The sequence below is a fragment of the Triturus cristatus genome, chromosome 3_2 (assembly GCF_964204655.1).
Source record: "Triturus cristatus chromosome 3_2, aTriCri1.1, whole genome shotgun sequence".
Classification (NCBI taxonomy): Eukaryota; Metazoa; Chordata; class Amphibia; order Caudata; family Salamandridae; genus Triturus; species Triturus cristatus.
Genome location: NC_140584.1, coordinates 1,003,547,675 through 1,003,691,853, shown reverse-complemented (window position 1 = coordinate 1,003,691,853; position 144,179 = coordinate 1,003,547,675). Strand labels below are relative to the sequence as shown.

Below are 144,179 nucleotides of genomic sequence, written 5' to 3'. Positions count from 1 at the left end.
ACGGATCCAAAAGCACCACCAGTATATCGATTAGTTATTGACCTGCGCGAATTAAATAAATGTATTGTACCACAATACCCTGTGGTCCCAGATATCTCGTCATTACTAACAGCTATTGATTCAGAAGCAACGTTCTTCACTGTAATTGATCTCAAGAATGCTTTCTTTAGCGTCCCAATCGATCCGGAAAGTCAATACTTGTTCGGGTTCAGTTTAAATGGACGAAGTTTTAAATTCACACGCGCACCTCAAGGATTTACAGAAAGCCCTAGCATCTATAGCCAAGCACTGAAACGAGAACTTGACAGTATCCACATGCCAGTTAACACTGCCTTGCTTCAATATGTCGATGATCTGCTGATCACCGCCCGAAGCGAACCTGAATGTGAAACAGCGTCACTGACGGTTTTACAATTTCTGGCCGACAAGGGGCACAAGGTGTCCCCTTCTAAACTGCAATTCTGTGTCCAGCGAGTTGTTTACCTTGGGCACTCGCTGTCCAAGGAGGGAAGGCAGCTTACACCCGACCGCATCCAGTTAATCGCTAACATGCCACCACCCAAGACACAAAAGGAGGTGCGGGCTTTTATAGGCCTCACTTCATACTGTAGGCAGTGGATCCCTCAATATGCATTTCTAGCAAAACCACTCATCCAGTTAACAACACAGGAGGCAGCCACATCGACTGTCCTCCCTTGGACTCAAGAACATACACATGCCTTTGAAAGCTTAAAGAAAGCTTTATGCCAAGCACCTGTTTTAGCAACACCATGTTACAGTAAGCCTTTTACACTCTTTGTTACAGAACGCGAAGGTACTGCCTTGTCAGTACTCACTCAGGAACAAGCAGGATCACACAAACCATGTGCTTATTTCTCTAGTACATTAGATCCAGTAGCTCAGGCTCTTCCTGCGTGCCTGAAATCAGTGGCAGCAACAGCTTTAGCTATCAGACAAAGCGATGCCATAGTGTTAGGACATCAATTGACAGTACAAGTACCACACGCAGTAGAGGTTCTCTTGAACCGCACACAAACACAACACTTGACTATAGCGAGACTCACCGGTTACGAACTGACATTGTTTCAGTCACACATAGAAATCAGACGTTGTAATACATTAAATCCTGCCACACTGTTACCAGTGGGCGGAACAGATCCATTGGCACATGATTGTGTCGAAGTCATTACTATCACGACGAAACCCAGACAAGACTTGACGGATATCCCTTTGTCAGATCCAGACTTGACATTGTATGTAGATGGGTCATGTATGAGAACAAGTACAGGAGAGTTAGTGGCCGCTTACGCAGTCACAACAGACACTGAAGTCATTGAAACAAATTGTATTAACATTTTGTCAGCTCAAGCAGCAGAGCTCATCGCTCTGACACAAGCCTGTATTCAAGCCAAAAATAAGAAAGTCAACATATACACAGATTCACGTTATGCATTCGGAGTCGTCCATGACTTCGGCGTACTGTGGCGAGAGAGAGGTTATTTAACTTCTCACGGTGCCCACATCCAGCACGGACCCCTCATTCAAGCCCTATTAGGCGCGATTCATCTACCTACTGCAATATCGATTATGAAATGCAAAGCCCATACAAAAGTTACCGATATCATTTCTCAGGGTAATGACCTAGCTGACAGAACAGCTAAACAGACTGCTCAGAATCAGACTCACACAACTGACATAACAAAGACAATAGTTCCGACACTAACACATTGCATGACAGTTAAGGATCCCGCCCTTGATGTAATTGACATACAGACACATGCTACACCAGAAGAAATAAAGAAATGGACTGAATTAGGAGGGATCCACACGGATCAAGGATGGATGACGAAGGAAAAATCTATATGGTTTCTTCCCGACTCCATGGTCCAAGTTATCATTAATACAATACATAGTCCAGCACACCTAGGAGAGAAAGCTATGCTAGACAGCATTCAACACATTTGGTTCAACAAACACTTGCGAGCAGCAGCTAAACAGAAAGTTCGTACCTGTATGATATGTTGTCAGTTTAATCCAGGTAAAAGCATCCCCGTAGAGCAGGGTGGATTTCAACCTCCCGATCATGCTTTTGAAGTCCTCCAGATGGATTATATCCAGATGGAACGATGTCGAGGATTCAAATATGTCCTCGTAGTTGTCTGTGCTCTTTCCCGTTGGACAGAAGCATACCCGGTTTCAGATTACACTGCTCCGACTACTGCCAAACAGTTAGTTCGAGAATTCTTCCCACGGTACGGTTTACCACGTGTTGTCTACTCAGATAACGGCCAGCCGTTCTCATCCGAACTAATGAAACACGTTTCCCTTTTGTTAGGCTACCAATGGAAATTCCACTGTGTCCGGCATCCCGAGGCCGCAGGTCTCGTGGAACGCCATAATCAAACTCTGAAAATTAGATTGTCCAAAATATGTAGGGAAAAAGGTGTCGACTGGATAGTAGCCTTACCAGTTGCGCTCTTTTACATGAGAATGGTAGCACATTCTCGAACAGGGCTATCCCCGTATGAAGTGATCTTCGGTAGACCACCAAATATGTGGGGGACGCCTATACCTCGCAAAATAACTGATGTTGACTGTAATATGCTGACAGATTACCTGGCTTCCTTGATGTCTGCACTACAATCTTGTCGTTCACAGGTAGCCGCAGCTTTTCCCGATAATACTGAGGTGAAGCCCCATGACGTGGTTCCTGGTGACCTGGTTTTGGTCAGGAATTTCGACCGGAAGACCCAACTGGATCCTAGGTGGAAGTCGCCTAAGTTGGTTCTACTGACTACAAGGACTGCCGTGAAGATTGAGGGTCGCAAAGGGTGGTTGCACTCGAGTCATATCAAGAAATTTTATGGACTACCATCCAGTGTCAATACTGAACCCTGTATTCCCTCACAGACAGACTCAAAGCTCCCCTTGGTTGAAAAATCAAAACCAGAACTTTATAAACTAAAATTGAGGTCTAGCAAGTCAGACAATTTGATTGTTTAAGTCCTCTCCAAGGTGAATCGGTTGAATTTGTCTCTGACATGTATCCTCTAGACCGGAATAGAGAAAGAAATCAAATGCAGCTGAAAAAGCATGCGTATTGTAAATCACTTCGTAGTCACTGCACAGTAACCCTATTAATTTTGTTTTTTCTAAGTCTTTTGATCATCGTTTTCAGCGTACTATTGCATATGTATTATCCTATTTCTAAACGTGCTTACAATGTAACCGCAGAACATTCTTTTAGTGAATTTCCTCCGCATGAGTTGTCCTATAGATTTGCGCTGCGCAACAACACATTCATTAGTATGTTACATCATTCCCATCAGACCAGCAATGCCACAAATTGTTGGATATGTGGCCGACTCCCTCCCTATCAAAACTATAAGGGAGTTTTGCCCCTCTTTCCATATCCGTTCACACACAATGGCTCTTGTGGAGCATGGTTTAGTTTGATTAATTCCCTAGATTCAAATTCCGCAGTTTATCAAGACAACTGGGTATGGGGAAACCTGAACCTAGTTCTGCTTAAAGTCTGCTACCCTAACAAGGAGGGACTTCCCAAAAGAACCGGAACTGATCTAGAAAATGAAGTATATGGATTAGGTAATTTTACATTTAACCTCATGATCCTGAACGTTGAATCCGAAGCTACACCAATCTTGCCCGCCATGTCAGTATTCCCAGTGAAAGGGGAATTATGTATAAGAAAGAATGGTTCCATACACATGGGCCATAGTAAATGCACCACTGTAATAAAATTCAGTGATCAAGGCAAGTCTACATTTAGAGCTTCCCATCATTCCTACTTCATATGTGGCCAGACCGCATATATATGTCTACCTCTAGATTGGGATGGTACCTGTTACATAGCATTCCTTCTGCCACCTGTTTTCCTAGCCCCGCCTGATTATCACAGAAATACCCATTTAGTACACAATAGACAACAGAGAGATCTCCCAATTGTCGATTACACCGAAACGGCGTGGGAAAAATACACAGATTTCAATAAAGGTTTCTTTCCATATATAGGTACAGTCACTAATAGTAAGCTGATACGTAGATTAACCAGAACCCTTGAAGCAGTAGTGAACGAAACTATTTCCGCCTTAGGCAATTTAACAGAAGAGCAGTCTGCTATGCGGATTGTTGTGCTTCAAAATCGTCTTGTCCTTGACGTCATCCTGGCCGATAGGGGCGGAGCTTGTAGGGTCATCGGATCAAGTTGCTGCATTTTCATACCAGAAAATTCGCCGTCAGTATATAAAGCCATAACTCGCCTTCATAAGATTATAAGCCAGATACACCAGAGTCCAGGCACATGGACTTGGTCCGGTTGGTTCTGGGGCGTGTTGTCAGCCTGGGGATGGAGAATCCTATCCTTCCTAGGTATTGGCTTTCTCGTACTATTCAGTTGCTGCTTATGTCTACAATGTGGGCCAGCGATTTGTGGTCTGTGTGCCACATCGTGTATCCCACCTCCAAGTTTTCATTCAAAATCTCGGAAGAGGAGGAGGAGCCTAGCGCGCAACCAAGATGGCCGCGTAGGTGCGAGGCTCCCGAGGACCACCACGACCTCCTGAATTAATCCTGGCTATATCCTGTCCTTGTTGAGGGGACTGCATCGGTGAACCCGAGCTGAGGCGCCATCCGTTTTTCTTTTTCGAATCGGACCCCGGACACCGGTGGGAGCACCGATTGAAGGTTGCGGCCTTCTCCGCGCTGGCCCCCCGGATTGGAGTAGTGGGGCGATCCGGGGACAAAGCGAACAACAGCGGCGGGCAGGGCTGGGCGACTCGCGTATCCCGTGCTTTCACTTTCGCTTTTGCGCTCTCCTTGCCCTCAAGCGAGGTAGGGTTGCGGAGCGGGGTGCGGTGGTGTGGCCTTGTCCAGGTGCCCGGCTGACCCGCCGGCCGTGAGTCGTCCTGCGGCCCAGTGGTCGCCCTCCCCCCCCCCGGAACCCGTGAACTGGTTTATCGGCCCTTTCGAGGAGATTGGCACGACGGTGGGAGAGCAGGCATGTCCACCAAACAAGATGGCGACCGGGCGAAGGTGAAGACGACCCGCCGCGGCCCGGCGCCTCAATCCAACAGTATGGACCGCTACACCCTCCAGAAGGGATCTCCGGAGACATCGCGCACATCCCCGGCGGGCCCGACGGAGGCATCTGCTCAACCGGTGGATCTGACCCTCCGGGACGTCATGGGCGCCATCGCAGAGATGAAGGCCTCGGTGGACCAGCGCTTCGACACCCTAGCGCAAAAGATAGACTCGGTCCTGGTGGATGTTAGCCTTGTGAGGGCTGACTTGTCCAAAACCAACGACCGGGTCGATTCCCTGGCCCACACCACAACGAGCCTCACGACGGACGTGGTGGCCCTCCAAAAGGAGGTGCGCCGGCTTGGCCAGGCGAGCGCCCTGATGGACCGGCGACTGGAGGATTTCGAGGGTCGGGCCCGGAGGAATAACGTTCGCATTGTGGGAGTGCCGGAGGGACGAGAGGCGGAGGCGGCAGATCTTTTTGTGGAAGAATTGATCCTTACCCATCTCCAGCCCCGGGGGCTGAATAAGCTTTTTGCGGTGGAACGTGCTCACCGGGTCCCTGGGGGCAGACCTAAGGCCGGTGCCCCGCCGCGGCCTCTCATTGCCCGGATTTTTAATTTTCGGGACAGAGACGCTATCCTGCAGACCTCCAGGCAACAGGGACCGGTCAAGCTTGATAACATGGATGTGCATTTCTACCCAGACTTTACTCCGGCGGTCCAAAAACTGAGATTGAGTTTTCTCGGAGTTAAACGTCGCCTACGGGACCTGAACCTTAAGTACTCAATGCTTTTTCCAGCTAAGCTAAGGGTGGAGGTGGATGGGCGCACGCACTTTTTTGACCGACCCGAGGCGGCTGGGGACTGGTTGGACACTCTGCCTGGAGATCGGGGCCGAGGGGGTGGGGGGGGGGTGCGGTTGGCGGGGAGGGCCCGCCGGATCAGAACTGAGGGGTGATGAATAGGCCTTGCTCTGGACAACATTCCTTTACCATTTACTGATCGTTTATGTTCCCCTCCGATGGAGGTCGTGTGGGGTCTGTTGGGGGCTTCCCTCCTCCTCTGGGGGACTAGTTAGTTTTTCATCTATGGGGCGACAGGCACACTGCACTTTGGGGGGGCTGTCTGGGCTCATGCAGGGGTGCAGGGAGGGGGGAGTTCTGTTGGGATGGGGGGGTGGGGGGGGTGTGTTGTTTGTTTGCACCGCAAGGCAAGCCCTTTACTGTATTGTTGCTCTCGAGATGCTCTGTGGGGGACGACTGATTGCTTCTACGTATGATGGGGGGTAGGGATTTGACTGTGTTGTCATGGAATGTTAACGGCCTGGGGGACAGGATTAAGCGTGGTGTGGTCCTGCAGTACCTGAAACGTATCTCACCAGATGTTATCTTCCTGCAGGAGACACACCTTATAGGTAACTCCTTTCATGCCATGAATCGGCGAGGCTATCGTTTGGTGGCCCACTCGGGCTTCACCTCGGGCTCGCGGGGGGTGGGTATCATGATTAAGAACTCGCTCCCGTTGGAGATTGATGAGGTGCGCCATGATGAGAGGGGACGCTACACTCAGGCTCTGCTGTTACTTCTGGCCTAGCTTTTTAGCGCGTCGCTCCTCAGCGCTGTATTTTAACTAAATGTGCTTTTTACTAGCGTTTATTTTTCTTGTGCTTTGCTGCTTGGCCTGGGGGCAAGGGTCTCCACTTACCTGCATTTAAAGAGTTGATGCACCGCCGTTTTGGCGGGTCCGGGTCCCGAGGGGGCATATCTATTCAACTTTGGCCGCCATTTTGGATTGGGGCTGTTGGCGCTTTTGCGGGCGCCATCTTAGAGCGTCCTGACGCTCGCTTCAGTCCAGGGGACGCCTATTTAAGGCGGACTCGTGGGGTCTGACGGCGGTCAGGCTCTGCTGTTACTTCTGGCCTAGCTTTTTAGCGCGTCGCTCCTCAGCGCTGTATTTTAACTAAATGTGCTTTTTACTAGCGTTTATTTTTCTTGTGCTTTGCTGCTTGGCCTGGGGGCAAGGGTCTCCACTTACCTGCATTTAAAGAGTTGATGCACCGCCGTTTTGGCGGGTCCGGGTCCCGAGGGGGCATATCTATTCAACTTTGGCCGCCATTTTGGATTGGGGCTGTTGGCGCTTTTGCGGGCGCCATCTTAGAGCGTCCTGACGCTCGCTTCAGTCCAGGGGACGCCTATTTAAAGTCGTCCTCTCCGCGCAGCGGGAACGCGCAGCTGGGACGCCGTCGCTTGGCCGGAGTCGTGCCAGAGTCCTGCCCGTCTGCGCCCGTCCGCGCTAAGGACGCGCGGGACTCTGGCCAGGCCCTGCTGGTACGAGGTGCGGTTGGTTATTTCCAGCCATGTTGACATACTCTTGTGACACCCTGCGTGACCTGGGACGCCGGACTGCTGGCTGTAGCTTACCCCTCCTACATCCATTGGACGGTCCCTATTATTGTGCTGGCTGTCAGTGGTTTTTGGAGCAAGCTACTTCTATTGCCCCCACACGTCCGGTGGCAGCCGTTTGCTACACCTGCCCGGAGCATGTTCTCCGCATTTTTAGTTTTAATGCTAGGTCTCTGGTGTCACATTATCAGGCAGTATTTGACCTGTTGCAGGATGAAAGCCCGGACATCGTGGCTATCACCGAGACATGGCTGAAAGACGAGGACGCAGCCATTATTAATCTGGCATTCCCCCCTGACTATACAGTCCGTACCCTTAATCGATCTTCTAGGGGAGGGGGAATTGCCCTGGCTATTCGTTCTAGTCTTACTTGCTCCTGGACCGCACTGACCATTGCGGGATGTGAAAGTGCGTTGTTTAAGATTCTGGTTACTCCTAACTTCTCTCTCTCGGGGATGGTGGTCTATCGTCCCCCAGGGAGCGAGGCGGCGTTTCGCGCCGCTTTCCCGGATGTGGTCAGCTCCTTGGTGGTGGGGTGTCCCAATTTTTCGATTCTGGGGGACCTTAATCTCCATTTCGATAGACCCAACCTACCTGCGGTCAGTGGCATTCTCACGGATTTGGAGGCCTTACAGTTGCTGCAGCTTGTTCAGCAGCCCACCCACATCGGTGGCCACACGCTAGATCCCTTCTTCTCTAATTTGACAGATGCTGCTGTCACTGCCGTCTCGCCCCTGGGTTGGACTGATCACTCTTTGGTCGCCATTAGTACCCCTTTATCAGGTAGGACTGTCATCCCTCCTGCTAAGCTGATCGTAAGGCGGCATTGGGGCAAATTACGGTTGGAAGATCTGCACCGTGTCCTCGCTGCAGAGCCATTAGATCCGTTTGTAACTGTTGATTCAGGTTACGATGGGTTCTGCGCGTGGATCTCCAAAGCGCTAGATGCGCTCATTCCACTCACCGCCTGTAAGACCAGTGCCAGAGAATCTAGCCCATGGTACGATGGCGCCCTACGTGCGCTCAAGGGCAGTTGCAGGCGCGCAGAGAGGGCTTGGCGGAAGGCGTACGATTCGGGGAAAAAAGCTATCTATCTCGCCTCCGTCAAAGTATACCATCGGGCTGTGTGCCGCGCTCGGGCATTGTATTATACTGCCGAAGTCGGCAACAGCTCTAACCCCTCGAAAACTATTTTCAAATTGATGAAGGATCTTCTAGCTAAGCGCCCCGATGCTCCGACGACGGGCTCTACTGCTCATTGTGAGGCTCTTGCGGTGTTCTTTCAGGAAAAGGTCCAAAACATCTATATGACCTTTCCATCCACAGGACCCCCAGCTGAATCTCCGATTTCCATCTGTGGAGACACAGCCCTGCACTCGCTTCCCCTGTTGACATTGGAAGGGTTTCACATCTTGGCAAAGCAGGTGAAATCTGGGTCCCCCGCCGACCCTCTCAGTTCGGCTCTCTTTAGAGATGAGTCGTTCGTGGGTCGGACCGTGGTACACTCCCTGATCAACATCTCGTTGGAGTCGGGCACGGTCCCCCGTAGCTGGAAGCGGGCGATGGTTTCCCCCATCCTAAAGAAGCCCTCACTGGACCCAGACAAGCCTGAAAACTATCGGCCTATCTCTTTGCTTCCCTGGCCTTCCAAAGTAATGGAGGCCCATGTCAACAAAGTTCTCTCGGCCCACCTCATCCAGTTTAACATCTTGGATCCCACCCAAAATGGCTTCCGTGCTGGTCACAGCACGGAGTCTGCCCTTCTCTCCATGGCTGAACACCTACGCACAGTGATGGATGCGGGGCAGACAGCGGCGCTCGTCTTATTAGATCTGAGCGCCGCGTTCGACACCGTGTCCCATCCTATCCTGCTGCATCGCCTGGAGGAGGTCGGGCTGGGTGGCTCTGCCCTCCAGTGGTTTCGCTCTTTCCTGAACGATCGTTTCTTTAGCGTTGCGTTGCCACCGTACCAGTCCCAATTCCTTCCTCTGAGACAGGGGGTCCCGCAAGGCTCCTCGCTGAGTCCCACGCTTTTCAATCTGTATGTGAGACCGCTGGCTGAGATCGTCAAGCAATGGGACATGACTATGGTCTCGTATGCTGACGATACTCAGCTAGCGGTGACTATCAGCGGGGATGCGGATCGGGATGCCCCCAGGTTTCAGAGTGGACTTAGGGCGGTGGCAAGCTGGATGAAGAACAACTGTCTCCAGCTCAACGCGAAGAAAACCGAGATCATGATCGTTGGCAGGAAGGCGGAACTGTGGGGGGACAAGTGGTGGCCCATTGAACTGGGGCCGGTCCCTCTCCCGGTCACTGAACTTAGGAATCTGGGAGTGTGGATGGATCCCGCTCTCAGTTACGAGGGCCACTCGAAGAAAATCGCGGCCGGCTGTCTTGGCATCTTGCGGTCGCTGAGGCCCATTCTTAAGTTCTTTGACCGTGGTACCAGGCAGCTGATAGTCCAGGCCACGGTATTATCTCGCCTGGACTATGCCAGCTCGCTTTTGGTAGGGACCAACGTGGCGGAGACTACCCGCCTTCAACGAGTGCAGAATGCCGCGGCTAGAGCCATTGTAGGCTTACCCCGAAGGAGCTCTGTCTCAGGTGTTTTGAGATCCTTGCATTGGCTCCCCATTAAATCACGCATCCAGTTCAAGGTGTTGTGCTTGGCGTTTAAGATCTTGAGGGGAGTAGGTCCGCCAATTCTTGCTGACCTCCTGTCGTGGTATGTTCCTTCCCGCGCTTTGAGATCGGGAAGCCAAGCGCTCGCGGTGGTCCCCCGATACAGGTTGTGTCGGGCTGGTGGTCGCTCTTTTCGGGTGAGGGCGGCTGAACTCTGGAATTCCCTCCCAGTGGACTTGCGGCTACTGACTGACCTCTTGGCCTTTCGCAAAGCTCTGAAAACGTTTCTTTTTAAATAGATCTTTTATCTGTGTTGTGTCTCTGCTATCTGTTGCACATTGCCTGCCATGCGCCAGGACGCCCCTTAGCTGGGGCAGCTGTGCGCAATACAAAAGTGCATAACATAGCATAACATAACATAACTGTTCTGGTGGGTAGAATGGAGGGTAGAGTGTTTGTTTTTATATCAGTGTACGTCCCGCCTGGGTTACAATCTACTACATTTGCGGATTTGGGGCGCCTCCTCCTGGACCTCCCGGGTGGCCTGCTGGTGGTTGGGGGGGACTTTAATGCGGTAGTTTTTGGGTCTATGGATCGCCATCCCCCTAGGGACCTCCCCCGGGCACAGGCCTGGCTGTCCGGCCTTTTAGATACTCTGGGCCTGGTGGATTGCTGGCGACTAAAGCATCCCGCACAGCGGCAATATACCTTCCACTCGGGTGCCCATGGTAGCCTCTCGCGGCTTGATTACATCCTTGTCCCGGCGGCCTATGCTGGGAGGGTGGGAGAGGTGTGCCATCTGGCGCGGGGCATTTCAGATCACTCCCCAGTACTGTTACATTTCGATGTCTTCCCTAGGGGGGAGGGCAGGGTGGCTCCAATCAATGCTTGGTACTTGCGTGACCCCACTATTCGTGCCGACTTGATCAAATCCTTACAGCGATACTTTGATGAGAATGTGGGGTCTGTCCCTTCGGCCATCTCCCTGTGGGAGGCTTTTAAGGTAGTTCTCAGAGGGGAGGCCCTCTCCTTTATCTCCCATGCCCGGAGGCGCGAGCGGGAGGAGGTAACCCGGGTGGAGGCCGAAATTGCGGAACTAGAGGGTGACCTGGGGAGCGGGGTAACAGACGCCAAGTTGCATGTTCTGCACCTCAAGCAGGCGGCCTATAGGGCCCTCGTCACGGAGGCGGCCAGGGGCCTCAGTAGAGAGCAACAGGGGCGACTGTATGATGTGGGTGATAAGGCTGGTAAATTGATTGCGTGGTTGGACAAGAGGGAGAGAGCGAGTCGTGTGGTTCCTTTGATTGAGGGGATGGATGGTGTGCCTGTCACCGAGCCGGAAGCCATTGTCTCCTGCTTCGCGGATTACTTCCGCGAGGTGTACTCCCCGGTTTCTCCCTGCTCGGAGGAAGATTCCCATGCCCTGCTTCGGGACATCGCGCTGCCCTCCCTTACGGTGGAGGACAGGGATTTGCTGGACGCTCCTCCCACCTCGGACGAAATTGCCCTGGCTATTCGCTCGGTCGCATCCGGCAAGGCCATGGGCCCCAATGGTATCCCCATCGAGCTTTACAAGCTGCGACCGGATGTACTGGCGCCCCACCTGCGCGCCATGTTCCTGGCGGCCCACTCGCAGGGTTCCCTCCCGCCGGACCAGCGTCTGGCCACAATCGTGGTGATCCACAAGGAGGGGAGACCCCGTGAGCGGGTTACATCCTATAGGCCTATCTCGCTCTTGAACGCGGAGCCCAAAATCCTCGCCAAGGTACTGGCCAACCGGCTGGTTGGCGTGGTGGGCGATTTGGTCCACCAAGACCAATCTGGCTTTATACCCCATCGCAACACGGCTCTTAATCTGCGACGCTTGCATGGGGTGCTCGCGCGTGTCCCGTTTGTGCGGGAGCCGGCCATCTTGGCGTCCTTAGACGCCACCATGGCGTTTGACACGCTTGAATGGCCATACATCTGGGCGATGCTGGCGAAATTTGGATTTGGACCGGGATTCATTAGCTGGGTCAAATTGTTGTATTCGGGCCCATTGGCGCAGGTGGTGGTGAATGGGCGAGTCTCGGCCCCCTTCGCGCTGGGGCGGGGCACGCGTCAGGGTTGCCCCTTGTCACCGCTCCTGTTTGCATTGGCCTTGGAGCCCTTGGCGGAGTGGCTGCGGTGGCACCCCTCTATCCGTGGTCTCCGCTGGACCCCCGAGCATGAGGACCGCGTGTCCCTCTACGCCGATGATATCCTTTTGTATCTCGCCTCCCCGCGTAACTCGCTGATTGTCCTGGTTGATGTTTTGCGCTCCTTCGGTCGTAACTCAGGCCTTGTCATCAACTGGGCGAAATCCTGCGTGTATGTGCTCTCCGGGGAGGCTCCGGCCCTACCACGGGACTGCCCGATCCAGATTGCCTCCCAGGGGTTCCGGTACCTGGGTATATATATTACTCTAGACCCGGAGGCCCGCTACGAGCGGAACTTGCTACCCCCCCTCCAGCGCTTGCGGGAGGACGTTGCGCGCTGGCGGCGTCTTCCGCTTTCGCCGCTTGGCCGAGCGGCCTTGTTTAAGATGATGTCCTTGCCGCGCTTTCTGTATGCGCTTCAGAACACTATGGACTTGGTTCCGGCGCGCTACTTCCGTGAGGTGGAGAGCCTGCAGCGGCGCCTGTTCTGGGACGGGAGGCCGCGTATTGCTCTGGCTAAATTGACGCTCCCGTGGTACGATGGGGGGGTTGCCCTCCCGGACATTAAACGGTATTACTGGGCCTCCCAGCTAGCTGCGATTAATCATGGCCTTTACGGGCCCGCCCTGAACCCGGCATTTGAAATGGACAAGATGCTCCTGCCCGGTGGCGACTACAATCGAGCGCTCTACTCTGGCGCGCCCGACTCCCGTCTGACGGGACCGACGCGTGTCATGGTGCGTGTCTGGCACGCGGCTAATGCAGCGATGGGGTGGAAGGACCGTTTGACCCGGGCGACACCGCTATATGCGTCTGAGAGGTTGGGCTCCCTGTGGACATCGAAGGGCTTCGAGAAGTGGGACACGATCGGAATCAGCACAGTGGGAGACCTCTGGACAAGGGGTGGATTCAAAACTTTTGAGACGCTGCGGACGGAATTTCAGCTGCAAGGCAGTGAGTACTTTCGGTACTTACAAGTCCGCCACGCGCTGGGCTCCGTCTTCCCTGATGTCGCGTCCATTCCGGAGTCTTCCCCCCTGGAGGACAGAGTGCTGGATGGCCATGTCCCAGACAGCACGATCTCCCTTATATATAAAAAACTGATCAACGACAGATCGTGCCTGCTGACTAGTCTCCGCGAGGCCTGGGTTGCCGACGGGCTGGAACTGGACGACGAGGACTGGATTTCCGCGGTGGCCTCTCCGAAGGAGGTGGCCATCCCGGCTCGCCTTCGCTTCGTCCAGCTTAAGATCCTCCACCGGGTTTACGTGACGGGGCCAAGGCTTCTACGTATGGGCTTTGTTGGTGACGGATTGTGTAAGCGTGGCTGTGGTGCCTTGGCAACTTTCATGCATATTCTGTGGGAATGCCCACAGGTGGAGCGATTCTGGCGTGGTGTGCATGAGGTCCTGCGTGTGGTGACGCGTGTTGCGCTGTTGCATGAAGCGAGGAGATGCTTGCTGAATGTGTGGGAACCAAATGACTATTCGGTCCCGCAGACGCGGTGGGTGACTCTGGGATACATGATAGCTAAGCGCGACATTGCTCAATTGTGGGGATCCCAGTGGCCCCCAGCGGTGTTGGCCTGGAAAGAACATATGGATTGGTGTATGTTTCGTGAAAAGGTAGTGTATGTGGCGAGGGGTAAGCCTGGGGCGTGGGTGAAAATCTGGGGCCCCTGGAACGCCTATCGTGGGGGTATTTGTGAGCCGCCACTGCTACCGGCCGCCTCACCAGCTCCGTCCCCCTAGCCGACCCCCTCCCCCAGCCACGGGCATGTGGTTCCCCTGTCCCTGATCTATTCCCATTCCCCTCTTCAGAGTTTGGCTGCTGGTTGGGATCCCCCACTTAAGGAGCACGTGCCGTCACTTTGGATGGCGGGTTGCCTTGCGGGTGTGGTTTTTTGTGTTGTTCTGTTTTGAAAAAAGGAAACCGTATTGTGGGCTTGGAGTTATGTGGCCTGCGCTATTGATATCTCCTGATTTACCGATCTGCACCGCCAAGAGACTCTTACTGTAGGTATGTCATATGCTTCTGCCACTCTAGCGGCCGGCCGGATGGTTGTAGGCCCATACTTGTAACCTTTTTTAACATGTAATAAACGGTTTCAAAAAAAAAAAAAAAAAAAAAAAAAAAAATCTCGGAAGAAGAAAGAAGAACAAATGATGCTATATGAACAGATCGATGGATTGATGAAGATCGATATCTCCTGAGGGTCCGTAGGGGACAAGGAGGGAATGAGGAAATATGAATTTTGTGATCAGATATGTCCCCTATCGTAGACCCCAACGGCTCCATGTACATGCTATAAGTACATGTATGTTCCCTCCTGCTCCAGTTTCGAAGACGCAAATATATGTGCGTCCACCGTCAACATGTCCTCTTTCAGACCCGCCATAAATGGGTCAGATATTCCATTCCTAAGTATGAAAGGCCACCGACTTTATATGGTTCACTTTCCACATTTTACAGATTCAGGCGAGTAGGCCCCGAATTCTGTCATCAAGCCTTTTCCTGCCTTCTGCCTCTGAAAGCTCCAGTCTGAGCCTGCATCTGTGACCATGAACTTTGTCCTACTCCCTGCGCGGCTAACGGAGCCTGATCCAGCATATTGCCTGCCAAAAACTGTATTTCACCTTCGAGATTATCTCCTCCGTTCCTCATCCGATGCATTCCTGTCTAGTAGTTTAGGTAAACATTCCTCCAGCTACCGTGCAAGGGGCCAGGCCTCGCTGTCCTCGTGCAAGTAATTCATAGCCCCGTTACCATGGAATATTCCTGCCCCCTCGCATCTCATGTAGACACTTAGATGCCCGTACACGCACTAACAGTCAGTATAGAATAGATTCTATCCTAGAGACCTTTCCTTTTGGATAACACAGTTCTTTAAACATAGGATATTAGATATGATTTGGGATTAGGTTGACATAACCCCAGACTTCGGTCTCCACATGTAGAGCTAAATGTCAAGTCCCCTTCACTCTCTAGTTGCACGTCAATCACACGTCATGCGGCTGCGCACGCATCTCTGCCAAATATTTCTGCTGACATTGCAGGATTCTCTTATGGATCCACCCATTTGTGACATCATGTTTAATGACGTATTTTAGTTACACCCATGTTTACGCCTCTATTGGTTACGTATGCACAGTTTATCTGTATTATCAGCTGTTACGCCTCTTGCATCTGTTTCACTGTAATGTATTTTCTATAAAACTGCTTATCTGTCAATAATATATGCGCCCTTCCTTCCTGAACTTTCGTGGTGATGGAATAGAAGGCCCACAATTCGAATTGTGTTCCTTTGTATAGGAATAAAGCTTTTTAAAACCTCTAATACCACGGATTCTGCCTCTTATATTTACTGAGTTATTCTTAATAGACTTTACCGCATAAAAAATAGTACCGGTAACGAAATATTTACCACAAGCTGTAAGGCCGTCTATTCACTGCTCTGGCGAGATCAATGGCGGTAAACGTCTTCTGAAGGTGTCCCGTCAAGCAGAAATCTGCTGCTCTCTCCCTGTGTACCTCAACCAAGTCTCGGCCGGGGGGTGGGGGGTGCCGCTGTGTGCATCCAACACTACTCCAAACAGTGCCGGACATCAGCAAAGCTCCAGAATGGGAGGCGTGTCAGTGCGCAGCGCCGACCACTGCCAAACATCCAATACCAATCCCGCCTCTCGACAAAGAAACTGGTCTGAAACTTGCTCAGGTCGCCTTCAGGTAATATTTATTCACAACTTAGAAGATTTCATGCATCACCACAGGGAAAACACCTGGTAAACGCGTTTCGGCGAATGCCTTCTTCATTGTCAGCTTTCTGTTCACCAGTTCATTTTTCGCGGGGCTTTAAATTGCTGCTTGCTGAAATCCTATTGGAGCTCTGTCATCCAATCATAGAGAGCTGACTGCGTATCATTTATTCAGAGTTAAAATTCAAAGCCCCCTCTGTGTGATGATACTATCCGAAATCCCACCAACAGGGCATATAGGCGGGCCCTCACCGTGAACTTTAGTTAAGTAACCAGTTCGTGCATAAAGTAATGCCCTGACTTCTTCAGCTGTAAGGACGTCTATTCACTGCTGCAGCGAGATGAATGGCGGTAAATGTCTCCTGAAGGCGTCCCGTCCAGCAGAAATCTGCTGCTCTCTCCCAGTGTACCTCAACCAAGTCTCGGCCGGGGGCGCAACACTGTGTGCATCCAGCACTACTCCAAACAGTGCCGGCCATCGGCGGAGCTCTAGAACGAGGGGTGTATCAGTGCGCAGCGCCGACCGCTGCCAAACATCCAATACCAATTCTGCTTCTCAACAAAGAAACGGGTCTGACACTTGCTCAGGTCGCCTTCAGGTAATATTTATTCACCACTTAGAAGATTTCATGCATCAACACAGGGAAAACACCTGGTAAACGCGTTTCGGCGAAGCCTTCTTTATTGCCAGCATATATATATATGTATGTATGTATATGTGCACCCTCAGTTAAAGAACACAACTTGATAAGAATGTTTGATTTCCTTTGTTTTTTATTCTTTTCTCTCCCATTTTGAACGTTCTTCTTCTTCTTGGTTGTTGACTCTTTAATTATTTCTGTATTCTCTTTCTTTCAAAGTCTTTTCCTTTCTTTTTGTTTCCTTCGTCTTCAATTTTCTTGCTCTCCTCTTACATATAATTCTTTGCATTGTTCCTTTTCAATTCTCTCATTTTGTCTCACATTTCTCCTATTTGTAGGAGGTTGAACAGGAAGTAGCCAGGCTGAGTCGACTAACCTGTAAAATGATGCTCCAACAAACAAAGTGAGTGGCTTCATTTTCCCGTAAAGTGAGCAAGCTGTTCTACAGCAGGGCTTCTCAAACTTTTCATCAATATTAACTCCATTTACATTCAGTGGTGGCTGGCACTGATCAGGGGTAGGGAGCGGGGGCAGAGGTGAGGGGGGAAGTAAAAAATAAATAAACATTTTACGTTATTGTGTCTCTCTTCTGCATCAGAACTCTGCTTGCACCGAAAAGGAACCAGGAACCACCCAGGCTTCCCTTGCCCAGGCTCCCCTGACCAATCACAACGCTGCAATGCAGCATTTTGATTGGTAAGCACCCAGGCTCCCCTGAACAATCACAATGCTGCAATGCAGCATTGTAATTGGTCTGAGCGCCATGGTTCGGTGCTCAGACGGGGACTGGGGGCTTGGGCATGTTCTCTACACAGGCTGTAATGCAGACTGTAAGGAGAACATGCAAAGTGCACATGATTGTTTTGGATGGCCCTAGAGGGCTGGCCAAACAGTCATTGCGCACTTGGAGTCGGCAAAACACTCCTCCCCTGCCTTGCTCTGAGAGCAGAGCAGCCCCGCCCCGCCCACCCACCCGCAAAGCAACGCAGAGATATAAAAGGATAATAACTGTGTTATTATCATGTAATGCTTCCTTTATTTACACCGCTTAAAAGCAGTGGGTCGACGCTCTGCTATGAGTTGGCCATAGCGGAGGACGTGCCTCTGTTTACGTTCCATAACCAAGTTTCGACACTGTTGTGCCCCAGATACCTCCATTTCAGCATTAGTGAGTTGCTGAAGGATTATAACTGATTCCTCCGACCCCAACAAGCTACCCACCACCATCATTTGACCTGATGTATCGTCCTCAACAGAGTTGTCAGTCAAAGTGACAGCTGTCACACACCTCTTTGGAGCCGGGCAGTTATCACTTGTTCTCCATACCTGGTACCACAATGGAGAAAACTCCCTACGTTTCAGGCCACTGATATTTTTGTTTTTAAAAAGAACTCCAACTTTTGAACCTTGTTTAAAAAAAAAAAAAATCTATTGAGTCCCTGTGCCAGCAGCTCCACAGATGATAGCAGGAACCCCACATGCTAGACAGGGATCTCTAGATATGTTAGGCTGTTATCGGCCAGGGTACCCTAATGTAGACCTGTTGTCTTTCCAAGTTATACAACTAAAGCTTCACACCAGGACAAGAAACTTCGTGCTCTGGGATCTGGGGGATAGATATAGGGCTGCCAGGAATCTTTCCTTTTAAGATGTAAAGTATATTATGTGGCTTACTGCCCTGCAAAGGCATTAGATAGAAAGCCAGCAGGGCTTTCCAGGACTCCCTTGTGGTCCTGTAATGGGCAAGATATTTTACTACACTGACTGTCAATAGTGCACAACTGTTTTAGGAAGGCCAAGACATTCATTCCAAAGCTTACACTAGACACAAAAAGGTTGCACTATTTTTAGATGTCCTTGTTGGAAAAACAGGCTTGGTTTCACCTTTGATACTGGATTTACTGTAAAGTAAGAGTCAATATAGGAATCTTTTGTGTTCATCCTACAGTTCAGGCATCACTAGTGATTTTCCTCGTTGTGAAGACTTTCGGGGGTTTTCGGACATTGGTGCTGACCCTATAGCACCCCAGGACCAGCTCCGGTGAGCGCCAGGTCGGTTTACACCAGCTGCTGTCCTTCACTTGCCCAGCCATTGCTACCAGTCACAGAGCCACAGCTGGCACCATGCCTTGGTAGAGCTCAAAAGTAATTGTGGCTTATCAGTCAGTGGGGTAAGATGAGGAGGAAGTGCATAAGAGCTGCCTGTCTGGAAGGGCCAATGAGCGAGGCATATGCAGGATGTGAAACTGTCAAGAAGAACTGGAAATAACACAGGGAAGGGTGTGATAAGAACAAAGCAAACCTGGGCAAATCTGGCATTACACCAGAGCAGATGGTGTAAAGGGCAGGCCAACAAGACAGGCAGGATGGGTGTACCGTGGTTTGCTCCGAAACTGAGGAAGGCAGGACTGTTGCTAGGCTGGTGTACCACACCTACCTGTTGAGGGCACCACTGTTACTAAGGCAACCAAATCTGTTAGTAACTGGTATAAAGGGCATGTAGTTGCAGGCTGCACGGTCGTTCTGTGCAGCTCACACTGCAGCATTGTCCACTTCAGAGGCTACTACAGGCGACGAAGGTGTGAAACGAGACAGAGTCTATCTCAGTTGGAACAAAATCAGCTTAAAATAATCGCGCAGAGCAGAGGTCTTCCAGGCGTGACACCCGGTGGAGGAAAAGAGGCGTTTGCTGGCGCCAACTGAGATCCAGACAGAGTCTGAGGGGCATATCAACAACAACCGGCGATAATTATCTCTAAGCGCACTTAGCGCTAGGATAATTATTGCCGGCTAGCGTGAATTTTTATCGCTGAGATAGCGTGCTATTAGCAACGCTTATCTCAATAGCGATAAAAATCCTCACGCTAACAGGCTAATTATCGCCGGTTGTTGTTGATATGCCCCTTGGTGCATAATGCCGGGGGAATCTGGGGGCAAAGAAGGTTGCACCAAGTCTGAGTAAGGGTGTGAGGTGTTTCCAGTGGAGACATCGCTTCTTCTAACAGTCTCAACACTCGAGTTAAGGGCAGTGCATTGATTTGCCGAAGATCACGCAGTCAATGGAAATCCTAGGAGATTAGCTTTGCAGCTGGTATTCCGAACTAACCCGTCTGGTGCCCTCACAGTAATGTGGTATTTTCCATACAAACATCCACAATGCATTGCTCTCAGACCGACAGTGACCTTTCAGCGCCCTGTCGATGCTGCGTCATTGCTCAGTGCACCCTGGGTCTTGCACTGTGGGCCTTTACATCCTTCGTCTAGATGCTCTCCATGACATTTCAAGAGGTATTGATCTCTAAAGACTGACGGATTGCTTCCGATTGATTGATTAACACTGACTGATTGTTTATGGACATTTCTAACTCGCTCACTGCCCGAGTTTCTTGGAGCGGGTCTTAAAAGTTAACTAAAATGAGTGCATTTAGAAAGTGGACATCGAAGGTACTTGCAGTTTTGCCTAAAAGCACTGGCAGCGTAGTTGAGACGTCTTTGTAATTTGCCGGGCCCAGAGTCCATTGCTGAAACAGAAGTGGTGTGGTGCAGCAGCCAGGGCGGCTGATTCCGGACCATGGGGGCCACAGCTCGACCCCAGTTAGCCCAGCACCCTGGGACCTTGGGCAATAGCTCGCTTAATCTTCCCGACAGCCCCCAGCGCCGGGACCCTTCACCTGAGGTAGCTGTGTGCTTTACAAAATGCTGGTTTGAATTATGATTTTAATTGCTATATGTTGTGGTGCTGACAAGATCAATGGGGTCTGGTATTCGATTCTTGTGTATTTGGCATTTATGAGCCCTCTGCCGTTTGCATCTGGTATTGCAGGCTGGACCAAGAAGGCGATGAAGGGGGAGCGCGTACCTGCTGCTGTATGCCGATGTTCCGTGGGAGAAGTAGAAAGGAGCTCTACAGAGCAGCCAGCAGAGACTAGAGCGCCCAGGGTCTGGCAGCATGAAGACCCCAACAAGCCAAGGCCTTTTCTTTCCCCATCCAGCCCCAGTGATGAAGTGGGGCATGAGGGGGCCATTGTTGCAAAGTTCAGACTTCCTTATTAATGTTACAGTATTTGAACACCGTCCAGCACTTAATAAAGTCTTTATCGGAAACAAACTGCAGTCCTAGGTATCAGTATGAATGTCTGTGAACCCCAGAAGAAACCATTCAAACAAGAAAGTCTGCCCTCTCAGCGAGGCAGAGACAGTGCTCATGGCTGAGTTGAAGATGTCCTCATTCTCAGGGGCTAGGTCAGGTGGACCTCATAAAATGCCTAACCATGTTACTGGTTTGGTTGCTTAGCCGTGGTTATTCCTGGAGCCAGCATCCTCATCTTCTTCCTTACCTCATAAGGCGCCCCGTGGTCCACCTCTCTGAAGACACCGCTTTAACTTGAGTAAAGCTGAAGTGCTGCCCCTTAGTACTCAACCGCTGGGGGAAGGTGTTACAAAAGGGCTTAACTTCAACCTATTACATTTAAAGCGATGTCTATCTGGGAAGTGTGTCATGGATCAATCACCTCATGGTATACAGAAAGGGCGTGGAGCGGCGTAAGCATAGAGCAAACCTCGAAGGTCACGTCTCGATTGATGATGGCCCACCAGCTCTAAATAGAAGCTGAACACTTTCTCTTTTTACTCCACATACTCAACTGCTGCTACAAGACCACAGCGAGACAATAAGACCACCCGCGGAACATCAAGCACATCAAAGTACTCCTGCTTAGGTTTCTGAAAATCTACCACACTCTACCAACCAACAGTATTTAGAAACGTAAGCAAAGCTCTAGCTCTCTCCTTTTTACTCCACTCCATGCTTAAGCACAGCTGGATATAAGGCATGTCATTTAAGGAACACCCTTCAGTTTTTAGGTCTAATGACTTGGAGAAGAGGGGCTTGAACCCGCCCCTCTTCTCCCCTGTTCTCCATTGGCTGGCCTCTTGAATGCTGGCCAGCCATTGGAGAAGAGGTCAGTCATTCCGATTAAAATTGGGACAGCCTGGCCTTCTATCAGGGGGGTCTCTGTGGGTAACTGTTTTAAGGTTGCATCCACTTGGTTAATAAACAATAGGAACAAAAGTGGGTCCAGAACGCAACCCTGACGGATGCCCCTTTTAATGTTAAAAAACGGGGTACATTCACCTGCGGTGCCATAGCGCACTCTACTGGATAGACGTTCGTAAAGTCTTGCCAAGAAATAAACGATTTCTTTAGGGGCGCCAGTATCCAGTAGTATGCGCCACAGTATAGAATGATCCACAAGATCAAACGCGCTACTTAAATCGGCAAAACATAAGAACAGATTACCCCCTTTCACAAAAGTGTACTTGCTAATAAGCAAATCAAGGTTGACACACTGTTCAAGTGTACCTAAACCCTTCCTAAACCCATATTGGGCTTGTGAAACGATTTTGTTGTCTAAGGCCCAGGATTCGAGCCTTTTCAACAGAATCCTACTCATTACCTTAATGGAAGAGTCTAATAGCGATATTGGCCGGTAATTGCAGGCTTCTGATTTAGAACCTTTTTTAAAAAGAGGGATAATTAATGAATGTCCCCAAGACGGCGGGAAATGATCTTCTACAGCGGCATTAAAAATCCTAGTTAAAATCGGGGCCCATAGATTAATTTCATTCTTATACAAATCAATAGGAACCCCATCCGGCCCTGGGGCTTTGCCTCCTTTGCTAGCCGCTAGTCCTTCATATACTTCATCAATATTTATCAGTAGGGGTAAAACGGGCCAGGTAGAGTCAATGGAAAAGCTATTGTCGATCCTATCTGGGTTAAAAATGTTAGTAAAATGTTCAATCCAGGCATTTCAATTTACATACGAGGTTAATTCTGGTTGGCAATCGTCTTTTAAAAAAGGGCTATTTACTGTCTCCCAGAATAGTTTGCTATTATTAGTTGCTGCAGCTAAACTAAGTTTATCCCATGCTTCACCTTGCATTTCTATTTTAGGGGCTTCAATAGTCCGTTTATATTTATAACGTAATTCTTGTATATTTATTTTATTACATGGCTTATTTCCTAGTGCTAACTTCAGGCCATGTAAGGCCTGGGTACAATTCCTATTGAACCATCCTACGTGTAATTTTTTTGTTGCACTGTAATTCTTGGTGAAAAGATCCTCTATAATCTTGGTTATTTTAAGGAAGCTAGGAATCAGGAGTGTTGAATTTAACTCTTCACTATGACAGTGATCTATTTCCCGTCTACATTTAACAATCACTTCCTTTTGTATTTTCTGGGGGTCAACACCTGTCCATTTGATCCTCGTACCATTTGCTCTTGTGGGGGTAATATTAATAATACTCTTAGTGTTATTTAGTTGTCTTTTCCCCCAGCATAATAATGTTAACGAAATGCTGTTGTGATCGCTAACAGCCTGTTCTGTAATCCATAAATTGGCATAATCTGTATTACACGAAATCAGAACGTGGTCAATGCTAGTAGCGGCATTCCTGCCTGTAAATGTTGGGCATTTAATGTTATCCCTGGTCACGGTACAACTCAGAAGTTCGAGATCGAACTTAGCTATTAAAGAATTTAGCGCTGTACCATATTCACCGTGTGGGAAATGCACATGGTCAGCACTATCCTCCACGTTATGGCCTTTCGAGAATCCACAAATTTTAGTTTGGGCCAACGGACAGACTTGGATATTAAAATCACCGACCCAAAGGATAATAGCCTGTGTATTTGGTTCTGACAATGCCCTCTCAATTTCTATTTCCAGTTTGTAAATTACACTCCCCCTATCACCGTTAAAAATGTTATTATAGTAATTAACTAAGAGCAAGTCTCTGCCCTTATGGAATTGAAGCCTCATAAGCTGGCAGTGGTAATCGGTTGTTATACAGGTTTTGATTTTGCATTCCACAAGTTTATTGGAAACGAGAATCAACAGGCCACCCTTAGCCCTTCCTGACCTGGAATCAATAGCATTAATCCAATTTGAGGTGTATCCCTCTACAAAAATTGGATCTCTATGCCAGGTCTCTTGTAAACAGATTATATCATAATTAGAAGTAATAAAATCTTTCCAAAACGGCGTATCTAGTTTCCTTTTAAGACCTGCTACGTTCCATGTCACAATTGTGTATCCTTCATTTACGCCTGCCATAACAGGCTTACTCTCAAGTGTAAATTATTTGAGCTGTCCTCAAGTAAAGGCTCTAATATTGCAGCACTTGCTGTCATCTCAATTTCAGACTGCCCCTCCCAAGTCATTTCTTGCAGTTCACTGCCTATATTTACAACCATATTACAATAGGACTTATTATAAACTTCTTGTACTATGGGCAGAGAGAATGACAGCCCAGCCTCTAATGCTGCTCCTTGTGCTATGGCATCGTCGGTCCCTATTAAATTGGATACATGCCCTATTCCATCAACTAACACAAGTCAGTTGTTATCTTCCAAAGAATTTAGTGCCTGATATCTGTTATATAAAGGAACATTTATACAGAATGATGATTGCGCTAATGATAATGCTTGGTTAGGAAAAGAGAGGTTGTGAGTTAAATTACCCTGATTCCTACTCAGCATTAGGTGCCTATAAAAATAACCCAATGGCAAGAGAGTCATATTGTACTCTCGAGGGGACGGTGGTGGAGCATTCCCTAAGGTATTCTTCGCCCAAACGGGGGACTTAAAATTACTAATGATACAATCTCCTTCAAATTTTTTATTCAGAGGGCCTATCCATCCTACCCGTTGCGTTAACAATATCTGATTAGCCCCTGACAACGGGAAACCGCAGTTGTTAGACAACCAATGCAAGGTTTTATTTTTAAGTGCATCATGATTTTCCCGCTGGTCCTTCCTTAACTTAGGTACATTCACTATGACTGCCACATATGCCCCACATTCAGGGGGTAAATCAATAGATGAAGGTGCTTCATTTGTTTCAGAAAGTAAAAAATCCATGTTGTCTGTTTTATTGATATCTGTTGCCGGGGGGTTACTAACCCCTGCAGGTAATTTCTCCCTTTGAACTTTGCCACAATTTAAAAAAGTAGCATGTTTTGTTTTGCTCTGCATTAGATTTTCCTTCAACACTTGGCTATAAGTTTGATTCCCTACAGAGAGTCTCTCTGTCTGATTAGTTACATTAACTGTTGGGGGATTGCTACTGCTATCGGTGGCCAAAGTTAGATCCTCCTTGCAGATATCTGTCCTCAAAACTGCCCTTCTCCATTCTTGCATATATTTTCTCAAAACTACCATGTAATTTATGAACTTCCTTAGCTATATTATCTATTCTATCATGAAGTGGCCTAAGTAGTTCAATTAGTTTATCAAAAATAACTTCTGCAGATATTACATTCAACACATTTTCCGGGGCTAAATCTTTAATTGTATTAGCTGGGACCCCCCGTGTAGGGTATCTCTTATCTTTCTTTACCTTAGAGTTCCCCTGGCCATTTATTTTCTTTTTCTGTGCGATAGTTTTTGGCAGAGAAGGTGGGGGAACGTTAGGGGAAGCAATCAATACAATGGGTGTGTTAGAAATACGAGAAATACGAGAGTGCTTGTCTACAGTATCATTCACGTCCTCAGCATCAACAGACCCATCTCTTACAATTGAAGGAAATTCAGAGGTAGTTAATCTTTCTTCAGTAGTCAAAATTAATTCATCACTAGACTTGTCACCGAGCATTGTACTAAACCCTGTGGACAGGCGTCTCTCCGTACGATTGATCTCTTCTGATAAAGCACTAACAGCTTTAACTAAATATGTATCTATGGTATTACAAGTTTTGTCCATCAGGGGTTTATTCGCCCATCTCCTTGCCATTTTACAGTGAAGCCAATACTCTGTCCTTCACTCTAAGTTGAAAGATTAATGTCTGTCAATAACAGAGTTTATACCCTTTAAGCAATTTAACCAAGTCAGTACCTTTCGGCAGTGTTACGTTGTCATGTCCAATTGCATGCGGGCATCAGAGAGTTGGCCCAGCCCAGCCTTTTCTGGCCTTTGACGGCCTAAGACGGTCCCGCCCTTGTCCTGGGCTTCTCCCGGTGCGTCCCGCGGGACGAGAATCCAAACAGTCCTTTATGCGCCTCCTGGCGCTTACGAATATCGTTTGCGGCGTCCTCGACGCAGTCAGGGTTGATGGGAGATGTAGTCCCAGTATGGCGGAGCCAAGCTGGGCCAAAGAGAGCGGCGGAGCAAAGCCCGGCCCGAAATACAGCCCCAAGCAGGAAGCAGTTGCAGGTAGGCCAGGGATCGCAGATGGAGACTCGGCTGAGTCAAACCCGGCCAAGCAGAGCGGCGGAGCAAAGCCCGGCCAGCGGTTCAGCCCCCAGCAAGATGAAAGGATCACAAGGAACTTGGCCCCAAACAGTCCTTTATGCGCCTCCTGGCGCTTACGGGTGTCGTTTGCGGCGTCCTCGACGCAGTCAGGGTTTATGGGAGATGTAGTCCCAGTATGGCGGAGCCAAGCCCGGCCAAAGAGAGCGGCGGAGCAAAGCCCGGCCCGAAATACAGCCCCAAGCAGGAAGCAGCTGCAAGTAGGCCAGGGCTCGCAGATGGAGACTCGGCGGAGTCAAACCCGGCCAAGCAGAGCGGCAGAGCAAAGCCCGGCCAGCGGATCAGCCCCCAGCAAGATGAAAGGATGGAGTGAAGTAAACAAATGTGCATAGGATCCCACAATTTTGTCAAGAAGGTTTGATTTGAAACCAAGTTTCCTGGTTACGAGTTGTGCAGAGCTGCCACTGGATAAATATCTATCCTTTCACTTTCATCCTCAAAGGATAATATTTTGTGTTCAGTTATTTCTTGACCTTACTTAGTTCACTATGTTTAATAAATACAAGTATCACAGGTTAAGAAAAGATATACGTATAAACTGTTTCTTGAAAGAAAGTGCATGGAAACATTGTTGGTATAATTAAATGTATTCTTAAGTGATGCAGCTTCAGCTGTATCTCGGCTGACTTTATTAGAAGTCTGATTTGACAATTTTGATTGTGTTTGATGTATTCTGATCCCTCACAATCTTAGGTGCTTTAATTGTTTTTGGCCACCGCATTTTCCTTGTGGCTATTGATTGTTCTTGTGGCGTTGATTGGGGGGGCTTTTGTCCACGCCGTGTCTATTATCCCTATTACACCCTTTGGTGATCACGAGTTGAAAGGCAAAAGACTGTTCCTATGGGGAGCAGGGTAAAGATTGGTTTGCATATGGCTGGGTCTAAACTAGAAAGGTGTGGCATGCAAAAAAAGTGTGGGGCATATTCTCAAGAACGTGTGATAACTACCGCAAAATTAGCTTAACACGTCTCTTCACATCGCAGTCTATCGCGGGAAAATGACGCTGTGTTAACGTGGTATTCACAACACGGCGGTACCATGCGATAGACTCACGATAACATGTCAAATGAATGCATTAAAATCAATGTGATGCTGCAAAAACGCGAAACACAAACGCGAAAAATAGTAGAGATGACGCCAATCGCGATACAAAAATCAGCGAAAACCAGCCACAGGCCTGCAATTCCCACTCGTCATGCGGGAAAATGCACTATAAAAGTAGAAAAAAAACATACAAACAAAAGGCAAACAACAGCGAAGCACAATGGCGGTAGCCGGAGAAAGTACAGAGGACAACGAGAACCCCACAAGCCCCCCGGAGGATCAGCCTGGGAACTCGGGGTCAAGGAAGGGCCATGACAAGAAGAGTAGGAAGAAGCGGTTCGGTCCGCAGGAAAACAGGATCCTGATAACAGAGGTGGTGGAACACCATAAACTACTGTTCATCACCTCCACTGTGTCATTGGCAACTAAAAATGGAATATGGCAGACCATCGTGGACAAGGTGAATGCAGTCGGAGTGCTGAAGAGGACAACGGAAGAGGTCAAGAGGCGCTGGAATGATGAAAGCAGAAACTCGCAAACAACCGAAAGACAGGAGTGCAGACTGGAGGTGGGAGTCCAGCGCCACAGGAGGAGCTGGACGAAATGGAGGAAATGGTGTCCACAGTCATCAGTGGGGAGACGGTTGCAGGAGTTGGGGGCCCGGACACTGCTTAACATGACCGGACACAACAGCAATAGGGTGAGTAACAAACAGGGACTGGGGGACGGGGGGAGATGGGCACAATGGCACACATGCACAATTAAGCGTAGCACATCTGCAGACAAACCATGCCCCAGACCCCCAACTCCCACCAAGAGACCAATGCACCCAAGTATGCAACATCTCAGCACTGTATAAGCACAGAAGCCAGAGGCACACCGCATGCAAGGGATAAGAGGCAGCTAAATCAGAGCTGCAGGGGTAACTCCCCCAAAATGCGGCATACACACATTACATGCAGAGCACATCAACATTGACAACGATGTGATACACACCGCAACACGTCCACAACAAAACAGAGGACACAACTTGTGCCGCATGTGCGTAGAAACTGGCCAATCACATTTGGCATTGCAGGGAAATGTGAGTTGACAATGTACAAGTACAAACACACATCCGTGATGTTGTCAGAATGTCCCCGGTCCCGCATCAAATAGGCAGCTCCCCCCAAACAGTCACAATGTACACTGTCATGCAGTCTGAATGTAAACATGTACAATGCGTCAACATACATGTGAACACAATGTTAAACTGCATCTCCCCTTACATTGCAGAGGGGAAATCCAACACCTCCTGCAGAGCAGGCTGAACCTCTCTTCTCTGATGACAAAGAGGACCACCACACCTTCGACTCCGACGCCCCCCAACAGCTCGTGGAGAGCCTCTGCAGAACACTTTCAGGAGCAGGGCAGCCCAGCTGCTACGAGTCTAACCCACCCCCTACACAGAACACACAGCAGGCAGCACCCACCACCACGGCTGCCTCCCAGGACCCCCACGATGAACACATGGCCTTCCAACGCCATGTGTTGGGGTGCCAGGAGAAGCTGGCTGAACAGATGCAGGTGGGGTTTGACCACATGGCAGCCAAACTAGACACCATACGTAGGTGTCTAAGTCCCTTCAGGGACCACTTTCAGTCCCTAACGGACACCCACAGTCCACTACATGCTCTCCAATGAACCATGGCCGACATTGCTAGAGTCTTGACTCTGCGACAAGAACGACTGTCTAGTCAGAGTGCCTCCAGTGATCTCGCCCAGGAGTTGGGACACATGCGGAGGATCATGGAGAACATGGAGCGGACGCAGGCGGAAAGAGCCGCTGCCACAGCTGCACACCAGCGAAAGGTAGCTGGGTCCCTCAATGCCCTAAAGACCCTCCTCATGGCATTGCTGCCACAAGGCCTGGCGCTGATGCATTCTGCTGCTACCACTCCATCCACATCTCCGGCCCTTGGTGTATCAGTGCCACACAGTGCGGCAGACATTTCACCTCCGGCCCCTGAGGTGTCACTGCCACACAGTGCTGGAGACAGAACACCACCACCCACATGTGAGGCACATGCAACAGCAGAGAACGAAGATACGGATGAATCTGCCTTTGTGGTCAAAAGGACGCAGTAGCATTCATCTCCGCCATGTGGCCTGTTTCTGCTTGGTTCTGTCCTCTGCATCATCACCTTCCACTGTCCCCCAATGCACTCTGCAACACTCACCTTGGACCTCAACATGGACTGCCATATTCTGTTTGGTCACCAATGACACAGCTATCAGACTGCGAACTTCTCCTCTTCTGATGTACTTGTCATTCCCTGAAGGACTCTGGCTTGCCTTCCACGGGCCAACAATGTGAAGTGGGGTTTGCATGGCCCTGTACTGCTCCAGCTGCAACTTTCCACTGAATGTGCAATAAACATTCATATTCACACAGATGTATCATGTTTATGAACTTTCAAGTGTGGAAGTATGGATGAATGTAGGGTCAGTGATTCCCCCTTACGTCCATGTTGTTAGGGTCGGCCGTCAGGACCATGCTCAATCTCTTGTAAATACTGAGTTATAATGTACCTTTTTGTTTACCTTTTTGTTGTTTCTGCCTTTGTTGCTTTTATTTCTATTATTTGGCACTAATGGGGGGCGTGACTCGCCATCTTGAACCCTTTCGCGATTCATTGGTAGACTTTTGTGTTGTAGTTGGCCAAATGACTTTGTTCGAATCTTTATACATGGTGCTGCACAGGACTGTTGCCAAAAGACATTGTTTCTGCTCTGTTTGCATTGTGCACGTGTGGCTGCTCATGGTCGATTTACAGTTGAAACATCACGTTACCGATTAGGCAGTTAACACGGGCTGGAGGCAACATGTGCATTCGCTTATTTGTACCACACACGTGAAACCCCTGGTGCACGTTCCGGCTCCGGTAACCGCGCGGCACGTGTACGCTGTGTGCTGAGAACCCCACCCAGTCTAGAAACTATTTAAACCCCCTGCAAGCGTAAGCCGCTGCTTGCGCTCGTTACAATCTACCCGCTTACCTGAAGTCAGAAGTCATCGCGTCTTCCTCTGGAGCTCCCGTTCCAGGATCATCGTCCTTCAGCTTCTTCCTGCTTCCGGATCCAGGAGGCTAGTTCCGGTCCTCACCTGCTTGTCTTCCCCCTCGGCAGCAAACGGGAATCCCAGCTTGCAACAATCCTGCTTCTGTCCTTAAAGGAGCCACGTTCTAAAAAACGGAGAAGAAAAAAGACACAGTGAGTTAGTGAATTTGCGCAAATCCACGCAGACTATTCAAGTAAGTTCTCATTCTTTCTTTGTTATAACGAGGACAAACAAGAACAAGACTTATCTTTGCGAACTCCTTCCTCAGCCAGGCAAGAACTTTTTGTAAAAGACCTGGAAGAGAAAATAAAAGAACTTTAAGGAAAAAGCCAAAAAACAAGGACACTTATGCATACAGTTTGTTTTCCTTATCTTGGTAATCAGAGTTGAGAATACATATATGTGCAAATATATATATATAGACGTTTAGAGGTGTTAGAGCTAGGTTAAGTGCTTTTTGCTTATCTTACAGAGTACAGTATTATTCAGTACACAGAAAGGTTGGCATATTTATCAGGAGACGTTCTGGCAGATGTAAGACCAGAATCGAGAGGTATATGAATGTTTTATATGTGATTATTAGTTGCAAATTAGATTTTATTTTTAAATCTCAAGATTTATAAATGTTTATTTTTGTGTCTTGCTGTCCAGAGGAAAGAGACCTCCTGAGGCGACTGAATCCTCACAGCGCAGTAGAAGAGTGGCGTGTTTGTCTCTCTCTCTCTCTTTATTATTTTGTCCACTTCCCCCTTCCCTTAAGCGTTTGCATTCAGTAAGCCGCAATTTGTAGTGGGTTTGCTGGAGGTAAGCTCTTGGGGGCAGCCGAGAAAAATCTTCACGTCTCTCAAGGTGACACCCCGGACTTCAGGTGAGTGAAGGTTTGACAGAAGCGCAAGCCTTTACTAACCTAAGGGGTTTTGAGGGACATGGATTTGGAAGACGAGGGAATTGATAGTCGCGCAATGGCTCAGGCCTTAGATGAAGATGTAGAAAAGGATCACACCTTTACTGATATGATGCAGAAGATGCAATTAGAAATTAATAAGTTAAAGCAAGAAAATGTGGAATTGCGACAAGAAGTAGTACGTTATAAGCCAAGAGAGTCCTTATGGGGTGTACCCTTTACGCCTTCTGTTCCAAGATCTTTTGAATCAGATAAAAAGACTAGATCTTTTAGGGGTGGTTTGGATTCAGATTCTAATGCATCTCCTCCGGTACAAGTTACGGTTTCAGTTCCTAATGTAGTTCCACTCTCTGCTCCAGAGCGTTTCTTTGGGGATAGTAATAAGTTTAACGTATTTATCAGTCAATGCCAGTTACATTTCATTTGTAAACCGCAGTTGTTTCCCAATGATGCAACCAAGGTGGCTTTTGTGCTTTCTTATTTAGGAGGTACGGCGGCCAATTGGTCTATACCCTATATCAATAGGAATGACCCAATTTTGCATAACTGGCCTCAGTTTAAAGACACTATGACCAGATTGTTTGCACGACACACGTACATTCAGGCCAGTGATAACGAACTGCTAAATCTAAAACAAGGTAAATCAGATTTGTTAACCTATGTTACAGCTTTTAATAGGTTGCTAACTGAGACTCAGTGGCCAGAAGAAAAGCGCACCTCTTTATTTTATAGGGGCTTGCGAGACGACTTAAAGGACGCCTTGGCACACATTGTAGATCTCCCAGATGATTACTCCGAGTTTGTGGATCTGGTGGTAAAATTAGATCATCGTTTGGGGGAACGAAAGGGGGATAAAACACGTTATGAGCCACGATTTACAGTTTTGAAACAGGACAAAAAAGAGTCTGACTCAAAGTCAACAGAGGTTGAACCTATGCAAATAGGAACAATAAAAGGGCCTTTGACCATAGAGGAAAAGGATAGAAGACGGAAATTGAATTTGTGCTTATATTGTGCTCGGTCTGGACATTTTGCAAAAGAATGTCCAAATAAACCGAAGGGTCCTAAAAAGGTGAATGCCCTCACACAGAGTACTTCAGAACAGGAAAACTAGGCAACTCGTCAAGGAGGGAGGTCACTTGCTCGAGTAGGAATCCTTTACAGATCTCCAAAATAACTAACATGGTGCCAAAAATACCACGACATTTTGTCATTCAAGTAGTGTTAATTATTAGCACTCATCTGCGTCATTCAATTCCTGTTTTGTTGGATTGTGGGGCAACTGGTAATTTCATAGATATTAAGTTGGCTCAAGACTTACAAATTCCCACAGAGTGGAAAACTCATCCAGAATCAGTATGTGCAGTGGATGGTTCTGCACTCTCCTCAGGCATGATAACAAAAAAGACAAGTCCTCTTGTTATGGTTTGTCAGAACGGCCATACTGAAAAAATATCTTTTGATTTAATTGACACACCTACTTTTGGTCTTATTTTAGGGGTACCATGGTTATCTTTACATAACCCTAAAATAAATTGGTCTTCTAGAACGGTGACTTTAGATTCCTCTCACTGTAGGGAATTATGTTATCAGGAAGCATCAAATGATTTTATGACGATCTTACATTGTGCAAATACAGTAACATCCATTCCTAACATTCCACCTGAATATCAGGATTTTAAGGATGTTTATGACCCTGTAAAAGCCGCCTTTTTACCGCCACATAGGTCATATGACTGTCGCATAGATCTCATACCTGGAGCACCTCTACCCAGTAGTAGAGTTTATGCACTCACTGAAGAAGAAACCAAATATTTGAGAACATATTTGGACGAGCTTCTACTGTCAGGATTTATTAGACATTCCACATCACCGGTATCTTCGCCATTATTTTTTATACCGAAACCTGACGGCAGTCTTCGCGCTTGCATTGATTATCGCGGATTAAACAAAGCAACCATAAAAAATAAATATCCGTTGCCTCTAATCCCTGTCTTGTTAGATCAGTTGCGTAATTCTACCATCTATACGAAGTTAGATTTAAGAGGGGCTTACCATCTTGTTAGAGTGAAAGAAAATGATGAATGGAAAACAGCTTTTAAAACTAAATTTGGTCTGTTCGAATACACTGTGATGCCATTTGGCTTGTGTAATGCGCCTGCAGCATTTCAATATTTTATAAATGAAGTGTTGCATGAGTTTCTTGATGTGTGTGTGATTGTATATATTGATGATATTTTGATTTATTCAAAAAATAAGGAACAACATATCCACCATGTCAGAGCAGTGTTAAATAAATTATTGGAAAATCATTTGTTCGCAAAATTGGAGAAATGCATCTTTAATGTAGATACAGTTGACTTTCTTGGGTATTGCTTGTCACCTGCAGGTATAATGATGGACCCAAAAAAGGTGAGCGCTATTCGAGAATGGCCTGAACCCACGACTCTTAAAGAAGTGCAGAAAGTTTTGGGATTTGCTAATTTTTATAGGCGCTTTATTCCTCAGTTTGCTGAAACAGTTGTGCCTCTTACCAAGCTTTTACATAAGGGTCAGGTATTTTCTTGGTCTGACCAAGCAGCTCAAGCATTTGAATCCCTTAAACAAAAATTCACCACTGCTCCTCTGTTAAAGCATCCAGATTTTCCATTTTTTGTTGAGGCGGATGCCTCACAGGTGGCGGTCGGAGGAGTCCTTTCTCAAAGAGATGCTCAGGATGGGCAGTTGCATCCTGTAGCATTCTACTCTAAAAAATTACTTCCTGCTGAGCAGAATTATACTGTAGCTGAAAGGGAGCTTTTGGCTATAAAGCTGGCATTCACAGAATGGAGACATCATTTGATGGGGACAAGATTCCCTGTCACTATTTTTAGTGATCACAAAAATTTACAGTTTTTTAGCTCTGTAAAAGCATTAACACCACGACAAATGCGTTGGTTGAATTTTTTTAGTGCTTTCGATTTTGTAATCACTTATAGACCAGGTACTCAACAAGTACAATCAGATGTCTTATCCCGATATGGGTATACACAGGAATCGAAAAAAGATCTGACAGGACCTCCTATTATCCCTCCACAAAAGATAGTAGCGCCATTGGTTCAACAAGCATTTCTAACCAAATTACGTGCTGAACATTTAAAAATAGATGCACAAAGTTGGTTGAAAGATCCTCACCATTCGATACAGGATGATTTGCTCTACAATAAAACCATGTTGTTGGTGCCTACCAAAGAACTACAAGATGTGGTAGTGGCATGGCATCATGATTCTTCACTGGCTTGTCATCCAGGATATCAAAAGACGCTAGATAGTTGTAAGAAACATTTCTGGTGGTCTTCTATGATTTCAGATGTTAAAGAATATGTAAGTGCTTGTGCTATCTGTGCTAGGAATAAATCTTTGCATAAGGCTCCTATGGGTTTATTACAACCCTTATCTACTCCACCCTATCCTTGGCACACAATCAGTTTGGATTTTATAACCAGTTTATCTAAATCTAATGGTTATACAACTATTTTGGTAGTAGTGGATTATTTATCGAAAATGGCGCATTTTATACCATTGAAAAAACTCCCAACTGCAGTAGAGTTAACAGATATATTTCTTAAGGAAATAGTAAAATTACATGGCTTGCCCACGAAAATTATTTCGGACAGAGGGGGTCAGTTTACTTCTAAATTTTGGACACATGTGTGTAAAACTTTAAAAATGGAAATTGCTCTGTCCACTGCCTTTCACCCAGAAACTGATGGCCAAACTGAAAGGGTGAATCAAACATTGTTGCAAACGTTAAGGTGTTTGATGGCTGATTTTACAACTGAATGGGATAAAGCTGTACCTGTCGCTGAATTCATTTACAACAATAACGTACATTCAGCAACACAATGCACCCCATTTTATTTTTTAAATGGTTATCATCCAAGGATCCTTCCAATAACCATGAGTCCTTCTTCACCCCCAGGAGTTACAGAAAGGCTTACCTCTCTGTTAAATATTCAAGAAAAAGCAACAAAACATTTAAATAACTACAAGAAAGTAATGAAACAACAGGCAGACAAACATAGGAGTGACATTCAGCCATATCAATTAGGTCAGAAGGTATGGCTTTCAACTAGAAATTTAAAAGTATTGGGTGTCAGAAAACTATTACCTAAGTACATAGGTCCATTTCCCATAATCAAGCTACTGACCCCTGTGACAGTGCAACTAAAATTACCTCCAGAATATGCAATCCACCCTACCTTTCATGTCTCCTTGTTGAAACCGTACAATCCAAACACTAGATTGGAACCCCCACCCCCACCACTTCCTATTGATGGACATTTGGAGTATGAAGTCCGAAAAATACTGGATGTTAAACGCATGCAAGGAAAATTGTACTATTTAATTGCCTGGAAAGGTTATGATGCTTCTGAGAATTCTTGGGAGCCGGCATCATTTGTGCATGCTCCTAGGTTGTTACGACAATTTCACTTAAGATTCCCACATAAACCACGTCCGGTAGGGAGGCCTTTGAGGGGAGCGACTGTTAGGGTCGGCCGTCAGGACCATGCTCAATCTCTTGTAAATACTGAGTTATAATGTACCTTTTTGTTTACCTTTTTGTTGTTTCTGCCTTTGTTGCTTTTATTTCTATTATTTGGCACTAATGTGGGGCGTGACTCGCCATCTTGAACCCTTTCGCGATTCATTGGTAGACTTTTGTGTTGTAGTTGGCCAAATGACTTTGTTCGAATCTTTATACATGGTGCTGCACAGGACTGTTGCCAAAAGACATTGTTTCTGCTCTGTTTGCATTGTGCACGTGTGGCTGCTCATGGTCGATTTACAGTTGAAACATCACGTTACCGATTAGGCAGTTAACACGGGCTGGAGGCAACATGTGCATTCGCTTATTTGTACCACACACGTGAAACCCCTGGTGCACGTTCCGGCTCCGGTAACCGCGCGGCACGTGTACGCTGTGTGCTGAGAACCCCACCCAGTCTAGAAACTATTTAAACCCCCTGCAAGCGTAAGCCGCTGCTTGCGCTCGTTACAATCTACCCGCTTACCTGAAGTCAGAAGTCATCGCGTCTTCCTCTGGAGCTCCCGTTCCAGGATCATCGTCCTTCAGCTTCTTCCTGCTTCCGGATCCAGGAGGCTAGTTCCGGTCCTCACCTGCTTGTCTTCCCCCTCGGCAGCAAACGGGAATCCCAGCTTGCAACAATCCTGCTTCTGTCCTTAAAGGAGCCACGTTCTAAAAAACGGAGAAGAAAAAAGACACAGTGAGTTAGTGAATTTGCGCAAATCCACGCAGACTATTCAAGTAAGTTCTCATTCTTTCTTTGTTATAACGAGGACAAACAAGAACAAGACTTATCTTTGCGAACTCCTTCCTCAGCCAGGCAAGAACTTTTTGTAAAAGACCTGGAAGAGAAAATAAAAGAACTTTAAGGAAAAAGCCAAAAAACAAGGACACTTATGCATACAGTTTGTTTTCCTTATCTTGGTAATCAGAGTTGAGAATACATATATGTGCAAATATATATATATAGACGTTTAGAGGTGTTAGAGCTAGGTTAAGTGCTTTTTGCTTATCTTACGGAGTACAGTATTATTCAGTACACAGAAAGGTTGGCATATTTATCAGGAGACGTTCTGGCAGATGTAAGACCAGAATCGAGAGGTATATGAATGTTTTATATGTGATTATTAGTTGCAAATTAGATTTTATTTTTAAATCTCAAGATTTATAAATGTTTATTTTTGTGTCTTGCTGTCCAGAGGAAAGAGACCTCCTGAGGCGACTGAATCCTCACAGCGCAGTAGAAGAGTGGCGTGTTTGTCTCTCTCTCTCTCTTTATTATTTTGTCCACTTCCCCCTTCCCTTAAGCGTTTGCATTCAGTAAGCCGCAATTTGTAGTGGGTTTGCTGGAGGTAAGCTCTTGGGGGCAGCCGAGAAAAATCTTCACGTCTCTCAAGGTGACACCCCGGACTTCAGGTGAGTGAAGGTTTAACACATGTTGCTCATGTTGTGGGACTTGGGTCACAGGGTGACACATTGCCGATTGCGGTCCGGGTGGCGCCGACACTACTACTGAGGCACACGCATTAGTTACTTCCTTGTCCAGCCCAGGACGGAACCACACTCAGAGCCCCGGGGTCATTGTTCACACCCTTACGCTGGACTGGCATACGCCAGGACAGCCCACTCGGCTTACGCTCACAGGGGGGATGACAATGCTACATATCCCAGGTCTTCCCTGTAGGGATCTGCTGCTCACAGGTCTAGTTGTCAGCATGTCACAGCCACCCCCTCATGGCTGGTTTACACCCACACCACACCCATCCAGCATAGGCATCACAGGACATGTGACCCTGCCAATAAAAAGGGCCTGGCGCATGTGCTGGATGCCATTTCCACTCTCTAACTGGGTGTCTCCGTGTGGTTATCATTTATGCCTGAGCGCCTAGGGTCCTGCCACCTCACATTGCCCAGTGCCGGGGGTGACATGATGGCGTCCACACCACGGGACTCAATCATAAAGGGTCCATGACTTGCAGTGCACAGGCTTGGTGGCACCGGATACACTGCAGCAGGCACAGGCACACCGCCACAGGACGGTGTCTTGCGGTGCACTGAGGTTGGGGCACCTAAAGTGCTGAGCGAGTGTGCAGCCTGTGATGATGCGCCATCCTGGCGGTCCGGACTGATAAGAATTAGTGTGAGCCCTGCTGGACCGCAGTATAGGCCTGAGCCAGCAGGCAGTGCGGGCCTCCCGCCACGTGGCGTTGCCTCGCGGTTCACAGAGTTAGTGGCACCTCAAGAGCTGAGCAGGTGTGCAGCATGCGATGATGCCATGTGCACTGATATAGTCTCTGCCATTGCGAAATCAAGACCCAGAATCAAGTGTGTGGCCTGGTGGCCCGTGGTGTGGGGCTGCATGATGTAGAAGGAGCCATGGTCACGGGCCCCCGGCTTGGAGCTCCCACCGGCACGTGGTGGGCCCTCTTGGAGACACGCCGGTGGCGGAAGGTGAGCAGTGAGGCCTGGTTGTGCAGGGGCGGGCAATCACCACTGAGTGGCTGGAGGGGCTGTGGTGCAGCAGCCTGTGTGCGCAGGGGCAGGCAGACGATGATAGCGTGTGCAACTGTATGGACTCTGCCATTCATCTCTCTGGAAACTGTTTCAGATAAAGGACCTGGGGGACTGCAGTGTATACCGGCATGTGGTTGGAGACACACCGGTGGCAGCAGGTGAGCAGTGAGGCCTGGTTCCGCAGTGTCGGCACTCTCTCGCCCTCTCTTTCTCTCTCCCTCTCTCTCTCTCTTTCTCTCTTCCTCTCTCCCTCTCTTTCTCTCTCCCTCTCTCCCTCTCTCGCTCTCTTTCTCTCTCCCTCTCTCGCTCTCTTTCTCTCTCCCTCTCTTTCTCTCTCCCTCACTTTCTCTCCCTCTCTCTCTTTCTCTCTCTCTCCCTCTCTTTCTCCTCTTATCTCAATCTCTGTCTCTCTTTCGCTCTCTCTGTACTTTGATGAGCGCATGACACGCCTTCTTATCTAGATTTCTGTCTTGCAGGCTGTGACTTACAGAATGTCCTGAGAAGACCCGCCATGACTATTCAGAATTTTTGTTTTGGGTTTATTCTGTAATAAACGTATTATTTGGATATCATCAGATGAATGTATGATTTCCCGTTTTCTGACCACACATGTATGTTAGGTGTTGTGATTGTGCGACTTCAGGCAAATTGTTTGGTTCATGATTTGGTAGAGTTGATGTGCAATATCTTTGTCCAGGGGGGAGGGGTGGGTGTGTCTGGGGTAGGGCCCCGGGGAGGGTGGTGGTGGGTGTTGTTGCCCTATTGGGGCTCCGGGCTGCATGATCAGTTGCTCCATGGCATCTGTTGTTCTTCATGTGTGGCTATGGGCTGTGCTCCCTTGTCTGGTGCTGGTTGTCGTCCGACTTTACACCAGGTAAGAGCAGGTGTTAAAATCCTGTGGCTAACCCGCCTTATCGCATGTTTTGTGATCTTATCGCCGATCTGGCTGGTTGTTGAGAATGTTGTGGAGTGGTGTTGTTGCTGCTTTTTGCACGGGAACGCCTACTCTGCATATCATTAGCGTTAGTTGCCGGGGTCATCTGTGGGGATGTTTTTGCGACTGCTATCGCAGGTAATCTGGTGGTATGGGCTGTTAGCACAAGCTTGTGAATGGGGCGATAAATTTATCGAGACTTTGGCTGCGATAAAGTGCCGATAACTCGGCGATAGATCCTGGGAACGCAAATCGGCTAAGGCAATTGAGTCGGATCGGCCGCTGTGGGGAGGGGGTCACCGTGCACTCACACCATTCACCCTGCATTTACAGCGATCATAATGCACTCTCACTGATCACCATGCACCCACACCATTCTCCCTGCACTCACAGTGACCACAGTGCACTTATGCAACTCGCCATGAACTCACACCGTTCTCCCTCCACTTACCCTGCGGTCACATGAGCACACAGCTCACTCTACACTCACAGTGATCACAATGCACTCACATTGCACTTGCACTCTTTACTCTATACCTCACCATGCAGTCACATGAGCACACTACTCACCATGCACTCTAGTAGCTGCTGCTGCCGGATGGGGATGGTGAGTCAGGGGGCATGGAGGAGAGGAGAGGAATCTATTTAAAAAAAGGCTTATCTTTAACGGCCGGCTGCCGCCTCTCCTCCGTCCTTTTCATTTTCCTGTACCGGCCGGCAGCAGGAATCACCCAGGCACACAGGCTCCCCTGAGCCAATCACAACGCTGCAATGCAGCATTGTGATTGGTCTGAGCACCGTGGATCGGTGCTCAGACTGGAACAGGGAGCCTGTGCATGTTACTTACCAGGCTGTGTAATGCAGCCAGGCAGGAACATGCAAAGTGCGAATAAACTGGTCAGCCCAAGAGGGCCGGCCAAACAGTTCATGCGCACTTTTGGAGTGCACACCACTTCTCCCTTGCTCTGGCCAGCCCCCCCACCAATGACTTCAATAGGGAAAATAAAATGATAATAACAATATGTTATTATCATGTTATTTTTCCCTTTGAGCATTGGGCGACGTATTTTCCCATGTACCCTTCTTTCCTTCTGTTTCCATCATCACCCCCGTGATTCTGTGTCCGTTTTTTCCTTCTGTGCCCCCGTGATTCTGTGCCCGTTTTTTCCTTCTGTGCCCCTGTGATTCTGTGCCTGTTTTTTCCTTCTGTGACCCCCTTGATCTGTGCCCGGTTTTCCTTCTGTGCCCCCGTGATTCTGTGCCCGTTTTTCCATCTGTGACCCCGTGATCTGGGCCCATTTTTCCTTCTGTGACCCCTGTGATCTGTGCCCGGTTTTCCTTCTGTGCCCCCATGATCTGTGCCCGGTTCTCCTTCTGTGCCCCTGTGATCTGTGCCCGGTTTTCCTTCTGTGACCCCCTTGATCTGTGCCTGGTTTTCCTTTTGTGCCCCCGTGATTCTGTGCCCTTGCCTTCTGTGCCATTCACCGCTCCCGTTCCTGCCGCTGCGCCCCCTGCGGCCCCACCCCCCTGACTGCCCATTCGCTGCCCCTACCTCCCGCCCAGCTGCTCCTCACTCCCACCTCCCCATATATGGTGGCCGGCCGCAGCAGGCGTGCCGCTGGAGCGCCGAAGGCGCACCTAAGGCAAGCCCGTCTGCGCCTGGACCGCGCCCAGTGCCAGGACCCCTGGCCCCCACGAACGCCACAATGCCTGTCTCTGCTACGACTCCAGCACCCTCCACGCACTCAACGCCGGACGATCACGCACCTGCTGCCTGGCCGCCCCGAAGCGCACCCAAGGACCCTTCTCCTGCCGGAACTGCAGCTTCACCAGCATCCGGCCCGCTATCCCACCTACCAAATAACCCAACCACCTCAGATGCATCCTTCTCAACACCCGCTCCGCAAGCAAACATGCCGTGGAACTCTGGGACCTACTGGACTCCAACACCCCAGACGTCGCCTTCCTGACGGAGACCTTGCTGAACCCCTCCTCGGCACCCGACATCGCCATAGCCATCCCGGAAGGCTACAAGATCACCCGCAGGGACAGCAGCAATGGAGCAGGAGGAGGAATCGCCATCGTCCACAGGAACACTCTCAAAGTCTCAACCAACACCGACAACACCCTCAGCACCGCCGAACACCTGCACTTCCAGATCCACACTGATCCCAACACCACCCTCAAAGGAACCCTCATCTACAGACCCCCCCGGACCACAAGCACAGTTCAGCGACTCCATCACCGACCACGTCAGCACACACGCCCTTGCCTCCACGGACTACATCCTCCTCGGGGACATGAACTTCCACCTCGAGAACAACAACGACACCAACTCCTCCACCCTAATCGACAACCTCGCCAACCTCGGACTCAGACAACTCATCACTACACCCACCCACTCCGCCGGCCACACGCTTGACCCCATCTTCTCCGCAAGCTCCCACGTCTCCTTCAACCACACCACTGTGCTCCTCTGGACCGATCACTGCTGCATCCACTTCATCTTCCGGAAACCCACCACCGCACCCAACAGATGCCATGCCGCTGCTGGAGCAAAGTCACCGAAGACGAGCTTTCCACCGGAGCCCACCCGCAGATCCGACTGACCCCGACACCGCCGCTCGCAACCTCAAACAGTGGATCAACGACTGCGCCAACACCCTCGCCCCACTCAAGAAGCCCTACAACACCCACACTAGCAAGAAAGCCAGGTGGTTCACCAAAGACCTCCAGGCCTCCAAGCGAACCTGCCGAAAACTCGAAAAAAACTGGATCCGTGAACGAACACTGGAAAGCTACACAGCCCACAAGAACGCCACCCGCAGACACCACCACCTCATTAGATCCCCCAAAAGGACCTCCGCCAAAGACCGCCTAGACAACAACGCACACAACAGCAAAGAGCTCTTTAACATCGTGCAGGAACTCTCCAACCCCAGTTCCAACACCAACAACATCTCACCTTCGCAAGACCTGTGCGACTCGCTTGCCACCTTCTTCCATCGCAAGATCGCAGACATCCACGACAGCTTCAACACCGTCATCACCCCGGCAACCACTGAGACCCCCGTTCCCACAACCACCACCCGCACCAACCGCCTGATCGCCTGGACCAACATCAATGACGACGACACCATCAAGATCATGAACACCGTCCACTCCGGATCCCCGGAAGACCCCTGTCCGCACCACTTCAACAAATCCAGCAGCACCATCGCACCTCATCTCCGGAAAACCATCAACATCTCCTTCGAGACAGCGACCTTCCCGGAGAGCTGGAAGCACGCAGAGATCAACGCCTTACTCAAGAAACCCAAGGCGGACCCCAAGAACCTCAAGAACTTTCATCCCATCTCCCTGCTCCCGTTCCCGGCGAAGATCATTGAAAAGGCCGTCAACAAACAACTGACCAGCTTCCTTGAGGAGAACAGCATCCTGGACCCGTCCCAGTCCGGGTTCCGCAGCAACCACAGCACCAAAACTGCCCTCATCGCTGCCACCGATGACATCAGGACCCTGCTAGACAACGGAGAAACGGCGGCCCTCATCCTCCTGGACCTGTCAACCGCCTTTGACGCGGTCTGCCACCGCAGACTACGAACACGCCTCTACGACGCCGGAATCCAAGAGAAGGCCCTGGACTGGACCTCCTCCTTCCTCTCCGGCAGAACACAGAGTGCCCGCCTCCCCCCCTTGTTGTTGTTATGTTATGTTATGTTATGTTATGTTATGTTATGGGAGGTTATATAGCGCACAGCTACCTCCAACGGAGGTGTCCCGGCGCTGTTACTAATCATGTGGACCTGAACGGAAAGGAGCTGTGACCAGTGAGGAGATGAATCAATGCAAAAGAAAAAGCCAGGTTTTCAAGGCCTTTCTGAAGACATTTTCTTTCTCAAGCGCTCTAAGATCCTTCAGCATAGAATTCCAGATAGTGGGTGCCCGGACAGAAAATGACCGACCGCCCATTCTGACCTTTCTAAATTTAGGTACCTTAAGAAGATTCAGATTATTAGATCTTAAAAGTCTATTTTGCGAGTACCTTTGAATTCTAGCTCTAAGATATAGAGGGCCGATATTATGCAAGGCACGATGGATTAGTACCATAGCCTTAAAAAGCACTCTTTTCTTTATAGGTAGCCAGTGTAGACTGGCCAGATATGGGGAGATTCTATGGCGGACAGGGATATTTCTGATTAATCTAGCTGCTGCGTTTTGGATTAGCTGAAGCCTGGCTGTCAGATAGTCTGGAAGTCCAATGAATAGACTGTTTGCGTAATCCAGGCGTGAAGTGATGGTGGCATGCACCACCGTTTGACGACAGTCTACAGGCAGGAAGTGAAGAAAACGGCGCAGCATTCTAAGCTTCCAAAAACAAACTGCGGAGAGCTGCGCAATGTGATCCTTTCCAGAAAGCTCTGTAACCATCTTAACCCCTAGGTTCCGAGCCACCCTGACTGGAGCTGGTGCAGGATTTAAGGTGGTAGGCCACCAACATTCTGAGGACAATGGAGATTTGTTATTAAAAAATAAAACCTCCGTCTTTTCTGTGTTCAACTTTAGACAGTTGTCCGACATCCAAGATACTATATCCAACATACAGCTCTTAACACTCAACATCCTTCCTCCATCCTTTTCATCAAACGAGAAAAGGAGCTGGGTGTCGTCAGCATAGTTGACAACACGTAGGCCGTGTTTCTCAATTATAGGGGCCAGGGGAGCCAGGTAAACATTAAAAAGTGTCAGGCTCAATGCAGAGCCCTGAGGAACTCCGCATGACAGCAATTTTATTTGTGAGGAATGCGGACCCAACACCACCTGTTGCAAGCGTCCCTCCAAAAAAGTCTGAAACCACGACAAAACTGCTCCTGATAGACCAACGTTCTCTAATCTGTGCAGTAGGATTTTATGGGACACAGTATCAAATGCCGCAGAAAGATCTAATAACACAAGCATTGCACAGTGTCCTTTGTCCACAGTTTCTCTCAGAATCTCCGTAGCCTCCAGGAGCGCGGTCTCAGTGCTAAATGTAGCTCTAAAACCAGACTGGGAGTCATGCAACAGGTTGTTGGAATCCAGGAACCTCGAAAGTTGCCTCTGAACTTCCTTCTCCAAAACTTTAGCTGGAGCTGAGAGTAGAGAGATAGGGCGATAGTTTTTTAATACCAAAGGATCAACTCCTTCTTTTTTTAAGACAGGTCTAACCAAGGCTTTCCTCCACTCAGCTGGATAGATTCCAGTTTTCAGCGACTGGTTCCAGATAATATCCAGGACTGGATTTAGCCCCTGAGCAAGAGTCTTGTAGAACCTGGCAGGCAAAGGGTCTGCCGGGGAACCCGATTTTACAAGTTCAAGGTCAACCAGGGATTGAGTGTCTTCAAAGACAGCAAAATTAGTCCAGGACTGATTTCCATACCCATTGCTCATGGACGGATCTGTTTCTTTGTAAGGAGGAAACGAAGAATATATTTCTGCAATTTTCTCATAAAAAAAGGTTGCCAGATTCTCACACAAAATTTGAGACACAGGTATGGGACTTAGGGAGGCCAGAGGATTAGTGAAACCTTCTACAATCTTGAAGATTTCTTTTTTTGAATTGTTAGCCGCTCGAATCTGATTAGTGAAATGGTTTCTCATGGCTGACCGCTTAATGCGATGAAAAATCCTAAGGGCGTTTTTATAGATGAGTTTGGCTTCCAGGGAATAGTTCCGTCGCCAGACTCTTTCCAGCTTCTTACAGGCACTCTTTCTAGCTTTAAAATCATCCGTAAACCATGGGGCGGAAGGACGATTTCGAACAGTATTCCTCAACACCCCCGGAGAAATACTATCTAGAGTTTGAATTACTTGCATCTTAAAAGCTAGAGCATCCTGATTAACGTCTCCCGTAAGATGGGAAGGAAACATTCCCCAGTTATTAGTGAAGGTAGTTAGAGAAACCTTCCGCCAATCTCTAGTCTCTATCATAGAGTGGGGGCCTGTCTTGGGTTTATAGTTTCTTTTAAGAGTAAAAGGAACAAGATAATGGTCAGACCAAGTAACTTGTTGAGGAGAGCTCATTGCCTAGGTCTGGTCATTTGTAAAAACCAGATCCAACGTATGACCTCCTCTATGGGTGGCACTCTGCACCTTCTGTAAGAGATTCAGCCCCTGGAGCGTATCAATAAGCTCCGAAGCCACCGAGATCATCTGCGGCGTACCCCAAGGCTCATCCCTCAGCCCAACGTTGTTCAACGTCTACATGGCACCACTCGCCCAACTCCTGAAATGGCTTCAACGCATCCAGAACGCCTCCGCACGCCTGATCCTCGACATCCCTCGCCGCAGCCACATCACACCCCACCTGAGAGACCTGCACTGGCTCCCTGTCAACAAGAGGATAACCTTCAAACTCCTCACCCACGCACACAAGGCACTTCACAACATTGGACCAACGTACCTCAACAGCCGACTCAGCCTCTACACCCCCACCTGCCAGCTACGCTCAGCAGACCGCGCCCGCGCCACCGTCCCCCGCATCCGAAGAGTGACCGCCGGCAGCAGATCATTCTCCCACCTCGCCGCCAAGACATGGAACACCCTCCCCATCCGCCTACGGCAGACCAAAGACATTCTGACCTTCGGAAGACTTCTCAAGACCTGGCTCTTCAAACAGTAGCAGCTTCCCTCCCACCCCCCTAGCGCCTTGAGACCCTCGCGGATATGTAGTGCGCTTTACAAATGCCATGATTGATTGATTGATTGAAACTCTTGCAAATGCGAGACTTATAGCATTGCAATAAAGGGCCTTCTTGAACACATGTTAGATTGTAAATATCAGAGGAAGAGACCGGCCTGTAACGTCTTCAAAGTAGTGATAAATTGTGCAGTGAAGAAGATGTGTGAAGTGAGAGTTACATATGGCCCGAGGTATAAACACTAACAATGCTCTCCAACACCTTTTGCTCTGTGATTACACTATTGCGGCTCAGGAGGAAGAGCGAAAGGGGTACTAGTTCCTCCCCTTTCTGAGATTTGAGTGTGCAGTGTGGCATTGCGTAAAGTCATTGCTATCTTTGGCCTAATAAAAGCACTCCAGCTGTAGTAGGGCCATGGATTCACCTCCTGGTTCAGGGCAGGCTGTGCTTTATGGCAGGAATGGAGGGAGGGAGGGATGGTCTCGGTTGCAGCTCCGGCCTTGTACAGTGCCCCTGCTATTACAAGTGAGTGAGAGGCGCTAAGGTGGTGGTATTGGTGGTGGTGGTGGTATTGGTGGTATTGGTGGTGGTGGTATTGGTATTGGTGGTGCAGGTACTGGTGGTGGTGGTATTGGTGGTGGTGGTAGTATTGGTGCTGGTGGTATTGGTGGTGGTGATGGTAGTGGTATTGGTAGTGCTATAGGTGGTGGTGGTAGTGGTGGTGGTATTGTTGGTGGTGTTATTGGTGGTGGTGGCACTGGTGGTGGTATTGGAATTGGTGGTGTTGGTATTGGAATTGGTGGTGGTATTGATGGTGGTGGTGGTGGTATTGGTTGTGTTGGTATTGATGGTGGGGTATTGGTGGTGGTGGGATTGGTGGTGGTGGTGGTATTGGTGGTGGTGGTAGTATTGGTGGTGGTGTTGGTATTGGTGGTGGTGGTATTGGTGGTGGTGGTATTAGTGGTGGTATTGTGGTGGTGGTATTGGTGGTGGTGGTGGTATTGGTGTTGGTATTGGTGGTGGTGGTATTGGTGTTGGTGGAGGTGGTGGGATTGGTGATGGTGGAGGTGGTGGTATTGGTGGTGGTGGTGGTATTAGTAGTAGTATTGGTGGTGCTGGTATTGGTGGTGGAGGTGGTAGTGGTGGTATTGGTGGTGGTGGTATTGATGGTTGTAGTCGTAGTGTTGGTGGTAGTGGTGGTATTCGTGGTGGTATTCGTGGTGGTGGTGGTATTGGTGTTGGTATTGGTGGTGGTGGTATTGGTGTTGGTGGAGGTGGTGGGATTGGTGATGGTGGAGGTGGTGGTATTGGTGGTGGTGGTGGTATTAGTAGTAGTATTGGTGGTGCTGGTATTGGTGGTGGAGGTGGTAGTGGTGGTATTGGTGGTGGTGGTATTGATGGTTGTAGTCGTAGTGTTGGTGGTAGTGGTGGTATTCGTGGTGGTATTCGTGGTGGTGGTGGTGGTATTGGTGGTGGTGGTATTGGTGGTGGTATTGGTGTTGGTGGTATTGGTGGTGGTGGTGATATTGGTGGTGGTGTCGTGTAGTTCCTTTATTACCCATACAGAATCTGCGTGTTCCGGATAACATAAACTGTAGGTTTGGTGGCAGACTGGCTCTGAGCAATCCCACCGAGAATATTAGCCTTTCCGTTTTAGCTAGCTCACAGTGCCACTAGAATCTCCTCTTATCGGGGAGAGAATAGTTTTTGGCAACCTCAGAACATGACAACCCTTTTCCCCCAGGATCGTGGAAACAATGTACTACTTTTCGCTCAAGCACTCGTGCTCACTTATTCGGTCTCAGAGAGTTACACAGAAGAAACAGTTGGGTGTTTTACAATTAGAATTTATTGCGGAGTAGTTCTTCTAGAGTAAAATAGATGTGCTGCAACAACCGTTAGACAGTAGCAGATATATATGATTAGCAGTACAGTGAAAAAAAAGGACAGTACAGTTCTTTCATCTTGCAATAATCATGAATACATACATGAATATAAAATGCATGATAAAAGGTGCGTGTACTTCTATGATGCCTATCTAGATGTACCTAAGTGTACCTAGCATTTGAGTAGATGTGAAGCCAAGAATCCCTCTAGTATTTAGTCGAACCCCATTACCTGAAGTGAGAGAGTGTGGGACCCCGTCCTGGTCTCGAGTTGGACACCCCGCAAGGTATGTATTAGACCACTGTCAGCTGGAGCGTCTGCATATAGGAGCCTCTGGTTAGTGTGTCGGCCTGGAAGTCTCGGTTCCCTCTCTTTAACCCTAGTAAGTTATGACTGTTAGAAATGGGGGTCTCTAGTTGGCAATGGCTGGCCACTGTCCAAGTAGGGACCCTTCTTCCTAAGTCAGAGTAAGCAGCCTACACCCTTTGACAACCCCTGCTCAACCCTGTGGTAACGTAGCACGAGCAGCTAGGCTTATCTCAGAGGCAGTGTGTGAAGCATTTATGACCATACACAGTAATATAATGAGGAACACTACAAATGGACACCACTCAAGTAGTTATGAAAAATAGGTATTTTTGATATAGACTTAATCACAAGACCAATTACAGTAAAAATCCACAATACTATAAAAATATAATTACTTTAGAAATGCTGCAAGGAAAAATAGTTCAGGATGCGCAAAATGATGTTTAGTTCAAGGCAGGGGTCTCTGCGACCCTTTTACTCACAAAGTATCTGGTTCCTGGAGCAAAGCAACAAAAATGTCGCTAAGGCGTTGTAGCGTTAAACTTCCTCACGCTAACCAGCGATGCGTTGAATCCTTACCGCAAGGGAGGATGATGCGCTGGGTTGCGGGCAGGACAAAGCGACAAACTTCCTCACGCTAAGCCGGTGATGCGATGAAATCCTTGCCGCGAAGGGAGGATGATGCACCGAGCCTGTTGCGTGTGCGATCTTGCTGTGTTGACAAAGATGGAGCTCCGCGAGGAAGCGACGATCCGGATTCGATGCGGGGAAAATGGCGAACGCTCGGCGTCCGCGCTGCGATGATCCTGTTGCGATGATTTCAGATAGCGGGCATTTTCAGGCCCGCAGACAGGTGCTGCGACGATCTTCGGGGTTAGCGAGCGCTCGGCGACAGCGGAGCGGCGATTTTTCTCACGCTCACCAGCTGCAGCGGCTCGCTAACGGAGGTTAGCGACGATTTTCAGCGCTCTCTTCTCAACAGTAGAAATAGAGGTCCTGGAACACACAGGAGCCTCACCTGCAGATAGTAATCCTCGCTGGGAGGAAACAGGAGGCTGATGGTGGAGTCTGATGTGCCTGAGACTCCAGCAGGAGGCTAGCTCTCTCCTAGCCCTTGGGTAGTTGCTGTAGCAAAAGAAATAAAAGTCCAATCAAAGTTCCTTTCCTCTTCTTGAAGTCCAGTGGTAACAGCTGCAGGCCATTCCCAGAAACAGCACACAAGCACAAGGACAGTCCTTCTCCTGCAGATTCTTGTGGCCACACGGACAGAGGTTCTTCTTGTTATCCAGGAGCAATACCAATTGTAGGGGTTTGTGCACAAATATTTATACCCCCAAAGTCTTTGTTCTTAGGGGTCCCAAGCCTCTGAACCCAGCCAGAACCAGTTTTGCCCAGCCCTGGAGCACTTTGTTGATCAGGCTGCATCCTTCCTTTCAGAAAGAGGGGGTCTGCCTCAGACGCACAGTGGGAGGTGGAGCCAGCTTTCACCTTGCCAGGCACAGCCCTATTCAAGTGCAGGAGCTACCCCTCCCCTCACACCTAGGCAGGTCGCTCTATTCAACCCAGGTCTGACTCAGCCTGCCCTGTCCCTCCAAAACCAGACAGCCAATACACATAATAGCAGAGCAACTGGAAGGCTTAGGCAAGAAAGTACCTATACTCTAAAAGTGGTAGTTTCAAACCCAGAATATAAAAATAACCTTCACTAAAAGATGTATTTTAATATTCTGAGCTCAGGCATACTAGATTCGTTTTTCTACCATGTTCTGTGGGTCAGTTAGGACTATAGGATGTAATAGCCCAGACCTCCCATTCTGGCCTATGGAGAACAGGTAGCCTTACAGTAGTGAAAAACGAAATTGGGTGTAATTCACTACTAGGACATGCTACATACAACAGGGCATGTCCTACCTTACACATACAATGCGCCCTATCATAAGGGGGGCTTACATGATGCCAAGGGAAGGTTTAGGGGCTGGGAAGCGGGTGCACTTCACAGCCAAGATGGCAGTTCTGGACTGCACGCAGACACTGCAGTGGCAGGTCTGAGACACACTTTACAAGCCGCTTCTGTGGGTGGCACAAACCAGTGCTGCAGGCCCACCAGCAGCATTCGGTTTACCAGCCCTGGGCACACACCAGCCACGCTACTAGGGACTAACAGGTAAACTGAATAAGCCAATCATGGATGTACCAATTCATATGTCATCTTTACAAAGGGAGCATTCGCGCTGTGGCACTGAATGGCAGCGGCACAGCGCCCAGAGCATCTATAACCAGCAAAAACAGAGGAGACACAGCGAAAAAAGGAAGGGAGACTCACGCCAATGGTGCCAGGTCTAACAATGACGTATGGGATGAACCTTGTACTTAGATATTATGCAGGTGGTGTAATCTTCTGCCTGGTTTCCAAGAACCCTTATGAATATTCATTCATACTGTATGAGTCTATTGAAGAAGTTATAGGACGCTATTGTTCAGGGAAAGACCCAAGACTAGAACTAGGTAAAGGTTCTGGTTCAATCCTAGAGGCTTGTTACTGTGTAGTAAAGGGGAGATAATGTAGGTGAAGGTGTATGATATTACTCGGGCCTATATTAGGGTATCTATATGAAACATAACAGTGGTGGTATTGGTGGTGGTGGTATTGGTGGTGGTATTGGTATTGTTGTTGGTGGTATTGGCATTGGCGGTGGTATTGGTAGTGGTGATGGTATTGGTGGTGGTATTGATGGTGGTGTTGGTATTTGTGGTGGTGGTGGTATTGGTGGAGGTGGTAGTATTGGTGGTGGTGGTGGTATTGATGGTGGTGGTATTGGTGGTAGTGGTATTGGTGGTGGTGGTATTAGTATTGTGGTGGTGTGTGGTGGTGGTGGTATTAGTATTGGTGGCATTGGTGGTGGTTGTATTGGTGGTGGAGGTATTGGTGGTATTGATGGTGGTGGTATTGATGGTGGTAGTGGTATTGATGGTGGTGGTGGTGGTGGTAGTATTGGTGGTGGTGGTGGTATTGGTGGTGGTTTTGGTGGTGGTATTGGTGTTGATGGTGGTAGCCGTATTGGGTTTGGTATTGGTGATGTTGATGGTGGTGGTGTTGATGGTGGTATTGATGGTGGTATAAGCCGTGGTGGTGGTATTGGTGGTGGTATTGGCGTTGGTGGTGGTGGTGATGGTTGTATTGGTGGTTGTGGTATTGGTGGTGGAGTTGTTAATAAAAAAGGCTTTTGAAAGCAACCGTCAGGTGGCTTTAGTGCAGATGACATGTAACGCAGATGTGCTGTTGTCAGCTTCAACCCATTAGCACAGGATTATGTGCTACCTGGAATTCACATGACTCGCTAATCATTTCTAAATCCATTTTACTTGGGGTGGGGAGGGTTTGAACAGACACGAGATAATGCTGGGTTAAGGTGATTGAAAGCAGGAGCCCGTGTTACAGGGGCGCCGTGCTGCTTAAAAAAACTCAAGCGGTTTCAGCTTAAGCAGCGCATGTCAGGCCTGCAATAAGAGAAATTCAATAAAGTAAATAGTGCTTACAGACTAAATAATAGGTCCTGTGTAACGACCGAAGTAAAAGGGCCAGTCGCCATGGGAGGGTGCAAATGAAGACAAGGCCGTACTAAGGCGGTACTAACAAGCCAATTAACTAATCGGAAGGCAGCATTTACAAAAGACAATGACACAAGCCAATGAAATATATGGGTGGAGAGTGGGCGTAGCTTCTTTCCCATACTCTCCTGCAGCAGTCTCGCAAAGCGAGCATTGCATGCGTGCTGCCGCTAGGCTCGACCTAAAAAATGAAATGTTAGTCAGAAAGGGACTATAGAGAAATGAGGTGAATTGCTGGCAAGTGGTAGTGAGGGAATTCATAGAGAAGTAGGAAATGAGGGAGGGGCCCCAAAAAAGACTGTTGAACCGTGCGGGACCAGTGCTAGGGCCAGCCCTGGCTGGGAGTCTTAGCCCCCCAGTCCATCCCTGAATTTCGGGTCTAGTTGCACACTTGTACGCACGCACGCACACACAGACATTGGATAACTGCAGGCGACATTAACCAGATGTGGATTTGCTATAAAAATGCTCTGGACTCTAGCATTGATGCTTTAACATTTAGGTTACTGCATCTGATGCTTACATTTTCATGCAAAATGCATTTTTTGAGCCGTTAGAGTGCAGAGCGTGTCCCATTTTGTACGTCATATCATTGACTCGCGGAGTATTTCCTAGCTCTGGCTCGTCATGAAGCCACGTGACGTTTTAATACGAGTATAAAGATAAAATCATTTTTAATTTCCTGGCATTCACTTCTTCTTAATTACCATTTCAGCACACTAGGCTATAACAGCTCAGTTAGTGCAGTGTCCCTGCTCGGGCACCGTCATGTTGCTGATGTCCCTCGCTGTCCCTCGTTGTTACTGCAAGGGCGCAGTGACGGCGCTGAAGAGCCGGGCCAGCCCTCCCCGGTTTCGCATGCCCCCGCCGCGGCCTAGTCTATCTAGAAGGTGCCGGCCGCTCCAGCATCTTCCAGAACCTGCTCGGCCGCTCTGGATGCAGCAGCTGGCCCGCGCCATCTCTCCCAAACATGGGGCACCGGGCCACGCGTTTCCCAAGCCTCAGCTGTCGCCGCTTCCATAAATAGATAGGTAGGGCCTTGGGCATTAGGGCAGAGGGGTACGGGTGCGAATTTAATTAACATTTCCAAATCTCTAGAGTACGGAGTAGCACATTCTCCACAACTGGGCCAGTTTTTAAGGTCGCTACTTTAAATGGGGGGCCCGGTGTGAAAATCCAATGTTCTGTTTCATTAGCAGCGCCCCGGAAGCAGCAAGACTCCCCCCAGGGCCCCGTGGTCAGTGGAGTGCACTGCCCCATGGGCACTACGAGCTCATATCATGGAGATAATATAACCTGAATGAGCTTCGCATACCAGAGCACACGAGGAGACGAGAGCAGAGCGACGGCGAACACAGGAGCCGCGCGGATATACAGCGCTTTCTTTTACTACAGTGAGTGCCTTTCTGTTTATTTGACTTTTTTCGGAGCTGTCAATGTCGTGCATGTGGCATAGGAACGCTTAAAAGAAACCGAACTAGCGAGTACAGACTTATGCTAACTAAGGCCCACCCGGAACTTCTAGCTAGTATAGTGCTATGTCACTCAGGGCGGTTCGAAGCGCTAGTGCGCACACACAGACATTGGACAACTGCAGGCGACATTAGCCAGATGTGGATTTGCTATAAAAATGCTCTGGACTCTAGCATTGATGCTTTAACATTGAGGTTCAGGGCCGGCTTTAGGGCGGTGCGACCGGTGCCAACACACCAGGTGCTGACTTCACTGTTTGCTTAAAAGCACCTGATGCTGCGTTCCTGGCCTCAAGCAATTTTCAGTCAACAATTAAAATGTCAAGAAAACTCCAGTGATTAATGTTCTTCCAGGCAATATCGGAGTTTTTTGTCTTAGTAGAAGTTTTGACTCGTGGAAGTTTTGAAGGTAGCACAGAGGGTTAATATGCCTGCTGCAAATTAACATGTACCATGCAGATAACAAAGTGGATATAATGTAAACAGGTCAGTGGGTTACTGCTTTTGTCAGAGACTTCCTTTTGTTAGTTTCAGCTTACATTGAACTATTAACTGTCATCAAAGAACTGCGTGCAGACTTCAAGGTATAAATTAGAGCTATGTATGTTTTCCCCAGACTTTCATTATTCTAATGTTGCAAAAAGGGTTCATTTTGGGTACAAACAGTTCTTGCTATTAAAGAGAGCCCCAATCCATTGTGTTACATCTTAAATTCAGAGTTTGTGCTTCTCCAGACCAAGTACTCTGCAACATTTACTATACACTGATTTACAGACCTACGATTGATTGTCTCTGTGTAATGCGTGTGTTATCTAAAATGCTTTGACACCCTTCACTTTTATGAGTGACGCTATAAAATTAATTAAATGCATCTGAGAGAGAGGTTATGGAGACTGTTAAAGGGTGGCAGTGAGGGTATCCGTGGCTGAGGTGGTCGTTGGGGGGCGCCCAAAAACATTGTCGCACTGGGCGCCACCAGTGCGAAAGCCGGCCCTGTTCAGGTTACTGCATCAGCTATGTAGGCTTTGGAGCGTGCGAATATCTCAGCAAGTCTTGGATAATCAGCAATCATTTCAAAGGCCTCTGCAGGTGTGACTTCAAGTTACAGACAGGATCAGTGGAACTCCCATTTTAGTTTTCAAAGCTACAGATGTATGTCCTGGATCCATATTCAGGCACGGGACTGACTGACCCACTGCTACCGAACTTATAACCTCTTTTTGGCTAATTGGAGCCCCCATGATTCCAGACAACATTGAATGATATTTTAAACCTTTAGAAACCGGGGCGGGCAGAAACAGCCGAGAGCTCAATCTGGCTGGTGTTCGCCGGCCAAGCAGTGCCAAAGAACGCTGGATCAAGCATGGCTAAAGCCATTTTATTTTGAGTTTTGATCTAGACTTTTTTTTAACTTACAACAAAAACACTTTAAGTGGAAATCAGTGTCTAACTAGCTTGTTACTTCCACTGTAGGAAAAACATGCTACGGATGACTCGTTAGATGTTTAGTAGATTAGTGCATAATGATAAAGGAATACTTATGCACATAACGCGTGAAATTTGCAAATTTAGTTGAAAAATATTTGTAACCTTAAATATTTCCTCTGTCACTATTTGCATTGTTGCTATAACCGTGCAAATCAAAGCTCTTTGAGTATTTTGACTGTTCCATCGGTTACAATCGACAAGCTTTCTTCTAATTTCTCCTGGCGCGTCCTCTCCCTCTTCTCCACTTTGTCTGTGAGCAGTTATCTGGCTGCAGAGGCGCCTGCGATCCTTCTGAGCGAGATAAATGGAGGAGGCGAGATACAGGAGATGGACCGAGACATAAATATAACAGTGTAGCTGGAGACGTGAAGTAGAGGAAACAAAGGATAAGAATAGAGATGATGTAAAAAGATGTGAGGTATGGTGAGAACTTAAGTAAATTCAGAAAGGTGAGGTAGCCATAAGGAAAGATAAGAACGGGTAGAAGGTGGAAGATGTAGGCAGTGAAAGGGAGGTGGGGAAATGGGGTAAGTTTTAGAGTGTGTAGAGAGGTAAAGTGAGATAGAGGTAGGTAGAAGAAAATGTAGACAGAAAGGCAGAGAACTACAGTACTCCAAGGGGCGAGGTATAGAGAGGTAATGTATAGAAATAGGTGAATTGGAGGAAAATGCAGCGAAAGTTAGATAAAGAAACTTGCGAAAAGACAAAGATGCAAGTAAATGGAGAGCAAAATTAGAAGAAAATAGGTTAAGTAAAGAGAGTAATACGGAAGAGGGAAATGCAGAGAGGAAAGGGCGAAGGGTAAATATAGAAATGTGGGGTGGAATAAAAGGAGAAAGTTGATAGACATACCTAAAATAAAGAAAGAAAAGTGAGGTGTATACAGATGTAGAGAATTGTGAGAGAAAGAGATGGTGAGGTAAAGAGATCTATAAAGAAAGAAACAAGTTGAGCTGGAGGGTGTGAACTGAAATGGAGAAGCTCCAGAGGTAGATATGTTTTTGGGTGTGTCAGAGAGAAGAGTTGATGCTAGAGGCAAAGGGTTAGTACTAGAGAAATAGTGGTATCCAGAAAGAGTAAGACATTTCGAGAGGGAAAGGAAAGGAAAAAGAGGTAGAACGAGAGAAAAGGGTGGTGGAGAGGTCAGGTTGTGAACTACTGGTGAAGTAAATTGTGCGGCTAGGTACTAAGAGATAGAGAGATGGGGGGACTAGTGAGCTAGAGGAAGGGCTGAGAGAAAGTTAGAAGGCTGAGGTAGTAGAGACATGGAGAGAGGTAAGGGAAAGATATTTATCTTTACTGCAACTTTGACTGCTGTGCTGGGTCACACAAGGGGGGGAAAGCAATGTAGAGCCAAATGTTCTTATGAACTGGCTGGCTGCTGCTCATTATACCTGTGATGACTGCATAGCGCCACGCACAACCTTTGTACCATCCTGCATGGGCTGCACGGGCTGTCTAGCTAAAGATTTGTACTTCTACACAAAAGTCTGTGTCTAGACAAATTCTGAAATATTTCACATGTAGGTGTGCTGTACAGTGCAGCACGCGTGCAATTGCGTGAAATGTTTGGAGGAAAGCATTTTCCATGTTAGCGCTTCCTTAAAGAAGAGCCTGGCCTGCTGTTTTAGTAGATTGGGCTTTCCTTCAAAAACTAAGGGTGCTCGTGCTAATCCGCACAAGTTACATTCAAGTAATGCTCCCTTGACAGCTACTTTTGGGTGAGAGAATTACACCTTTCCAGCGTTATACGAGTAAATAGCCTTGTAAGAGTCTGCGCTGCTTTGCTTAACTCTGTGTGACTGTGCTCCAGTGCAAAGGCTCAGTAAATATGGTTCCAGGTTTCTGCTAAGCATGCCCAGCTGCCAAATTAGCATACATTCATTTTTGTGAGCAGCGGTTTTATAGCAGGAATCTTAACTGTTCCACTCCATCACCAGGAGGCTCCTTGGAGGGTGGGGGTCCTTGTCAATATCCCACTTTACTCAAGCCTTACAACGTCCCTATGTGTATCCAAGGCCTTTGTGCATCATATGTGCCTCGGTTCGACCTATGCTGTGAGCATGACAAGCCAATGGGAGGTGGCAGGGTTTCATTTCTCGCTGGCGACAATGCAGTCACTAGCAAAACTTATCTGCATCTGTAGCAGTGAACTTGCCAGCAGCAATCTGCAGAATGTGCCTCCCTTCACCACAGGCTCTCCTGCAGCACTTTAACAACCAGACACTACTAATTATTTCTAACTTGTGAAGCCATGCTCCACCTACAACCGCCCTTAACCAATGAGGCCCTGTGATGATGCCGTCATAAAGTAGGGATGTAAAACTGAGAGCAGCAAACAGTTTAACACTATACTGTCAGAAAGCAAAAGATTTTCAAGGGATTTAGGTGACAAGAATCTAAATCGACTCCAAGCATTGGCAAAGCCACCAGGCCTGTCTATATTTAAGCGAAAATGCTTAATTATTGATTGTCTAGTTAGTGTGTGTGGTCATCCAGGTTAGTAAATGGTGGAATGTGAGAGTCAATTAGTGGATGAGTGAGTGCCTGATTCAATGAATACATGGATGGATGAACGAGTGTGTGCCTCAGAAGGTAAGCAAGTGGATGGGTACAGATTGCACCAATCCCACCAGCTAATGCCTCATGCAGTAATAGTAAAATTACATATAAAGGCAAGAAGCATAAACACCATGACAGCTTTTCACGTGACTCATTAGCTGAACACATTCTTCTCTGCTTTCTCTGGGTTCAGAGGCAGAGGGCTCCCCTGCTGCCACCTTCTTCAACAGGTAGCACGTGTCCTCCATCCTGTTTGGTATGTGTTTCTGGGACTGTAGCATACAAGGCCGGTCTCCTGTCACTGGTGGCATGACAGGCTGGGCTTCTATGCGCTTCTGCCGGTCTCGCCCCGGTAGGAAAGTAGGATCTGCTTTCATGGTTACCCCCACTTTTTTCTGGTGTTATTCTGTTTCCTGACTAGTCTGACTGGGTCTTGCTAACCAGGACCCCAGTCACTGTGCTTCCTCCCTAAATTTGACAGTGGTAGGTACTCTGGTACCTTCTCAATTGGCTTCTGGTGTAAGTCCCTAGTATATGGTACTAAGGTACACTGGGAATAGGTACACCAGGGGTCTCCCAGGGGCTGCAGCATGCATTATGCCACCCATGAGAGGTCACGCAAACTGTGACTACAGGCCTGCCATTGCAACTTGCGTGAGATGGTGTGAGCACCACTTATGACAGATATACATTTCCTTATATCTGAGGTCACTGCTCTTAAAACCTATAAGTCACCCCTAAGGCAGGCCTTTCAATCCTGAAGACAGAGTTCTAGGTTATAAGTGTGAGGGTGCCCTACATGAGCAGGACACCCACTACAAACCTCAGAGTCGATTCTACAGGCTATGTAAGTGCGGTCAGCCATTTAATACATATTGTGGACATCAAGTTAATTACGAGATGCCTAACTATACACTGGTATCAAACATTTTGAAATCCTACCCCAACACCGATTCCAGTGTTGCATGTAGGATCCCATGTACAGGGGTGATCTCCTAGGCTGCCCTCCTGTATTCCCGGTACCAGCCTTTCATGGTCTAACAGCAAGCTAGTGCTGCTGCCGACCACGGACACGTTCTGCCCTCCTGCTGCTGAGCTCGAGCAGGGGAAGGTAGAACAATAGGTTTCCTGTCACAGGTAGGTGTGACCACCTCCCAGACAGGACTTAGTGTATTTGGCTGGGGTAGGGCGTTTGCCAGTGCCACCAGACTGCTTTGAAGGGCACATTTGGTGCCCTCCTTGCATACTCCAGTTGGAACTAGTTCAGGGAGCCCTTGGCTCCCACTCTGGCATGAAACTGGACAAAGGACATAGGAGTATCCTCCCCTCTGTTCAGCCCCTCCTCTGGGGAGGACCCTTGAATCATCCCAACCCTTTCCCTAGGGTACCTAAGGGCTTACATGTGGGTGGCTCTTCAGATTCATTGTGGGACAAGATTCAAACCCGAAACCACTTCAACTTCGACCTTCTGAGCACCTTGGACTTTGCTGGACTTAGCCCAGACTGCACCAAGGAATACTCCTGCTGCTCCTAGTCTCCCTGTTCTGCAAGTCTTTTTCGTCGTCTGTGCCTGTGCTTCATCCAGGTTCCTCTCCAGGCCTGTGGGCATCAAAAACACCCGTAGGAATCTTCGCTGGAGTGAAGGAGTCACTCCCCATGCATCTGCAGGCACCTCAACAAAGCTGACCGGAATGCTGCTCCTGGCGTCCTACGGACTAAGAAAGGTTCAGCAACACAGGTGGTAGTTCTGCAACTCCCTCGAGGCCTGACCTGTCCTTTCAGCAAGTTTGAGGCCAGCATCCCTCGTCGCAACTGCTGGAACAGAATCCCTGTGCACCACTTCCACTTGCCTTTGCCAAGGCTTGTTGACACTGTCCTCCAGAGATCTTCGGGCTACAAGATGCTCCAGCCTCCAGCATCTCTTCCTACCAAGTTCTTTGTCCTCCCCATATCCTCTGCACTATGGGCCTGCATCTTTGGTGAGCTGCTTGAAGTCCTCTAGCTACTCCTGTGGCTTTGGCCTATGGGTCCTCTGGAGGGCCTTCTTTGGCTTCAGTAGGCTCCCCTGCTGGCTCGGGGCCTCCTCTCACTCTCCTGCACTTAGAGAGTCCCTTGAACCTTGCTGGTCCCAAAGTTGCACCTTTTTCGTTTACCACGTCTCTTGCTGCTGCTCCCGCCAGACACCGGCCCCATGGTTCTTGACTTCCGACATGGGACAGCTCGTGAACGGCTCCTGGTCTTCCACAGCGTCACCTGGTCCTCACCGCTGTAGCGACAAGGTCACCATCATCACTCCTGCATCTTCCGTCATCGGTGGTCATTGGTCTTCCATGCCTCCTGGTCACTTCCAAGTGGCATAGACTCTGTCCCCTGTCAGAGTAAGGTGAGGTAGCCATAAGGAAAGATAAAGAAAGCTAGAAAGAGGAAGATGTAGGTAGTGAAAGGGAGGTAGGTACATGGGGATAGTTTTATAGTCTATAAAGAGGAAGAAAAAGTTTGAGATTGGAAAAAGAAAATGTAGAGAGAAAGACAGAGAAGTACAGTATTTCAAAAGATGAGGTAGAAAGAGAGAGAGAGAGGTAATGTATAAAAGAGGTGAATTGGATTCAAATACAGGAGGTAGAAAGAGAGATTTAAGGAAAAACAAATAGATGCAAGAGAAAGAGAAAGCAAAATGAGAAGATGTATAGAAAAACAGGTCAAGTAAAGAGAGCAGTGGGGAAGAGGGAAATGTAGAGAGGAAGGGGAGAAGGGTAGAAAGAGACATGGGTGAAGCGGAAGAAGGAAACCGATGGATATACCTGAAATAAACAAAGAGAGATGGGGGTGTACTGATGTAGAGAGTTGTGAGAGAAAGAGATCTATAAAGATACAAAGACGTTTAGAGATAGTTATGCTGGAGGGTGTGAGCGAAATGGAGAAGCTCCAGAGGTAGATATGTGTTAGTGTGTGTCAGAAAGAAGACTTGATGGTAGAGATAGGGATATAGTGGTATCCAGAAAGGAGTATGGGGCACATGCATCATTGTAGGCAATTGCGATTCCATAATTGCGATTACTAAGGAATCGCATTTATGGAATCCCAATTGTCTATGCATGTAGGTTTCGCAAAATTTTGTGCAATTCCTACATATTCCTTAATTACGAATTGCAAATTGCGATTTAAGGAATAGCTTCCTTAGGCCCATAGGAATGAATGGGAATTGCATGCGCAATTTGCGAGTACCAAATAGGTACTCGCAAATTGTGCATGCAATTTCAAGGGTGCACCGGAAACAAGCTTCCTAGGACCGGTTTCTGGCATTTCAGCCGTCTTCAGCCAGGCTTGCTTGAATCCAGTGGCAAAGTGAGCACCACTCCCTTTTGTACCGCTTTGTTCGCCATAAGTTGGCAGGGTATGCTCAGACGTGAGTCCCTTGCTCACTTTGCCACTAGATTCAAGCAAGCTTGGCTGAAGACGGCCGAAATGCCAGAAACCGGTCCTAGGAAGCTTGTTTCCGGTCCAGGGAAGACATGGCTTGGCAGTTCGGGCTGAACTGTTCCCATGAGGCACAGGGTCAGACTGATTTGCATATGCCCATGTCTGAACTGGGGTGGCAGAGTGGGCTAAAGAACGGTGATGGATCAAACCCAGATCTGTTGACTGGGTGTGAGTGTTTGATTGGTTCTGATGCTCTGTCCATCACCACCCCCTTTTGTACCGCTTTGTTCGCCATAAGTTGGCAGGGTATGCTCAGACGTGAGTCCCTTGCTCACTTTGCCACTGGATTCAAGCAAGCCTGGCTGAAGACGGCTAAAATGCCAGAAACCGGTCCTAGGAAGCGTGTTTCCGGTCCAGGGAAGACATGGCTTGGCAGTTCGGACTGGACTGTTCCCATGAGGCACCGGGTCAGACTGATTTGCATGTGGCCATGTCTGAACTGGGGTGGCAGAGTGGGCTAAAGAACGGTGATGGATCAAACCCAGATCTGTTGACTGGGTGTGAGTGTTTGATTGGTTCTGATGCTCCGTCCATCACCACCCCCTTTTGTACCGCTTTGGTCGCCATAAGTTGGCAGGGTATGCTCAGACGTGAGTCCCTTGCTCACTTTGCCACTGGATTCAAGCAAGCCTGGCTGAAGACGGCTGAAATGCCAGAAACCGGTCCTAGGAAGCTTGTTTCCGGTCCAGGGAAGACATGGCTTGGCAGTTCGGGCTGGACTGTTCCCATGAGGCACAGGGTCAGACTGTTTTGCATATGGCCATGTCTGAACTGGGGTGGCAGAGTGGGCTAAAGAACGGTGATGGATCAAACCCAGATCTGTTGACTGGGTGTGAGTGTTTGATTGGTTCTGATGCTCCGTCCATCACCACCCCCTTTTGTACCGTTTTAGTAGATTGGGCTTTGCATTAAAAACTACGGGCATTTGTGCTAATCCGGTAGATTGGGCTTTGCATTAAAAACTATGGGCATTTGTGCTAATCCGCCCAAGTTACATGAAGTAATTCCCCCTTGACGGCTATTTTTAGCTGAGAAAATGACTCCTTTCCTGCATAAAATAAGTAAATGGCCTTGTAAGAGTTTGCGCTGCTTTGCGTCACTCTGTGTGACTTTGTCCCAGTGCAAAGCCTTAGTGCATATGGTTCTAAGTTTCTGTTAAGCATGCTCAGCTGTCTAATTAGAATAAGTTCGTTTTTATGAGCTACATTATTATAGCAGGAATTTCTACTGTCCAACTCAAGTTACCAGGGGGGCCTTGGAAGGTGGGAGCCCAGGACAATTGTCTACTTTGCCCATGCCTTAAAACGTTCCTGGATGGGACCCTGCTAATCCCATAGGGAGACATTCTCTACTCATGGTTTGAAAGGGGCAAAAGAGAGAGCATGACCAGGTGGGCAATTTAACGACAAAATTGCAACTCTGTGCTTATCTTATTTCACGCTACATCTATTTCTTCTTCGAAGCTATACACTTGCTGTCTTTCTAATAGATAGCACTCCTTTCTCTTTATACTCATTCTCTATCTCTACCCTATGCCTTCACCCTTTTCCTAACCTTTTCACTCTCTTTCTTACTTTTGTTCACATTGTCAGCTTTCATTTTCTCTACTCTCAATCTGATTTTATCCAGCTCTTGTTTCACTTTAATTTATCTTTTCAGTCATCTCTTACACTTTTCTCCCTCACACTCACATATATCTCATTGGCCCTCTTCTCTCCCACCATAGTCTTACACTTCCACACTCATTTCATTTTTCTTTTTCACACACCTTTATCTACGTCATCTCTTGCTTATAGTCTTATCTTATCCAGCTCTTATTTCACTTTCAAGTATCTTTTCAGTCCTCTTTTACACTTTTCTCCCTCATGCTCATTCACATATATCTCCTTTGCCCTCTTCTCTCTCACCAGTCTTATACTCTCACACTAATTTTATTTTTCCTTCTCACACACTGCTAGCTCTCATCGACGTCATCTCTTTCTTTCTCCTAACCTTTATTTTTATCTCTCTCTCCTCCAAGAGTCAATGCAAGGATTTTTGTCACCTTAAATGTAGTCAATCCATGCATGCACCCCATTTTCTCTTCTCCCAAATATTTCCTTGCCCTCTGCTCTCTCTCACAGCCATATGCTCTTTCTCACGTCACCCCTGGACTGTTTTTATATCGTTTATCTTCCTTCCTCTTCTTCTTAAATACATGCTTCTCACACACTCCCTTATTCACCTCCCTTTTTTTAATCTCAATACCGACTTCTCTCATACACTTCCTTTTCAAACCCCATCTTACTCCATCCTCTGACACAATGCTCTATCACTGCATGCACACTACCTACTCTGTTTCTGACGTCATCTCACTGTCCTGTCAACCATTCCAGTCTCACAACTTCCTTTCATATAACTTTTAGTCTCATCTTATTCTCATACCCTTGTAAGAGCCTGCTCCTGTCCCCAAAGACCTATTTTACCATCACACTCAGATGCACTCTTTTGCACCCTCCTCTCACACCTAAATCTCTCCCTCTCCCCATCTTCATTTCCCTCACAATCCTCCTTACTTGCTCTTCTCATATACTCTCTTGCTTTCTCCTCCCACACAGCTTAACCTGCCCTACACTTTCTCTCATCCACGTCCCTCACTTTCTTATCTCCTGTTTCACATTCTCACCCATAGATTCACCTTTGTGCGCTCTTTTTTTTACACACACCCCCTAGGATGGCTAGGTGTCTGCATGCTTTTTATCACCAATGCCAATGTTGACTGAGCATGTTTCTAACTTACACTGATGAAAAAAAAGCTGTATTAACGTAGAGGCCCTCTTGATGATGTCTGGGGTGAAAATCCTAAGTTGGTTGCAGACTTAAATCGGTAGAGATCAGTGCTTTAAATGGGCCGGCACTCACCGGTACAGGGTACCGGCACTTCTGAATTGTTTGCCCTTGATTACCGGAACTTCTGCTTGGCCAAAGAGAGTGCCGGTGCTCACGGGGCCTCAAGCCAAGCTTAGTAGAATGGATATATACCTTAGCGTAGTTGCTGCTCACTAGCTGACAGCGGATTAGTCTGTCCATTTTTGTGCTGCACTCTGACAATCTACCATTGTCCTGTGCTGCTGTTAACTAACAGTATGGCTACTACTGGTGGGGTGGGGGTTAAAGAAAAAGAAAAAAGAAAATGGGAAAGAAAAGATTTAAAAAATCACTAACCTTCTCAGTGGCCGGCTCTCGTCCGTCGTCATCTATGGTCGTAGGAAATCAGACGCACACAGGCTCCCAGACTCCCTTAACCAATCACGACGCTGCGTCATAGCGGTGTTATCATCAGTCTGGGTGCCGTAGTTCGGCACTCAGAAACACTGGAAGCCTGGGCATGTTCTCCAGCCCGGCTGTGTATTACAGCGGGTTGAGAACGTGCAAAGTGCGCATGACTGGCTGGCCCAAGACAACCGACCTTGCGCACTTTAGAGTGTGCTCACCTCCCCTCCTCCTGCTGTGCTGAAAGCACAGCCCCGCCCGCACCTTTACATAGCCAATCATGAAAAATAAAATGATTATCATTATCATTTTATTTTTCCTGTGTGGCGACGCCCCTCCGCCTTAAGCGGAGAAGCCTCCCCTCTTAACTAAGTCAGCAGAGGTTTATTTGCATTGATTCTGCCCCAGAGTTTGAAGTGGGGCTGCGTCATACGGTGATTAAAGGCCCTGTGGAGGCAATCACACGCAGTAGTATGACAGGGCCTGTGGAGTCAATCACATGTAGTAGTGTGACAGGGCCTGTGGAGGCAATCACACGCAGTAGTATGACAGGGCCTGTGGAGTCAATCACACGTAGTAGTTTGACAGGGCCTGTGGAGTCAAACACACGTACTAGTGTGACAGGGCCTGTGGAGTCAAACACACGTACTAGTGTGACAGGGCCTGTGGAGTCAATCACACGCAGTAGTATGACAGGGCCTGTGGAGTCAATCACACGTAGTAGTTTGACAGGGCCTGTGGAGTCAAACACACGTACTAGTGTGACCGGGCCTGTGGAGGCAATCACACGCAGTAGAAGTGTGACAGGGCCTGTGAAGTCAAACACACGTAGTAGTGTGACAGGGCCTGTGGAGTCAATCACACGTAGTAGCGTGACAGGGCCTGTGGAGGCAATCACACGCAGTAGTATGACAGGGCCTGTGGAGTCAATCACACGTAGTAGTTTGACAGGGACTGTGGAGTCAAACACACGTACTAGTGTGACAGGGCCTGTGGAGTCAATCACACGCAGTAGTATGACAGGGCCTGTGGAGTCAATCACATGTAGTAGTTTGACAGGGCCTGTGGAGTCAAACACACGTACTAGTGTGACAGGGCCTGTGGAGTCAATCACACGTAGTAGTTTGACAGGGCCTGTGTAGTCATTCACACAGTGACAGGGCCTGTGGAGTCAATCACACGTAGTAGTGTGACAGGGCCTGTGGAGGCAATCACACGCAGTAGTGTGACACAGGGCCTGTGAAGTCAATCACACGTAGTAGTGTAACACAGGGCCTGTGAAGTCAATCACATGTAGTTGTGTGACAGGACCTGTGGAGGCAATCACACTTAGTAGTGTGACAGGGCCTGTGGAGGCAATCACACGTAGTAGTGTGACAGGGCCTGTGAAGTCAATCACACGTATTAGTGTGACAGGGCCTGTGGAGTCCATCACACGTAGTAGTGTGACAGGGCCTGTAGAGGCAATCACACGTAGTAGTGTGACAGGGCCTGAGAAGTCAATCACACGTAGTAGTGTGACAGGGCCTGTGGAGTCCATCACACGTAGTAGTGTGACAGGGCCTGTGAAGTCAATCACACGTAGTAGTGTGACAGGGCCTGTGAAGTCAATCACACGTAGTAGTGTGACAGGGCCTGTGGAGTCCATCACACGTAGTAGTGTGACACAGGGCCTGTGAAGTCAATCACACGTAGTAGTGTGACCGGACCTGTGGAGGCAATCACACTTAGTAGTGTGACAGGGCCTGTGGAGGCAATCACACGTAGTAGTGTGACAGGGCCTGTGGAGTCCATCACACGTAGTAGTGTGACAGGGCCTGTGGAGGCAATCACACGTAGTAGTGTGACAGGGCCTGTGGAGTCAATCACACGTAGTAGTGTGACAGGGCCTGTGGAGTCCATCACACGTAGTAGTGTGACACAGGGCCTGTGAAGTCAATCACACGTAGTAGTGTGACAGGGCCTGTGAAGTCAATCACACGTAGTAGTGTGACAGGGCCTGTGGAGTCCATCACACGTAGTAGTGTGACAGGGCCTGTGGAGTCCATCACACGTAGTAGTGTGACAGGGCCTATGGAGGCAATCACCCGTAGTAGTGTGACAGGGCCTGTGAAGTCAATCACACGTAGTAGTGTGACAGGGCCTGTGGAGTCCATCACACGTAGTAGTGTGACAGGGCCTGTGGAGTCAATCACACGTAGTAGTGTGACAGGGCCTGTGGAGTCCATCACACGAAGTAGTGTGACACAGGGCCTGTGAAGTCAATCACACGTAGTACTGTGACAGGGCCTGTGAAGTCAATCACACGTAGTAGTGTGACAGGACCTGTGGACCCGTATAAAATGTAAGTGAAGACTGCATGACGGTGGAGCAGAGTAAGCCAACGCTTGATTCGAGACAGGATGAGGTGAAATGGGGTGATCGTGACAGTGAGGCATGGCGGGTGGCAATCAAGGTGCACCAGGGCGAACATTAACGAATGTAAGCATGTGTAAAAACAAATGTATTGAACGCTGTGTTTGCGATCATGAGTGCTTGTTTGTTACTGTGTGCTTGTATGCGAGATTGTTGTGTGCAGTGTCCATTTCACTGATGTTTAACAGATGGGGTTTTTGTTAAATAGGGTGCTAACATGCTGTTTAATTTTAAGGTTTCTTTTTAAAGAGCCCGCACTATTCGCTATTGTACGAAATGTCTCGATACCATTAAATGTGCTCCCCTAGCCCCGCCCCCAAGCATCACCTCTAGCCCCGCCCCCAGACAACACCCACAGTGCACCCACTCAGTTTGGAGAGTACCTGCACGTATTCTTTCCCATTTAACGCACTGGCACTCATGTTATGAAGACGGGAGCACGGATATAAAGTTGAAAAAAGAAACAAAATAAGATGTCTAGTGCCTTTATTGAAGGGTAGCAGTGACTTACTACAACTGTGTTATTTGAAGCCGTTCCTATGTCACCAAGCTCCAGTCAGGCTCACACGTTTGAATGCGTGTGGTGGGTGGCTTGCATTTCTGGCTTTTGTGTTTGTTGCACGTGTTCAAAATGTTGAGGGCAGCAGGGTCGTACTGGGGAAAAAAATAGGCCAGGGCCCCAAAATAAAACTGGCCCCAATTAGCAAACCAGGTTGGTCAGAAAGTGACTCACGTTTGCAAATGAGGCCCGTTTTGAGCTTGCATAAACATGCTGGGGCAGATTTACGAGCCCCGTGCGCCACATTTGCGCCGCAGTCGCGTCACTTCTGTGATGCAGCGGTGGCGTAAACCATGCGCCACGTTGCACCCTATTTACAACGTGACACATCTAGTGAGATGCGTCACGTTGTAAAGCCCTGCGCCACATGAAACCTGCGTCAGGTTTCATGAGGGCGTTCCGGCGCAGGGGGGGCGTTCTGTCGCAGGAATGCCTCGGAAAAGTGCCTGAGTGAAATCTACAAGATTTCACTCAGGCACTTTTCCGACGCCGCTGCGTCAAAACCTTGCGCCTGCTTGAAGCAGGCGTAAGACGTTTCGCACCATGTAGAGGATAGGCCACGTTGGAACAGTGCTGGAGATGCGTCGCGCCCGCGACACATTTCCAGCACTGCGCCAACCTTACGCCGGCAGATGCGACACGCCTCTGTTTTTCCTTGCGCCAAGATGCGCCGCATTTACTGCGCCGCATTGTAAATGCAGCGCATCTGTGGTGGCGCAAGTGCAAACTTGCGTCACGCATCTTTCCTAGCGCATCCCTGCTGATTTGCAGGGATGCGCCAGGAAACGTAAATCTTCCTCAGTGTATGGGTATTTTGTAAGGTATGGGAGCCTGCATGCGTCTGTGCTTGCTGCAGGCAATGTATGTGGTAATATCAGTGAAATCAACAGTAAACCCGGCCCACCTGGCCGTAGACCAGTCCCACATACTGATTACAAACCAGCCCACACACTGATTTGTCAGGCCAGCCCATCGGGCACTGCCAGGCTGCCATAGGTCAGTCCGACCCTGGAGGGCGGCCGCGTTCTTCCCCACTTGCTGCTTGGTTCCCTCCTAATACATTCTGGGCGGGGCAGCTGGGTGGCTGATGATACGTATATATTCTGCACACAGACGGTGCCCAGCCTTTACTCACGGTGCCACCCTCATTCAGGAGCCCTGATAGGCTTTGTCGCTCACCTTCATCAGCTGCTTGTCAGCAGCGGTGGTTCGTTTTGCTCCCCCCCCCCTCCCATCCAGTCTCCCCCACCACTGCCCCCGCAACCCCTCGACTGGTTGTTTTCCTCCAGGGTGAGGGGCGCTCGTCTTCTCCGCATCTCACCACTCGCATCCTTACTCCCAGAGCTGGCGGAAAATTGCCACCACAGAAGGAAAATACAATATTTGGGTATTGTTATTAAAAGTTGAAACTGCAACATAAGGCCTCAAAGTGGCGGCTTGGGGGACATAGGGTGGTGAGAGAGTTCGAGGGGGGGATTAGGAAATGTAAAGGGTATAGGCTGGGGCGCCCTTCCCCTGCCCCCCTCACCCACTCCCCCCCCCCCCTCCCCGCAGCAGCAAGGGGACGTGGCCTGCACCGTGTGACAGGTGACGGTGACAGGTGAAGGGGTCGAGATGCTAGCAGCCGGCCCATATAAGGTCAGAAGAGTGACAGCTGATAGGGCACCGCCGCCATGTGCTGCGGGGACACCTCCCTGAGAGCAGTCTCTGGGAGTACGAGGGAGAGAGAGAGAGATACAGGGCCGGAGCGCGCGCCGCCTCGCTGATAAGGTATTTTATTTCTTTCAATCCTTTCGTTCAATAATGTGCATTCTATTGAAGAAATTAGCGAGACGGGTTGACTCTGTTTTGGGGATACGAATGCAGACGTGTGTTTGTTGTCGATAGAATGTGTGCAGACAGACTTTATATAGTAAATGTTCAGACCTCAGTCAGATCGCCACCGGAACAGGAAGCATTTTTCTGAGGAATCTCACACCTCTTGGCCCACAGGAGCCAGCTCTGACGCAGTTATTCACGGGCTGTAGGAGAAGTGATCCACCGAGAGGTCACTTGAATTCCTTGCAAAGAGAAACAAACACCGGCAAATCTAGGACGTCTGGTTTTGTCTATAAGCACTTTGCCTTTGACGATGCTTGTTTTACTTTTGCAGAATTGTATTGTGGGAAATTTGCTGGGCTGTCATCTATATAAAAAAATTGACTAAAACTAAAAATATTTTTGCTCTCAAAAAGCCCACAATGCAATAGTAGTCCGGGTAGTAAGGGGAACTACTTTGTGTGCGGATGTGCCCCTTGTGAAAGGATAGAACGCACTCACAATGAAGTTTGGAATTGGTTGAAGTGGGCAGGCCCATGCTGTACATGCTACAGTGGGTGGAAATAAAATGTGAATGACACAACAACAGACAAATGGCTGAAAAGAGCAGACCGAAATCCCCTAAAATAACTATATTTTATACATACATTTGTAAAATCAAGATGCTTTGGCTAACACCAGACCTTAAAAAGTGGAGACACAAAAATTAAATGAATTTATTTCTGTTCATTAGGTTCAGAAAAAAGTTTGAGACCCACTGACTAGGGAAGGGGTAACTCAGCAGAGCTTTGCTGACTTCTTCATTTAAAGTTAGCATTGTCTGGTCTTATAAGCCATCCCAGCCATCACCAATATTCAGTAGGTCAGCAGCCTCGCAAGCATGTGCGTTCAGCGAGCAGGCATATTGTAGTGAGCATATTTTGGCCTGTCACTTAACCCGCCAATCTAGCTCAGGAAATACATTTCTAGTCGGAACATGTTGAAGCTAAAGTGAAAATCTTTCCGCATTCACAATTGATGCCCCATAACTGCACCAATTAAAGATTCAAAATCAATAAAATGACCAGTGAGCTCCAGGATCCTTTAATCTAGCTGTGAGAAGTTGGCCTGGTATATGATGTTCACTAGTTAAAGTGACCACCTTGTACCATGCCAAGCAACCCTTATGGTGTGGTTGTAAGTCAACCTTTTCGGACTAGCTGCCCTAGTGGTAGCGTAGGCTAAGCAGTCTTTGAGGCTAAACTCGTGAAACGTGTTAAGCAGGCTGTTTTACCAAATGTAACCCCCTTTTATACCAATGAAAGGACACCACACAGATATATATTCAAAATATATATGTATTTATTTCTCAAAGTAACCCCTAGACTCTTTATGAGCACAGGAGCACAAATCGTTAAACAAGAATACGTTAGAATACACAGAAGTTGCACTTTATATGGATAGGCCCTGGTGGCCGCTCACACCATATACTAAAATAGTGGTATAAGTACCACGAACAGAAAAGGGAAAAGGCCTAGGGCCTCTAGAATCGCTGGGCCTACAAGGAGCTAACTTCAGTTAGTGACCAGGAGGTCCACGGGTTGCGTGTGCAGAGCAAATAGTCACACGCGAGCTCCCATAGGTTCTTAATGGGTGCGTAAAAGTTACAAAGTTACTGCAAAAAGGTTCTTCCGGATGGACTATGAACTCAAGATTGGAAACACAGACACTAGAGATGATACTCTACACTTGGGCACCGGAGTGCCAGCTTTACCTCACCCACAGGAAGCGGGTGCATAGGTCTCGAAGTGCGTCGGGTTTCTTCTATCTGTTCAGTGGAGCCTGAAGACGAAGGTGCTGCAGGCGGTCGGTCCGGAAGGGATGCAGTGGATCGGAGTTGTAGAAGACCTGTAAGCAGAGGGGACAGTGTTCACAGTCACTAGCCAGTGACCAGCATGGCACCAGGTGGGTACCAGGCGATGTCGGGTGCAAACAGGAAGGAAGGTGTAGCTTGTCTCCGCAGCCACGTGGTCCCTGAAGGTCGACGACGTCCAGGAGTCGGTTCACGAGCTGTCCCACGCAGGCTCTCGCTGTCGGCGGTGTCGGCGACTTGATCGAAGCAAACAAGCCTTGGCAAAAGCAATTGTTGTGGAAAACGAAATAAGCTGATGGTTCTGACCAGCAAGGTCAGAGGGATTGCTCCTTTGGAGGGGAGCAAGGGCCAGTCTGGAGCAACCAGACCAGTGGTGTTGTTCTTGAAGTTCGTCGTCAAGATGGCCACTAGCCAGCGGGCCAGCAACCGGTTAGGCGCGTCGAGTGGCAAAATGCAGAAGGGCCCCACGCAGATCGTGGAGATGCTGGAGGGCTCACCTTTGGTGCAGATGCTGCTCGGGTGTTGGGCTTCTCAGATCCCAAAGCACAACTTGGAGGGAGCCTCGGTTGTTGCGCTTGCAGCTTGTCGTGGTCTTTTCAAGATGGCTGGCTCCACGTGTCTCGGTGCCTCCACGGGTTCCTGCTTTTCAGGGACTGTGGATCGGGCGGTGAGAGGTCTGGAGGTCCAGGTCTTGTCAGTCTCTGGGCTCGGGCTCCGGCGGGAGGCGGCGACAAAGCAGACGTTGATTCGCTGGATGGTGCTTGCGTTAGCAAGGTGGTCACTCCCTGACCACAGGGGAGATTGGCTTCAGTCCTCTGTGCGGCAGAGCGTCGAAGTTCCCGTCTTCTTCTCGTAGTTAAGTTGATTCCAGGATGTCTGAAGTCTTAGGACACAGCTCCTACCTTTAAGCGGATTCTAGGGGCCGGACTACCTGCTAGGTCCCTCCCTAAGGGTGGGACCAGGAAGGGGGGTGGTTACACCCCCAATCCTTTGTCCAGCTCGCCCCAGGTCCAGGGCTGGTGTGCCCCAGGACCGGATTGAACTGGCATATGCACCGAGGCTCCTTGTGAGCCTCAGGCATGTCTGGTTTCTTTCAAGCCCTACCTGACCAATACACAAAATCCTGTCTGGGGTGGTGCTCGCACCTCCCCTGGCAGGAAACCCTTTGTCCACGTCTCCCAAGCTGGAAGGACTCCCAGCAGCAGGAGGGCAGACTTGTGTCTGTGGTGGCAGCATCCATTTTGTGGAGCTGAGGCTATGTCTGATTTCACCCGGGTTTCAGGTACTGTACATGTCGTGTCCCTCTAGAAGGGTGGAATGCTAACCCCGTCGCCAGAATTGGCGAGGGGTTAGTATTCCAATTCGTATGACACCTTACTCGACATGTTTTGATAAAGCCAAACCAAAGATAGCATTTAACCGCGAGGTTCATAATGCACTTAAGAGTATATGGTATGACGATATCTGGAAACGGTAGAAGGAAGTTGTTCCGACCACTGCAGACAGGCTCAGCTCATGCCAGAGCACCATCTCACATGGAACCAAGCACTCTGCCTTCAGGATTGTTAAGGCCTGCCATAGGAGTGACTTATAGGTTACCAGGTGTCCCATTTAAGGTTAGGCATAGGTATACTACACCTAAGTAAGAGGTGGTTACACCAACTTACCCCAGCTGAGTGATCAGCCAGTTGTGTCAAATTTGTTAGGCCAAGCCTGGGGTGGCATAATACATGCTTCAGCCCCTGGCAGGCCTTAGATACACCAATGCCCTGGGTACCTAGTGTACACTGGTACAGGGGCTCACAGGGTGATCCACTTCCAATTGGTTATGCACCTAGGGTGCATAGTCTAAATTTAGTAGAGAGAACAGCCGTCTGGGGGTCTGATCAGCAGGCCCACAGCCTCAATATGTCAAAAACCAGTGAAGCAAAAAGCAAAAATTTGGGGTGACCATAGGATAGCAGACCCTACTCTCCTACACAACCCCCCCCCCCCAAACGCAGGGACATTAAACTAGCCTTGACCAGTCTCGTCTTCATGTCCTAAGTGGAAGTACCTGGAGAGACCATCTGCATTCCCATGGTCAGTACCTGGCCGGTGCTCCACTGTAAAGTCCATACCCTGTAGGGAAATGGACCACCTAAGCAGTTTGGGGTTTTCACCCTTCATCTGATTTAGCCACAAGAGGGGCTTATGGTCGGTCTGAATCTTGAAGTGAGTGCCAAACAAGTATGGCCTCAGCTTCTTCAGGGCCCACACCACAGCAAAGGCCTCCCTCTCAATAGCTGACCAATTCTTCTCTCTGGGGGTCAACCTTCTGCTAATAAAAGCAATGGGTTGGTCTTGACCATCTACATTAAGTTGTGACAGCACAGCTCCCACACCCAACTCAGAAGCATCTGTTTGGACAATAAACTCTTTGGAGTAGTCAGGACTTTTCAGGATAGGTGCAGAGCACATGGCCTCCTTCAGGTCATCAAATGCCTTTTGACAGCTTACTGTCCACTGAACCTTTTTGGGCATCTTTTTGGATGTCAGATCATTAAGAGGAGTCACAATGGACCCATAGTTCTTAACAAACTTCCTGTAGTACCCAGTCAAGCCCAAGAAAGCTCGAACTTGAGTCTGGGTGGTTGGAGGGGACCAGTCCTTGATGGATTGTATCTTACTCTCCAGTGGTTGAACTTGGCCTCCACCTACAAGGTGGCCCAAATACACAACCTTACTCTGCCCTATCTGGCACTTAGTAGCCTTGATAGTGAGGCCTGCCCTTTGCAGGGCCTCAAGAGCCTTCTTCAGGTGGATCAGGTGATCCTCCCAGGTGGAGCTAAAGACAGCAATGTCATCAAGATATGCTGCACAAAAGTCATCCAACCCAGTAAGGACTTGGTTCACCAGCCTTTGGAAGGTGGCAGGTGCATTCTTCAGACCAAAGGGCATCACCACAAATTGATAATGCCCACCTGGGGTTGAGAATGCTGTTTTGGCCTTAGACTCCTCAGCTAATCTGATTTGCCAATAGCCAGCTGTCAAGTCAAATGTGCTCAAAAACTTAGCAGAAGCTAGTTTGTCTATGAGCTCATCTGCCCTTGGAATAGGGTGTGCATCTGTCCTGGTGACAGCATTGAGACCCCTGTAGTCCACACAGAACCTCACCTCTCTCTTGCCATCTTTGGTGTGAGGTTTGGGGACCAGAACCACTGGGCTAGCCCAGGGGCTCTCTGAGGGTTCAATGACACCTAATTCCAGCATTTTGTGTACCTCAGCCTTTATACAGTCCCTTACGTGGTCAGGTTGTCTGTAAAGCTTGTTCTTTACAGGCAGACTGTCACCAGTGTCCACCACATGGGTACACCAGTCAGTTTGGCTAGGTATTAGGGAAAACATGTGTTGAAATGATTGTAGAACTTGTCTACATTCAGTCTGCTGATGGGCAGTGAGGTTGCCTCCAAGGGTCACTCCTTCAACTGAGCCATCTTCAGGGTTCTGAGACAAGAGGTCTGGGAGAGGGTCACTCTCTTCCTCCTGTCCCTCATCTGTAGCCATGAGCAAGCCCATGTCTGCCCTGTCAACATATGCCTTTAACCTGTTAACATGGAGTACCCTGTGGGGACTCCTGGGAGTTCCTAGGTCTACCAAGTAGGTAACCTCTCCCTTCTTTTCCAGGATTGTATGGGGTCCAGACCACTTGTCTTGGAGTGCTGCTGGGGCCACTGGCTCCAACACCCATACCTTCTGTCCTGGCTGAAACTCAACCAAGACAGCCTTTTGGTCATGCCAAGCTTTCTGTAAGGCCTGGCTTGCCTCAAGGTTTTTGGATGCCTTCTCCATATACTCAGCCATCCTGGAGCGGAGACCAAGTACATAGTCCACTATGTCTTGTTTAGGCTTTTTGAGAGGTAACTCCCATCCTTCCTTCACTAAACACAGTGGGCCTCTCACAGGGTGCCCAAACAACAATTCAAAGGGGCTGTAGCCAACTCCTTTTTGTGGGACCTCTCTGTAAGCAAACAGAAGGCAGGGTAGAAGGATGTCCCATCTTCGCCTGAGCTTTTCAGGTAATCCTTTGATCATACCCTTTAGGGTCTTGTTGAATCTCTCAACAAGCCCATTGCATTGTGGGTGATAAGGGGTGGTGAACTTGTAGTTGACACCACATTCCTTCCACATAGCTGTCAAGTATCCTGACATGAAGTTGGTACCTCTGTCAGAAACTACCTCCTTAGGAAACCCCACTCTGGAGAATACTCCCAGCAGGGCCCTGGCCACAACAGGTGCTGTAGTGGTCCTAAGGGGAAGTGCCTCTGGATACCTGGTGGCATGATCCACTACCACCAGTATAAATCTGTGCCCAGATGCAGTGGGAGGATCCATGGGACCCACTATATCTATTCCCACTCTTTCAAAGGGGACCCCCACCACAGGTATTGGTATTAGGGGGGCCTTTGTTGTGCCACCTGATTTGCCACTGGCTTGGCAGGTCACACAGGAGCGACAAAACTCCTTTGTATCTTCATTCATGTGAGGCCAGTGAAAGTGAGGGACAAGCCTGTCCCAAGTCTTGTTCTGGCCTAAGTGTCCTGCTAAAGGAATATCATGGGCCAAGGTAAGAAGGAAGCCCCTAAATTGCAGAGGTATAACCAACCTCCTGGTTGCACCAGGCTTGGGGTCTCTAGCCTCTGAATAAAGGAGCCCATCATCCCAATACACTTTATGGGTACCTTGAGCATTCCCAGCAGCCTCAGCAGCAGCCAGCTGTCTGAGGGGTTCAAGAGAGGGACAGGATAACTGAGCCTGCCTCAAGTCAGCCCTTGAAGGTCCCCCTGTCCCCAGAAACTCAACCTGATCAGGTTCAAGCTCTTCTGGGACAGTTCCTTCAGGGTTCTCTAGATCAGCTTCCTGGGAAGGTTGATCATCACTCTGAGGCAGGGGGGAAGGCACAGCCTTTACCCTCCTGTTCTTCTTCTTGGTAGGTGCTTGGTCCATTGTTCCAGGATCCAAGACCTGTGGTTCAGTAAGGCACTTTTTGGCCTGTGACCTGGTCACAGCAAGGACATGTGGTGATATACCTAACATCTCTGCATGTGTCCTGTACTCCACTTCTGACCATAGAGAACTCTCTAGGTCATTGCCCAACAAACATTCTACTGGGAGGTCTGCACTAACCACAACCCTTTTGAGGCCAGTTACCCCTCCCCATGAGAAGTTAACAACTGCCACACTATGTGAAGTAGTGGCATTGCTGGCATTGGTCACCAGGTAATTCTCACCTGGTATGTACTGTCCAGGGTCCACAAAGCCTGGTGTCACCATAGTGACACTGGCACATGTGTCCCTGTAGGCTTGAGCCACTTTTGCATTGATTAAAGGAGTCTGTCTGTACTTGCCCAGGTTACTGGGGCTCACAGTCAGGGACAAATCAATGTCCCCATCACAGATCAGGACTGCCTGTGTCAGGGTTCTGTCTAAGTCAGAATCTCCTTCAGTTCCCATAGTGATTCCCACTACACCCTTTGTCTGGGGACCAACACTGCTAACAGTGGTACTGGGAGCAGGTGCCTTAGGGGCAACAGTGTTGGGGGCTCCACCCTTTTTGCAATCACTAGTCCAGTGAGTTGTATTTTTGCAATGATTGCACCAGGGTTTCTTTTGACCTTCTTTCTTCTTTTTGGACTGTTGGGACCCACCCTCCTTAGCAGTAGTTTGGGGCCCTGTTGAAGACTTCTGGTCTTTAGATTTCTGATCTCCACCCTTTTGGTCTGTTTTCTTCTGATCACCCCCTTGGCCCTGGTTCTGGTTCTTTTGCTTAACCCTGGTTCTGACCCATTTGTCTGCCTTCTTTCCCAATTCTTGGGGAGAGGTCAGATCTGAGTCAACCAAGTGTTGATGCAGTTGCTGGTTTTGACAGTTATTTAAAATCTGTTCTCTCATCATCAAATTATACAATCCTGTAAAATCAGATACCTTACTTCCCAGCAACCAACCCTCCAAAGCCTTAGTGGCACATTCAATGTATTCAGACCAGTCCTGAGTCTGTGTCTTCTGGGTGTCTCTGAACATTAACCTGTACTGTTCAGTGGTTAAGCCTAACCCATCAACTAGGACATTCTTCAGGACTCTGTAATTTCTGACATCCTCTTCTCTAACAGTGAGGAGTCTATCTCTGCCTCTCCCCTCAAAGGAGAGCCATAAGATTGCTGCCCACTGGTCTTCAGGAACCTGCTGCACTTTGCAGGCTCTCTCAAGAGCAGTTATCCATTTGTGGATATCATCCCCACTTTTGTAGGGGGGCACAACCTTGGACAGGTTCCTATTTTCAAAGACCCTATCTTTGTCCTTAGGGACAATGCTGCCACCAGTGGGTATAGACCCACTCTCTTTATGCTGCCTAGCCTTGCTCAGTTTCTCTTCCATCAGAGCTACTTCTAGCTCCTGCTTCCTGATCCTCAGCTGGGCTTCTTGCATTCTGGCCTCATGCTCCCTCCTCTGAGGGGTGGTCATCCTTCTCCTGGAGTGACCTTGAGAGCCTCTAGAGGCATGAGAAGCATTAGATTCACCTGAGTGATTCCTTTGCCTCCCAGACCCCTGGTTAAGTCCACTGGGGAGATCCAATGGGGTGATCCCATTGTCAGTCCCCAATAGCCTTAAGTTAGCTGGGCCACGTATAACACTTGGCACTGGGCTAGTTCTCCCTTCATCCTCACTACCTTCTGTATCAGTACCCTTCTCACTTTCATCCTCTGTAGTATGAACCTCATCTAAGGGGTGACTATTGGGAAGGGGTACCTCAGTAGCATCTTCAGAAGGGGGTCCTCCTGTTCCTGTCCCTAAGGGGCCTAACTGGGAGGCTTTCCTGAGAGCTTTCTGATCTTCATCAGCCTGTAAAAGCTCTCTGAGTTCAGCAGAAGTAGGATTCTTGGGCTGTTTAAGGCCCCTGATATTTGCCAACTGCCTGAGCTCATTTTGGTTTAGGGTAGCAAAGATGGATTGGGCCCTCTGGGGGTCACTCTCAACAGAGATGGGTACCTTGGACCCCTCTGCCCCAGCCATTGCTCTTAAGTGTGGGTGGATGTGTTGCAATCTACCTACACTTGGGTTTTCCGACTAAACCTATCTAGTAGTTGTAGTCAGGGTGTGCTACTCCCTTTGCTCTACAACAACTAAGTTCAGTAGAACTTAAGTATATCTAATCTTGTTTTATATGTACCTACAGGTACCTATGTGATCTTTCAATTGGTAACCAAGAGATTACAATGGTAAAACACAGCAAGCTCAAATCCAACCGCTGCTCACCAATGTGAGAAGTTGGCCTGGTATATGATGTTCACTAGTTAAAGTGACCACCTTGTACCATGCCAAGCAACCCTTATGGTGTGGTTGTAAGTCAACCTTTTCGGACTAGCTGCCCTAGTGGTAGCGTAGGCTAAGCAGTCTTTGAGGCTAAACTCGTGAAACGTGTTAAGCAGGCTGTTTTACCAAATGTAACCCCCTTTTATACCAATGAAAGGACACCACACAGATATATATTCAAAATATATATGTATTTATTTCTCAAAGTAACCCCTAGACTCTTTATGAGCACAGGAGCACAAATCGTTAAACAAGAATACGTTAGAATACACAGAAGTTGCACTTTATATGGATAGGCCCTGGTGGCCGCTCAAACCATATACTAAAATAGTGGTATAAGTACCACGAACAGAAAAGGGAAAAGGCCTAGGGCCTCTAGAATCGCTGGGCCTACAAGGAGCTAACTTCAGTTAGTGACCAGGAGGTCCACGGGTTGCGTGTGCAGAGCAAATAGTCACACGCGAGCTCCCATAGGTTCTTAATGGGTGCGTAAAAGTTACAAAGTTACTGCAAAAAGGATCTTCCGGATGGACTATCAACTCAAGATTGGAAACACAGACACTAGAGATGATACTCTACACTTGGGCACCGGAGTGCCAGCTTTACCTCACCCACAGGAAGCGGGTGCATAGGTCTCGAAGTGCGTCGGGTTTCTTCTATCTGTTCAGTGGAGCCTGAAGACGAAGGTGCTGCAGGCGGTCGGTCCGGAAGGGATGCGGTGGATCCAAGAGTGGATCGGAGTTGTAGAAGACCTGTAAGCAGAGGGGACAGTGTTCACAGTCACTAGCCAGTGACCAGCGTGGCACCAGGTGGGTACCAGGCGATGTCGGGTGCAAACAGGAAGGAAGGTGTAGCTTGTCTCCGCAGCCACGTGGTCCCTGAAGGTCGACGACATCCAGGAGTCGGTTCACGAGCTGTCCCACGCAGGCTCTCGCTGTCGGCGGTGTCGGCGACTTGATCGAAGCAAACAAGCCTTGGCAAAAGCAATTGTTGTGGAAAACGAAATAAGCTGATGGTTCTGACCAGCAAGGTCAGAGGGATTGCTCCTTTGGAGGGGAGCAAGGGCCAGTCTGGAGCAACCAGACCAGTGGTGTTGTTCTTGAAGTTCGTCGCCAAGATGGCCACTAGCCAGCGGGCCAGCAACCGGTTAGGCGCGTCGAGTGGCAAAATGCAGAAGGGCCCCACGCAGATCGTGGAGATGCTGGAGGGCTCACCTTTGGTGCAGATGCTGCTCGGGTGTTGGGCTTCTCAGATCCCAAAGCACAACTTGGAGGGAGCCTCGGTTGTTGCGCTTGCAGCTTGTCGTGGTCTTTTCAAGATGGCTGGCTCCTCGTGTCTCGGTGCCTCCACGGGTTCCTGCTTTTCAGGGACCGTGGATCGGGCGGTGAGAGGTCTGGAGGTCCAGGTCTTGTCAGTCTCTGGGCTCGGGCTCCGGCGGGAGGCGGCGACAAAGCAGACGTTGATTCGCTGGATGGTGCTTGCGTTAGCAAGGTGGTCACTCCCTGACCACAGGGGAGATTGGCTTCAGTCCTCTGTGCGGCAGAGCGTCGAAGTTCCCGTCTTCTTCTCGTAGTTAAGTTGATTCCAGGATTTCTGAAGTCTTAGGACACAGCTCCTACCTTTAAGCGGATTCTAGGGGCCGGACTACCTGCTAGGTCCCTCCCTAAGGGTGGGACCAGGAAGGGGGGTGGTTACACCCCCAATCCTTTGTCCAGCTCGCCCCAGGTCCAGGGCTGGTGTGCCCCAGGACCGGATTGAACTGGCATATGCACCGAGGCTCCTTGTGAGCCTCAGGCATGTCTGGTTTCTTTCAAGCCCTACCTGACCAATACACAAAATCCTGTCTGGGGTGGTGCTCGCACCTCCCCTGGCAGGAAACCCTTTGTCCACGTCTCCCAAGCTGGAAGGACTCCCAGCAGCAGGAGGGCAGACTTGTGTCTGTGGTGGCAGCATCCATTTTGTGGAGCTGAGGCTATGTCTGATTTTACCCGGGTTTCAGGTACTGTACATGTCGTGTCCCTCTAGAAGGGTGGAATGCTAACCCCGTCGCCAGAATTGGCGAGGGGTTAGTATTCCAATTCGTATGACACCTTACTCGACATGTTTTGATAAAGCCAAACCAAAGATAGCATTTAACCGCGAGGTTCATAATGCACTTAAGAGTATATGGTATGACGATATCTGGAAACGGTAGAAGGAAGTTGTTCCGACCACTGCAGACAGGCTCAGCTCATGCCAGAGCACCATCTCACATGGAACCAAGCACTCTGCCTTCAGGATTGTTAAGGCCTGCCATAGGAGTGACTTATAGGTTACCAGGTGTCCCATTTAAGGTTAGGTATAGGTATACTACACCTAAGTAAGAGGTGGTTACACCAACTTACCCCAGCTGAGTGATCAGCCAGTTGTGTCAAATTTGTTAGGCCAAGCCTGGGGTGGCATAATACATGCTTCAGCCCCTGGCAGGCCTTAGATACACCAATGCCCTGGGTACCTAGTGTACACTGGTACAGGGGCTCACAGGGTGATCCACTTCCAATTGGTTATGCACCTAGGGTGCATAGTGTAAATTTAGTAGAGAGAACAGCAGGCTGGGGGTCTGATCAGCAGGCCCACAGCCTCAATATGTCAAAAACCAGTGAAGCAAAAAGCAAAAATTTGGGGTGACCATAGGATAGCAGACCCTACTCTCCTACACTAGCACACGGCTGAACCTGTGCACACATTATTAGTGCACTGCCATGCAGAGTTCATGACATGCGCAAAGCAGACCTCTGGATCTGCTGCTCAAGGCATATCCATCGTCTCTACATCAACTTACAAACAAATAGTCCTTGTTGTTGAATATTTTGGGGCAGATTTACAAGCCCCCTGCCTCACCAGTGCGTCACTTTTTGTGACGTACTGGTGGAGCATGTTACTGCTCCATATTTACAAGGCTTGTAAATATGGTCCCTTTACAAGCAGCACTTTGCGTGAAAGGGGCGTTCCTTGGGTGTTGCTGTGGGTGTTCCCACACCACATCCATGGAACAAGACACATTTCCAGATTTATGAGAAATCGTAAATCTGGAAATGCATCTAAATGCTTCGCCACCCTATGGATGGTGTAGTGAGGCGCAATGAGGAGAAATGTTTTAATTTCTCCTCGTTTTTAACTCTCTCAATGCGTGCTGCATTCTACAGCAAGCATTGAAAGAGGAAAATGCCTGTAGTGATTGTTTTTGTGCAGGAAGGCGCCCCTTCCTGCACAAAAACAATCTCCCCATGACACAGGCATCCTTGCACCATGGTGCAGTGCAAGGATGCCTGCGCTGGTGCATGGCAGCAGTTTGTGCGCCAGCGCAGGGGAGAGCACAGGACTGCACATATTATTGTAAATATATCGCATTCCTGTGCTTTGGAAGTGCTGCAGCGAGGCGCAGCCAAAGGGCTTGCGTTTCAGCGCTGCGGCACTTCCTTGTAGATCTGCCCCTTTGTGTTTTGTAGAAATATTTCATTATTACAGGATCATTTGTGTAGTCATACAAAGAGCTGTCATCACTATAACTCCGAAGTTATAGCCCATGTAAGACAAGGTCCATACCTCGACTGTTACAACAATACATCGGCATCATCAGAAGAGTACAATTAGTTTGTGTCTAGAATGTAGTAAGTTCTGTGGGAAAGGAAGAAGCAAGGAAGCAGCTCTGTGCACAGAGAACCATGCTTCTTGATGAACTGGCGTCACATCCGGTAGCACCTTTCAGTAGCTATGGTCTTCTAAATGCCCAGAGTCTGAAGCACATCATTGAAGGGTGCTGCGGGCCCCAGAAGAGCTGCACATATCACGGGTTTGGCCCAAGCCCCAGGGCCCCTGTCTCACTGAGGTTCCATCTTGTAAGTCTGACTCACAGTCCCCGTGTCCTCTTCTCTTCCAGATGGAAGACCCCGTGCAGCTGAAGGAGGAGGGCAATAAGTTCTTCCAAGCCAACGACTACGACAATGCCATTGAGAGCTACACCAAGGCGCTGGGCCTCATAAAGGACAAGAAGGTGCAGGCCGTGCTGTACAGGAACAGGGCCGCCTGCTTCCTGAAGAAGGTGAGGACACAAGGGATGGGGTGAACGCTTGTAGATCAGTCCTGGTGTTGGCCTGTCTGTTACCAAGTCAAGATGTCCTATCCCCTGAGAGCCACAACCGAGGGATGACTCTGTAAAAGCAACTCACAATTCAACACTTCACACCAGTTTGTGTCACTTTTGTGAGTTTTGTGATTCAAACCAGGAACACAGTGTTAGTAAATCTGGGCCATGCTCTCAAAAGGAGGGAGCCGAAAGCGGATGCAGGAGTTATCCTTCTGGTTTTTGGGGCGGGGGAGGAACTGTCCTGTCAGCGGAGATTATACGAGGGGTTCTCACGTGAAAATGTTCCCCTGCAGCAAACATTCAGGGTACAAGAGTCCCCATATAGAACACACAGAGCAGGAGGGAGGTCAAGAGAGTGAAGGAGCGGGAGAGACCAGGATGCAGCTCTTTCATTGATACTCAAGCGCTAGCACTTTTGCCTTTCACATCACATGCATTTGTAAAGTGCGCGTCACCCTTGGACCTCTTGCCACCATAAGAACAGATGTTCTTTGTTACCCAACTCATGAAACACTTTTTATCAGTCTCAGAAGGAAGAAAGGCTGATTAGACCTGTAGGGATTTGAACCTGTGACCACGAACTAGATCAAACACAGATCCCTGGAGTGATCCACTAACAAGCCCACTAGGTCACTCGACCGACATTAAGATTTTAGAAATAGTCAATTTAGAACTATGCATTTGGAAAATAGTTTTAGTTTCGAGTCAGGCTACCCAATGGAGCACTGGTAACTGCTGTCCATTCCATGAACAGTACCGGGCACAATCTCAGTTGTCCACACTTCGGTCCTGGTTAACAGCCGCGGCTCCCTCTGCATCCCTAATTTGGGCAGTGAATGCCTGGGGTGTGAGGCCAAGACCTGTTTCAAGCCAGCCTTGGACTGCCCCTGTTGGACACCAGGCATTTCCCCGGAGGCTGGGAAGGTATGGGCTGGTTTCGCCGCTGAGGGCTGGGCCGACCATGTTTCGTGCTTGCGCTTCGGCTCTTTAAAAACAAAAAATGCTAAACAAATGGGGCCTTATTTATGAGGCCTTGCGACAGTTTTGCGCTTCCGTTGCATCAGTTTTTGTGACGCATCGGCAGAGTAAAACATGCCTCCTGTTGCGCCCTAAATACAAAGTGACGCATCTAAGCAGATGCGTCACTTTGTAAACCCCTGTGCTACATTATGCCTGCGTCAGGTATAATGCGGCAGATTTACAAGCCTCGTGCGCCGCCGTTGCGTCACTTTTGTGATGCAGCGGCGGCGCAAAGCTAGCGCCATGCTGCAACAGATTTACAACGTGACGCATCTAGGGAGATGCGTCACGTTGTAAAGCCCTGCGCCACATTAAACCTGCGTCAGGTTTAATGTATGCAGGGTGGGCGTTACGTCGGAAAAAGCCTCGGAAAAGTGACGCAGTGAAATCTACAAGATTTCACGCAGTCACTTTTCCGACGCTGGTGCGTCAAATCCTTACGCCTGCTTCAAGCAGGCGTAAGGCGTGACGCACCATGTTAGGGATAGGGCAGGTTGGAACAGTGCTGGAGTTGCGTCGCGCTTGCGACACAGCTTCAGCACTGCGCCAACCTTACGCCGGCAGATGCGTCACGCATCTGCATGTCCTTGCGCCACGATGCCCGCATTGTAAATGCGGCGCATCTGTGGTGGCGCAAGGGCAAACTTGCGTGATGCATCTTCCCTGGCGCATCCCTGCTGATTTGCAGGGATGCGCCAGGGAACATAAATCTGCCCCAATGTATGCAGGGTGGGCGTTCCCAAGTAAGTAAGCCTCGTAGAAGTGACGTAGTGAAATCGACGAGATTTCCCTGCGCCACTTCTAGGGTGCAAATGCGTCAATATCTTACGCCTGCCTCACAGCAGGCGTAAGACTGACGCAGGCCCTTTCACATGGGGCTAATCCCATGTAAAAGTACACATTGCTGGAGTTGCGTCACTTTTGTGACACACTCCAGCCATGCGTCACTTTTGCGCCTGCAGATACGTCAGAAATACTGAAGTATCTGTAACTCCTTGCGACAGGATGCGTCATACAGTAAATATGATGCATCCATCATGTCGCAAGGAGGGCGCACTGAGAAGTGACGCATCGCTGCTTTCACGCAGCGATGCGTCACTTCTCATAAATGAGGCCCCATGGTTTTAAAGCGCGCTCAGTCAGACAAAGCTCGCTTCAAAACCATTTGTTTTTGCATTTCTGGTCTCTACCCTCAGTGTGCTGGCCGGGCGGGGCGGGGGCGAGGGGAAGGCGGTTAAGAGGGGGTTAAGGGGCTGCTGCTGCTTTGCTCCAACACACGGTGTATGTATAAATATATATTATTTATGAATAATGCAGCGCATTCCACCTTGTTGATTACACTATTCCATCGCATTGCATGCCAATTATTAGACGCAATAGATTTTAAACATGAAAACATGAACTTGGACACTTTCAGGCGCCCACCTCCACTGCCCTGATGGCGATGGGGCTTGTGAACCAAGAGCGTTAGTTGTCTTATTCCCCTTATACATGGCCTAGGATGTTAAAATAATTATGGCATTTCACCCATTTACAAGAGACGTCTTTGTATAGCGCGCACCCTGAACTGATATTTTTATGGATGCTCTTGTGTGATGATGAAGGAAAACGACTTCATTTGACAAAAGTGATTGCCTAAGATCACACAATGTGTTCAAGTACAAGCCAGGATTGAAGCATGGTGTACTGGTTTCAGCTCAATGTTGTGTTTGATTCTTTGAGATACTAAATTAGTGTATTGTGTTGAATATATACTCAAATGACAGGTTAAATCCGGCTGACATGTGTAGCCTTGCTAAAAAACATACAAAGTGAAGGGAAGTTGGGTACACTGTTTTAATGTTCTCATCGGCTTCTCCCCTAGCTTAACAAAGAGACCAATTTAAATACAGGCTGAACCCCTCAGTGGCAGCAGTTACACCTGTTAGTAAAACGAGAGGTCTGGTGAAGCAGCGGAGATCCCAGCCTTAACATCCACACAAATCCGTGAGGAGCTCAGCGGCAGGCAGACTCCTGCTGAGCAAAGACCGTGCAGGCGGTTTGCATTTTGTCCGGTTCACAGACTCAAGACCTTCTATAGTGCTGTGAAAGGGCTGAGGGGATTGGAGGCGGTACACACAGGGAAAGGCGTGGTCCTGGTGTGTTGTTTGTTAGTGTGGGGACCAGTGTGTTCCTGTTTTCTGGATCCTAAGCTTGTAAAGCCTACCTTTAGGACATCTGGGGTGCAATGTGAATGCTTTGTTGAATATAAAGTGGAGTTCTGTCTCAGAGAGCTTTATATACCACCCAGGTCGTTTTTAGTGTGATTTGTTCTCTAACTGCTCAGTGACGGCGTGAGTGCTAGTTTTGCCATTTCTCATATTTTTAAACGGATGTATGACGTTACAACGCACACTTTTACAACGCATGCACTTACAACGCATTTTTTACAACGGATAATCCATTACAACGCACTACACTTACAACGCATGACACTACAACGCATTTTTAAAAACTACCATTACAACGCATACCATTACAACGCATAATATTTAATTGCATTTAAGGTAAGTATTAGATAGTATAGGGGTAAAAATTACTTTTCTAACTCCAGGGGGTGCAACAGTAGGGTAAGTGTTGGATAGTATAGGGGTAAAAATTGCTATTCTAACTCCAGGGGGTGCAACAGTAGGGTAAGTGTTGGATAGTATAGGGGTAAAAATTGCTATTCTAACTCCAGGGGGTGCAACAGTAGGGTAAGTGTTGGATAGTATAGGGGTAAAAATTGCTATTCTAACTCCAGGGGGTGCAACAGTAGGGTAAGTGTTGGATAGTATAGGGGTAAAAATTGCTATTCTAACTCCAGGGGGTGCAACAGTAGGGTAAGTGTTGGATAGTATAGGGGTAAAAATTACTATTCTAACTCCTGGGGGTGCAACAGTAGGGTAAGTGTTGGATAGTATAGGGGTAAAAATTACTATTCTAACTCCAGGGGGTGCAACAGTAGGGTAAGTGTTGGATAGTATAGGGGTAAAAATTACTATTCTAACTCCAGGGGGTGCAACAGTAGGGTAAGTGTTGGATAGTATAGGGGTAAAAATTACTATTCTAACTCCAGGGGGTGCAACAGTAGGGTAAGTGTTGGATAGTATAGGGGTAAAAATTACTATTCTAACTCCAGGGGGTGCAACAGTAGGGTAAGTGTTGGATAGTATAGGGGTAAAAATTGCTATTCTAACTCCAGGGGGTGCAACAGTAGGGTAAGTGTTGGATAGTATAGGGGTAAAAATTACTATTCTAACTCCAGGGGGTGCAACAGTAGGGTAAGTGTTGGATAGTATAGGGGTAAAAATTACTATTCTAACTCCAGGGGGTGCAACAGTAGGGTAAGTGTTGGATAGTGTAGTGTAATATTATGCGTTGTAATGGTAGGCGTTGTAATGGTATGCGTTGTAAAGGTATTTTTTAAAAATGCGTTGTAGTGTCATGCGTTGTAAGTGTAGTGCGTTGTAATGGATTATGCGTTGTAAAAAATGCGTTGTAAGTGTAGTGCGTTGTAACAGTTGCGTTGTAAAGGTTGTTCCCCTTTTAAACCCTACGATTAGTTTGACTCACATATCTTTGACCTTTCTGCAGTTATCTGTTCTGAATGTTGCAGTTATAAACCCCTGTCGCGCTCTAGGAGGCCCAGGATCACAGCACATGCTGGGTCTGGCTTTGGTCCTTTGAGAAGAAGGGTGTGGAAGCTGAAAATAGTCTTTCTGGGAGGCTGGACTGAGTTAGGGTTGGAGTTAGGTAGAAGCAAGGACCAGCCATAGGTAAAACACGTCACATGATGGGGTTAAGGTTGGTGACCATGGTGGATATCTAGGTTTTCCTTCTATCTAGGCTGTAGGGGTCTACACTAGTTCTTGTGCTTCTTTACATTTGTTTGTTAGATGGAGACACCACCATTCAATCCATTGTTTTACACACTATTCATAAACCATTTAAAAAGCCTAACTCACTCAGTGGTCCTGTTAGGTTCCAAAACACTCGACAGTTTTATTCATAGGGATTGGCACAAAGCGGAAAGTTGCCCCTTGATTGCCACACAGCGGAAAGTTGCCCTTGGAGTTTAAAAACTGTGATTGAAAACATGATCTGTTTAGAGCTGAGACTCGTCTTCCAGATCACCTGTCGGTCTGAATGTATAGATTTGGATCCCTCTTGGAAGTTCCACATTTATAGGCTGCACTTACAACACCTGCAAGCTTCCCATTCACAAATCGAACTCCTGCCCCTGGCGCAGGCCACCTGTCCATAGATTGAACTCCCACTTCCTGTTGAAGGTTTCCTTCCACAGGCTGAAAGACCACCTTATTGTTAAGCTTCCCATTCACAAGCTGCATTCCAAACTCTTCTGCATCTCCCTCATTCTCAGGCTCAACACCACACTGCAAGCTTCCCTTCGACAGGCTGCAGCACATTTCTGCAAACCTCAAATTAGCAGGCTGAAGCCCCACCTTCTGCTGCACTCACATCATTTCTCTGGCCTGCCCATCCTCACGCTAAACACCTGTCATTTCTAAAAACCTCCTATTCATTAGGTGTACTCCCGCCTCCCCAACTCCCTTCCATTCACAGGTGAGTACCACCCCCTGCGAATGTATGACATTACAACGCATACATTTACAACGTATACCTTTATAACGCAGTTTTTACATTGCAACATCCTTTACAACGCATACATTTACATCGCATGCCATTACAACAAATTTTTTAAAACTACATTTACAGCACATTCCATTACATCGCATTATACCTTTACAACACATACCATTACAATGCATACCATTACATTGCATTTAAGGTGAGTGTTGGATAGTGTAGGGGTAAAAAATTACTATTCTAACACCAGGGGGTACAACAGTAGGGTAAGTGTTGGATAGTGTAGGGGTACTATGCGTTGTAATGGTATGTGTTGTAATGACATGCGATGTAATGCCTGCGTTGTAGTGACATGTGTTGTAGTGTCATGCATTGTAGTGTCATGCGTTGTAGTGACATGCAATGTAATGGTTGCGTTGTAGTGACATGCGTTGTAAAGGATGTTGCGATGTAATGACTGCATTGTAAATGTAGTGCGATGTAATGCCTGCGTTGTAGTGACATGTGTTGTAGTGTCATGCATTGTAGTGTCATGCGTTGTAGTGACATGCAATGTAATGGTTGGGTTGTAGTGTCATGCGTTGTAAAGGATGTTGCGATGTAATGGCTGCATTGTACATGCAGGGCGATGTAATGACTGCGTTGTAAAGGTTGTTCTCCCCCCCCACCCCCCCCCCCCAGGGTCTCCATCACAAGGATGGGTGCTAAACGTTTCTGTAAGGTTTATGTTCACAGACTATAATAGATTCACCTCTCTGCAAGTGCTTGTTCAGAGACCGGACCCCCAGTCTCTCCCCTCCAGATTTTCCATAATATTATATTCCACATTCGATATGATGCTTTAAAATCATGATTTTAACATTTACTGCGTAGTTTAATATAAAGATTTTTAGCTAATTAAACATTAAAATGGATCAGCGAATCACTGTCTCAAGACTAGACTTTAGCGAAGGACAGTTCTTTCCAAGACCCTCAACTGTGTGTTTCTTGCTGGGATTCTGTTTGTGGTTGGTATTTTCCAAAGCCCCTGACTGGTTGAATTGACGTGTCCATCCCTGGTGGTGTTTAACCTCCCCTTTCTCTGATTTCACAGGAAAGCTATCTGCAAGCAGCAACAGATGCATCAAAAGGTAAGCGGCGAGGAGCTTTATGCTTGAGTTATTTAATGCGGCAAATAGTATTTTACCTATGATACAACTAGAGTGACCCCCAACCCTCAAAGGTATTATGGACACTGTTTCCAGTCCTAGACTTTTGCAGTGTCCTAGCCTGATGCATTATGGGTCTTCTAGTCTTGTCTCCCTTCCATTGATGTAATTAGACAGGCACACCTGAAATCAGTGATTTGTAAGTGAAGGGTCTGGACTGCCAACAGTGTTCGTAATGGCCAGGAATATTCAAAGGAAAGGTTCCAAAAACAGTATGAGTTCTAAAATAATGGCTACAAAGTGGCCCTGGGATAGAATGTTAGCACTGCAAAAACAAATACAATAATGAAGACGAAGAGGAATTTTAATGCACGATTCCTAATGTTTCATTGAAGGTTATGAAGCCAGTGGTAGACAAGATAAATGTGAGTTCTCACTTTGAGTGACCGCAGTTATGTTGAGCACAATGTGCTTTTATAATGTCTGAATGGGGGAAAAAGATAGCCATCACTAAAAATGAATGTCTCCTTTCCTAGCTCTTGACGCGGATCCCTCAGATGTCAAAGCCCTCTTCCGGCGCTGTCAGGCACTGGAAAAACTGGGGAAGCTCGACCAAGCCTTCAAAGATGTCCAGAGGTGTGCCACCATTGAGCCCAAAAACAAGACCTTTCAAGAGACTCTACGACGACTAGGCACGCACATCCAAGAACAGGTAGGCGCTATTTAAAGGGTCCCGCCGCCCGTGGTCCTTGTCATTGGAGGTTCTGGGAACTCATGGTTTTTCACTTCCAGACATGCCTCTGGAATTGAGCTGTTTTCATCAGTGCAGTGAGGTGACACACCTTCATGTCTACACAAAACCTTTATATCAACTTTTAAACCTTTACAATTACTTGCCATTGCGGGTAGAGGTAATGGCCGTGTTGAAGTAAATGTTGTATCGAGTGGTGAAGAAAATGTTAATTTGGTGAAAAGAATTTGATTTTATTTTAGGCTTGAGACAGGTTTGTGCCAGGTATATACAAGTGATAACTTGGGTAAGAAATCCCGGAATTCGATGTACTTGTATAGCAAAGTATGCTGCATTTATTTATGCCAAAGGTACAGATATCCAAAGTTGGATATCTGTACCTTTGGCATAAATAAATGCAGCATATTTTGATAAGAAAGTACATTGAATTCTGGGGTTTCTTACCCAATATATCACTATATGCATATACTGGGCACAAACCTGTCTCCAGCCTAAAATAATTGTCATTAACCCAGTGGCTCTTGGGTGTAACCACTTGACAAGTATGTGCCAAACAAAAAATGGGGTCCTGTCTTGAATGCGCGAGAACCCCAGCATATTCCACCCACCACCCGTGACAGTATTTGATTTTATACCCACTATTAACATCAGGCGCAGTTCCATTGCCAACAATTTAAGTCACGCTTACTAAAAAACAACTGCGAGGTGGCATATACTATGTTGGCATCTTAGGTGATAGCCATTAATGTCACTAGGAAATATAGTGTTTTTTTATGCTGGTATCGTAGTTTTAAATTATTAAGGCGAATACTCGGCGGTCCGTTTCCTGGCAGTCATATTAGGTCTTGCTGTACCATGTAAATCGGACTTAAAAATGGTATCAACTTCACGATATTGATTCTCTAACTCTCTGCGTTCAGTTCTGGACATGGATGTGACAGGAACATATCTAGATGCAGCAATAGTAGTCGTCATTGTTCTGGCGGAAAGACTGGCTGTTTTCAGCAGCTGAAGGATTTGTCCAGTTTTGAGTGTGCTGAGGAACAAAGTAAGTTAAAGGGAAGCATTGGTTAGGTTTAGCAGCGGTGCAAGCCCGTCTCCATTGAAGGAGAGGATGTCATGCTCGTATGTGGGGGCTTGGCTTTGAGGGAAGGAAGGAGGTCTGTGAGGTTCCAAGTTAGTGTAGGTTTAGAAGGAGGTGTATTTGTTGTGAGGAAGGATAGGGTTGTTCTTCTTTTGCTTGATGTTTTTGATGTTCTGACTGCCCGTGGTAATTGTTTTGAAGAAGGTCTGATGCAAGGCATTACAGTTTTCTGCCGAGTTGCGCATTGACGGGTTGGCTATTGGGTTGCCCCAGTGTTCAATAATTTTGATTGTGGCTTTACTTCTGCTTTGCATATCCAAGATCATGGCCTGAAAAATAGGTCACTTTGGCTGTAAGGATGAGTGAGATACTTGCAGGTGCATCAGTGTCAATTTGCCAGCTCATCTTCAAGTTGTTTTTGGGCCATTTCCTTTCTTGTTTGTTTGCTTGCTTGCTGTTGGTGAGGAGAGCGTTTGCTTTGATCAGGACAATTGTTGAGGGTCACAAGTGTTGACACTGATAAACCAGTTGGTGTTCAGCATGCTCAGTATGTAGTCAACGCGATGTGTTTAGTCTCCTGAATTTGCAAGGGTGCTGAGTTCTGTAAAGAGAGAAGCGAGGTTTGGTCAGTCTTGGCTGTCTGTAATGGGTGGCTGATGTGTGCTGGATGAGCTTAAGGATGCTGCATGGCTAAGCCGGGGCCTTGGCTACTGTTTTTCAGTGCTTTTCTTCATAGTGAAGACAAGGGTCTTGCATTTGGAATCGTGAGTTTGGTGGTGTTATGCTTGATTCTTATGGCAGTAGGAAAATGTAGAAATCCAGCAAGTAGTCATTGTACAGAACGTTAGTGTGTGTCATATTCCTTCCGGGCCAAATGTATAATTTCCAATTTTAACAGTTCCTTACCATCTGCAGCCTTCTTTTTGACATTGGTTTAGCATTGGTGTATCAATATCACCTGTCCGGGTGAAACAGACATATCTTTTCACTGTCTGTAACAATGAAAGCTTGTGTACATACTTCTTGGGTCCCATCATACTCACAAGTTACTCTGCGTCTTCTCTCCCTCAACACAGCTTCGGGTGCAGTTCTCCACTGACTCCAGGGTGCAGAGAATGTTTGACATCCTGCTGGATGAGAACAGCGAGAAAGATAAAAGAGAGAAGGTGAGTCCGAGGCGGGGCCAAGCAGCACCATTATGGTTCATACTGGGCATTGAAGGGAAATCAATGCACATGTCATCATTAATGCTACCCCTGACATCAGAGGACAAGGCCGTGGTGGCAGTGGTGCAGACACATGTGCTCTACAATGCATCATCTTTGGGAGCCTTCTCTGGTGCCCTCCATGTGCCTGTGTTAACTTGTTTTTTGTCCCTGTTCTCAGGCCGCCAATAACCTAATCGTGCTGGGCCGGGAAGATGCCGGAGCAGAGCGCATTTTCCAGAACAACGGTGTGAACCTTCTTATGCAGCTGGTGGACACTAAAGACCCAGAGCTCGTTATGGCTGCAGTGAGGACGTTGTCGGGAATGTGCACTGGCCACCAGGCGAGGGTAAGGATACTCCTCTGGTGCATCTATGGGGATGTTCAAGAGCCCTTGCTTAAATAGCAATCAGTTTCTTTAGCTCCCATTTGATAAGAGGGATTACAGTAGACAGGAAGAGGGCAGATGTGGAACCTATAGATAGAAAGGGAAATAATTAGGTGACTGGTAGCAGCAGACCAGTCAGTCTAACTTCAATGGAGGAATGTTCCTACTAAAAGTTGTTACTAAAACTTCATCTCAGGTTATCTTCTGCTGAGTTCAACTTTAGAATCATATATACATACTCACATAGGAATCACAATCATGAAATTCCCCTACTGGCTCTCACACGAATACTGAATATTGAGTAGTAGGGGCAAGATAACTATCCTCTCTATAATCCAAAAGGAATATTCACCCCTTTTTATGGCCTGGTTGGTGTGGCTTGCCACTGTCAACGACTAGAAGACATGAGGGGCATATAGTGGTTAGAAAGTGCAGGGCCTGTGAGCCTTCATTGAGCAATGACTCTCCCCCAGCCCTTGTGGAAATTACAGGATTAGTCTGAAAAGAAAGTCCTAAAACAGGATCATGTCTGTCCTGTCATATTTCGAAGCCATTGGCCAGTCCCAGTCATAGGGCTTGTGTCTTCATACTGTGACCCAGAATCTCTGTACATTGACATTGTCCGCTTCCTTCTCCTGGATTCCAAGGCACTGTATCACCAATGGACGCAGGGATATTCTGTCTTTGGGAGTAATAGTTGAACTATCCAGGGCACCTTCCCGGATGAGTTGTGTGCTATACAAATGCACATAACAAAACATAACATATCATAGCAGAGCAACATTTGCTACTGTCTCTGACTGACAACTCTTACTACACAAATGTTCGGCTAGCCTTGGTGGTCTGTCCCTTCCTGGGCATCCTTTTTCTTGGGTATTCCCTAAAAGGTTCAGAGCACTGGCCTCTCAAAGGTGCCTCCCTCTTTCAGATACATCTTCCAGTCTGACTTCTCCTTCAAGAACATTCAGATCCTGCCAGGCATCAGGCACAGACCTCCATCCTCCTAATGATTTACACATCTTCCCTGCACAGATGTCTAATTCTGTCCATGTAGCTCATCCATCTGCCCTCCTGTTGTTAGGAGAAACCCCCAGTTATCCCTTCGCCTCTAGGCGGTGTCAGTCCTGCAACCTCAGGGGTCCTGTGGGAGCACGCACAGAGTGCACCCATCCTCTCAATCGCAGCGTTTACTTCTGTGACCTAGTTACAGTGTACACTTGCCCTTCTCTGCAGAATGGATCCCCTTCACTTGCTAGGACTTCAGATAGGCTAAGCTAGTGCACACTGTTTTGGTAAAATCCTGGTGATTTTCTGATACGGGTGTCATTCCCCCTGCTTTCCCAGGAGTATTCCATAGACTGCTTGGTCCTCATATGCACATCTTGCTTCTTCGACAGGCGACTGCCATTCTGCACATGATTGGATTTGACAAAATCATACGGATCATGTCTGTGGACCACGAAGAGATTGCCTTGGCAACCTGCAGCCTGGTGCAGTCCATTGTTGATTCCCTGACCGGTGAGGAGAAGAGAGAACATGGGAAGGAGGAGGCTGTGGTCCTAGGTAAGTAATAGCCCCATCACCTGCTTCCTGCCTCTGTGCACCTTTCTGACCTGAGAATTTACACTTTTCGTATAGATGATGATTGCAGTAAAATCACATGTGATTTAAGATAATATACTCCTAAAACATTCTGCAGAAGAAGGTAAAAGGGGGAGGCGTGGACAGAGTCTTACATGTTGTGCCTTAACCTGTAGTAGTGTAATAAGTACTGCCCAGGCAACAGAGTTGGATAGTAGCAGAATCTCGTATACAACAGAGTCGAATCTTCTCAAGTCAAGTTTAACTAACCCAGTGTCTCAGATCACTTTAAGAAATCACGCCTAATATTCCCAGCTGAAGAGCTACCAAAATCCATTCTCTGCTCAAAAGGTAGACATAGCTCAGTGACAATGTCTGCTCTATTGACGTTTCTAGGCAATTTTCATCGCTTTTCGTGCCAGGCCAAAGCAACAGGTAAGTCTGTGTGCTGAACAGCCCTTGTTTTCACATCCAAAATTTTTACTGGGTATTCTGCGATCTACTGTCTCTTCATTTTATAAAGATATAGCAGCAAAACATAGGCACAAACTGTTCCTTGTCATACAGTTCTTTGGAGACCACAAACCAGCTGTGATTGCCTTCAAATTAAAGGGCCTGATTTGAGTTGGGTGGTAGTGGAAAATCCCCCAAATAAATTCTAGGGGAAATGCTAAAACTGGAGGAAAATACATTAACAGAATTTTCTGGACTATACCCTTCCTAAGGTGGAAGAAATTCCACTTGTGTGCTCTTCAGTTCTCTCTCTCCAGCCCACAAAACGCATCATCATGTGTTGTATCCAACATCTCTTGAATTCCATTGACTGCGGCTCAGGAAATACGCAGTTGCCACAGTGGGAGCGCAATGGATCCAATGCAACAATGCCCACAAGTGGACTAGAAGAATAAGAGAGTTGAAAAATCTGTATAAACAGTAAAAGAGGATATAAAAAAGAAGCAGACATGGACAGAAAGATAAAATGAAATGAGCAAAATTGGTGACAGCAGCTAGCCCTGGTCCACTCTTGGTTGTAATCAATGGCGTTAGCTCTGCCTGAAATTACCGTTTTTTCTAGGTTTTTGTTTGGGGAGTTTTATACAGGGCGGACTTGATGCAAAAGTATCAGGGTGCTTTACATGAGCACCAGCTGCGTTACACAAGGACACATTCATTTTTGTTAGGCAAGGGGAGATTAAGTGATTTGCCCAGAATCACAGGATGTTGAATGTCATTGCCGAGGCTCGAACCCGGTTCCCCTGATTTGAGGTCGACCGCCCTAGCCGTTAGACCACATCCTCTCCCGTTCTGTGGAAGCTACGCCAACAGAGTCACATTCAACCAGCAATGTTTTCCTGCTGTCTCAGCGAATGGCCTCAGCTGTATTCCTGGCTCTTGTAATAGTCCCAAACTGATCTTTTCAATTTGAAGGTAAATAAACTTTATTTGACGTTCTCGCACAGTACTTGTTAGTCAGAGATACCAATGATATTCAAAAAAGAGAGATAGCTCACAAATACCTTCAAATTACCACTGCAGCCATCTTGTGAGTTAGGAGGCCATGTTCAGTACAGATGTGTTAGGAGGCAGAGGAATGTGGTTGCAAAGGTCACACCACACTGCTGGATGTGTACCGCCAGCGAAAACACGCAGACGTGTATATCTCAGTGGTGCTGTTGCTTGCCTCACATCCATAAAGGCCATGCGTGTGATTTGCACCCACATTGCCAAATATAGGAGCAGATCTGTAATCCATATAAAAAAGGGGAAGATGGGTAAGGATGGGTGGAGAGCCATTTTGCACAGGTGACAGAGCACCAGCTATTGGTTCTCTCGAGAACCTACCAACCACTAAAAATGGTCAGTAATGTAGAGCTGATACGTTTCAGCGCAACCTGCTTTCAAGAGAACATAATAAACTATTTATTATACGGGTACATTAGGTTAGAGTCATTAGAATGCAGGTTTGGGATACCCACAAACATTAAAGCTTCTCAAGTGAGAGTTGAAGAAAAAATATAAGTTGATTTAGGCTGTATTGCGAGGGTTTAGAAGTGCCGGTTGGGGATAGATGCTCTATTCCTTTTAGCTACAGGTGCACTCCCACTAACCCAGCTCTCTCCTTTGTTCAACGTCTGCAGACACCAAGAAGGATCTGCGGATGATTACTGTGGCCCTGTTGGACATGCTGGGGAGCAAACAAGTTTCTGGACATGGACGTGACCAGGCACTCAACCTACTCAACAAAAACATCCCCCGTAAGGATCTCCGCAACCCTGACCACTCCAGAACCCTTTTCGTCATTGACCATGGTACGTAAGTGGGACACATTGCCATTGATTCAGCTGTGTACAAAGCTTCATGGATGCTCTGAAAATGTCAAAATTGTACGAGTCAGACGTTTTTGTAAAGTTTAATATGTATCAAACAGCTCGAAAAAGTAGACCAATATGCATGTGACTGTGCCCTGGTGCTGATTCTCGATGAGCTTGTATTGCTTTCGGGGGTATTTTCTTATTGAATAGAAATACATTTCCATCAACATCTTTGCTGTTTCCCGTTCTTTTCTCCATTCTTGACTCCTTTGTAGCTAATGGTATAGAGCCAGAATAACTTAATCAGAGTATTGTCTGGCAGAAATATCATTTCTTAAATGTCATTTACAATAATATTGCAACATTAGAGTTATTAATAGGAAATATACACAAAACTGTACCATCTTTTCGAGGGATATCTAGGACCCTATATGACATACAACCTAGCTAATGGATTACGTGATGGCTTATACATAACGCTCCCTGTTTTCCGTTTTTTTTTTTTTTTTTTTAAACTTAAGGCATTTTATTTATAAAAACAGTATAATCTACTTCGTATTCTTCCAGAAATACATGCTGCATAATAAGGGCAAAATGAATGCTACTTGCTAAAGCATATGGCAAGGGTCACTGGATTAAAGATACTTCTTCTGAAACATATGTTGGCAGGTGTGTACAGAAATAACAATTCGAAACATTTATTATCATCTCATACCCATTAAGCAGATTTGCATCAGAATTTTCCCTAAAGTTTCCATCAAATCTATTTTGAAAGTCTCATCTACATACTACTTCGGGAGGCAGCAGGATCGTAATTTCTGGCACATATCTGCTGGGAGGGGGAGCTGAGGCGACAACTGACCCCTAAAAAATGCCAGGATCTATATTACAGGGTGCATCATGTTATCCGCAATACGGCCAGCATTGAAACCGCCACTAAAATCGGTACCTATTGATATCTGAACACCCCCGCCTACATAGAGGCAATCCTGCGCGTAGTGTCGAATGTTGGCGGCAATGTTGCTCCCCTGGAACCCTGCTGCACAGCCTGTGGGAATACCCTAGACTGGCTCCATTTTGGGAAGAGATCTTAAGAGACATTGATACACATTTTAACACCCAAATACCCTGATTTCCGGCATACACCATTCTGGGGCTGCCCAATGCACTTACATATCCACGTAAATCCCACAGGGGTAAATAATTAACATAGCACTGGGGGCCGCATACCATGTAATTCTAGCACATTGGGAAACGGAGAGGCTGCCAACCCGCCTATAATGGCTCCACCGCATATGGCATGTGCTTGGGATGGAGAAACTTATGCTGACATTAACCATGCAGGTGGACTCTTTTCGCGATCTGTGGCAACCGTACATAATGCTTTTTTCTCAAGAGTTTGTGGAGCTGACATGTCCTGATATTTGAGACTGCCACATTTGACGGACCAGGGGCCTGCACCAAACGCAAAACCCACTCCCAAGTAATATATTATTCTCCAACCGACTTCATCTATCTTGTTTTTGACTTTGATGTGAGCACCTGGGGGGATGACTGGGGGAGGGGTAGGTTCATGCTGGGACAGGTAATATGTTGTGTTTCTTTGTAATTTGGCATATTATCACCAGCGCTAAAATAGCTTTCGGCTTAGCTATGGTAAGCTTCTGTCTTTTTGCCAACAATAAAAATAAATTTGAACCAGAAAATGTAATCTACTATCTCCAATATTGTTTTTATGTTGTGTATTATTTATATGGATTAAAGCATGCCCAGCAAGGAAGTATAAGCTCACAAAAATTCCAATTATTACTATTAAAATAAAAATGCTAAAAACTATTTTTAGAGCGAAGCAAAATCTTTTGTTGCATGAAGCCATCCTTTATCTATAAAAACAGACTCTTAAAAAAAAATCTCAATCTCAAAAACAAGGTACAAAATTAATAAATTCTCTAAAATTTTTAGAATTGATATGATGCAGGCATTTTTACAAAACTATTTCTTTAAACAATGAATGCAGGCAAATCTTATGGGCATTAGTAAAATAGTTCTTCAGAACCCTGTTTTCCGTTTTTAACTGATTTTTACAGATAAATACAGACAGAAAACCATTTATTTTCCTGTCTGTATTTATTTTTAAATGTGGATAAAAGCGGAAATTGGGTTGCTTTTGAGTGATTCTGAATGCTGTCACTCATGACTGCCAGGCCAAAAGCTGTAGGAATTGACAGGCAAGGGTATAACAAAAATAAAGGAATTTTAATAAAGAGCCTTAAACAGCAGTAGAATTGCACAACCATGATACTAAAATGTGCATGTTTTCTTATAAGTGCATATTTTATCATCTGAGTGTGTATATATATCATTGAAAGCTGTCAGGCGTTCAGGCACAAGTGTACATTAATTAACCTGTTAAATAAATGCAGAAATATACACATTTCAGCTTCATTTTTTCACAAAACCTGAAATAAATATGGATTAAAAACAGGTAAATTGAGCAAAAAATAAATCTGGATAAATACAGACGGAAATGACAAAAATATAAATACCTTAAAACCGGGAGCCCTACTTATACATCATAATTTCATCGGCTATCGGGAAGTTTAATCACTAAGAATACCATATGACTCCATGTCACCCACCCGCCATCTTTAAAGCCCTGGGCTTCATTCAGCAGACTCATGCATTGTAGAAGTTATAGTCTCCATCTACACTTACTTTAACCAAACTGTTAGAAAACAAGTCTTTGTAAATAGTAGTGCAGGGCTGCCAGCATGGTGCTTCACTTGAAATGCCCTCTAACAGACCCAAGTGCTAACATTTTCAATTTGTCAAAATAATATTTGCATGTTTTTGGGTTTGCTAGTTTGTCAGCTTGGTAGGCCCGAATACATTAATTTCTTAAAGAACTATACATACTTGCTTGTTACCTGAAACAAACATTGCCAATATACCTGTTAACTGACATCACACCTTTAAGGACCTGCCCTTTATCAGACATGTTTTAAGTTTTAGAGATCATTTAACAATGATAGAGCCAGAGCTAATTGGAATTTGGTTGAATAACATTATCACAGTCTCATCCACTGATGTCTCTTTCTTCTTCTGCCTCTGCCCACAAAGTCTCCTCTTAAGGGCTGCTTACCAGTCTTACGTACCTGACTACCGCTGTTTTCAGTGTTACTGTTAGATAGTTTCAGTTCTTATTACAAACGTTTAGTACTTTCTTAAAGGTAAAATATAGAACTTTATGGGATAACACCCTTGGGCAGAGGTGGCTCTAGAATGCTTTGTGGTGAGGTGCATACTGGAGCATTTGTGAGTTTTTGTCAGGAACTATTGCAGACACTTTGCAAGCCTTTAAAGAAGCTTTTGTAAAGCATACTGCAGTTGATAGGACCCTTGCTGGACTCTAAGTCATGTCACAGGACTCTTTAGAATAGCCCTTGACTCTCGCTGAGACCCATGGAGCACAAGAAGAAAAGCAGATACTATGGAAACATTGTGGCTATGAAGGCTGCTGACTACTAGTAGGTTTGTGGAAGAGCCCAACTAGAATTACAGAAAGAAATCAAAAAATCTAAATCGGTATTGTACTGACAAGATAGCTTAAGGAGATAAAAACATTGTCAAACTGATCAAACTTCATAAACGTTCACTGGACTGTGTAGTCTGTGATCAAATGTGCTCCATCCTGGGTATCACCAACACATTGCCTGATTGTGCCAGTTCCAACTAAGGTGTCTGGTTTCAGCTGAACATCAGAGGACAAGATTTGACCCTAGTTGCTGCAGAGTTTGACAAATAAAGGTACAGCGGTAAATTGCGTCTTAGTATTGTAAAATGTAATTGCACTCAGTTTATTAAACCCAGAAGGATGAAGGGCTGAGTTGTATGTGCTAGGATTCACTGCACTTCGTGTGGGAAACAACCTTTACCACTACTCCTTAACAACAAGGGGCCTGAACCCCGATCCCTCAACAACGATCCAGTCTAAACCACGAATGCATTTACAACTATCTAGTCTAAACAACGACCTGTCTAAACAACGACCTGCTTGAAGAGATTAGTTGTTTCTTTTGTTATAGTAAGTTAAGTCTGTCTGATTTGTTTTTTTCATAGAGTGTAAAATTTTGTAAAAATAATTACAATTTTAGTGGGTTAGACTAAGTAGTGATTAAGGAGTCACTGTTTAGACTGTAGTTGGTCAAGTGGTAGTTGTTCCATCATACAGCCCTTCATGTCTCTCTCCCTCTCCCCCCCTCTCTCTCTCCCTCCCTTTTACTCCCTGTGTCTCTCTCTGATGTGGACACACACAAGTACACACAAACACAAGCACGCACGCACAGACATACACGCACAGTTGGTCAATATATTCTCACAGTATGCAAAGCATTACTACCATGCTGCAGGGACTGCCATTGTGCTATAAGTAGGCACTATTCTGCCATGGGTGTGCACAGTCTGTCAAGAATGGCCACTACTCTGTCAGAACCAGCCTTTTGCCAGAGATATGCCCCATAGATGTCCACAACATGCCAGGGATTACCACTGCGATGCAGAGGGCAGCACTATGCCCAAGACTGACATCATCACCACCAGGATGCCAACAATATGCTAAGAATTACCACAGTTCTATCAGAAACAACATGGATGCACACACATAGTTCCAAAAAATATCACCATTATAGGATGGATAATATTTTACATAGGGTTGGCGTCATACCACGGGTGTCTTCAAATTGCCAAAAATTACCACCATTGTTCGAGGATCTATCATTTTACCTTGGGCACATCATGTTACGATGCCCACATGTTGTTAAGAAATAGCATCACCATGCACAAGCCTACATTCTGTTATGGTTGGACAATGAGCATCATTCCCAAAAGCTTCTGCAGGCATCAGCATTTAGGAGGCTGGGCATCATGCGACCGATGCACATAAATTGTCAAGAATTACCAGCATTATGCAAGAGCCAGTATTTTACCAGGAGTGGAAATGAGTATCCTGCCATGGATTACCACATTCCCTCACTAGCCCCAAAACAGAGATCTGTGAGCAAGCTCATACTGAAAGGCGTGCACACGTGCGCACCCACAGGCACAGATTGTTTAGGTCTTGCCTTTGATTGTTTGTGTCCAAACTAATAATACATAATATACATCCATTGAGGGGATGTTGGTCAGCAGGTTCCCTCCTTTGGTCTCATTCACAGTTCACCTTGGCGCAGTGGGTCAGCCCACTTTATCCATCCGTCCTTTCACTTTGATTGGCGGTTTAGAGCTTGTGTGGTGTTTTATTTCTCGTCTTCTTTTTCAAGCTGCTGTTATAAAATGTCTGCAGTTTGAGTGCGTGGTTGGATGATGATGTCTTCTTGTCTCCTGCACAAATAACAACTGAAATGAAAACATTTCTGTTGCAAGCATATTTTGGAGCCACATTTAATTGACGGCATGTTTTCCTTTTTGTGTTTATGGTACATGCTTCCGATAAAAAAATGCTAAAAGAAGTAATAACTTTTTCAGGAGCATACCAAAGGCAGACCTAGTGACTTTACCAATACCTGTTTATAATTATATTTAATGCCCTCCGAGGCCCGCCCTGCCTCTCCTCCCCCACTCAGGGCTGTTCTGCTGCGCATGCGTGCAAGGTTCCTGACCACAACCTGGAAGTGGTGCAGTTGGGAATGTCTGAGGGTGGCCTAAGAGAGGGCACCTCGGAGTGCCTGGGACAGAGAGGGTGTTCGGTTCGATTGAGTTGCAACGGTTTGCTTGGAGGAGTGGGCACAAGGTGTCCCTCATTGGGAGGGGAGCACAACATTGCCAAGGGGCCCTTGGTCAGGAAGCAGAAAGAAGTGCCCCGAGAGCCGAGGCCGGGGAGCACATGGGGGTGATGGGATATGAAAGGCCAGGTGCAGCGAAATCTAATCTGGATGGAACAGGGCCACACCTGTAGCGCGTTGCCCTGCCACAGCCAGCTAGAATGCTCTCTCCCATGCTGCGATGAAGTGGGTACGCAATCGGTTCAACTTAGGTAGTGCATTGTCCAGCAGAACACAGTCGGATTCAGTCTGGTGAAGAAGGGGTGAGGAGCTGCATCGGGCTCCCTCAAGAGTCATGGAGGATGTAGCACAAGGGAGTAGCCAGAAAATTAAAATGCTCCCCTCTTTGAACTAAACCTCTGATGGCACCAAGCAAAGCGAAGCAAGTGAGCCTAACGCTCCCTAGAAAGAGTTCCCTTCTCTCTTCCATCAAGGCATCTATCCATTCATCCTTTCACCACTCCATCCACTTGCTGATATCTATTATTTCAACGTTACATTCTTACATCCATTAACCCCTTCCACGCAGGGGTAATTCCCCCGCGGTGCGGGGGTGGGGCGGCGGCGGCGGCAGTGGCGCTGTGCTCGTGACGAGCCCAGCTCGTCATGAGGCACAGTGGAGCTGTGCTCATGACGAGCTGAGCTCGTCACGACCCCGCCCACTGGTTGATTCTACCGCACAGGCGGGGAATCAATCGCGCGTGGGCGGGCCGTGACGGTTATGACGAGTCCAGCTTGTCATGAGCACAGCTCCACTGTGCCTCATGACGAGCTGGGCTCGTCATGAGCACCGAAGCGGTTAATTCTTTCATCCATCATTCAATCTTTCCCTATATAATCCATCCAGCCTTCCATCCATCCTCGATCCATTGGTCTGTCCATCCACCCACCCTGCCATGCATCCTTCCATTTATCCACCCTGCCGTTCATTCATTCATGATTCCCTCATCCAACCATCCCCTCTGTCATCCATCCATTCACGTTGCCATTCATCTATCTCCTCTGTCATCCATCCGTCCACGTTACCATCCATCCATCCACTCTGCCATCCACCCATCCATCTACCTTGCCTTCCATCCATCCACCCACTCTGTCATCCATCAACTCTGTCAACCATCCATCCACTTTGATTTCCTCTCTGGCGTCCATCCATCCACTCATTCACCCATGTATTCATTCATCAATCCACTCTGCCACCCATCCACCCATTCTACTATCCACCCATCATACATTCATTCACTCTTCCATTCACCCACTCAACCATCCACTCTGCCATCCATTCATTCATCTTTTTACCCATTTTTATACCCACTCAGCCACCCCTTTACTCTGCCATCCTTTCACCTGTCCATCCATCACTTTACTCTGCCAACCTTTCACCTGTCAATCCATCTATCCATTCACCCATTCGTCTATCCATTCCTTTACTCTGCCATCCTTTCATCTGTCCTTCCACCTATCCAATCACTCACCCTTTCACCCATTCATTCACCTATCCATTTATTTATCCACCCACTCATCCGTACATCCTTTCAACTTTCCTTCCACTCAATATTCCTTCCATCTTTCCCTCTTCTATTTAGCCATCTTTCGTTCTTCCTTGAAACTGCATTGCTTTATCGCCGTAATTCTCAGTTTTAGACTGCTGCGACAGAAGAGGCCCATAAAGAACCCCACCCCCGCTGATATGGCTGAAGTGGGTTGGGGGGGGAGGGTGCAGTGGGCCAGTGCTTAATTTGGAAAAGAAAGAGTGCCAGCACCCCGAAGCTCTGCTCAGAAGCCAAGGGTGTGTATGCTAATATCCAACTCATGCCTGTTTCATCCACTACCAGGGACTGCCTGCCCCTTTATCTCACTCTTGCACATTTGATCGAAAGTCAGGACATGTCGGTGACATCTACACAACCTTCCTCCATTGCAGTTCTCAATAGTACGACAGGGCAGATGGAAGTCACCTGCTCCCCCCACTTTGAAGGGATGGCGAAGTGGAGTGTATTGGTGCGCACAACAAGAGCTTTTGGTCTATGAAGCAAGGGGGGCTCTCAAAAACATGGGAGAGTATGGGGAAAATGGCTATATCAATCTTTTTAGTTCCAAGGGCATGAGGTATTCTACCATGAAATTATCATTGAACATGTTGCATGACTTGAGAACCGCTGACATGTATAATTGTCAATTCATCTCCTACGCCGTAATGATGTGTGCCAGCTTACATTATCATTGTCATTTTGATGGTGTAAAAAAAAAAAATTTCAATAAAAGAAATTGGACAACAAGACTTCAATATCTGCAACCCTTCAAAAAGGAAGTTCCAGTAAACAGCCGAGCTTGTCATACTGCCTCTGTTTAATTGGTCAAAAGATCCATTCCATTATTTTTCAAGGCAGATCTCAGGCCCATCTCGAGCATATCAGTCTAATGCATCTATCTCAGGCTCTGCAATGAAGTCTGTAATCCTGAAATTGGGATAAGACACAGCCCTTCACACAGTGGCCACCGGCACCCGATCGGAGGTGGAGGGGCGGGAGCAGGGGCGTGGGGATGGGGTGTAAAAAAAATAAAATAACAGGTTACCTTATCTGCACCACGTCTCTCGTCTGCGTCAGGACTCCGCTGCCGCCGAACACAAATCAGGAAGCACCCAGGCTCCCCTGACCAATCACAGTGCTGCAATGCAGTGTTTTGATTGGTCTGAGCGCTGTGGTTTTGCACCCAGACGGGAACTGGGGGCCTGGTCATGTTCTCCACACAAGCTGTAAGGCAGCTTATATGCAGAACATCCAAATTGTGCTTAACTGTTTTGAACGGCCCCAAAGGGACGGTCATACAGTCATTGCCCACTTGGAGTGGGCAAACCACTCCTCCCTTGCCCCAGAGCAGCCCGCCTGCAAAGCAGAACAGAAACATAAAATGATAACTTTGTTATTATCATTTTGTGTTTCCTTTATTGACACTGCTTAAAAGCAATGGGGCGACGCTCCTCCGCCTTAGTGGAGGAGCCGCCTCTTCTTTCACAGCTTAAGTACAAGATGCACGACAACAGAAAATTCTGCATGCTGGCATATGCTCGTCTACCTCCACAAAGCTTTTGTCCTTGGAATTTAATTAGAAATAAATGAACTAGGATCAGGACAGCTTCCCAACCAATACATGACAATGGTCTTGTTACTAATAGTACCAAGACCACTGTCACACCTTATTGAGCCAGCTTTCTTCTAATTAAATTCTATTTTATTGGCGCCAACAATCCTTAAGTAGACACTTGTGATTGTCTCGCTCTCGCTGTTGGTATATGTTAGAGACCCTAAGGCTCGGTTTCTACTAAATCACTTTTGAAGCGCATGGACACAGCCACATGGCCAGCAGCTCTGTAAAAACTGCTAATCCATTTTGTTTTGTTCTAGATTGTTGTACTGTTTTCTTTCTGTTCCACCCTCTCTTCTATCTTTCTCTAGTCTCTTCCCTCACCTCTTTAACACCTTTACTCTTTTCTCACCTCGACTCTTCTTCTTTCCCAATTCTTTCTCCCTTACTCACTCACTCTGTTCTCTATTCAACTTCACACACACTCATTACTTTACCTCCCTACTGATTCCTTCTACATTCTTTTCCCCCTAACGTATTGCCTGTCTCTCTATCTTTTTTCTTTCTCTGTTGTCTTTCTTAACAGCTTATTTCCAGAGTGTCTTCTAGTGATTTACTTTGTCATGTACCTTTCTGTTGCACTGATTGTGTTCTGTGGTCCTACATGTCTCTGTACATTGATTTTAGAGTACTTTGACACAATAAACTCCTCTCTATCCTGTATCTCTTTCTTTCACCTGGTTCTAGCCTTCATAACTTTGGTTTATTCGCTATTTGTTCCTCGCCTTCACATGGCCCATTTTGTTCTCTCTGTTGAGTCTCAATCTGACTCTTTCAAGTCCCTTCCCTATGATTGTTGCTGTTGCCTAGCTGAGCGTTTCTCACTTGTGTTGCTTCTGTCTCATTTCCTTTGCCCTCTTCACTGCCCCTGTTTTCCTCCTATGTTCTCCCCATTGGACTTCCCTGTTCTCATCCTACATTTTCCCCTATGTCCCCCATGTAGGACTGAGGAAAATCCTGAAAGTCCTGGGTCAGATCCCAGAGTTGCCCACATGCCTCCCCCTGACTGAAAATACTCGGATGATAGCCTCCATCCTCATGAACAAGCTCTACGACGACCTGCGGTGTGACCCGGAGAGAGAGAACTACAGGAAGATCTGTGAGGAATACATCACGTAAGTCATGAAGAGTGATCTCAGCACGGGGCTGAACCGGCCATCGCGGACACTGGAGGAAACCCAAGAAGGCCGAAAGACACTGGGGCACAGATTTACTAACACTATAGCCTGCGTTTGCGCCCCAAACTGACACTATTGCCGTGCAAAGTGTTGGGGTAGGATTTACTTGAGTGTTGGGCTGGGATTTACTACCACCTACAAACCTGGATTTGCGCCTAAATATATCCCTAAATTAATCCAAAATCCCACTATGTGCTACTTTGCACCACTTTGCAAAAAAGAGGGCCTTTCATGAGTGGTACATGGGCATTTCCATGAAGCCTCCCGTGAGTTTTGTCACATATCCCTATCTATTAACATTCGTAGGCAGGGATTTGTGCCACAACCTTATAACTCCTTTTGGCGCGTGTAACTAGAAGAAATGTTTTAATGTCTCCTTATTTGTCCAAATTTGCATTTGTGCTTCATTGTAGGGCACCCATATGAAGTGAGAAAAGTGATAAAAGATAGTTTTTGTACTGGAAGGGCCCCCTTCCAATACACACCTATGCTTTAGAGAACACTCCCACCACTGCATTACGGCACAAGGGTGTGTGCATCGGTGCATGGCAGGCAAAAGTGCACCAGCACTGAAAGAGAAAGCAAAAAATGCACATCTTAGTAGTTATGGCCATTTCTCCTCTCTCCCTTACGTGCAAGGCAGAGCAGCAGCATTGTTTGCTGCCCTCCCTTCCATCAAATATTAGCAAATCTGGACCTCAGTGGCCTACGTGGCTGGATGGGCAACAGGACCCTATACAGCCTTGAAAACAGCCCTGAGAGAATGTTTTTTGTGGGGGCATATATGATGTTCTGCACCGGAGAAACAATGCTCTCTAGTACTCTGCGAAGTCCTGCATTATCGGATTATTTCATGTATTCTGTTCAGAACTATCAATTCAATTTATGGCTTATTGATCAACATATTCGGAAATTGTGATGCAATTCAAATCGATTTGCCTGAGTTAAAAAACAGATAGGGAAAGATCAACCTCATGGCCCCCAACCCTTTCTGGAGAGGGTTACACTTGTTCCTCAGAGCAAGACGGACAACAGAGAGCTCTTTTCTGTCTCAAAAGAAGTAAACTTCCAGAAGATTTTAAACTCTAGAAGAAAAGGCAAAATGTATGCACTAAAAAGGTGAAAGACAGTTAAGATTAATGTCAAAATTGCCAGAAACCATTTTAGGAGCAAAGAGTGAACAAAAAACAAGCTACAATAAGTTTGTCACTTTGAAAACTAATAGAAAGTCTTTTTTGTGGTAATATTGTATTTACATAAGGACATTGCAATAATGGACAGCAAGGGCAACATTGCTTCCTTCAGAAGGTACACAATCTGCAGCAGTGTTTCTTTTTATCTCACATCACCATTTGCCCCTAAATTCTTTGCCATTGTTTCCCTCTCAGAGCCCTGTGGTATTAAGACTGATAACATATTCCTTTGTTTTCTCCCGCAGGGGCAAATTTGACCCAAACAACATGGAAAAGAACCTGCACGCGATACAGACTGTCTCCGGCATCCTGCAGGGTCCCTTCGATGTTGGCAACAAGCTGCTGGGCATGCAGGGGGTTATGGAGATGATGGTGGCCCTTACCAGCTCTGAGAATGAGATTGACCAGCTGGTAGCAGTGGAGGCGCTGATCCACGCCTCCACCAAGCTGAGCCGAGCCACCTTCATTATCACCAACGGCGTGTCCATGCTGAAGGAGATCTATAAGAAAACCAAGAATGAGAAGATTAAAATCCGAGCACTGGTGGTGAGTTTTCCAGATCCTCAAAAGCCAATATCATTGATTAAGAGCCACAATCATTGAATCCTGATACAGTGGTTTTCATGGTGCTTCATGCTGCAGGGACGCAAAGCTTAATCCATCGATTATTTTAGACAAGGTCACTCTTTATACGTTGTAAAGCACAAGCACCTTGCTGATAAAACTAGTTATAGTTGTGCTTGTAGGGCTGCTCGAAGAACCTCGTGTAGGATTATAGGCCATTCAGATGAGTCACTTTTACAGATGTGAATCTGGGCCATTTTAATTGTGATCTAGTTTGTGTAGTGAGTACAGTGGCTCACTTTGTGACTTATCATCTATGATTTGTGAGAAGGGCACAGAGTGACTCTGTGGTAATTATTTAGGGACTGAAGGATAATATATGGGTTTGTGAGACAATCTTGGTGATCACAGGTATGGCTGTGGGGCCAGCCTGATGGCACAAAGGATATACTGTAAGACGGACTGCCTGGTTGCTCAGAGGGTGGATTGTGGAGTAAGTTTCATGGCTCTAGTGTAGATCCAGTGTGGACCTAATGTCTTAGTGGTAGGATTGCTGGTCGCAACTCTTATTTCCAGCATAGCAAGGGTTTCAGTCTCTGGTATGTTTGTGAGTTCCTCAAGGGTAAGCATGTGGACTAGTTGCCGCAGTATTAGTGTTGCAGGAGGTGATGGCTTCAGAAAGGTTGCAGGTGTTATTAGTACACTGCTCCAGTTGGAGGTGGGGGTCCTTGATGCTCAGGGGTAGTGTTGTAGGCCCCAGTGGCTCAGTGTCCACATTGCACGTTCTGGGTGCTCAGTGGCAGTGTTGCAGGCCCCAGTGGCTCAGTGGCTGTGTGCAGGGCACCAGTGGCTCAGCTGCAGTGCCACAGTTCCAAGTGGCTCAGTGTCAGATTTGCAGCAACAGTCGGCTCAGTGTCGCAGAACCTGGTGGCTCTGAGATACTATTTGGGGGGTCTGATAACTGAGTGGTAGCCCGAATTAGTATGTAACTAGGTTCCTGAACGACTCTAATATTTCAGTGGTGGTGTTACACACGAACAAGTAAAAGAGAGTATAATGTTATTACTTGGATCATTTGGCCCTTCTTTCCTGCTTTACACTGTTATTGAGGTGCATGAGTCCTGATCATTTGGTCACTAACCTAGATCCGATGGCCACAGAAATGGAACAGATAAAGTTGCATGTTTCTCTTTTTTTACTTTTTATTTTTTTTATTAGAGCTTGGTAAACAGAAAACATATAATGTGTCTCACACAATTTCTTTATCAGGGTCTGTGCAAGCTAGGCTCTGCTGGAGGCTCGGACTATGGTCTGCGGCAGTTTGCAGAAGGATCCACAGAGAAGCTGGCAAAGCAATGCAGGAAGTAAGTATGCATTGACCACAGTCCTGCCAGTGTTGTCTGCCATTTGTTCTTGTCTAAGAGCTTGAGGTGCAGCTTTGCCCTGTGATGGCAGGTAACGTTGTATCAATCCACCGCTCTACACATTTCAGTTGCAATCATTACACCTATGCTAAGCTGAAGTGTACAGACACTTCTCTATTCCAGGATCATTATAAGATTGGAAATTCTTCTAAAAAATTCCTGGTACAAGAACAGCTTTTCTCCTCCTGTGAGCCCATTGCCACTTCATAACATGACTCTAGATCTTTTCAAGACATGGCATGAAATCAGGTGAATCTTTCCATCAACGGGCAGCTTACAATAGTGCAGACTAGCCAGGCTCCCAACCTTACCCACAATCTTCATCATGGACATGTCATTTGGTCTGGTCAGAGCGCAGGGGTACTAGTGGGGCTCTGGCTGTGGGCTCGGGCACCATTCAAACCCAGCTTCCTCTTCAGGTGCACTGAGGAGTTCTGGTTTCAGGTGGCCGTGAGCTGGGCACATCAGTGTGTGTACTCAATAGGACTATTCATATTGCCCAAGACTAAATTGCCCCCTAGAAGTTCCACTCATGCTAATTCTGGACCTAGGCCTTCAGTAAGGGTTTGCTGGAAAACCTGGAACAGAATGACACCCCAGCAAGATACACAAACCATGGGGATTGGAATTTTTCCAGTGCAAAACTGAAACTGAATTAGCACACTCGCAGTGGGTATTAACAGCAGGAATCTGTGTTTGCACCCCAGTTCCTGTATGCTTATTACCCGCTCTAGGGCTTTCTGCCCTGCATATTATTCTGAACGTTTTACCTGTCGAAATGTGCACACAGATAAAGAAACAGGAGTATGGAATGGATGAAAGTTAACATACAACTTGTGAATCCCAGTTCGACTGTTTGCTCCTATTACTGGCCCAATCGGGAATTACTCGCCCCTTAGAGTGAGGGCCTTAGTGTCGTGGTCAGGAAAGGGTCCACATTGTAACCATTGATTGGCTGAGAGGCAGACTCTAAATTTGGAAAGTAAGTAAAGCTAAAGAACCTCACTCAGAGGATGGTGGCTGGCCTGCACTGACCTGGTAGACAACTGTCCACCATATCATGCCAGAGGTGGACATCTTTGTGGCAGCTCCGCTGATGGCACTGAAGCTTTGCCACGTGGGCACCATGGTGAATGCACCCTATTCGCAAAGATTTATGGGGCATATTATCAAGACAGGCGATAAAATTATCGCCGCTGCAGCGGCAGAAAACTGCCGCTAAAACGGCGATAATGGGCTTGATAATATGCTCTATGGAATTCCAATTGAAGCCCATGTTAGATGTGAAGGACATCCCCTCTTTGAACTAAACCTCTGATGGCACCAAGCAAAGCAAAGCAAGTGAGTCTAACGCTCCCTACTAGAGCTCCCTTGTCTCACCCATCAAGGCATCTATCCATTCATCCTTTCACCACTCCATCCACCATGCAACGCAGCATCCTTGCACCCTGGCGCACAGGTGCCTATACTGGTGCTAGGCTCCACTGAGTGCACCAGCACAGTGAGAGAGCAGGAATGCAACATATCTTAGCAGACATGGTGCATTGCACAATTTCAAATGATGATAAACTTGGCCCCACGGATGTTGTATACACAGACAACAGCTCTATGTTCTCTTTTAAACCAATACAGATTCCTGGACCCACCCATGATACAGCTTTCCATCTATGCCAGCTTGTTAGTTTGCCGATTTGACAGAATAGTCTTTTTGAGGCTATGACAGTAGTGAAAATGGATACTTGACTTTTTGGTGAAAAGCAAACAGGATAATCCCAGTTTTACAAATCCAAATCGGTTTATCTCTCATTTGGTGAATGACCAAAATGGTACAAAGCCAGCATGAAATATCACCAAAGCCAGTTTTGAATCCTGTGACTAGAATGAAAGAAATAACAAAAAGTCATAAAACATTCTTCAATTTCCAAAATAAAAGGAATAAGAAGGGAGTGGGGCAGACGATGCAGAGGAACAAAAAAGACAAATCCGGGGAAGAGAGAATGAGGGATAGTGAAAAAGATAGGTATAAAATGGGCCTTCTTAATTTTGATTTGCCAACCTAGTGCCTTTATGTTGAAAATATTATCGAAATAGATTAATCAGTTAGGGTTCGTCAGTGTCGCTTTCCCACAAGAATGAGTCTAGATCAAAAAATTTGTAAATATTGCATAAGAATTTGTGTTTTCCTTCTAAACAGTGTTATGAAAGAGTTGTCATCTCGTTGTCTTTGTTTACTGTAGATTTATGTACCTACAGTCTCACTTAATCAGTTTCCTTTGTGTTTTCCCGTTACCATAAGCGATGGAGATTTGTCATGACGTAGGTTATACAACAAGGCGTGTAAATAATGTTTGTATCTTATACTGTTTAATGATAAAAGAAGCTATGCCTCATATAGAGGGTATTGTTGAATGTATACGTCTGAACAAGGTGATCATTGAACCTGCACAATTCTTACGGCACACGTGGTTTATTTTGTAATGATGTATTTTGTAACCACTGTGTCTGAGGACTGACTATGCTCTTTCTCGCCTCCTTGCCTAGGTGGCTGTGTAATGCAGGCATTGACAATCGAACCAGGAAGTGGGCGGTAGAGGGGCTTGCTTACCTGACCCTGGATGCAGACGTCAAGGATGACTTTGTGGAGGATGAGCCAGCTCTGCAAGCCATGTTTGAGCTGTCCAAGGTAACTTTTGCATCACTCAACCTGCTTATATTAACAATGTTTTCAGATGTGTTTTACTCCAGCCTGTCGATATTGGATGCTTGCGGGACCTTGGTTGTGTATAAAGTCTCTACGCTTTTCTCTTCTTCTCCCTCAAGACACTGCTGCTGTAGTAATCTAGTAGTGTAAGAGATGCCTTTTTCATTACTATCAAACAAGTAGACACTACAAAGTTAATGGACCACAAATGTATTTAAAGACTATTCTTCCTTCTATGTAATTGTTCAGGATTTGCCTACTATCTTACTCTACATGTACATTTCTGATAGAGATTTCTAGCTGCAGATTCCTTCACCTTTTGAATATTCCCCAGGCGGATCTGGCCTGATTCCTCAGACTGGATCTGGAAATTTTTCAGCAGTACCTCTGCGTACCGGGAGGTGGCACCATAAGGCTCCACGCTTATGCTGTTCTGCTCCGAAAATGACATGTAAAGCTTATATAGGTGCTATTCTGCGCACTGATATCAGTTCCAGTTTTTTCTACATCACCAGGTGCGGTTCCGGAGCTACCTCTCATCGTTGTGAGACTTACCTCGATTCAAATTTTGCCTGCTTAATCCTGCAGGACTTTCTGGTTCGAGCCCATTTGCAGACCCGCCTCTGAATAGGTACTGCTTTGGTATCTATTCAAAAGGTGAGGAATCTACAGCTAGAAGTCTCTATAGAAAAAGTTATTTACCTTCGGTAATGCTCTTTCTGATAGAGATTATATCTTGCCGCAGATTCCTCACTGACCCTCTCTCCCTTTTCTGTGATTAGACTCACTTATTAATAAGATCCAATTTCTAAGAATCTGCACACTTGTCACAACCAATTTGCTATTGTACCTCTGGGATAAGACACAGTCTTGAAAGCAACTGACGTCAGCGAGGGAGTGGGGCAAATATAGCCACCGCATATCATTTCCGGAGCAGAACAGCGTCAGTGCAGAGTCGCACGACGCCACCTACCGGTGCACAGAGGTACTGCTGAAAAGTTTCCAGATGCATTCTGATGCCTAGAGAATATTCAGAATGTGAAGAATCTGCAGCTAGTTAGAGTCCATAAAGAGCGTTACCAAAGATAACATGCTCATCAGTCCATATGTATAGGGTAGCTAACTCACTCTATATTCATACACGTCACTCTTTATGTATATTTATATTTCTTACAAATGGTGAGCTAGAACAGATTTCTCAAATTAGTGATGATGCCGTGTTAGGGGCATATTTACAAGGAGGCGATAATAAATTATCGCCGCTTTAGCGGCCGTTTTCGGCCGAAAAGCGGCGATAATTTTATCGCCTAATTAGCAAGGTCACGCTAACGCGTGAAACCTTGCTTTAGCGTGGGGATTCCTAACGCCCAGCTTTGCATCTCTAATGAGATGCAAAGTGGGCGTTCCTGACCTAACATGACAGGAGAAATGTCGCTAAGTGACATTTCTCCTATCATCCAGCCCCACGCTATGAAGCATAGAGTCAGGAAAAGTAGCGATAACCCCTGTTATCGCTACTTTCCTTACGCCTGCTTCAGGACTGACTTAGCCATGATATCCTATGGAAGGTGGATATCATGGCTAAATTTGTGAGTCCCTATCAACAAGCTAACGTGAGATTATTGCTGGGTTTCCAGCGATAATCTCACGTTAGGCAGCTAGCGTGAGGATTTTTATCGCTGAGGAGATAAGCGTTGCTAATAGCACGCTATCTCAGTGATAAAAATCCACGTTACCCGGCGATAATTATCCTCCCGCTAAGAGCGCTGAGCGATAATTATCGCCGGTTGTTGCTGATATGCCCCTTGGTGAGATGATTTACTCTCATACAGTCCCACTGTAAGAAAATAATTTATAACAAAACAATAAAGCGAAAAGGGTGTCACAGTGGATGCTTAACAACTTCGTAATCGAATCCTGGAGAAGCAAAACAAATTCTTCATTTGTATTTATCTACTAATCTGTTCTTGATTTTCAGTCAAGCGATAAGACGGTCCTGTATGCTGTCGCTTCGACCCTAGTGAACTGCACCAACAGCTACGATGTGAAAGAGATCATTCCTGAGCTGGTACAGCTGGCCAAGTTCTCAAAACAGCATGTGCCCGAAGAGCATCCCAAGGTAGGCCTTGCCCATTGTTGATTGAGGTCTAATGAGATAGGAAAAGCCAGTTTCACACCAGTAACAAGAAGAAAGTGGTACCCTTGAGCAAGAAAACATCGAATCATAATAATCACATTCAGTTACTTTAAAAAAACAGGACATCTAGATGGAGAAGCACAGGTGTGTGAAGGACATGGACCAGGCCTCTCCAATGAGTGGCTCATGAGCCACTGGTAGCTCTTTAGCTTCCTATAAGTAGCTCTCCTTTGTGCAGCCCATCCTCAAAAAATAAGAAGCTTTAGCTTGGCTGAATTAATATACATGTACCGTAAGTGAAAAGTACATATTACAGATGTAAATATGTGTATTTTCGGATCGCATTAGCTAATATTTGGAGAAAAATGGTTGAATTTCCAAAATATATGTAAAACTGATATATGAGCCATAAAACGTGCAGCTTATTGTTACTTACTGACAGCCAAGGGCACTGCACCTAGGGCTGTTAAGTATTACTCAGTATTACTCACATTGACAGGGCCTTTTCTGCATTACTGATGACAACCATTCATGATGATCTGAGGTGACCACTGTTCGTAATCCTGCATACGGTGTCCACTAATGTAATCCCGCCTGAAGTGGTCAGTATTACAACACTGTCTGTTGGCTCAGTGGACAAATGTGTCCACTGCAGGTGCCTGTGTTTGACTTCATGGTCACAGGTTCAAATCCTGGTCGGTCCACTCATCCTTTCAGTCACCTGAGGCCGATAAAATGGGTATAAATAAACATCTGTTAATCAGCGCTACAATTTCTACAGGTGAACGTGGGCTTTACTAATACTTATGTTAATAATATTAGTAGCTAAGGAGGATTTTCATTGGCCATAAGTAGCTCTTTTTACAGAAAATTTGGAGAACCCTGCCACAGACAATAAACCCATCCGAGAAACATTTTCAGAATTTTCCTCTCTGTCAATGAAGCTGGTAATTAAGCTTATTGAAGCCACGAATATTGGGCTCCTACTTATCCTTGCCCTTCTAGTCATCTGTCCCAAGGACATCTTACCACGCTCCTAAATAACATCCTCAAATCTGAATACTTTCCTACAACTTGGAAAATGGCATCAATTATATCTTTAATAAAGAAACCCTCATTAAACCCCTTGGAAGTTAATAGTTATTGCCCTATCTCACTACTTCAGTTTCCTGCCAAAATAGCTGAGAAAGCTATGAATACAGAATTGTCATCTTTCCTCACGACTGCCAAACTGCTCGATTCCTCTCAGCATGGTTCTCGTGGTAGTCACAGCACGGAATCTGCTTTGATTGTAGCTACCGAGGGGAACAGCGAGATCATTGAAAGCTGCCCTCATTTTCTTAGGTTTGTCTGCAGCTTTTGACACTGTCAACCATAAAGTATTGCTAACCCGCTTGGAGAGTATTGGAATCAGTAATGCCGCCCTGACTACGTGAGGGTATTTTCTAGCGGGACAAGAACAATTAGTTACTCTCTGTTATTTTTTTCTCTAAGCCATTCTCTTTTCCGTGTGGGGCCCTCAGGGCTCAGCATTACGCCTCACACTGTTTAATGTCTATGTTAACCCTGGCAAAACTCATATGGTCTTTTGGTTTCTCCATAGTGTCCTATGCTGATGACACCAAGATAGTGGGTTCCATTTTCACTGACCTACCTGAGGTAGCCACACACTTCTGTAACGGTTTGCAGGAGGTGAGAAAATGGATCAACAAAAACTGTTTTAAACTCAATTGAGGGAAAACAGCGGTCCTGCTATTTGGTTGCGCCACCTCATTCTGGTCCTTCATGTGGCGGCAGCAGGATCTAGGAAACTTGGCCTCCCTGGTCAGGAAAGTTAGAAACCTTGAAGTCTATTTTGATGACAAGCTCGCCTCTGCAGAACATTAGTCAAGTCACTTTGACATGTTTCTGTCTATTGAATCCCTGAGGAAAGTTTTCCTTATATCCCTTTTGAACCCAGGAAAAGGATAATTGTAGCCCTTCTACTATCTAGAGTTGATTACTGTAATACTTTACATATGGGCTTACAATAGCGACTGCTCAACAAACTTCAAATTTTGCAAATGCCACTGGCCCGCTGCTACTAAACCTCCCTAAATTTCAGTCCGCCTCTCAGGCAACTGTTGATCCACATTGGCTGGAGGTGAAAAAACGAATCCCCTTTAAGGCTCCTTGTGTGACTCATAAAGCTTAGCATGACTCTGGACCGGAATACTTAAAGTCAGGGTTTTGCTGGTATGCTCCCAACAAAACATTATGCTCTGCCTTTTCCAAGAACATAAGGGTCCCAATGTTTAAAAAAGATATTTCTCCTCGCACATAACACATGCATCTAACCCCTGCTGCCAAGTATTAACAGATGTATCCTACCTTTCTCAGGACAAGAAAGACTTTGTGTCGAAGCGAGTGAAGCGATTGCTCAAGTCAGGCGTGACTTCTGCGCTCACGTGCATGGTGAAAGCAGACAGTGCCATCCTCACCGATGCAACTAAGGAGCTCTTAGCAAGGTAACTATCGAACCAATATAAGATAAAAGCCAGGTTGCATTGCCTCTGTATGACTGTTATTCTGAAGATTTACACACAACCTTTACTGTGTAGAAAAGAGGATAGCTCTCTCCGCTTTCTTTCCTAGTTGACCCATTGTCCATTGAAACAGGACTCTGTTGAGTCATTATGTAGCAATCGAGAGGTGGCTAACTATTGTAGGACTTTCTGTCCTGTTATTGTAGCACAATATCACTAGAAGCGGCCTGGAGTGGTATTCCCGGAGATATACCTCATGGGCTAATCTAACTTGTCCTGTATCTCCAGGCCCCAAATTACCAAATCCATAAACGCTGGACCTGGCAATCCCAGTCTGCACACTATGGACCTGGTAATCCCAGTCTGCACACTATGGACCTGGTAATCCCAGTCTGCACACTATGGACCTGGTAATCCCTGTCTGCACACTATGGACCTGGTAGTCCCAGTCTGCACACTATGGCCCTGGTAATCCCAGGTCTGCACACTATGGACCTGGAAATTCTGGGTGTGAAGGCACTGGACCGAGTCCGATTTGAGTGCTACAGGAGCTGTGGGTAACTGCTGCACCCAGCCCTCTCCTTCCCTGGTCCTGAACATTCAGGGGAGCTCCCAGCTTCTCACCTACCTGCCACCCCTGCCATACACATCACTGGCCTCCACAAAGCCCTCACACCCATTTAACTCCCGCTCCGAGCAAGTAGTAAATGTTAGTGGATTTGGGCCGTTAGTTACTCTGTAAGGGGGGAAACATCTGGACTTGAATGCGGAATTCCAGGATCTCCATTTTCTTCCCCGTTATGGGTGAAATAACTAATAAACAGAAGAGTCTGCCAACCCCAACCCCAGCAGTATCCCCCATCTAAATCCAGTGGTCTCTTAAATACGTCCACAGTGTACTTCTGTCACACAGTAGTCAGACTGTACATCCTGAACATGGTGTAAACAGGAGTTTGTGCAGGGATCATATTAGTGTTTCCATGATAATTATTGCACACATGCAGTTCCTCTCACATGAGGAAATATTTGTGAAATACATTTGGGAAAAATACCCGGAAAAATGCAGATTTTCGTTCATAAATATCGAATCTGCATTTTATGCATCTTTCCTAGGGCGATCTGTAATTCAACCAGTAAAGCCCTTACCCAGGAGTAATGGTATGAAAGCGACTTTATACATTAAGCACCACGCCTCCAGGCACTATGGCTAAACTATGTCAGAATGCAAAGCGAAGCACTCAGAAAGCTTCTCAAATGTTCAGGGACTTGAATATGCACTCAGTCAAAATGTTTATGATCTATATGAAGCAGATAATGTATAGTAGGAGCAAGACGCTATTCCGCATAATATTTGTTGAACAAATAAGCTGCTTATCTTATGTTGTTTTCCATTTTAGAGTATTCCTTGCTTTATGTGATGATCCAAAGGACCGAGGCATTATTGTGGCACAAGGAGGTGGAAAGGTAAAAAAATAAGACATGTAAATTAAACCTTGGGAATAAAAATTCCATGTAACCTTTACCTGTATACGCACATGTAAACTATTATTTTCAATGGTAGTACTGGCTTTAAACACAAGAAGGTAGTGTTTAACATATTAAAAAAACACAAAGAGCTTTTATGAGCCTATAATTATGTCACTTTGGATGCTAAATTCAATACTGGTGCACTGAAAAGTAAAAACCTTCTTTAAATAGTGTCTGATCTTATCATACCTCCAAGGACCAATAAGAACAAACAATGACCAAAGGAAATGTGTAACAAAATAAGTGAAACTTTAGTTAATAAAACTGAGTTGAAAGGAAGCATTCGGGCGATTATTAAACTCAATGCCTCCTCAAATGAGTTGTTCAAAAAATCTAGTCAAATACCAACGGAATAAATAGAATAATCTAACATTTCTGGTCTGTTACCACATGTATCTACGTTTCACTTTCAAGAATTCTGTCTTGAATACACATGGAGCCTTCCTTATAGGCAACACTCTTACAGTGGACAAAGAGTATGATACTTCACCCAGGTGTGTTTGGCTAGTGTCCCAGTTCAGTTTAGCCCTATTATTATGAACTTAATCAATGTCTCTCCACGCAGGAAATCATCCACCATAAGCCAGTAAAGCTATTATGACACCATTACTAAAAATACCTCACTACATCCTTTACACGAGGTAGAACCTTTGACGGTCTCTACGTGCAAGCATAATCCTTGATAGAGGAGTTTGTGTTTGATTGCAATAGCAGCTGGAGTTGCAAAGAATTATTGGGCCCAGATTTACTTAAAAGTAAGGCAACGCCGCGCAGCAACTTCCAGTACAACAACTATGCTTTAATTCTTTCAAAACTTTTTCTGCTTCGCGTGTGTGCTGTACAGTGCAGCACGCATGCAAGGTAGAAAAGCAAGGAGAAATAAAAAAATGTCTTCTTGCAGTGTCTGCCTCAAAGAGGTATATAATATTTGGTGCAAATGCATGGGACTTGTGTCACAAACTATGGGGCATATTTACAAGCCTCTATCGCCACCACAAAGTCACTTTCAGTGACGTGATGGCGATAGGGGTTTTGCCTTATTTACAAGGCAGCGTTAAACCACTTAACGTGGCTTAACGCTACCTTGTAAATAAGGCACCCTTTCACTCTGTACTTAGCGTGCAAGGGGAGGGCAATGGGTGTTGCGGTGGGTGTTTCACCTCAACACCCATTGATTTTGAGGCTGCCCCTATTTATACGGGCAGCGTAAATAGAGGCAGCGCAAAAATTAGAACCAGGAAAATCCTGGTCATAAACAGGTAAAACGAGGAGAAATGCTTCATCTCTCCTCTTTTTTGCTGTTTCCATGTGTGCTGCATTGTGCAGCACCCATAGAAACAGCAAATTGCCATTGTGTGTTCCTGCACATATCAATAATAAAAAAGAAAGTACATTTTGCAACTTCTATGTGCGCTGCATTAAGCAGCACACATAACAGTTACAAAACGTCATTTAAAGATTGTTTCTGTGCAGGAAGGGACACCTTCCTGCACATAAAGAATCTTCCTCTTAATGCAGACACCCTTGCACTATGGTGCAAGGGTGCCGGCGTTGGCGCTAGGCTGCTAAGTTTAGCGCCAGCGCAGGGGGAAACGCAGGGCTGCACCCTAGTGTTGTAAATATGGTGCAGCCCTTCGTTTCTTAAGTGGCTCTGTGCGACATTAAGCCAGGAAGGCTAACGTCAAACTCCGTCATTTCAATGTAAATATGCCCCTAGGAGTGGTTGCATAGAAACGCCCATGCACCACCCATGGAAAACCAACCAGGCGCAAAGCGTTAGTAAATCTGCCTCTTGATGAGGCTCAATCTGGTTCCCGCCCTTGCCATGGCCTGAGCAGTATTGGATGGTATAGATTCAGGTCAAGTGATGGCCAATGGTAATTACCTGGCAGTCTTGGTGGCCTTCAGCACAGTGGATTATTACATTCACCTTGTAAACCAGAAGACAGAAATGGGGTGAGTGGGACCAGACAATGAGTTATCATTGTGCCACTAGTTCTTAGCTGATTTATAATGGACAGTTAATATGGCATAATTTCTGAATGAATCAAAGGATCTAAATTGTGGGATGCCATGGGCTTTCCCTTGTCACCTAGTTTAACCGACAATTACTTACGCCGTCTCTTAGATTTGATGAGAGCCAAGAATCTTACACTGATGACACGCGGCTTTGGTAAAAATCCAACCCGAAAAAAATCCATTATGATTAACTTCAAGAATGTCTCAAACAAAATAAAGCATGGATGACCGCCTCCCGGCTCTAGCTGAATGGAGCCAAAGCTGAAATGATCCTTTTTGGTCTTAAAAGCCAGCAGGCTTTGTTCTGACATTGCTGGGTCTGATATTATTCGCCCGGGACAATGTGAGGAAACTGGGAGTGGAAGAGGAGATCATCATTTCCTTCCAGCTTTTTCCATTGACTATCTCAACAGTCTAGATGCTGCTATCTCCACATGTCTTGTTAATAAACTTCAGCTGTACCACAGTCCACTTTAGGGTTGCTTTGGGCATTTATATGTATGAATAAATCTCCCATGGAGAGGCCAGATTAGATTAAAAGTCTTACATGCGGTGCACAAAACCTTCAATAGGACAGGATGAGGTTGTATGATGCCAAAATTCCACCCAAGAATAATATGTGAGGCAGGAGAAATGGAAGTCAGAAGTTTCTTTGTTTTACAGACCAAATACAATGAACACACTCCCAGATAATATTAGCAAGACCAACCCATGACCTTACATTTTGTTCCTCTTTGAAAACCATTCTTTCATTGATTAGTTCACTAATCCAGCTGCCCTTCCTTATTTAAAAAAAAATCAGCGCCACAATGCCAAGAGACTATATCATAATGTGCACTGTGTCAATGTAATCGGTCCATCTATTAATTCATCCTACTCTGAAAAAGCTTTCGGCACTAGTATCAGGTTTATCATCTCACAACTGTGAGCCATTCCCTTCTGGGAACTTGGGTTCTTTATGGGACTGCTTCACCCATCTTTGGTATAAGATCCATGGACTCACCTCACTACTTGGCCTTCTATGAAGGTGGTTCAGACAATCAGTGTTCACAAGTTGCACACCCCGCCTCACTGGAGACTAGACTTAAACCTGGTCATCAACCCCCCTTGCTTCTTATTACTCCTTCTCCTTGATGTTTGGTGCCAGGTTTGGCAGAGATCTTACCCAGGGGTTGGTCTAAGGTTTCTGCAATCTTATTAAGTATTTTGGCGATTGAAATGACCACTTCACTCCATACGCATAGAGGCAATGAGTGGCTTTTCCTTAAAAGAGAAAACACCCCAATCCCTTAAAGGAGGAATCCACTCCAGCATTCAACTATTGGAGCATACAAGGTTATCCAGAGGAGACAGCACAAGCTCCCTGGGTCTGTAATAAGTCAACATATTACCAAGAGGAGAGTATCACCAGAACAGCCTGCAATAGGATGTAGCAAACCTAAGAAAATCATGTCTTCCTTCTATTTGAAATGGCACCATCACTGACATCTTTAGTGGAGGGACTATTGATTGTACAGGAAGCATTGAAGTTTCCTACATCCTTTCCCTCCATTTATTAAGTAGGGCTGTGACAATGGAAGATATAGCCTGTAATAGAAAATGCTAATGCTTCAGGCGCTTCTATGCGATTGTCATTAACCTTGATCACCTATTGTGTCTTCTTCCAGGCTCTCATACCCCTGGCCCTCGAGGGCACTGATATTGGAAAAGCAAAAGCCGGTCATGCTCTGGCCAGAATTGCTGCAGTTTCAAATCCGGATATTGCATTCCCTGGCGAGAGGGTAGGTTTCCTTATGTAAAATGTCTTTGTGCTTTCTCAAACCTCATAAGAGTGTCTGTGCCCCACTTTCAGTCCATCTAGAGCTTTACAAGAAGTGAAGGTATACTTACCATACGTCATTTATGCTCCAGAAATAGAGCAATGTTTTTTGTGTGAAATTGTCAACTCAAGAAATAACTCCCCTCCCATGATCCCATCAAACCGCAGAAATTAAAAGCTGTGTATCCTTGCACAAAATCCATGAGCCACCATAGGTGAAATGTTCAATATGCCCATGTCAGGCCTTCTAAGCTATCCTTCTCCTAGGGCTAGCTGTACAAATCTTTTTTGTAACGGCAAATCCTTTGATTTGAAAAATCACAGGGTTTGTGACCAGGGGTCTTCCCCCCCCCCAATTGCAAGTCAGAAAAGCATTTCTAACTAACAAAATGGGTTTCCCGACCCCTATCTAATTCCTGTTAGGAATAAATTGAAAGGGGCAATTTGGTGTCCTATGATTTCACAATTGTGGTAGCATCACATTGAGTACCTACACCTCAAAAGAGGTGGCAACTGGTAAAGGAGAAGTTCTCCCTTTGGGACAACTATCCCTTTGTGAATGGTGTTGACAGCAGGGCCGGACTGGGAACCAAAACCAGCCCTGGCAAAATGCTCGGGAGGCCCCCCGAGGTTTGGGGGTGCGGTGGAGCTGTTTGCCAGGGCTGGTGTCGGCAGATTCTGTTACAGGGGCCGATATTGCAGCTATGCTGCAAAAACGGCTCTGTAAGAAAAACGCCCCCCCAGGGGCCCAAAACCGGCCCCCACCCTAGCGGCCCACCGGGGAAATGCCCGGTGCCCGCTACAGCCAGTCCTGCCCTGCTTGACAGGCTTCGGGCAGTAAGTAATGGGCCAGGTGACAATTCGCTGCTTTTCACAATATCTTCCTAAGCAGGAAACATTTTTTTAAAAGCAGCACCAGTGGATTTCAATAACACGGGCTGTTTTGAAAAATTGTTTCCTATTTGAAAATACAAACACAAGAATTTTGGTCTAGTGTACCTTGCAGGCCACCATCTGAGTGGTTGTAACCAATCATAGGGGGCCGCAAATAGTGACCTGCTTAATTAACATTCATTAGGGAGGTCACTCTGCGACCCCGTGTGACTAGAGATTTTGCACAGTGGCCTATTAGTACATGGACCGCAGCGCAAAACTAAAGACTGGTCGCAAAAGTCAGTGCACGGCTTTCAACCCCTGTTTTCAGCCCGTCTATTAGTACATCAGGACCTTGGTCTCTTATGCCGTTTATGCTCTTGGTTTTCTCCATTAACATTTCGTAGGTTAAAAGCATCAGCAGATCCTAATGGTATTGGAAACATATTCACATTTGAAAAATACTGTGAACCAAATTGTCCTATGTTGGAGATTCAGCCCGGAAGACAATCAGACTGAAGATAACATATTCTATAGAACATAATCAAAGTGCCTTAAGTAACGAATCCACTGTTTGCACTGGCCCAGTTGTAATCCGCCCACCATATTTATTGATTGCAGCCATCTCAATAGTTATTGTGGCTGGTGCAACTTTGTGAAAGATAACTGTGACCTGAGGTGGAACCATTAGTGCCTTTTTATTCTTCAAAGGCATAGCCCCATAGTAGGGTTTGCCACTGAAAAATAAAAAATGAGTTCAAATACACTATTGTCATTGATGCAGTGGGAATGTTTGCCTTGCGTACATCGAGCCAAGTTTGTCTACTTTCTGCCAAATGTTCGAAGATTGAATAACCGGTATCTTATAAAAAGTCTTCGGATTAAACTTTATTTGATTCGTTTCTGTGTTATTTCATGTGTATGGCACTGTGTACTGCCCCGGTGACCACCTTGGAATGTACTTAACAAGTTTAATTAGCCAGACTGACCTCTAACAGGCTGATCCCTCTAAAAGGAAGGCAGATTTAAAAAAAGAATAAGTCACATATCTGATTTTGTATGAAATGCTGATAACTGTTATCAAATTATTAATCTCTTTATTAGATGGGTATCCCAGGTGAGGTTAAAAACAAAGAGGGATGTCCAATAAGTGCTATGACCAGTGGTGGCTCTTCCTCTAAGGCGGAAGAGCGTCGCCCCACTCTTTTCAGCAGGAGAAATAAAATGATAATAACTTCATGTTATTATCTTTTTATTTTTCCCTGCTGAGGCAGCTTTGTGGGCAAGGCGGGGCTGCTCTGCTCACAGACCAGGGGTAGAGTGGTGTGCACTATGTAAGTGCGCATGAGGTTTTGGCCGGCTGTCTTGGGCCGGACAAACAGTCATACGCACTTAGCATGTTCTCCAACCAGGCTGTATTAGGCGCTCAGATGGAGTCTATGGACCTGTGCATGTCCTCCACCCAGGCTGTAATAAAGCCTTGGTGAAGAACATGCACTGGCCCATAGACTCCATCTGATCCCCGAACCACCGCACTCAGACCAATCACAAAGCTGCTGACAGCAGCTTTGTAATTGGCTTAGGGGAGCCTGTGTGCTTCCTGTTTATTTTACTACACCCCCCTGCTCCGCCACCCTTGATCCCTGCAAGCCGCCACTGGCTATGACTCAAACATCCTCCTTATTTACCAACAAGTTTGGTCTTTCGACATATGGCTCAGAGGCCTTCCTCAGGGTTGAGTTAGTTTATCTATCTAGTTGCTATGTGAATTCATGCATAAAGGGCCCCAATAGAGAATTCATTAAGGGCCACATTTACGACCTGCCGATTAGCGAGTCACAATCTGTGACTCGCTAATTGGGATGCACAACAGTATCTGAGACATTGTTTGCGATTTCCAATGGAGTCGCAAATTGCATGCCTTATGCATATTAATGAGCCTGTCGCAATTTGCGACCCCATTGGGAATGGCTGGCACTCCCAGGGATGGTGGCCTGCTGGGGTCAGCAGATCTCCATGTCTGGGACTGCTTTTAAATAAAGCAGTTTTTTTTAAATGCGGCCCGTTTTCCTTAAAGGAAAACTGGATGCATTTAAAAAATAAAATTGAATCTTTTCAGTTTCATTTTTTAAGGGCAGGCAGTGGTCCCTAGGCAAATTGATTTGCAACTCGCAAAATAGGATTAGTACATGGGCCACAGGTTTTTTGCGGGCGCAAATGGGTCTAAAACCCATTTGCACATGCAATAAACCTTTGTACATCTGGCCCTTACTTTATTGGGTTGAAATACTTCAATTCACGTAACGTTGTCTAGGGGTTATCATGTCATCATCGTAGTAAGAAGGGATTTATCTTCTGTCCCTCACAGTGGACTCCGTCACTTCAGTAGTCTGCCACTGGCTTAAGGTTGTCGTATTCTGGGGCCGATTCCGATCCGGGTCGGAAGGGCACTGAACGCGATCCGGCCAGAAAAACTACGAGCCGTACACGTGTTTTCCTCCCCACTCGTACAGCTGTACGAGCGAGTCGGTACGATGCGAGCTACATGAAATTCACCGACTGAGTCGTTTCCGGGTCTGAACCGCTCCGTACGTCTCGGTCGTAAGCTAACCGTGGCGTGCAATGGATGCAATTCACGACCGAGCCAGTACGATGCACGTGTCGGACAGCCTGTGCGAGCCGGAGTGTCCGGCTCGCAAAAGCTCCCGAAGGCGGACTTCGGGGGTCCGTGTCGGGCCCCCCGACACCCGCAGCCGTACGACTCGCACACAGGGGAGACACATGGGTCTCCCCCACACAGGCATGTACGGAGCAGATGGCACCGACGTTACTCACTGTAGGGGCTGCACTTGTTCTAAACGTACCCATTCAGCCAATGGGAGCGCATGTACTCGCCGTACAACTTGCTCCCATTGACTTCTATGGGAGTCCGACCGAACCGAGTCCGACAGCATACGTGCGCATCGTACTCGCTCGGTCGGACTGTAGGGGTCCGGCTCGGTCGGAAAACACTCCGGATCCGACTCGGTCGGAGTGCTTTCCGACCCGGATCGGAATCGGCACCTCAGTGTGATATAAATTATCAAGTCAATATCTAACCATTCATTCAGCATCCATTCTAGATATCCTAAACAAGATGCTGTACATGCATCTTGTGTCTCTCTGTGGTCAAAATGTGGAAGTACAAAAAAATACTCACAATCCAAAGGTTATTGCAATTTTCATTATTCCTTGAGTAGGTCAATGCATAAGCATCCTGTGAAGGAATTCAGAAGTTAATCATTAAATGGTTGCTGGGTAATTAAAAATTAATTGCAAAGGGTTCTTTTTGGTTCATTGATTCGCTGAATGGTACCCATCAAGATCGCTAAGATTCTGATATTTTTTAAAACCCTTACCCAAACCCAAATGACATTAGGGGCATACTTAGATCAGTGTGATGGTAAAGCCCTTACTGGAAGGGATTACACATTAATTCCCATCCATCAATATGGATGGAAGAAAGACCCAAGCAGGCCGTTTTGCTGTATACAAGAGCACTGAGAGGTAATGTGGATATTTGAGCAAACGGGGCCAGTATCATGTGCCCTCAAAGGGGCGGAGCCTATGAGTCCTCCTTGTCATGGATAAATGGGCACCAGGGACACCCCAAAAACTCAACAGCTCTTGAGGAGACCCACAGTTGCTCCCCCAGTTTACAAGACACACATTAATACCAGCAAAAAGCTGGTCAACACGTGAGCGATGTATACCGTTGCAGTCACCTCTTTAAGGCGGATTATTATGTTGAACGGGCAATGTGAGGGAGTAGAGAGTATTTTGACTGAGAATGCCCCCAGGTTATACCTACTCGCCCATCCACTGGCAGTGACAAGCAGGTGCTCTCACTCACGGGAAATTACTACCAGCGAGAGCAACACATGTTACCTCTGCCAACCCCAAACCACGGCAGAAACTTCCACTTGGTTCTCATGTCCTACCTTTGAGGTTGCTTCTGTAAGGAGGACCTGGTGTTATACATGGAAGTCTCTTCAACTTGGTACTTATACATGTGTCACAAAGTCTGCATCAATGCACCAGTTCCATGAGTCAACAAGTGAAAGCCTGGGCATCTCTTGGCAGATTCCTGGGCCACCAAGACCTGGAGGTGAAAGCCTCTGAATCAGAGCACCAGTTCCTTCCTCCAATACACTTAGGCACTTATTATGAGGTAAGGGCTACATTCCGATCCCTGTGCCAAAGGGTTTGCTCAGGGGGTCTAAGGTTCCTGCATTTTTGTGTGTGAATCCCACGTACAATTCCATTCACTTAAAACCTGTCTTTGTTCCTCAGGTGTACGAGGTTGTGCGGCCGCTAGTCAGTCTGCTGAACACAGAACGGGATGGCATGCAAAACTTTGAGGCTCTCTTAGGTCTAACAAATTTTGCGGGAAAAAGTGACAAATTACGGTGAGTAACTACTGTCTTTAAAAACTGTTATTGATATGCAAAGTGGAGAGATTTCTGTATGCACAGCTTTGGCACATCAGCTCAAAATTCTCATTAGAATGTTAGACGTGGCATCCAAATATGATGCTCACCCTCCAATCAGTGATGCCGGGGTGCAACCTTCCAAGTGACAAAGGTAGGATGTAGTTTCCAAGTTGTGGTCAAAGGGGAAGAGTGGGATCAGGCTTTCAGTGAAGGACCTGTGACTCAACCCAGCCTTAGCGTAGGGTCATCGATTTGTCACAACATCAGTAGTCAGTCATCTTTGATAATTGGGCGACACCTCCAAAAACAGTAACTACATAGTGAACTTGAGATTGTATTCAAGTTTTTCTTTACAACCAGAATGCACACCCTAAGAAGTCTTGTCCAAATTCTAACATGTTCCGAAAACCACTCAAGATCATTTATGATTGGCCGGTGTTTCTAAAAACAGAAAGGGAAGATATGAGAAGCCTTCTTTAGACCAAGCAATAAAACAGCTGTAATGAAAAAATTCAGGTTAAGCTAGAAAAATCTCTGATGGAAACATTTGACGGTCTGTGTGACTTGAGAAACAGTATGCCACAGAATCCAATAATATGGTTATGCACACATAACTCCAATATCGACTACCAGCGTTATCATCAAGGTAAACATACATAGGGAAGTATAAAGTTAATCTACTTAACCTCCCTTGTCTATATTGTGGATTTGATATAAATTCGGATTATTAAAACGTAAATATTGCAATAAAACACACTGTAAGCAGTGAGGCCCCCATTATCATTTCCTTGGCCTCATCATCGCCAGCCGCTTGAATGATGAATCTCGTCTCTCTACACCTATCCAGAAATTGCCTGCCTTTAGGATAGTTGCAAAAGTGGCCGATGTTCCTGCCAACATTGCTGTGTATATTGACCACTGAATGGTTGCAAAAGGGGGATGGCTTTTATTCATGGATGAACTCAGCTGTATAGAAACTAGTCCCATGTGAGCACAGAAAGATATGGTGCGTGCCAGACCAAGGTTGAGACAAGGATATGGGGCTCACCAGGACTTAAAATCCTAGGAACCTAATATTAATTAAACTTTTTCTGCAACTCATCCAGTGCTATAGCAAGGGCGCAGTGGGCCTTAATGCAGGGATGGAAATGGACCCCTTAACCCCAGTTGGATATGAACAAACTGCTGTTATTTGGGTGAAGGGGGCCCCTCACACCCCTGTGTCCTGGTAGTACTGCATCTGCTGCATAATTGATAGCTACGTCTATCTGCTGCATAATTGATAGCTTCGTCTGACTCCATCAGAAAATAGCCAATATTACCCTTGAAGGCTCAATCACAGGAAATGTATTTTATGGTGTTAGTATAGTGGAAATAAACTACTTGACATGCATAATTTATTTTAACCAGAACCAACCTGAAGAATGGTAACCACTATATAATGGGCATGCATTCCTCTAAGATTTTTGTAAATTATGTATTGCATTTCAGTGCAGATTTGAGTCAGTGTCGGGGACTTGCTGGCCAACTAGATTGTCGCACTGTCTTAGTTAAAAGGTTACATTGAGCTTATGTTAATTCCTTGCACACTGTTTATGCTCTAGTCCTGTGTATTGATCACTGTTCATCATATTTGGAATCTGCAGGCAAAAGATCATCAAAGAAAAAGCAATTCCAGACATAGAAAACTACATGTTTGAGAACCACGAACAGATACGACTGGCAGCCACAGAGTGCATGTGCAACTTGGTGATAAACAAAGAGGTGAGAGGAGACCGCAGTGTGTATGCAGATTGGAGGGGAGAGAGGAATGATGAGTTACTGTAGACAAGTAAGGCCAAGATGGTAGAGACAACAGTGGGGGTTAGTCTGAGTCTGGAGGTGAGTTGAAGGGTAAGGGCAGTCACTGTGTCAGTCTGTACGATTCAGTGGAAGAGAAAAACAATTCGTACTGTAAGTGAACGGAATGGTGAAAGACATTAGGAATATCAATCAATTTATAAGACTGATTTTATAAGAAGGCATATGCAGTCACAGAGTGGGTGCCCGATATATAGATACAAGGTGATATAGGAAATATATGTAGCAGGACAGAGGAGAGAGAATTCTCAGTCTTGATGTGAGCTGCGACTGAGCTCCCAAACTGCCCAAAAATGCAGGGCCCATATGGGTAAATCTGCTTTCCTTAATGGTATCCCGACTTGCCTCTAGTGACTTGAGGGCATATTTACATCGGATGGACAGATGCGTGTCGCATCCCCCGTCGTAAAGGCGGAGCATTGCTGGAGTCGCGTAGCAAGCGCAACGCGGCTCCAGCAAGGCTCGGGGGCACCCTATGCCTAACATGCTGCATCACTCCTTGTGCCTGCTTCAAGCAGGCGCAGGGTTTTGACACAGCATGGCCGTAAAAGGGACTCAGTGAAATCTTGTAGATTACACTGCGTCATGTTTACAAGGTGTACCTGCTTTACAACGTGACGCATCTTCATAAATGCGTCACGTTGACAATAGGGCGCAACGTGGTGCAAGGTTTACGCCACCGCTGCGTCACAGAGGTGACACAACGGCAGCGCAAATGAGGTGCAAGGGGCTTGTAAATCTGCCCCCTTATATCTAGATACATGTCCATCAGGTGTTTTGACTAATTGGACCAACCAAGCAACTATCAAGGTAAAGGGCCAGATGTACAAGAAATCAATTTGCAAAAAGTGGTCACAGATTGCTCACTGACTTTATATGGATCAATTCTGATTTTGTGAAATGCCCTTTGTACTGTTAGGTTGGTTCACAAAATAACCATTGCGAGTGGGTCGCAGATCGACCTACCTCATCAATATTCACGAGGTAGGACGCAAATTGCAACTCACTCAAATTGGATGCACTCACGGGGATGGGGGCCTGCTGGGGTCAGTATGTCTGTGATCACCTTTTAATAAAGTACTTTTTTTAATGCAGTTTAAGGGAAACGTCTGAATTTAGGCAAAAAAAGTACGTAAAAAAAAGTTTAAGAGTTGATACAGGTCCTTTGAACGACTGCCCAATGGCAAACTTTTTTTTTTCATTCACAAAGGGGATGTGGACCCACACAGACCCCTTCTAGTATGCAAATGGGTTATCACCTCCTTTGAGGAGTCAGTAACTTATCAATGGTTTGTGACAAAATTGGAGACGTAAACCATTGATACATAGCATTCCAAATTGCAACTTGAAAGGGATGCCCTAAATTTGTCCCTTCCAAATTGTGATTCACAAAGCACTTGAATTTCAAAATGGGTATAGTAAATTAAAAAAGTAATTTAGCAAATCCTAATTGGCTTTGTGCATCCGGCTTAAACAAAGTAAAAGTCAAAGTTTATCTAGCACATGATTTTACTAAGTCAAATAATAAAAAATGAAGCAAATCTGAGTTTCAAATGTTATAAAACAGTGGGGGCTGTGCATATATTTTTTAACACATTTGTATTGTTTTAGTTTTTAATATTTTTTAAACCTAACTTTAATATTTTAGTTTTGTATATTTGCTGTATTGTTTATTTTTTTTAGTTGTACCTTATTATATATATTTGAAATTGAATGTTTTAAAAAAGTTATTTAAAAAAATATATGATTTTGATATTTGTTATATTTACCTTTTATAATATTTATTTTGTTATAATATGTTATTAACTTTATATTTTAAATGTTAGTAATAAGTTGATACATTTGTAAAAAATATATTTTTGTATTTATTTTAACAATATTGTTTACAACAATATTTTGTCGCAATAGTTTTTGTATTTTACATTATAAGTGTAGGGTTCTGAATATTGTGAAATGTCAAATAGTTCACAAACAGCTCCGGTCATACTTAGGAAGTTTCCTACTTCACATAATTGATTAGGTAACCAACTCTTCCCCATCCACTGGGTAGATCAGCTTATTTAGAAGAAAGTCTTGGTGTCTAGAAATTACTTCAAATTTATATCTGATGAATAAGCAACTACTCAGTTTCCGAAGGTTGCTGAAAATTCATATTTTCAAATACATCAGCCCAAAACATTGGCTTATCAGCTGTTCCTTTGCTGGAGACATTTGGAAATACTCAGGAAGTGTTCCCACAAAGTGGTGAGGGGTACCATAAAATGACTGAACTCTACCCCTGTACCAACATGTTCTAAAAGTGAACGCGGTATTCCTGTGTTAATGCCATAAGCTGTCTAGCTAAGTGGTTGGAAAGCCCTATCCCTGTGTCAAACATATGAGCCTAAAAGCAGCAGATGAAAAACCTCTGTATACCTTTTCAAAATAACTATTCATCTAGTCCAATAGGCTAAACGTTTAGTACTCAAATCCTAATTCCAGAAGACATTGAAACCTTGGAGCAAAAATGATCTCTACCCGTGTACCAATCCCTGTGTCATCCTCTCCTAGATACAAAAGGCACTATGTCCAGTGCCACTCAACTGTCTTTCAGCCCTAGAGGAGAGATGCTCAGTGCCCCAGTGCCGATATATAGCCCTCCATGTTTAAATGTAACGTATCCCTGTCTATGTGTCACCTCAAGAGTGGTTTATGTAGAGGGAAATTGATTTGTATCCTTGTGCCAATCCCCAGAGATGTAATACTCTGTCGCTGAGTAAATAACATTTCTGCTTCATTGTAGGTGCAAGAGCGATTCCTGGAGGAAGGTAATGACCGGATGAAACTGATGGTGCTGCTGTGCAGTGAGGAAGATGAGGAGAAGCTCCAGCGTGCCGCCGCCGGTGCTCTTGCCATGCTCACCTCCTCTCAGAAGAAGCTGTGCTTCAAAATGACTGAAGTGGTAAGCAAGAAGTGCACACATCCCAGCTGGGCAATTACAGAGAAAATGTCTCAATCGCCTTGTTGGCACTGCACAGGATTCAGACATGGGAGGAGATCTGGTGCCCCACACACCCCCAACAGCACCACTGCTGACTGCATAGACGAGGGTATAGATTGTTTGTTGAAAATGTTCATGACATTTTTGCTAATGGCTCAAAGGCATACTCTACGCCAAGAAATCGCCAGATTTACATAGATGATCAATGAAGGCAAACAACATGCTTAATCACCTCCATCTTCAAAGGGCTGAAGGACAGTGAATGGCACTGGACTGACCTGACTGAATGAGGCCAAGTCAGAAGGGATCTGTGTCTGTCTGGACCTGTGGTGGGGGTACAGTTGTTCATAAGTAACATCGAAAAGCATTGGGTCAACCATTGAGCATCCTACCGCTAAACTTCCTTGTATGGAGGAAGCTGAAGAACACTTTCAGCACACGACTGATTCACTTACAGCCTGGAGGTGCCCAGTACCGAGGCTGGGTTCAGGGCGTGACACCGCACCGGCTGCACAGCAGATGACCTAGAGTAGTTGACAGGCAGTTTCCCTGTGATCTTCATGGTTATGAAATGAATTGCCAAGGATTGTTGTAGTACCTGATTAATTATAAGTGAGTGGTGCCCGCCCCTTTAGGAGATGCCCTCCTGCCTGCGAAGAGAAGGCAGCTGGTTGCAACCTGTTCACATTTGTTCCCCACTATTTCTGCCAGTTGGGAAGGTCTGCGGTGGTGTGCACGTCTCCCCTTTGTGCTTTCCAGTGCCTCAGCGGGGATGATGCCTTCTCAAAGGTATGACTAGGCTTTCGTACTCTTCTCTGCGAGGAAACACGCAACGCCTCAAATTGCAATTTTTTTCTGCCTTGCTGTCCCTTGAATTCTACTTCTTATCGAATGTTGTACACCTGCCCTTGTGCATCTCTTTGTGTCACCGCATGCGGTGTGATGGCAGACGCCCGAACAAGGATGAGAAGCCGTCCTGGCTTCTCCTTTCAGGCTGGTGCTGCCCCGTCTTGGATGTAAGTGACAGGCTGGAGCTGCCAGGTCCATGCAGGTGACTGCTAGGAGGGTGCTGCCTGTTTATGAATCTGATTGTTTTATGAGTACTTTCTCCGCATTGGCTTTGAATGGTCAGCCACTCTCGCCAGCTCCACGACTGTAAGAGCCAGCCTTGCAGAGTCTCTGTCATTGCTGTGGCTGGTACTTGCTGTCTTTACCTGCAAGGATGGCCCTGCCTCATCCATAGCTGCAGGCTGTCAGGCATATAGTGCCCGCATAGCAGGTGTTACAGCTCAGCTAGGGCTACGCACTTCAGGACTGTGGCTGCTATGCTGGTTTGACCCACATCACGGTCCCAGAATGTTACTGCCCGCTGTATGACTCTATAAGTAAGGCTGACGCAGCTTTTCATATACGAAGAACAATTATTGTGTTTTTTGCGAACGGCTGTTTTGTTCCAGAAGCTTCTTTTAATAAATTCAAACTACCTTTTTGAAAAAGATGCCTAAATGAGTTTGTTAGTGAAGCTAATCTACAACAATGACTGTCACGGCCCTGGTAAGTGGCGCGGTTATATTTAAATAATATATGTATAAGCATATGCAGTGCAGGCAGCAACAAAAACGACAGTACGCACTCTGACACTGGTATGGGCCGGAAGGTCACGAGCGACCCCGGCCCCTTTATTTAAGCTCTCTGGCCACGCCTGGCCAGAGAGTGATACATTGTGTGAAGGTCCTTCCGGGCCGGCCGAAGTGCCTTGAACGACTAGACCGTTACAATGACATACATCAGTTCTAGGAATCAGAGCTAAGGTATGTCATTGGGAAAGAGTGTAAACTACTTAGGATACATGGTATTCGGATATACTCGGGAACTAAAGATTCTCTGATCTGCCCTTTGTAAGATAGATGGCAGCTTAAAAGTGGTATGTTCACATGAATCGCTAGCAACTGTAGGCTGCAGGTAGGATGACCAACTCACTTCTGAGAAAAATCCTCACAGTTGCTTGCGATGATGTGCCTCAGTGCGCCACCCTAACCCATGGTCAGATTTTCATTGGTAGGGAGTACTGGAAGCTGTCTTCTTGTCCTTTACTCTTCCAGTGGTCCAGGTGTACAAGAGCCGTCACATTTTCAATGAAGCTGGCGTCTGTCGCGAACTAACAAGTCGAATGTTCAATAATAAAAGCTGAATCAATTTGAAAAAACAATTACAATGAAAACATAACAATTGTAAATCTCATTCCTTGTTAGGGAAGATAGTTCTACTATTAAAGCAGAAAAAAAGATTTGACGAGACAAAGGTAGAGAAAGGGTTAACAGGAGGAACTGTGGTTCAGTAGAGGGACTCTAGGGACAAGGGAGCAGCTGGTGACCACCCCCACCCACTACGCCGGACACACACTCGACCCCGTCTTCTCATCCAGCAAGGACATCACCTTCAGCCACGCCACCGGACTCCACTGGACGGACCACAGCTGCGTCCACTTCAGCTTCAGAAGGACCACGATCCACCACCACCAGCAACAGGTTGCACGCAGAAGCTGGAACAAGATCACAGCCGACCAGCTCGCGACTTCCCTGAGCATGAACCCACCCACCAGCACAACGAACCCCAGCGAAGCGGCCACCAACCTCACGAAGTGGATCAGCGACTGCGCAGACGACCTCGCCCCTCTGAGGACCCCTCCTAGCAGACCCGGCAGCAAGAAAGCCCCTTGGTTCACCGACGAACTCAAGAGCTCCAAGAAGAACTGCAGAGCCCTCGAGAAAGCCTGGCGCAAAGACCCAACACCGGACAACATGACTGCACTCAAGCTCGCCACCCGAAAACACCACCAACTGATCCACGCCACCAAGAAAACTGCATTCAAGGAACGCTTGGACAACAACGCACACAACAGCAAGGAACTTTTCAACATCGTTAAAGAGCTCTCCAACCCCAACGCCAGAAACAACGACATCACCCCTTCGCAAGATCTCTGCAACTCCCTCGCCTACTACTTCCACAACAAGATCGCGGACATACACAACAGCTTCAGCACTCAACCGACGCACGCCACGACCGAACCAGCGCCCCCCACCACCAACCTCCGCGCCTGGACCCCGATCAGCACCGAAGACACCGTCCGCACGATGAACTCCATCCACTCCGGATCTCCGTCCGACCCCTGCCCTCACCACGTCTTCAACAAGGCCGACACTGTCATCGCACCCTACCTGCGGGACATCATCAACACCTCCTTCAACACCGCTACCTTCCCGGAGAGCTGGAATCACGACGAACTCAGCGCTCTACTTAAGAAACCATCAGCCGACCCCACCGACCTCAAGAACTACCGCCCCATCTCGCTGCTCTCGTTTCCTGCAAAAGTCACCGAGAAGACCGTCAACAAGCAGCTGGCCGCCTTCCTCGAGACGAACGGATCCCTCGACCTCTCGCAGTCTGGCTTCCGGGCCAACCACAGCACCGAGACCGCCCTGATCGCAGCCACCGATGACATCCGATCCCTGCTCGACAACGGAGAAACAGCGGCCCTCATCCTCCTAGACCTCTCCGCGGCTTTCGACACTGTCTGCCACCGTACCCTAGTACAGCGCCTCAGCAACGTCGGAATCCAGGAGAAGGCACTGGAGTGGATCATCTCCTTCCTCGCCGGAAGGACACAGAGAGTCCGCCTCCCCCCGTTCAGATCAGAAGCCACCGAAGTCATCTGCGGCGTTCCATTAAGGCTCCTCGCTCAGCCCTACCCTCTTCAACGTCTACATGAACCCCCTCGCAGCCATCGCACGCCAGCACAACCTCAACATCATCTCCTACGCCGACGACACCCAGCTGATCCTCTCCCTCACCAACGACCCCGTCACCGCCAGAGCCAACCTACATGAAGGGATGAAAGAGGTAGCCGAATGGATGAAGAACAGCCGCCTGAAACTGAACTCGGACAAGACGGAAGTCCTCATTCTGGGATCTTCACCCTCCGCCTGGGACGACTCCTGGTGGCCCCCCGCCCTAGGCAGCGCACCCAAACCGACAGACCACGCACGCAACCTGGGCGTCATCCTGGACTCCTCCCTCTCCATGACCAGACAAGCCAACGCCGTCTCCTCGACGTGCTTCAACATCCTGCGCATGCTACGAAAGATCTTCCGGTGGATCCACACCGAGACCAGGAAGACGGTCACCCAGGCCCTCGTCACCAGCCGACTGGACTACGGCAACTCCCTCTACGCCGGAACCACCGCCAAACTCCAGAAGAGGCTCCAGCGGATCCAGAACACCTCAGCACGACTCATCCTGGACATCCCCCGTCGCAACCACATCTCCGGACACCTGAGAGACCTGCACTGGCTCCCGGTCAACAAAAGAATCACCTTCTGTCTCCTCACCCACGCACACAAAGCCCTACACAACCAAGGCCCAAGATACCTCAACAGCCGCCTCAACTTCTACGCTCCCAAACGCCAGCTTCGATCGACCGGCCATGCCCTCGCCGCCGTCCCCCGCATCCGAAGAGCCACCACAGGGGGAAGGTCCTTCTCCTACCTCGCCGCCAAGACTTGGAACTCCCTCCCGACCCACCTCCGCCTGACCCAGGACCACCTCGCCTTCAGGAAGCAGCTCAAGACCTGGCTGTTCAAGCAGTAGCAGACCCCCCTCCCCTAGCGCTTGAGACCCTCCGGGTGAGTAGTGCGCTTTATAAATGCCTCTATTGATTGATTGATTGATTGAGTGCCAAAAAAGGAGAAATTAACTAATTTTGGAGATGGGTGACATAGGGTGGTTGTTGGAGGCTGTTCCTTCCAAAAAACAAGGGAAGAAGGGGATGAGACAGAGATAAAAGGAAGATGGGAGAGAAAAAAGGATCGATTGATGAGGATTGGATGTCTTTGGGTCACCCCTGGAGCAGAGATTGTAAATGAGTGTGTCACTTGAAGTGGGAAGGGATACATGATGTAGGAAAAAGGATCTATTAATACTTTCGACATAAACCAACCCAGGGCAGCCATTTTCAAGAATATTGTGATTTACACTTTAAAGAAAGCATGTAAAGACAATTGTGAAAAACAGACCTGCTATGAATTCGTTTCTATGTTCTAGTAAATAGCATCAGTCTTAAAAATCAATTAAACAGTTTACGTAAATGGTTTCCCAGAATTGGTACTCTATGAATTTTTTATTCCAAGAAATTAACATAATCCTTTTTAAAAGGCTGGCTAACTCCCCAGTGGCGTAGCAAGGTTAGGTGGTACCTGGTGCAGAAAATTTCTTGTCACCCCCGGCTTGACAAAACGGCAAAAATATGTGTTGAAAACCTATATTTTTGCCATTTTGTCACCCTTCTCAGTGATGACACCCGGGGTGGCCCACACCCACCGCACCCCCCTTTCCTACACCACTGTAAATCCCAAGTGTGTGCACTATTGGTACCGTCACATGGTATAAAATGATAAAAGTGATTTGGTCTCACTGAAACTTAGAGAAGGGTTCATGCTTAACATCATCCTGTCTTCTGTCTAAAGTCATTGAGTGGAAAGTTGACTGGTGGCACCGGTATCACCAGGGGTACCTATCGAGCACCCATTTCTAAATGTATTTGCATAGTGGGGACACTGTTCTCTAGGCTGGAATACAGGCGGACAGCCGTATGTCTCCCTGTGGGGTGTTGTGGTGCCTCAAAAGTGCAAAGGGGAGGTTCTGTTTCTCCTACTGCATATTCAGTGTTGTCACCAGGGGGTACCCTGTTTGCTCACATCCATTGCCTGTATCTTGATTGAGTGAGTTCCAATGGGCAGGGTCATTTAACCCATTATTGTTAGATTAACATTAATAGCCAGCCTTGTGCACCTAGAGAACACCTGAAAGTAAATATAAATTTAGATAAACAGATGTAATGAGGGCACAGGCATACGTTTTACTGTAATCTAACACTCAACTTAGTAAGGAATTGATGTTGTTGACTATTTGCAGTGCTCACTGTTCTTTTCCTTAAGAAACAGGCAGTGTGAATGATTGCGTACAGCCCCTGGTATAAAGAGGGATATGATCCCTAGTGAGACACTGTTTTTTTTAATAAATGCCACGTTATTGCAGCTGTCATGCTGATGGCCATGTTGGGCCATTGAATGGCATTACCTGCAAGCAGTATTATTTCCTAAAGGCAATGGTGGGGATTGTTATTTTTAATTAATTCAAAGTCCTGGTCTAGAACTTGGTCAATGTAGCATCGTCTTATTGTGACTGTTTAATTCCCTTGCAGACAAGCCAATGGGTGGAAATCATGCAACGGCTGTGCCTGAGCGAGGATCTGCAGGTGCAGCATCGCGGAGTGGTGATCGCCTACAACCTGATCAACGCTGACAAGGAGCTGGCCAAGAAGCTGGTGGAATGTGAGATGCTGGAGATCCTGACAGTCATAGGCAAGCAGGAGGACAACCCCAAGAAGCAGCACATCATCAACGTGGCACGCGAAGCCTTGATCAAATGCATGGATTACGGGCTCATTAAGCCCGTCTCCTAAGCGTACAAAGGATCGATTCATCTAGCACCATTCCCAGGACCCTGCAGGGCTTGTTGGACTCTGACGACAATCTGCTTTTTACGTGCACCAAAGAAACTGTGAAAGACAGGCACTTTCTGACTGTGACCCCTCGGTGAGGGAGAAGACTTTTATAGTGTAACACCATAAAGTAAATTCAAATCTATGCACCTAACTAGAAACCAACACAACTGCTATCCAAACAAAATCAGCCTCCGGGCCTATTCTGTATGGGTCACACTGAACTGGCTCCAAAAGGTGTCATCAATGAGGAAGCATCAGTATTTGCCATGCACGGAGTTGAACACGTGTTCTTTGTCACTGTATTTGTTTAATGCCATTGATAACGTATTACATTTAACCATGACTCTGGATGAATCAAGGGGTCCAAAAGGTCCCATCTAGACCGTTCCTAGTCATGTCATGTCCAAACAGCTGCCATGTCACCCACCTTACCTCTCACCTATCCGCCTAGGTTTCTCCAGAGTGGAAGCTCTCCGCTCCTTCACACATGTGCCACAGAACAGCACATCTTGGATATCAGACTCTAGATGACTGGAGCAGAGTGACCGCCCTTGTTATGCTTATGCTCACACTTCCTCCCTGGCCTTCTCTGGGCAGTCTGTACTGCAGTGACATAGTTTGTCACCTGGAAGCATCAAATTCACCATCAACAAATAAAGACTGGTTGATTATTTTCGTCCAAAGATTATGAGTGGTTACCTCCTGGAGGCAAAGTACTCATTTCCATCAGTGAGGGTCTCCCGGCAGGCAGAGCCCCTGCCACAACCCCTCAGTTGAAAGAAGTTTTCTTGCTTCTTCACATATAGCGCTTAAAGTTATCATTTAGTCTGTTTCTATGCACTCAGAAATTGTAGCAGAAAAAGAGACCAGCACATGGACATTCAGTAATTTCCTCGCAGTGAGGCAATGTGGCTACTCAGGAAGTGGACATCTGAGCAATTAGACATCTCCATGCAGCTGCAGTCCCAAATTGGAGCCTAGAACACAGGCTGCTACATGGGGGAGCAGAACTCTCAGAAGTAGCCAGGGCTTTACTCTGGTTTATTCAGCAAGTACCTTTGCACACCCAGAACCTCAAAAGTACATATGTGAATTATCCACAATCATTTCAGAGGCACACTAAACCACTAAAAAACTGCTCTGTTATTCCAGGTCAGTTTCTCATTTTACTGCAGATCAGATCTCATCATCCCCCACATATATGGTAATATTAATTTGCTAGGACAGGGGTTCTAAACATTTCCACTTCTGTGGACCCCCGCTTAATCATTACTGGAGTCTGGGGACCCCGCTCAATCATAATTGGTATCCGGATGACACCATCCTAAGCAATTTCGATGATTTAAACCACAAAACAATACCCCAAAAATATGGAAACAAACATTTATCAAACAAATACACAAATGATTAAGGGGCAGATCTACAAGGAAGTGCCTCAGCGTGGCACCACAAACCCTCTGGCTGCACCACGCTGTGGCACCTCCCGAAGCACAGGGATGTGACATATTTACAAGAATATGTCGCATCTCTGAGCTTCCCCCTGCGCTGGCGCACAAACTGCAGCCATGCGCTGGCGCAGACACCCTTGCACCATGGTGCAAGGATGCCTGCGTCGCGGGGAGATTGTTTTTGTGCAGGAAGGGGTACCTTCCTGCACAAAAAGAATCACTACAGGCATTTTCCTCTTTCAATGTGTGCTGTAGAATGCAGCACGCATTGAAAGAGGAAAAAACGAGGAGAAATTAAAACATTTCTCCTCGTTGCGGCCTCCTGGGGAGGCGTAGCATTCAGATGCATCTTCAGATTTACGATTTCTCGTAAATCTGGAGATGTGTCTTGTTCCATGGGTGTTGCGTGGGAACACCCACAGCAAAACCCATGGAACACCCCTTCAACGCAAAGTGCTGAGTGTCAAGGGGCCGTATTTAAAAGGAGAGGAAAAGTCACACAGGGTGGCTTTTCCTCTCCTTGTAAATATGAAGGAGCCCCCTGTGCTACCTGTACGTCATGAAAAGTGACGTACTGGTGGCACAGGGGGCTTAAATCTGCCCCTAAATATTTTATTTTGCTCACGAATATATTCAGTTCCTATATTCACTTTGATGCACTTGCACTGCTCCCACACACCAATATGGGGATAACAGTTTTTAGCCTCCATTTTCAAATTGCTTTACATTTACATGACGTTATAAAATGTTCACTTTTATATTTGCTTCTTGATTTATATACACATGAATGTGTCAATATTATTTTTGAAGCAGCCGCATACCCCTGAGTAGGTGTCGCGGACCCCAGGTTATGAACCGCTGAGCTAAGACCCCTCTCTTGCAGCCCCAATGGTACCGGGAGGCTGAAGCTGCAGAGGGAACAACAGGCATCCTAAACCCTGAAAGAAGCTTTCTGCAGCCAACACTCCAAAATGAGTGGCATCACTGTTTCATGGCTCATGAACATGTTGGCAACATTATCGGCCTGCCTACCGTCTGCCCCTCAAACGGGCTCTGAGAGTGCCCCTCCGGCTGCAAAGAGTGTACCTCCTGCAAAGAGTGTACCTCCTACAAAGAGTGCACCTCCTGCAAAGAGTGCACCTCCTGCAAAGAGTTTACCTCCTGCAAAGAGTGTACCTCTCCTGCAAAGAGTGTACCTCCTACAAAGAGTGTACCTCCTGCAAAGAGTGCACCTCCTGCAAAGAGTGTACCTCCTGCAAAGAGTGCACCTCCTACAAAGAGTGTACCTCCTGCAAAGAGTGTACCTCCTGCAAAGAGTTTACCTCCTGCAAAGAGTGTACCTCTCCTGCAAAGAGTGTACCTCCTACAAAGAGTGTACCTCCTGCAAAGAGTGCACCTCCTGCAAAGAGTGTACCTCCTGCAAAGAGTGCACCTCCTACAAAGAGTGTACCTCCTGCAAAGAGTGCACCTCCTGCAAAGAGAGTACCTCCTGCAAAGAGAGTACCTCCTGCAAAGAGTGTACCTCCTACAAAGAGTGTACCTCCTGCAAAGAGTGCACCTCCTACAAAGAGTGTACCTCCTGCAAAGAGTGCACCTCCTGCAAAGAGTGTACCTCCTACAAAGAGTGCACCTCCTGCAAAGAGTGCACCTCCTGCAAAGAGTGTACCTCCTGCAAAGAGTGCACCTCCTGCAAAGAGTGTAGTTGCAAAGAAGCCTCTCCAGCTCTTAAAAGATGCCCCCAGCTCAAACTCTTTACCACTGAAACATCACTCAAAAGACTTGATGCATTGCACAGAGGTCCCCTGATATTGAAGTAAATCATCACTGAGATTCGTATGTTACATATGTACATATACATGCAATTCACTAGGGCCCCTCATCCCAACTGCCCTCTTCCATGCCTTATTTTCTTATCATTTCTATAGCCCCTTCGACCATTAAAGCAGCATCGGAACGCTTTATGGAACCACCAACATAAGTCCTTCTGGCCAACCTTCTTACTTTTGCAGGGAGTTTAATCTTGAACTGCTCCTGCTGCAAATAAATAAAAACACACAAAAATTCAAAGCCAGATTCAGACTTCAACTGGTGGTCTTTACACCCCTTCCATATCCGATCCGCTCTGTGTGTCAACCCAAAGGTAGTCCCCAGGTGTACAGGTATCTAGTCTTTCGGGAGCCTGCGGCTTCTGGAAACTGTTTACATATCATAGGGAAAAACCAAGCAGGACCCACAGTAAAAGTGCCAACTCTTACACTAAAGTTTGTATCCAGCACATAATATTTATTTCCAAATACCACCTTTTTAGAAAGTGTGTCTCGTGGTCTGTTTTGTATGATTTTCTGATGTGTGGATGTATATGAAATGTTCAAACTGAAATAAAAATGAATTATGACTTTCAGATTTTGCTTGTGTATTTATAGGAAAACGTACACACTTATGAAAGGGACCGTTCTTAACATTGACCACAAACCCACAAGTGTCACAGGTGCCTCTAAAAGTGATGACACTGCAGTCAATGACACCACTTAAAGGTCTAATAATTCTAGTACTTCATTTAATCATTACCTCTTCAGCTGAATAGGAGAAACGCATCTAACACATAGATGGGTGATTGGATAGTCTGAAAGTGCAAACCATTTACATGGTACTGCGGATTTCAGTGATAGGATTTTGTACCAACCTGTGATATTTGTGTCTGTTTTCTTTCCACAAAGCATAAAAGTTCAAAAACTGTTACAACTATCACGATTATAACACTGGAACCTAGATTAAGGAGCTACTGGATAAAAGGAATTCGTATTGCCAATCTTTATGTACTTACTGGCAGCCAGAAGGAGTATGTCCCATCCTTACACCTGCATTCCAGGAATAAATGAAGAGTACTACTGGCTTACTCCTGGAATACAGCATTAGGTCACGTGTACTCCTTGAGTAAGTTCCCGGAAAACCTTTGTAACTCTGGAGCCCGAACTTTGCATACCTTGCTTTCTGGTATCGCTTGGGTGCTAAGGGCCATATTTATCAAAGGTTGCGTTGCTATCAGACCACGTCCCGTGGTGCAAAAGCAACGCAACCCATGAAATGCGATTTATCAAACCACGCAAGGCCCATTGTCTTGCCCGGAGTGGCTTGATAAATCTGGATTAACTCAATGCAGCCCAAATCGCTGCGTTGAGTTACTGTTCCCCAGGGAGGAGTTCTATGGGCATTGTGTGGGTGTGCCCATGCAACAACCATGGATTTTGATGCTTTCCCCGATTTACCATTACTGGGAGATCTGGGAAAGCACCAAAAAGATACACCTTCCCATGGGAGGCGTAACGAGGAGAAATATCTTTATTACTTCTAGTTACTTTCTCTTTCTATGTGTGCCGCATTCTGCAGCTTACATAGAGAGGTATATACCTCAGGGAATTGTTTTTGTACAGGAAGGTGTCTCTTCCTGCACAAAAACAATCCTGCTGGCAGCACAGGCACACATGCACAATGGTGCAAAGGTGCCTGCGTTGGCACTAGGCAGCCCATTGTGCACCAGTGATGGGAAAAGGGAGGAATGCGCCGTATTGTGATAAATACAGCGCATTCTTGCTTGCTTCACTGCGTTCCATTACTTATTCATAAATATGGCCCTTAATGCTGAAACAAGAAGCTCTGGTGTTGAATACGGACCTTCCATAGGGACACATCAGTCACATCAGGCTCTTGAATATGGGTGTGAGTCCTGAGTTACGATTCAAGATCGTTTACATTGAAGCAAGATTTTTGTGGGTGGTAAATTCTCTATTAGAAAATTGAAAAGTTGAGAGCTCTATTGAGGACAATGGAGTAACTCCGGGCTTATAACAGCTGGCATAAGCCTGGAGCTCCAACATTCCAATGTTTGTCTTCATGTTTCTCCTTTTTTAATTTAGAACATTCTACCGTTAGCGGGTG

At 46.9% G+C, this 144,179-nt stretch overlaps 1 protein-coding gene across 2 annotated transcripts; it reads left to right on the top strand.

Annotated features, from left to right (window-relative positions):
* Positions 1 to 52,765: 52,765 nt before the first annotated feature.
* On the top strand, positions 52,766 to 142,644 carry UNC45B (unc-45 myosin chaperone B). Of its 2 annotated transcripts, none has more exons than XM_085649639.1 (20): positions 52,766 to 52,900; positions 81,674 to 81,835; positions 88,623 to 88,659; positions 89,214 to 89,389; positions 91,589 to 91,678; positions 91,899 to 92,066; positions 93,503 to 93,668; positions 95,825 to 95,995; positions 105,905 to 106,076; positions 107,578 to 107,878; positions 109,166 to 109,260; positions 111,862 to 112,003; positions 114,000 to 114,140; positions 116,538 to 116,665; positions 118,081 to 118,147; positions 121,897 to 122,010; positions 127,254 to 127,369; positions 129,040 to 129,157; positions 132,036 to 132,194; positions 138,493 to 142,644. In XM_085649639.1, the coding sequence occupies exons 2-20, from the start codon at positions 81,674 to 81,676 to the stop codon at positions 138,751 to 138,753; spliced, it is 2,784 nt and encodes a 927-aa protein (XP_085505765.1). In that variant the 5' UTR covers positions 52,766 to 52,900; the 3' UTR covers positions 138,754 to 142,644. The 2 variants fall into 2 exon arrangements, with proteins under 2 accessions (XP_085505765.1, XP_085505766.1); XM_085649640.1 differs by lacking the exon at positions 52,766 to 52,900 and adding an exon at positions 68,401 to 68,504.
* Positions 142,645 to 144,179: the final 1,535 nt, after the last annotated feature.

What these genes read in the sequence shown, in the direction of transcription:
- UNC45B (XM_085649639.1), top strand. Translation starts at nt 81,674, where the DNA reads ATGGAAGACCCCGTGCAGCTGAAGGAGGAGGGCAATAAGTTCTTCCAA. An exon ending in AGCAACAGATGCATCAAAAG is followed by an intron (nt 88,660 to 89,213) that starts GTAAGCGGCGAG and finishes CTCCTTTCCTAG; the next exon opens with CTCTTGACGCGGATCCCTCA. An exon ending in AGAAAGATAAAAGAGAGAAG is followed by an intron (nt 91,679 to 91,898) that starts GTGAGTCCGAGG and finishes CCCTGTTCTCAG; the next exon opens with GCCGCCAATAACCTAATCGT.